Source organism: Lonchura striata, chromosome 12 (genome assembly GCF_050655825.1).
Source record: "Lonchura striata isolate lonStrDom1 chromosome 12, ASM5065582v1, whole genome shotgun sequence".
NCBI classification, from domain to species: domain Eukaryota; kingdom Metazoa; phylum Chordata; class Aves; order Passeriformes; family Estrildidae; genus Lonchura; species Lonchura striata.
In genome coordinates, this window is record NC_140714.1 from 11,785,733 (window position 1) to 11,895,369 (window position 109,637).

Genomic DNA, 109,637 nt, shown 5'->3' on the forward strand with positions numbered 1-109,637 from the left:
TATTATTCCCTAGCCAGTGAAGCAAAACAGGCATACTCTCCCACAACCTAGGGATGCCCCTCTGATCTATTACCAATGGGGCTATCTTTAATGGGATCAGAGCCTGCCCTTTTTCACATCCCACAGGGACAACACCTGCCCACCAGAGAACAAAGAAGAAACCTGTTGTGATGGGAAAAAAGACAGAGTTCTCTCTAGAGAGGCAGCAAGGCTGTTTGATTAAGAGCATCTTTCTCACAGCCAGCTGGTTTGCTGGCAAAACAACCAACAAGACTTCATCTTTATGCAAGAGAGAAAAATCTCTGTGGAGTAAATGCCATGAGTTCCATTTTCTTCATCTAAATAAACCACAAGAAATCTGGGGAAATCTTTGCAGAAAAAGAATGTTGGAGCAAGAGGAAAAATATATCTACCTGAATCCAATATTTAAAAAACATTTTTAAAGGGTAATTTCAGTGCAGCATTTGAAATTCTGCAGTAAAGAGATCTATTTAGAAGCTTAATCTCTAGCTTGTCTTCCTCAAAAGACACAACAGTTACCATTGTTGTACATTTCTCTGTAGCCCCTCTCTTTGCAGAGGTGCAACATTCCAGTCAGGCAGGTCAGATGTGTTTTCTGCATGAATGTCCTCTGGAGACTGTCCCATGTGTGCACCTCTGTCCAGGAGTGCCCTTTATCTGTAGCACTCCCAGTCCTGGGGCAAGAAACCAGGACAAGACCAAACAACCCCATCTCCTTGACAGTGGTGCCAAACTCCAAACCAAACCATGCCTTTTTTTCTCTTCCTGTTTCCCAAATTGGAGACCAGGCTTCATTGCTGGTGCTTATCCCATAAGCTGCCCAGAAGAAAACTGGGATATGAGCACAGATGCAGGTTCCAAGGGGGTTAGAAGAAGGTTGCCTGTGACACAGGGGCCTTTGTGGTACACGGTTCATTAGCCCAGTCCAGAGTTGGAGTGGAAGGACTCAGGCATGCTGGGGTGTATTTGTGCATCCTAGTTCCTTTGGCAGTTTGGTAACTCTCGCAAAAGTGTAATTGTGAGCAAAGTTTTATTCCAGTGGATGCAGCACGTAGCAAGAAGTTCACCTTCACTTAGAGACTATCTTAATATGACCTTCCATAAAAAACGGGGAATTGTTTTGAGTTTTTAAACAGCTGCTGTGTTCCACCCCACTAATGGTTGTAATTCAGGATTGAATAATATAAGCCTTAGATAAACACCCGGTAAAATAATTGGGATCTTTCCTGGCAGGGGGAAGCAGGCAAGTTACTCAACAAAAAGAAATTATTCTTTTCACTGCATAGGAAATGAAGTGTTCTCCTTTTCATCATCAAGTAGGCTGTCACACAAAATCTCTCCCCGCCCTTCTGGAAGCAGCCCAATGCCATTTGCAGTGCTCTCTTGTCATCTTCACTCTCATAGGAAGCCAGAGACAATTTTAGTTAGGATTCATGTATCTTCTCTGTTTTCCCTTCCAACTTTTGTCTGCTTCTCCATCCCATCCCCGGTCTTCTTAAAAATAACCCTTCCAGCTGCAGTTCTACTGTTCAGTAGAGGAGCAAACACCATCTCCTTTCTCAGGGCAGCCGTGACATGACCGCGAGACGCCAAAGTTGCCCCGGCCGCTCCCTCCCTCCAAGCTCCTCTGTGCCCTCGTACGCGCCGTGTCTGCCGGGCTGGGCAGGACTGCAGAGCACCGGCCCTTGGGTCTTGGCCTCCATGGGATGAACAATTTCCCGTTGAAGGTTACTCACTTCCTGTTTTCCGTATTTAGACAATCTGGGCCTATTGGGAGCTTTGATTTTTTTGTAAACTTCAGCTGTTTTAAACGTTAAGTCGCAGGAGACTGAGGTAAGGGGAAGGAGTGGGAAAGGCCTGGAGACAAATTAGGGTTATTTAATACCAGGACTGTGTTCTCTCTGCAGTGTTCTAGTGACCATTAGAGCATGTGAAAGGAAGGTCAGGGGCTGACAGCATGGGAGATGGCGAGAGGGCCGCTTCACAATGGGCCGGGGCTGGAGGCGCTGCGTGCGGCTCTGCGTGTGCGTGGGGCTCTCCTGAGGGTGTGTGGTCAGCACTTGGAATCAGCCAGGGAATGCCCTCCCGTGACTAATGTCTCCAGTGTGTCATCTGTGCCACAAACAGCTCTATGGAGGTGGTAAGAGCAGTGCAGCAGCTCCACAGCAAAGGCAGGGAGGAGTTTCTAACCTAGAGAGTGCTGTGCCCTTTCCCTGTGCCTATCAGTACACACCACATACTGACATTTGTTAGAACTTGCCCTGGAGTTTGCTAGGCTGGAGCAAGTTAACACTTGTGTCGAGCTGATAGGGCAGGTCATGTCTTCTTTATGCCTGCTTTGCAAGGGTAAACTGAGGCACAGAGTGCTGTAATTCTGCTAGTTACCAGAAAGTGAGTGTGTGAGTCCTGGCACCAGTCAGGCAGTGGTCTGCCTCCAGAGATCTACTTTTTCATCAAGAATATATTTCCTGTGCTGCTGGAAGTAATGCTTGGAAAGAAGAAAATAGTGTGCAGTCCAGAGTCTGTAGGCTCAAAGGTTATGCGAACAAATTTGTTCTGTTCTTTTTATGTTCATCTAGTTCTCTTCTATCTGTGATTAGCTCTCAACATGGGATGGCTTTACTTCCAAATTTTTCAAGGATCCACATAAAAGAAAATAAAAATAAAATAAAATATTGGATGGGCTGAATTAAAGCAAGAGATGTTAAAATAATCTAATTTCACAGCAAAATCCAGTAGTGATTGCCTTGAGATCACCCTAGCAGTATAACCAGCCACCAGAATGCCAATGTGGGCAAGTGGGAGTGAACTAAAGAACTAGAGACAACAAAATGTAAAGAAATCTGCTGTGCACTCTCTGCTTGACAGAGAGCAGGCAGGAGCTGAATCAAGAGCCAGAGGAGACCAAAAGCACTGGGGAAGACTTTGGTGAAGCAGGTCTTAGAAGAAACAAGGGTCCGTGTTCACACTCTGGCATTGATAAGCCCAACTCCAAATGATTTACACAGGCTCTTGACCCTCCTGAGCCAGAGTCAACTTTCTCCCAAATAACTCCCTGCAGCCCAGAGTGCAGAACCACAGAGAGAGACATGTGCAGGATTCAGGCAAGTGGCTGTTTTCTGCCTGGTGCTGCTGTATAGGCTGGGTTAACATTATACTTCCCTGATTCAGGTTTTTATAGACCAAACAGTAGCAGTTCCCTCCCTCAGTGGTATGTCAAAGCCTTTCCCCACAGGAGGGGTTAGTTGTGTTTCTACCTGATGGAAGTTTTCTTTGCTGTATCTCTCACCCTGCAACCACATTTTGTTCAGATGCGTTTTCGGTGCTCAGAAATGCCACTTAGCTCTGACTGCAAAGCGTGTCCCATAAGTTTTCTCTGACGGGGTCCTGGACCTCCCAGCAGAACCTTGGTGCAATGTGAGCCCTGGACTGAGGACAAGCTCTGGATCTGGCAGAGATACATCAGAATGAACCACCAGGGCTGACTGCAAAGCTGGCACCACAGAGAATTGCACCCAAAGCTGTTCAAGCAAATGGTGTCTCTGAATTGGCAGCAGCTGGCTGCCCTGGTGCTGAGGTTTCATTTCTTAGACCCAGAGCAGCCTGGTTTGCACTCATATAACCATGCGTAAAGGACAGTCACTTATTCTCACTTAGAAATGTTTACTTGCAAGGACCAGATGGCCCAGGGAATTGGGCTAAACAAAGCATTTTACTTCTAGGTCATGCATTCTGATCCAGTCCAGATTGGTGATAAATGAACTTACTCACCTGACAGCCACTTTTGGCTTCATTTTTGGTTGTTTTTCAGGCTGATTTCCAAGGGGAGATGCCTCACCACAAAATCTTCCTCTCTGCCCTGCCACAGTTGGTCCTGATTTGACTGTCTCTGTGGAGAAGCCAAGGATCAAATGCTCCATGGCGCCAGACTGTTTTCTTTTGCAGCCTGCAGGTAAGGGGAAGTTGTCCTATTTCTGGCTGTGTCACGCCTGCTCTGTGGATGGGCAGGAGTTCAGTTTGTAAATCTGCTGCCCCAACCCCCTCCACCAATGTGAAATTAATTTTTTAAAAAATGGGAAAATGCTTAATTGCAGTTGACATATAGGCACTCTCTGCTATGAACTTTACGTGCAATCACAGATAACAGCATCAAAATTAATGCCTGCTTCCCACTTGTTCTTCTATAAGCAATAAACGTTTGGCAAGTCAGTAAATAACAAAATTCTCATGTGGCCATCTACAGGTCACCAGGATACTTAAGAAGTTTGCGTTAATTATGCCATGTTTGCCATCAAAGAGGGGATATTAACCCTTTCGAGCTGTCTCAGGAAAGCAGTGGAGCCATTTGAAAGTAAGTAAAGAAAATCTTGTCACTAAAAGTGCAACCTTTGCAAAATAATAATAAAAAAAGGGATGTTTGAAGCAAAAACCTCAGTAGACATCATGGAAAATACAGTACCTTTTCAGCTTCCCTTTTATTTATTTTGTATTTTGACATCAAACACTCCCTGTAACCTAATCTTCTTGGCTTTTGATGTGGCCGTGGAGACATGACAATTAAGCACCGCTTAAAACAATAATTCCAACAACAGGAACGAAAGGCAAGTAATGTCAGGGTTCCCCCTTCACAAAAATCCTGTCCCCCAGTGTTTGGTGGTAGTGAAAGGACTATAAATCCCAATTTGTTGCCTTGATATCTGCTCTGTGCTTACACTTTACGTTGAACTTAACACACTTGCTCCATTTCCATTCCCTGCTGTTTGTTTTTCTTCTGCTATGTGAAATGTCTGGAGACAAACACAATACACACATTGCAGAGAGATGGTTTGATCTTTCACAGATTAGTGCCACCTGACAAACACGGGATTATTTATTATCTGTGTTGCAGGAACTGCTGAAGCCCCCCACTCAGAGAAGCACGCTCCTCCGGGCACTGGGGGATGCACCACCCCTCCTGACAGCCTGATGGATTATGGCCCCAGTTCTGTCAGTGGATCCAACCAAACCAGCACAGAGGCAGCCCCCAGGTAAAAGCCACCATCACAACCTGAATGGGATGTGTACTGTGCAACCAAAGCAAAGAGCTTGATTATTCCAAATTTTAAAGAGATGTTGCTAGTTCTCATTTCTCAGCTATTCAAAGATGGCGGGAGATAGTCTGCATTTAGTTATAATCCCATTTTAAACCTGTCTGAAAAAGAACATGTTTCTTTTTAAATGAAGCTTGCACAGTATGCTATAAACTGACTTTTTTTTTTTAATGGATGTTTGCACTGAGCCTTGCTGAACAAGTTAGAGAGATGATTAACTCGTCTGAAATGATGCAGGAAGGCCTTGTCCCAGTTGTGTGTTCTTCCTTCAGCACACAGAGAGCTGCTGTGGCTCCCTGGTATTCACAAGCAGGGCTTGCAACCAGGGCTGGGCAGGAGGCTGCAGGGGGAAAGACAAGCACTGCTGGAAGGGGCTGGAATTCAAACACACACACACACACACACACACACACACACACACACACTGAAAAAGGAACTCGGGTTATTTTTTTCCATAATGGGTAAAGACGTATCCCGAAGCTGGTTTCCACAGGGGGTCAAAAGGAGGAAACCCAAAATTCACTAGCTGTTTTCTTGAAAATATTGTTGCAACAGCAGCAATGCCCACCCCTACACATGGCAGGGTGACCTTGCAAGACTTTGCTTCACTTTGTAAGGCCTCCAGGGGTTCCCTGTGCGGGTCAACCTTGACTGTGTGATGAAAGCAGCTGCAAAGTTTTGGCCATGGAAGATCTATTTGGTAAGCACTTTACTCCATCCTCACATGCCAGTCCATGTGCACACCTCCCTGCAGCCAGGGCTGCAGCCCTGTTCCCAGGGCAGCACTGAGCAGCTCCAGGCTGCTCCCTTCACTCCACTGATAATGACAAATGGCAAGAAACAGGTTTCCAGGTGTAGAGTGTTCCTATGGAAAACTTTCCCTGGTCTAATACGGGTCCTGCCTTGAAATCCATTAAGCAGCTGGCCTCTTTTCTATGTTTACAGTGCTTTTAAAATGTGTTTTTAATGTAAAAGTATTTCTCCAAACACTTTAATAAAACACAAAAAAAAAAAAATTCAAGAGAAACCACAGTTAATCACCTACAATGTGGCTGCTCCCTCAAAATTTAAACTAGCTTAAAAACTTAGGCACACTTAACTGCATGAACTCGTCATTCCAAAGCAACACTGGAGAATGAGCTTTTGTACCTGTGCTTCCAATACTAAATCATTCTTTAACTACCCTTTTTTTTGTCCTATCCTGTTTTCGAAATATCATAGCCTGCTCTGCATAAAGTATAAGCTCATAATTCTACTGGCAACAATGACGATAATTTTTCCTCTCTCCCTACTAAAAGCAGCTTTTGTGACATGAAGCAGGGCACAGGTAGTTTCACAAAAAAGGTATTTATTATTCTTAGCAATATTCACCTTGAAGGAATATGAGGAAAGCATACACTTTTTACAGACAATATATAAACATGTTGTACATAATTAACAATAATTTAGTTCACTAATCCAAAAATAAGCAAAATAAAAATTAAAAATAAAAACAGAAAATACTGAAGATTTTTTTTTTATGCTGATACAAGTACAAAATAATTTAAATCTCAACTGCTGTTGTTTATGCTGCAGTGACTGACAATATATTGCACTTTGTCAACTGTATCAGTAATCCCTGTCTTTCACCCACACCCCTTCCCCTCTGCCCAAATCCTACAGAAATTTTGAGTTGGGTACAAATAATATACAACTGTACCATTCTGAAAGGTAAAAAGTAAAAAGGACCTAATTTTTTACCTCAGTAGATTAAAAATTCTTATGATTTCTCCCAACCAATTTAGTTTCCCATTTATTTCCACTTCTTTACAAAGTGCACCTATATGCCTACGCAGACCAAAAAAAAAGAGGAAAGCAGGATTTTCATGGCTGCTTGGTTCTTAATTATAAAATACTACATTTTAGTAGGCTTAAAAATTACAGGCTTAAAAAAATTTACATACATCCTTTTTTTGTTTCATTCTGGTTTTTTCTTTAAAGCAGGACTTTTGCAGTAAAGATACAATTTGGCTTGATCAAAAAAAAAAAAAAAACTAAACAGGAAAACCCAACAACAAAATAGTTAAAATTTAAAAAAATAAAATAAAAAGCTTTTCACAGAGTTAAGCTTACGTGGTTTACATTATCAAACCCCTCTGTTCATTGGGGCATTTTTATCAGAAGTATACCTAAATATGTACACTGTATGTTATACTGGAGCTTGTGTTCACGAGAGGCATCAGATCATAACAATCAATAAAATACACTTCACATTGGCAATAGCTTTGTTTTCGGTCATTTACGTACAATATGGTTTCATAATGGGAGATTTAATTTTTTTTTTCTTTTCTTTTTTTCCATATAAAATCTGCTACGGAAAACAGATGTTCCCCTTAGAACGATGCTTTCCCCCAGCTGTATCTCTGTGTCTGGGACTTGATGGATGTGTGAAGCTCAAACTGATTGTCTCTCTTTTTCCCCTCTCCAGTGATCTCAGCCTCATTCCTGCCCTTCCTCCCGGTGGAGCCCACGGGGGTGAGTGCCACCCATGGGTGGGTGCCACGGGCTGGCTGCATGTGGATGTGGTGGCCACACTGCCCAAAGTTTACCCAAGCAGCTAATCTGCATTTTTAAGCGACAGCTGCCAACACAACAGAACAAAATGCTTCAACCTCCAAAGCCTGTGAGCAGGATGTTTTTTGTGCCCCATTATAGTTTTGGCTGTGCTAGAACTTATACAGGCATTTACCAAAATTGTGTTGCAGCTATCACCCCTTGCTAGTGCAGGATTGCTTTCCCCAGAGTTTTTTCCCAACAGTTTGTCTGACCTAGGTTGTCTGGTTTGAGAAACAATAGGGTAGTTGGGAGAGGGGCTCTTTTTTAAAATAAATCTTTCATGTTAGGGAGAAGAATGAAGGAATTGTGTCAAAATAATCACCATCGTGGGTATATTAAAATCCCATATTACGGCTACATTTTTGCTTTGTTCCTCGCCCTCGTAATCTTTTCCCCCTTCCTAGTAACTTTGGTATGGAAGATAGATGGAGCTAATCCAAGAGGGCTGATGAGTACATTTCTCCTCTCCTTGTTTTGAAGGCAGCTTTTCTTACAGGGTAGCCAATGCAAATGACAGCACAAAAACATGCAATCAGAGGGTTTGAGGCTTTTTGTGGAAAACAAAATAAATATGACTTTGTGTCTGATTTTAAAACTTATGGTTTAATAAAGATGCCCTTTTCTTTCTTTCTTTTTTTTTTTTTCTTTTCTTTTTTGGCTTTTTTTCTTCTTTTTTCCCCTATCCCAAATAAAGTCCGCAATAGAAATCCAGCATGTCTGGCTTCCAGTGAGCCAATTCCGTCCTGGGAGGCTGCTTATATCTCTTTACAATATTCACAGTAATAACAAAGAGAGAAAGGAAAACCAGTTCCAAGCCTTCTCTTTCAGCTTCTGCCATCTTTTGCTTCCTGCTGGACCATTAAGTATCGAACAGGTGAGTTCTTTTTTCTTATACCTGAGGGGGCAAAGTGCATTACAGGCACCACTACACATTTCTGCAGAAGACCCATCATTTTCGTTTTAGTCCAGCATTAAAAGTTAACCACATGGGAGCTAAGGTCTCCTTTTGCCATCCCTACATTCTCCTCTTGGCAGAACATTGTCTCACTGGGTGTCATCTTAGGCAAAGTCCCATGTTCTTAATATCTGGATGGGTCTCTTGGTCATCAGGTTTTATCCCATGGCTGTAACCATGCTGGATGGGTGTGGGTGTCCAAATGAGATGCTGGAAGATGGGTGGATGGGGGTAGGTGTTGGTAGGATGTGTCCAGAGTGGCTGAAAGGGGGCAAATGCCCCATGGGTGCCATGTGACTGGCAAGGGCAGCAGCGCTGAAGGGAGAAGACTTCTCCTGCATGCACTTGGACAGTTCCTCAAAACACTCAGAGCCTTTCTTGCTTTTCTTTGATTTGTTGGACATTTTCCTATTCCTGGTCTGAATTCCTTCCTTTTTCATGGTCAGAGGCCTGTTCACCTGCAAGAAATGAGAAAATCAGGCTCATGCAGACAAAATGACCTTATTGTGCAAAAATGAAAATATTTGGACAGCCCCCATGTGTTTTTCCTGGATGGAGACCTTTTTCTGGCCAACAAAAATGGTGTTTCTCTCTGCAGAACTTGTTTATATTGATTTGTTTAATAAAACCACACACACAAAAAACCCCCAGACATGAAAAACAAATTGAACTGAATTTGGCAGCTGATGACTCTCTTTCCCGTAGGCTTACCCTCAGTCCTCATTAATTTCCTAATAGAAGATCAAACTAGGAGGCACACGCTGACCCAAATTCAGTCCTGAGACATGAGCAATCCTGTACCAGTAACCTCCGTTACCTACAGTGTAAATAACGTTCCGGCGTATCAAGCGTTCCTGCTTAGAATTAATTTATTTTTTAAAACATTAAATAATACACCAAAGCCTTAGATACAATCTATTTTTTACAAGTCAAAATGAAGATGGCCCATCAGGATTAATTTTTGCACAGAGCCCATTCCAAACGGCCTCTGTTTCTGGAGGGAAAGGGCACACAAAACCCGCTCAGTTCAAACCGAGTGTGGCAGCTCTGTTTTGCCTGGTTTGCCCAAGCGTTAGAAGCCAAGCTAATACATTGTAATGTCACTGAACTTAGCATCACTATGCTGACAAAGAACGGCTGTCACTTCCCAGGGGAACCTTAGAGACGGGGCAGGAATAAAACAACAACCAAACCCCTGAAACCAATAAAAGCCTAGTGTACACCATGCAGTTAAGACATCAATCCACACTAGGCAAGCAGCGACACATGAGATGAGTAAATACTCACATTGTGCAATTTATAGTAGAGTCCACAGGCATTACAAACTGGGTCCCCGTTTGCATTACGTCGCCATAAGGTCGTGGTGGTTGTCTGACAGTTGGCACAACAAGTCCCTGCTCTCCTGGCCGCTGACTAACCAAAAGAAAAAGAAAATTAAAATGTATCACCAGGTGGAGGGAGATCATGAGAAAGGTCAAATTGGATTCTATTTATTTTGGGGAGAATTTGTTACCAAGATTTTACAGAGCATCAGGGCTGGAGGAAAGCTGCTGTCAATTTTAGGTTTTATTAACATTATGTTTTTGTTTAAATGCAAATATTCTCCTATGAAAACTTTCAAGCCCCATGTCACATTGTGTGCAACGGAAGTAAGGAAACAATCTCTGATTCCACAAACAAAAATTTTATAGAAAGGGGAAAAATTATCTTGGCTTTTTCACGTTTTCCCTTTTCAGAATTCTAGACTGCGTAATGAAAATGCATTTGCCTTTTTATTTTTCTTTAATGACGAATTTAGTCCTTGCCAATGTTGGGACTGGGTTTGAGAACAGGGAATCTTCAAGAATGCGATTTTTACCCCTACTCTGGCCCTTCAAAGGTGGACACAAAAGAAAATGAACCACATTACTTAGCTGGGTGCAGTATTTATCAGAGCCATCACTGACAATTCAGTTTGCATTTACAAGTGAAAGGGAGAAAACAAAACCGGCTCCAACTTTCTTTAAATATTTAGCAAACCAAATTTCATGCCTTGCAGCAATGATTCCGCTGACCCCAGTCTGCCGCCTCTGTCCCTACTTAGTTCCCTGGCTGACAAGCGCGCTCAAACAACAGTCTTAAAATTAAACAAAACCACCAAAAAATCCACCACCCTTTCATACAACTATTGTTCTGCTAAAATCAAGGTGAGGGGAAAGAAAAAAGCCCAAACATTCACCCACCTCCCAAAACAAGAACAGGAAAAGTAGAACTGCAGGCGCCCATGATTCCTGGACGGGCCCTTGTCTAGCAGACCCCGAGATAAAGCGTCCTTTGTGCATGGACAGTGACGTATAAAGTGTTATGGACAGACTAACTTCACCCCATATCTTGGGAAATTATTTTGTATAAGAAACCTTCAGCCCTGCCTCTAGAAGTGGTCCAAACACCAAGTCCATTTCGTGCTACTGAATTAGTGCTGAGGACTCAGTATTTTTTAAACTGGAGTTTACTTCCGAAAGCGTATCAATTGCGGTCGTTCCCCGGGGGCCTTGCTCCCTGGATATTTCTGCAATTAGCCATGGAGAGCCATGGGGTGAAGCCCAGCAAAGCTCACAGTAATGCACAGGACATGCCCACGAGCAGAGCCAGTGGCATTCCCAGAGAACTCGCTGTGCTTCCCTGCCCACCAGCCCCAGTGGGGAGCGGGTACAGCTCGGCCGCTCACCGAAGAGGAGCACAGGGCTCTGTTCTCACTTGCTTCTGATTTATGCCATGGGCCCCTGTAACTTTCCCAAAGCTGATGGACGGTTCAGCAGCTTTCGGCAAGAATCAGGCCCTCGGAGACTCATTTATTTCGGTGCCTTACTCGCCTGTGAGAACAGGCCAAAGGCAGAAAGAGGGGGTACCCCCTACTGCAAATGCACTCATGCAACCCAAACACAATTAATGCCAGACATCCAAATGCTGACATTATTAATACGATCACTTTGTTATTGCATGGCAGATGAACAAATTCCCAAAGATGGCCACCTCCTCTCCCCCACAAACAAGCAAACTACAGTGGAAAAAGGGGCAATAAACAAAGCTGTAAATCAATTAAAACTAAACATTTAAACAGCTAAACATTAAAACAAAACCTCTCTAGTGCTGCCCAGACCCTGCACAGTGAGCTAAGTATAACAGTCTCCTAACACACACTGGAAGGTGGAGACCTATGTTTGCATATTTGAGATGGCTTACTGATACTCAACTATGCTGCTTAACTCTATGGCCTGTCCCATTCAGTCTGGAAAGCACTTGAGCTTGAGAGACGATAATGTTACACTGTTGTCTTAACATTTTTCTATATGTCAGTCACTTTAGAAGGCAAGTCATTAAGAAGCTTACATAGCTGAAATTCTGACTCAGGACAGAAATCTTCTATATCCCATCCCAGTGTTAGAACAGTAATGCCAATTTTCTGCTCTCTAAACCTCATTGATATTTGCCCATGAATAGCTAGGAGACTTAGGCACCATAAATCACAAAGCTCCAAAAAATATATTTATTATTCTTAGCATTTTACGCATTATTTGCAGAGTAGAGTGTATTAGAAATTTCAAAACAGCAAGCATGACTGGCAAGGCTCGCCTATAGAAACTCTCTAAAGCTTTTAGAGTCAGGAAACAGATACACAAAGTTTCATTATCTTTAACGTACAGATATCCGGATAGGAAACTACTACCAGGAGCTTAGAAAGGACTTTTTTTTTTTTAATCAGTCAAATGAAAATACAAAGTATAGGTGACTCCATGGAAAAATAATGGGATTTTTTTTAACAGTAGGGGATTGTCTGGGGAGGGAACCAATATTAATATTGCCAGAGAATATAAGAGTGAAAATTACTTCATGGCTTTTATACAAATAATTTTTTTAGTAGGGAGCAGTAGCTTTGACTCATCTGATTTGTTTTGCTTTTCTGGAGCTGGAACTTTTTTTTAGTACACGGTGGAGGACATTCATGCTCATAAACCCTTTCGCTCCCAGTGCGTGCCCAAACCGTCCCGAGAGGCCAAGTAAATGAGGAATTAAATTAAAAGCTGTCATCTGAGGACAAACGGGGAGTGTCGGGGAGAAGGACACTCGATATCCCGCATGCATTGTGAGCGGCAGGGAGGCTGGGGCCGAGCGGGCTCGGTGGTCCTGCCGGGATGGGGGCGGAGGGAGATGTGCCCCGAGGCTCGGCAGTGACCTCGCCGTGACTGACCCCGGTACAGTACAGCTCGGCTCCACGCAGGGGCTGAGCAGGGATGAGGCATGACCAGCTCGTGCCTGTGTGTGGTCCCGTTGCCTTATTTATCCCCCAAACCCAGGAGAAATTAAGACACCTACCAGCCTTCGCTTGGGTTTAATGAGAGGTCGGTTTTGACCGTTCATTTTGTGGTAGAGCCCGCAGGCGTTGCACAGGTAATGCCCGGTGCCATCTCTTCTCCAGAGAGGGGTAGCAGTGGCTCCACAGTTCACGCACTCTCTGCCTTCTAAATGGAAACACGAAGAAAATAGATTCCTTTCTTTAAAAACAAATTCACAAAATCTTCTTGCATTACCTTTTAGGCATTTTTCAGAAGTCAAAACAGTGTGTTAATTCTGTTAATTAAGCACAACCAGACAGCAGTGACATCTACAGTACAGGCAGCGAGGAGCTCAGTGTTTCAAGAACTCCCAGGCTCCAGTGAGTATTTTATGTCATGATCAGGAATAGGCAGCACTCTCTGCAAAGTGAGAAAGAGTGACACTCTTATTGTGTCAGATGGAAGTTATCGTTTCAGCAAGAACTCCCTCAGTCTTCACCGGGCACCGCTCCCCTCCCAGATCTATTGCACTCCGGTGGTGAAATCCTGTGTTCCCCTGCCACAGAAACACCCGTGCACATGCACACAAACACACACACCTGCAAACACACAAGTTAAGGAGAGAGTCAGAGGAAGAGGTTTTCTAGAAATCAATCTAAGCAAAAAGACCTCAGGTTCTGCACTTTATTTTTTGTTGCAAATTCTAGAGGATGAGAAAGTAGAGCCAAGCAGACTGGGAATGGATACAAAATACCAGAGTCTCTGTTATGATTTTTGTCCTAAAGGCATAAAAACGCTGCTAATGCTGTTCTTTGAGAAAGTTCAGTTACACTGGACATTACTGTAAAAAACAGGCTTGAGTGCTTTCCTGTTTCTGTGATTTTTCAACAATCCAGTTTGGATTTGGTACGGAGCAGTTTACCTTCATTATTAGTTTTAGTACAATGTGGTAAACATGGCACTGTAGAATGGCTGCATTAAATAAAACACAACATGTAACTCCAATATATCTGTTTCTGCATCAGAAAGCTTCCTGCTAAAAGTTCATTTGACCTGGATGGTTTGAGGGCAGGTCTGCTTAATATAGAAATCTCTCTTAATACCGTTTATGCAAATCCTAGAGTATTTAACTGGAAAGGAAATTCTTTTTGCTAATAACTGAAGCAGGCCATGTTGAGTTCAGCGGGGCTCATGTCTGCTTTAATCTAGGGAGTGGGCAGCTTTCAAACAACACAGTCTAGAGTGAGAAATGAGGGGAGCTCTGCATTTGTAGCTCTTGTCCCTCCTAGGGCAGGAAGCTGCAGGAGTCGTCCTGTCGTGAGTCTTAGTTTTCCTACAAAAACACTGAGTGGTCACGAACTTTCCCCAGTTCCTTACACTGGGAGCTCCCTTACAGAGGGGAGGGGGGAAAAAAAAGCAACTGAAAAGCAAAAGAAAAAAGATTCTTGTTTTCCCCATCTAAAAATCAGCAGCAGCTATGGGACAAAAATTTTTCAAAAAGCTACTCAGGATCCCTCCTGTCTTTAGAGACCTGGATCTTGAACCAGTTTCCGAACTCAAGAGGTTTGTGCTGCTCATTGCCTCTAGCTTCTCTTCTAGACACTAAAAATGTATACACATAGTAACAACCGCCTGAAAATAACAGCAGAGAAAGAATGTATTTTTCCCTTCCGAAGAATCATTTGAAACAGTACTGATGAGCTTGTAAAATAGCTGGTATTTTTGTTGCAAAACTCATAAGAGATCACATTTCTAAATTATTGTCTACTTAAATAAAAACATGTAGTGTATTCATAAGTGAGTATGTTCAATGGAACACATATGCAAATGCCTATAGGGCCATTTATTTTTAAAGGACTAAATTCAGCCCCAGTATATTGGAGCTAATTTCCTTCCATCGGTGAGAATATTAAACCAAGAAGGTCAGTAGAATTACATAAATGGTCATAATTTGTGTCTAGATGTATAACTACTGCGATTTCAAAGTGGGGTCAAAACTTTGTTCATTGCCTGATTTACAGATTTAGGACTGCAGTTTTAGAAGAAATGCAAGGAAGAGTAGTGAACATGGGAAAGGTCTGCAAGCAGTCGTTTGGAAGCAGAGATATATCTGATTCAGGGTTTTAAAAAAAGGGTGGGGGGAGTATTTTCTAGCTAAAGTTAGGCTGGAGTAAGTTAGTAGTGACTGGATACCTTAGTCTTTTGCACTGTTATGTAAACTATATTTGAATTTTTGCTCTTGTAAAATGCGAAGGGAAAAAGGCCCTTCGCGATCCGAAGGGGACAGGCCAGGGAAGTTTCGCTTTCATCTTGCGCTGGGGCTTTGGGTGGTGTTAATGGAGAGACGTGGAAATTACGGAGGGAGAAATACCTATCCCTGGAAAGTCCCCATGTGTCATCCATTGGGGTTTGCCTGACTTGAGGGAACAGGGTCGAGCCTGAGCCCCTCGGGAGCCTGAGGCCTGCTTTTCTCCGGTGAAAAGGGTTCGGGTTTCTTTCTCCGCTTATATAAATCCCTCTTTGTACAACGCGGGCTGCCGGCTCATACTGCCCCGGTGCCGTGCCCCGCGGCCCGTTCGAGCCTGTGGCCAGTGCCTGGGTGCATTGGCACCCCCAGGAGCCCAGTCCAAGCTCCGTCTCCTACTCTTAAAAACCCAGCAAAGCAGAACCAAGCAGTCACCTGTCCCCCTGTCCCCAGGAGGGCCAACACCAGCGCCCAGCCCTGCAGCAGCCCGCACGCTCACCCCAGCAGCCGGCGCAGCCGCCCGCACGAAGCGCCGGGAGCGCGGCACTTACCCGAGCAGGACCTGGCCTTGCTCCGCGGCTTGGGGGTGAAGCTGGACGCGGGACCCCCCAGGAAGCTGCCCGGGTGGAAGAGGCTGCTGCTGTAGTCGTGGGCTGCCGGCACGTAGGAGGGGTAGGTGGGGATGGGATGGTGGGTAGAGGGCTGGGCCCCCATGCTGGTGAGGCTGCTTCTGAGCGGGCTGGCGCTCTCCATCTTCATCCCCTCCGACAGCGACACTTGGTACTTGATGCTGTCTTTGTCCTCCTGCCGAGCCCCGGCGGAGGAAGAAGGGGAGGCGGCGCTGGTGGAGTTGGGGTCGGGGGACACTTCCTTGGGAGGGGTCGGGGGGAAGCCGAAGAGGTGGGAGCCGGAGTGCGAGGCCGGGGTGAGCGAAGACACGGAGGCGGTGCTGGAGGTGCTGCTGCCCGGGTACACCGAGATGGCCCCAGGCGCTCCGGCCGCCGAGGGGTGAAGGGGTGTCTTAGTGAATGGGCTGACGGTCCAGGGGTTGTGGTGATGGGCAGACAGTGCCGCCTTGCTGCTGTCCAGCCAAGGGATCCCGGGGCTGTGGATAAGATGAGGCCGGCACATTTGACTCCCGGTCAGGCGGGCTGTAGAAACACAAGAGCGTTTGGGGTCAGCGTGGGGCGGCTCAGCCCGGAGTGGCTGGGGAAGACCCCAGCTCCCCGTGGCTGGGCAGCTCCTCGGTCTGCGGGCAGCCGGAGGACAGGCGTCCACGGGAGAGACTTCACAACCCGGGGAAGAGCAGCGGGTTGGTGCAGCAGCCCCTTCTCCCTGTCCCATGTAAGGGAGATACCAGCCAGCCCGGCCAGAAGGAGCAAGGGGAGCAGGGGACTCAGGCAACCCCTTTCCTCCCACCCCATTCCTGGGAAAATGCAGTAAGCCCCATTCTGCTCTATCTTTCTGAACCGCCGTAATGCTCTCTCTTCAGCTCCTAAAAACACCCCCAAATAAAATCCTTCGCCGGTTTGAATCGGTTTGGATTTTGCATCCGGGAAGTAGCCGTGTCTGAGAAGTTTTAGCCCGTGCGCACACTGTTTCCCCTTCCTCTCTCACCTCCCCCCGTTTCTTTCCCTCCCCTCCGCTAGCCCTTGGTTATCCCTTGGGTTAAAATCCACCCGTGCCTGCCTGTCTATCCTGTTTTCGATCTCCTTTTCCCCGGCTCCGACACACCGAAGCGGCCGCGAGTGAAACTTCTCAGCCCCGCGCAGGACACCCGCGGCTCGCACGGAGGGGCCCGGAGCGCTGCCGAGACGGCGGGGAAGGGGCCGGGGTGCTGATTTACCGTGTGCCTGGCTGTAGGAGACCCTGGCCCGGGCATGGGCGGAATTGGCGTAGTAAGGGTTGCCCTGGGAGTCCAGGTGGTTGAAGAAGACGTCGACTTCATCCGGAGGTAGGAGCTGCGCTGGTTCCATGTAGTTGTGAGCCAGCCCGGGGTGGTGGCTGTCGGGGTGCTGCCCATTGAGCACGGCGTGGTGGGCCATCCAGCGAGGCTGATCCGTGGCCACCTCCATGGCCTTGGGCCTCCCCTTTCACCCACCCCCAGGCCAGGAGCGAGCGGCGCTCGGTGGGGGCGGGGAGTGCTGCTCGGGAGGTCTCTTTTGACGCTGCCTGGTGGGCTTTAAGAGATTGGGGTGGCTTCTCTTAGAAAGAAAAACGCCGGGTGACTGGAGCGCACCCTCTGAGGAGTAGGAGAGGACCCCTGAAGTCAGCGTGTCCCTCCGTCAACAGGCGGGGAGCGGAGGCAGGTCCGGGGGAGCGCCAGGGCAGCACCTGTAGGGAGAGACAGGAGGGTTTAGCAGCTCGGCAGCCGTGGGTGCGCTGCTCGCCGGGCCGGCTCCCGGCCGGCTTCTTTTCCCAGAGGTACATGGAAGGGGAGGGGGAAGCAGAGCCCCTCCTCCCTTCCAAAAATATCCTGTCCCCAAAACTCCTTGTCTTGCTCTCTCCCTGCTCATTGCCCCACAAAATAAACAAGAGATCAATTTCAAACTATTAACTTAAAAAAAGGAAAAAAAAAATAAAAAAGGAAAAAAGAGGAAAAAAAAAAAAGGAAAAATCGGGGGAAAAGGAAATAGTTTCGTTCTCCCCCCCCTTGCTAGAAACGTCAATAGGAGTTTTTCCAGCTGGCTTCAAAAGCGGGGTAAAAAAGGAAGAACGGCAGAACTAATATAGCGTAGTTCTAGCAAGAACTCCAACTGACACAAAAGGAAAAGGAGGGGGAGAAATAGGGAGGGGGTAGAGAAGAAGAGTGGAGAGAAGGGTGTTTAGAGAAAGCAGCGAGTGCGCCCTGGCAGAGGCGCGGCGACCCCCCCGCGCCCCACACTTACCCGGCGCGGGTGGCGATGAATGCCGGCGTGCAGGATGCGACTGCAGCGAAGTGGGGGAGAACGGAGGGGGAATAAAAAAAGCGAAGAGGGAGAGGAGGGGGGAAAGGCAGAGCGAGCGCGGGAAGAGCAGAGGAGGTTGGATGGAGAGTGTTACTCAGATGGCAAAGCCGCTGCTCTGGCCGACTCGGTCCCATCCCCGCGCATCCTATATGAGCGCTGGCGCCAGCTGGCCGCGGCGCCGCAGACGGGCCGGGGTGCGCAGGGCCGGCGGCCGGGCCAGCCAATCCCGCCGCCCCACACCGCCCCCAGCCGCACCCCCGGCCCCAAACGGAGCCGGCCGGGGGGGGGGGGGAGCGCGGCAGACCCCCTCCTCCGCCCCTCTGCCCCTGCTCGCAGCATCTCGCCCGGCAGCGCCGTGGGGGCTTTCCCCGCCCGGGCGCTGCACGCCCCTGCGGGGCGGGGACGGCCAAGCAGAGGGGGTCCCGCCGGGGACTGCGGGGATGCGGAGTGGGAGAGGGGGGTGCCGGGCGAAGATGGAGTGCGGGAAGGGCTCGGCGATGGGGCCGACTCGGCCGGGTGCTGCCCCGCCGCTGAGCCGTGACTTTCAGCGCCGCCGCCGGGATGCCCGGGGCTGGAAATCGGCACCGGGGAGATAAATATGCTAAAATCCCTTAAATCAGGCACAGCAGCGCGCAGCCGGGAGCGGGACAAACCTCAGCCCAGTCACATTAGTTAGAAATAACTGACTGGATCGGGAAAAAATAATTAAAAACAAATAATTGCGAGGCTCCGCGCCCACCACAGAGACCGACGGGACGAGCAGGGCCCGGGCAGCGGGGCCGCGCCGAGCCGGCTGCAGGGCAGGGACGGACCCTGCCCCCTCCCCGGCCCGTAGTGCTCGGCCGGACCCGGGCACGGGGTTGGCTGGCAGCCCTGGGCCCGGGCAGCCGAGCCGAGCCGAGCCGGGCCGGGACACAAGGACCCTGGGACAGAGTATAGCCTCCCCGGTGGGGCTGCGACATTGTCAATACTTTTTTTTATTTTTTCCCAATCTCACACTTTTTTCTTACAATAATTAATTACAAAAACTTAACATCACAGTTCAATATTTGCAATTACTCCTGTGCTTTGGGGCGGGGAGCGGAGGTGCATTCCGAATCAACAGGCGTTTTCTGCGGAGTTTGTGGTGCAGCTCAGCGGCAGCAGCCGGGGCGCCGGTCCGGCTTCGCCACCCGCGAAGGTGCGGATAAACCGGTCCGCCTTTGGGGCAGAAAATAATAATAATGGGAAAGGCACAAACAACTGCCCGGAGCGCGGCCGGGCGCAGCTGCGTGTCCCGTTTCCCAGGCGCTCCTGCCCCGTTCCTCACCCGCTGCTTTCGGGGAAAAAGGGAAACGCCGATCGCAATCCTTCAGCCCTCCTAGCCGGGCGCGGAGAGGACACGGTCCCTGCCCGGGGACCGGGGCGGGGGCGGCGGGGAGCAGCCCCTCCGCTCGCCGGGCAGCGGCCGCGGCTCCAGCCCGACGGCGCGGCCGGGGCAGGGGCGCGGGAGCGGTCGGGGCCGTGCGGGCTTGAGCCGAGCTCCACCGGGGGCTGCGGGCGGGGGCAGCGGGGCGGCCCCGAGGATGCCGCTGCTGCTGCTGCCCCCGGAGCCGCCCCCGCGGCGGGCAGCGCTGGGGGTTGGGAGCTGGAGCCGGCCTCCCCCGGCCCGACCGCCCCAGTCACTACGACGCCGGGGCTCTGACGTCACCCGTCACTGCCAAATTCGCCAGGAAATGAACTTTTAAAAAATAATAACAATAATAATAATAGTGACAATAATAATAATAATAAAACTCCTTTTCCTCGCTGCGGAGCGCGTCTGGTCGGAGCGACGTGGGGCTCCCTCTCTTACTATTCTCCCCCCCACCACTCGTTGTCCCCCTGTAACCTTCCCCCGGGGGACCCTCAATGCAGCCCCCCGGGGGAACCCCACAGCGCAGCCCGGGGGAACGGGGGCCATACTGAGGGACCTAAAGGTTGGTACAGGGAGAGGAGATTATGCTTCCCCCCCCTCCCCCTCCGCAGGCTCTCCTCTGACGCCTCCTCCACCCAAAGCCCGGGTGTCCCGCTCCTCCCGGCCCCCTGACCTCGGGGCTGCGCGGTGGCGCCGGGACCGCGGCGCCCCTCGCCCCCTCCTGCCGCTGCGGGGGGGTCGCAAGCGGTGGGGCCGGGCAGCAGCTCCTCCGGCGGCTGCCGGGCGCGGAAGGGGCGGTGGAGCCGGGCCGGGCTTCTCCCGGGACGGGCTGGTTGGCCCGGGCAGGCCGGGGACGGGCGCTGGGCCGGGCTTGGTGGGAGAGGGGCCGGGGTTCGGGAGGGCAAATGAGCCCCGCGTTGCGGAGCGTGCCCGGGAGCCTCAGTCCTGTGGTGACCGGGAGGAAAGGGAAACAAAGCAAAAATATTTCAAAAAATAAAAAAGGGAAAGTTAAAAGTCAGAGAGAAAACCAAGCGGGATTTCCAGGAATCCGCCTTCTCCCTTCGAAGCGATTTTCTTTCTACATGCACCAAAATCACCCAAGTATCACCCGAAAATGGATTTTTTTAATGTTTTGAAAGAATGGTGACTGTAAAATAAACACGGGCCTTTGCAAGTAGATCCCCTCGGCGCCTCGTTCTACCCAGCGCCGGGGCCGGGGTGCGCCGTGCCCGTGGAGTCCCGGCCGGTGGAGCAGGGCGGCGGTCAGCCGGGATCACCCGGGCCTCGCTGCCTCCCGTTCCCGACCGCCAGCGAAATCCAGCTCCTCGCTACATACTTATTAATTAATTTGGATGTTTTAATTACTGCCCTCCTGCCATCAGCACGGGGACGCGATTTTGGGGGTTTTTGGTGGGGGGGGGGGAATGGGGTGGGCTGTTTGTTTTAGGCAGGTGATAAAATCGCAGTTAACGAGCTGATAATTCGTTCGTGTTTGTTTTAAAAGACAAATTGTAAAGATTAATCAGGCGGCTTGATTTATGGCGAGGCAGACCCCGGCGCTGCCCGGCCAGGGCTCCCTGAAGCCCCCGTCTCGGGTTACCCGAGGCCCGGCAGGCGAAGGAAAACAAAAGGGGCGAGCGGGTGGCGGCGGCGGCTCCGGCCGCGCCGCCTCGGGACCGGCTTCCCCGGCGCCCGCCCCACCTCCGGCCCGGGGGTCCGGCTACCAACTCCCCGCCGCCGGGTGCTCTCCTCCGGCGGCCGGCGCCTCTCCTCGCACCCACCTCCCGCCTTCTGCAACCCCTCCCATTAAATCCCTTTGTAAAATAAATGACCCCTCCAGCAGGGATGAAAGATTTCTGCCGAGAGACCGGCTAAGCTGGAGACTTCCTAACCGGCCGGCTCGCAGTATGTTGGTTTATTTTCTTCTATTTTATTCAATTTGATTTTTTTTTTTTTTTGATTCCCGACATGTCCCGTCCCCGCTGCCTGGTTCTGGCGAACCTGGTGCTGGTTCTGGTCTCGGCCGCTCAACGCCCCGGCGGCACGGCTGAGGTTTTTAATTGAATTAATGCACCCACCGGGAGCAGCAGCGAACTGCGCTGGCTGCTGGAGGCGAGCGGCTTAGCTCCGCTCCGCAGCCCGCCGCTCACACGGCTGGTTAAGCAGCTCTTCCCTCAATTTTCTGCCAAAGCTTCCCCGGAGAGGGTCCGGCCGGGCCCCACTCACCCCGCGCCTGCCAACCCCCTTTTACCTTCTTTCTCCGGGCACTACGGGCTTCGTTTTATTACCTTTATTTTTATTATTATTATTGCTGTTGCAATTTATTTTTCTCTTTTAATAAGGGACCTTTCCCAGATCTGGAAGCACAACTGGTTATTTTGATTTGATTGACAAGTGATGTCATATCATTAAGGGAGGGGGGGAGACGACAACATGTTTTAGCAACAGTTAGTAGTGCCATGTGATAGAGTTGACACCTATTCTTGGGCAGAGGAGAAAGCAGAAAACAAATAAGCCGGCGCCGCACACGGACCATTTATTTACATGTCCTCAGAGGGGATTCTTCCTCTTTTTATCCAGCCCTTCATTGTGGGTATTTGGATCTGGGGAAAACTGTACCTGAGGAGAACCCGCAGACCCAGGGCACGTTCTTGCAGACACCCCTTTCCTGGGGAGCCCCCGGCTGCCCCCAGGGCCACACTGTCCGGTGAACGGAGACCGGGGGCCGAGACCTCCCGTACAGCGCTGCCCGCTGCCTCCCCGAGGTGCAACCCACAGACGCAAGCAGGGAGGGCAGGAAAACTCCGTGAAAAGAAAGAAGAAGAGGGAGAGAAGTGCTCGGTGCTTAGCACCGCACGGGGCAGCGGCGCTCCCGGTGCCGGTGGGCGATGCGAGAACCCCGGGCGAGCAGGGGAAGGCGGCTGCTCGCCCGCGGGGAGGGGGCTGGGAGGGCCAGCGGTGGGCGTCCCGCCCCTGCTGCCCCCCGGGCTGGGGAGCGGCCGGCCCTGCCAGCGGCTCCCGCCCGCCCGCAGGCAGGAGCCCCGGGCAGCCGGTCCCTGCCAGCAGCCCCCCCACCTGGATCGGGTATATTTCCTTGGATTTGTTTGGAGGCGAGAAAGTTCTTGCTTTCTGCCTTTGAAAAAAAAACAAAAACAAAACAAAACAAAAAACCAAACAAAACCAAAAAAAACAAAAAAACCAATCAAGTCGGTGTTTTGGTCTTGTCTCTGCTTTGCTTTTCTTCTCCCCCGTCCTGCATTAGCAGCTCGTATTAATGGCTCCTGATAGGGTTATAAAGTGACACAGTTACCTCGTAACCACAAGACCCTTACTTAAACTGCATTAAGGAAAAACAAAACCAAAACCAAACAAACAAAAACAAAAAAGCGCTAGAGATACGACTAGGGGAATCAATCACGGAATTTTTTTTTTTTTTTGCCTGTTTTTGTAAATACGCTCTCCCCCATCCCGCAGAGGATTTCTACGGGGTTGTACCCCACCGTGGGAACCCTCGGTCCCAGTCTCGCTCCCGCACACGCCTTCACCTGCGCTTTGTCCGCAATTTGCCTGGTGCCCGCAGCCCCCCGGCTCTCTAGGCTGCAAAATAAAAGGGGAGGAAAAGCCTCAAGCAGACCCCAACCTGCCCACAAAACCGCCTTTTGTGTGAGTTCGCGAAGAGAAATACATGCGTGGGGAAGGGGGAGGTTACACACGCGCAGCTTTGTCCAGAAAAAGGTATAATTTTCTTTTTCAGGCGCTGCCAGGAAAGATTTCGTTTGCAGGATCTCTCTTTAATTTTATATTTTTGGGTATTTTTGGTTGGGTTTTTTTTTTTTCCTTTCAAGGTTATTTCAGAAGGAGCCGTTGTAGGAGAGAGGAACGAGGCCGACCCCGCAGGTTTGATTTGTTTCTCCACAGGCAAAACTTTGGTGAGGAGAGACCGACCCGGCACGGTGAACGGGACTCGACTCATGCCGGGCACCGGCGGTGCCCCGCGGCCGCCTGCCCCGAGCCGTGGGGCTGAGCCGGGCCGGAGCTTAGACTTCCGAGGAAAAAATAATTGCGTTTAATAAAGATGCTCCGTGCGCCGGGGAAGAACAATCCCCGCGACCGAAATTCGCACTCCCTTAGTGAAATCGCTTTTCTTATTGAAATCGCATCAAAACCAGGCAGGCTTCGCTCCTGGACGCTTCTCTTTTTTTATATTTTTTTTTCTTGCCTTCCAGCCTGAGCACCCCAAAGCAAAAGGAGGATAAAGAGGGGAACTCTGTACATACAAAAACAGGAAAAAAAAAAAGGCGAAGGGGTGAAAGAGTCGGCGGAGAGGAGCGGCCGTGCCCCGATGTGCCTGGGTAATTTTAAATCATGCAAAGCCCCGTAAAGCTGCCGCACGGGACTGGGACGGGAGGACTCCCCGGCAGGCAGGTGCAGAGAGAGCGGGGCCGGGCCCTGCCGGCTCTCGGGGCAGAACAAACCCTCGCATCTTTTTTTTTTTTTTCTTTTTTTTTTCCTAATGCCCAAATCTGCCAACAAAGGGAGAGAGAAGATAGGATGTAGCTGCGGGGAGGGGACGCAGGGCTCTCTGCACACCCTGTCTCCGGGAAATCTCTGCCTGGCCGCCCTGGGTGAAATGCAACTTTCCAAGATGGAGATTTAAATAATCACCCCAGTGACAATGGGAAAGAAAAAAAAAAAATCAAAACAACCAACCACGGCCCGGAGGCTCCGCTCCCCGCGGGGTGCGATGCGGGGAGAGCCCCGCCGCCGGGCAGAGCCGGGGGAGCCCCGCGGTGCCCCCGGGCAGACGGGCGCTGCACCGGGCTCCGCCCGGCCGGCTGGGAGGCGGCAGCCCGGGAGGTCCGGCCGTACTGGGGACATTTTTTCGTTCTTTACAAACCCTGCCAGATTTGTCCCTGGGGAAAACTGCCCCAAGACAAGCGCTCCCGCAACGGGACCCGCACCTCGGCACTGGCAGGGCCGCCCCCGGGCCGCGCAAACCGCGCTGCCGCGGCCCCTTACCTTGCCTCTCGCCTATCCTCGTTTTTCTTTCAGTTCTCGGCACGGTGCATGGGAAGCGTCAGCTCTGCTCCTCGCGGGGCCGCTCCGCGGGCTGGGGAGGGGTTCGGCCCCGGAGCCTCCCCGCCTGCCCGCGACGGGAGCGGCGGCTCTGCCGCGGGCGGAGGGTGCGCGCAGCCCGGCGGAGGGGCTGCCGCCGCGCACGCTGCTGAAAACTGGCAGCAGTTCCGAGCTGAGCCCTTTTTTTTCCCTCCGTTCCCTCCTTCCCCCCTTCCCTTCCTCCCTCCTCCCTCCCTCTCCTTTCCTCTCTCCCTTCTTTCCCTCCCCTTCTCTCTCTCACTCTCCTGCATTCACGGATGGCACAGCGAGCCACTGTGTATTTATGTACATAATACGGCAGCTCGTCCCCTCCACTTCATTTGCATCATTACAATATCTGTACAAGCACATCACATTGTCTGTTGCTTGCACCTTTTGTTACGGTTGCTGTCACAGTCTACGCGACTTGACTTTCATATTTTAAATGAATTGATATTATACCAACAACACGCACTCACATCCCAGGCGCAGGGAAACCGGGCTCCGGCGCGGCGGGCGCCGCAGCCCCAGCCTCTCCCGAGCCTCTCGCTTCTTCCTCTGATCCCAGGGAAGGTGGGCTGGGGGGAGACGCTTCATAGGATCAATTATTCCTATAAATTATTCCTAGTTGTATTAATTTTCTTTCCCCTTCTAGTGAAGGAAAAGCTTTGGGAGTCCTGGATTTTTTTTTTTAATTCCATTGACCAGCCAGGTTTGTATAACCTCATGTTTCTTCTCACACCTTTCCCTTCCAAATCCAGCCTTTCGGGCTATGCACCTGCACGTAAGTGAGGCAGAAGAGAAGCTGGAAGAGGCACAAGCAGATTATTACGCGACGAGTCGTTGTTATAGCTAGGAAAAAGACGGTAAAATACGTATTTCGCAGAACACTAAGAAATCCAGGCAGAACGAATGTTTTCGGAAATGTTCGCGAGCCCCAGCCCTGCCTTGGCAGCCCTCACCTGCCGGGTTTTCCCCGCGGGTCCGTGTGTGTGTGCGGGGCTGGGGGCTCCCCGCTGCCTGCCGGGGCTGACGGGCGCCGGGGCCGCGGGGGCCGCGCCGAGGCGGCTCGGGGGGCGCGGCGCGATTCTCCAGAGGGGGGGACAGGCGGGACCCCCGCCCGAGGCTGCAGGAAAATCATATTAATACAGAAACAAAGGCCGGACCGTCCGGTGGGGGCCCTGCGGGTGGTGGGGTAACGAAATATGGTTCGGGAAGGGAAGGAGAAAAGTTTCGCGGGAGAGGAATTATCATCATAATGGAGGTAAAAATGTGAGCAGGGAAAAGAGGGGGGGGGGATCCTATTCTGCTGGCATTTTCTGTCTGTCTTTGTGATATGGTTCGGGGGAAAAAGGGTCCTTGATATGCGGCAGATAATTCTTATCAGCCTCACGCAGCCCATTTCCAAAGTAAGTGTTTTAATTACTCCTCCTGCATTACCCTTCATCCTCTGAGAGAAGATACATCACCAGATTTATGCAGGGGAAAAATACAAAAGAATGTGGTATTAAAATACATACATACATATATCCCCTCTTTTTTCCCTTGTGCCCAGGCAGAGGGAGACGCTGTCGGCAGCCGCGTCCTGGGATCGCCCGGCACGGAACGACTCCAAAACGAGGAACTGTCGCTCGGGAGGAAAAACTACGGGAAAAGTGGGGTTTGAAGGCTGCAGATTTTTCCCCAAGCGGGGTCACACGGGGATGTGCGAGCCGGGGCTCAGGGGGCTGAGACAGAGCAGTGCCCACCGGAGCCTCAGCGCGCTGTGCCTGCTCTCCAGCCGCGGTGTCCCGGGACAGCCGGGGCCACCCCTCCACGTGTCACCAGAGACATTGGGGGCCGGAGGAGCAGGGAGTCAGGATTTTCCCCTCATGCCCGCTGGAAGAGAAGGATGTTTTTCTTTCCTGTTAAGCTTTCGTACTAAAGATGTCATCTGAAAGTCTGGGAGGAAGGGGAGACCGTGCTCTCCTCTCTTTCACGGTAACAACCATATCATATTGAAAAATATGATAGACAGTAGGGGAAGACTTCCTCCCTTATTAAAAAAAAAAAAAAAAAAAAGGAAAAAAAGGAAAAAAACCCAACCTTTTCAATATTGATTAAAAAAAAAAAAAAAGAGGGAGAGAAATTTAAAAGAGAAGAAGCAGCACCAGCAGCAGGAGAATATAGGCTCAGCAGCTCTCCAGGTTAGCTTCCTTATTATTACTATCCAGGGGTAATTTTTCATCTCTGCTAGCTAATCTTTGTTCCTTGTGAAGATAATGAATAGCCCAATCCTTATCTCCTGGGCTCCTGGAGGCTGCTGGAGAATGGGGTTGAACAGGGTTGAAAATTGGTTCCAAAGTGCTGCTGAATAAATGGTGTTCCTTATCTCTCGCTTCCAGATTATCGGAACCCTTTCAAAACTCACACAACAAATACAGCCACCGCATCTAATGCATCATTTACCAGAGCAGATCTCCGCGTTTGATCGGCAGATAGGCAAAATCTATGTATTCCTTGCTTTACTTAGTATGCATGGATGCGGGGCTGATGTGCACGAGGGTTGCCCCCAGCCGGGCCTGGGACACCCCCGAGGCTCTTGGCACACGCGGGTCTGTGCTGTGGATTCCGTGGAGTGACAAGAGTGTCCCCTGCCCATCCCCGATCCAGGGGAGCAGGGTGGGACAGCAGCTCACCATGCAGGATGCTGCCACACAGCCGGCTTGGAAATTTGGGGTTGCTCTGCTGAGGTACTGGTGGATTTGCAGGGAAGGGAGAAGAGTTGTGAACATCATCCTGGGCACCTCAGGCACCTGCTCACACTCACACTCACACTCACACTCACACTCACGCTCACACTCACTCCTGCACCCACAGCCCCCTTCAGCTGCCTCCCTGGGCAGTCAGTGCTTCAGCAGTGATGAAGTGGGTGGCAGCACCTCTGTCCCCATGCAGAAAGCCACATCCAGGCTCAGCTGTGTCCCAGTCCTGTCCCAGCCCTCAGCAGTCTCAGGGTCCAGCTGGGTCAATTTAGTGAAAACTCCCAGTGCTCCCCCCAGCAGGGTCCCCCCAAACCCTGGCCATGGAGCCCTGCCAGTCCCTTGGGTCCTCCACAGGCTGGGCTGGGTGATCCCTCCACCTCCTAGCCACAGGCAGAGCAGAGCACCTGAGACAGCCCAAATTTGGGAAGCAATTAGTGATTCTGAGGGACAAAAATAAAAGAAAGGGAGTTATTTTCTCCTAGAGTTAGTGTGAAGTCTGTCCCTTCCAGCTCAGGACAGTATCAGATTTTTCTTCTTTTCTTTCTCTCTTCCTCTCTTTCTGTAATTCTCTCTTTATTTCTTGTTTCTTATTATTTTTTTTTTTTTCCTTTCTCTCCCAAAACCTATCTATATAACAGTAAATGCCTCCCAGTCTGGGTTTGCAGCCCCCAGCTCCAGAACAGGAGATCCCCCAACCCAGAACCAGGGACAAATGTTCCTTTGACTCACCCAACCCTTCTTTCCTCTGGCAGTACCTGAGCTTGTGCCCAAGAACCTGACAAGGAAACATTTTATTCTGCACCACTGCAGCACATGACATGTTGCTAGCACTGCCCTGGACCCCCAGGCAAGCGGGACAGCAAGATTCTGGCTTGGGGACAGGACACCCACAATCTCCTTCCAGCAAAGCTCATCTCGTCCCTGTCTACAAAGAGAGAGAAACTTTCATGGGATGTTGCAGGCAAGCAGCAGCCCCTGCCCGCGCTTGAAAGTTTTGCAAATGTTCAACTTGTACTAATTTTGTATGGCTGTATTCACAGTTGTTCTCTGTAAAAAATGGACCTGTGTTAGTTTATTAATAACCTAAACATTACGCATTAAAGACCTATGAGTGACACAAGATGACAAAAAGCTGTATTTTTCCAATATACACAAGCACACATTTAATAACCTTCTATTGCATCTCAGCTAGGCCTTCTCTCTGATGGTTCCCATGGCAACTGAGATAAAAAAGCAGCCATTTTCCATATCTCTATGAAAGTCTATTATATTGCAGGATTAGTTCATCTTCTGCTAAGGTCAAACACAAAGTCATACAACCTGAAATATTTAGAATCCATGTACATTCATTTTTTTATATGCCCTTTCATTTTCCACAAAAGACTGGGCTCCTCTGAGGTTTTATTCCCCAGAAAATGCTAAGCAAAGCAATAAAAAAATCATGATTAGCAGCTGATGAAAAGTTCAATTGTTTTTTTCTCTTTTTTTTTTCTCTCTCTCTCTCTTTTTTTTTTTCCCTTTAAAAAAAAAAAAAAATCCCACTATTGTTGAGCAGATAGTGCCTTCCCCATTTATCTCTATCAGCAGCCGTGATTGCAGCCGATACCTGCCGCCTAATTGGGCTGGGAGCGATTCGCAGGCGGACGGCGGCACCTTCTGGCAGCGGCGGGTGAGACGCGGCGGAGCCGGGGCACCGGGGCTCCGGGACCGGCACCGGGGCACCGGGACTGCCGGACCGGCACCGGGGCACCGGGGCTGCCGGACCGACACCGGGGCTGCGGGACCGGCACCGGGGCACCGGGACTGCCGGACCGGCACCGGGGCACCGGGGCTGCAGGACCGGCACCGGGGCACCGGGACTGCCGGACCGACACCGGGGCACCGGGACTGCCGGACCGACACCGGGGCTGCGGGACCGGCACCGGGGCACCGGGACTGCCGGACCGGCACCGGGGCACCGGGGCTGCCGGACCGACACCGGGGCACCGGGGCTGCCGGACCGGCACCGGGGCACCGGGGCTGCGGGACCGGCACCGGGGCACCAGGACTGCCGGACCGGCACCGGGACCCGCACCGGGGCTGCGGGACCGGCACCGGGGCTGCGGGGCACCGGGGCCGGCCCCGTTCAGTGCCCGCGGCCCGGCGGAGCCCGGCGGAGCCCGGCGGAGCCCGGCGGCTCCGGCTGCTCCTCACGGGGTACCCCCGGCACGGCCCCGCTCGATCGTGACAATTCATTGAAGCCCGCTGCGGGCTCCAACACTCCGCATCTGCTTCTTTCCGCGGGGATTGAACTTTTTTATTTAGTAGTGCAAGTAGGTTCCCAAAGCCTTCCACCCGCAAGTTTTAGCTATTGCAGGCTTGCAGGAAAAAAAGTAAAAAATAAAAAAATGTTATACACATCTGAGTGGCTCCTGTGAGCCCTGATCTCTTTGCGGGAAAGCAAAGTCACTTTTCTTTTTTTATGAAGGGGTTGGCAACGTAATTCAACCAGGTCTTGGTGACACTTCGAAACGCAATAAAATAAAACCTGGGCAGCCTCCAGACAGTTTGAGTGGTGACAAACATATTATCACCCATGCCATGAAGAACTACGGTTCACTCTTTTTCCAAGGTCACTCCTGAAAACCTGGGAAATCAGGGGAAGGAATTTGTGCATGTGGCCATTCATACTTGTGGCTTTGTTCACAGATACATGCTGCAATGTGACATTTATTCCAGCCTCCTTTAATGTGGAAAAATAGACACTCTGGAAATATGTGGAAACGGGGAGAAGCTCGAGAGTGGCAAAAGGACGGAAGAATTTTTTTTCCTTTTTTCCCCATCCCTCCATCCCCAGCAGGCCCCACAGGGGTGTCCCAGTGACCCCAGCCATGCTGTTGAGCAGCTCAGGAGGGGCCAGGTGGGGGGTTTAGCAGGGATGGTGCATTCCAGTCTATCCCTGGAGATCTACACCTGCTGCAAAGAGGTGCAATGGGACTGGGAGATAGGAGCTGGTGTGGGCAAAGCCAAATCCCAGCCTGACCCTGCGTTCACCCACTGCCCCAGCTTCCCCCAGCCTGCTGAGGGCACAGAGGTGTTGCCAGGGGTCAGCACGTGCCCAGGGTGCTTTCACTAAGCTGTTTGCAGGTAGGTGTTGCACAGCCCTTGCCAGAGCCGTGCCCACCTTCTGAAGGCAGGGAGCAGCCCCTGCTCTCAGCAGCACACCTGGGAGGGGATGCCAGGATGGCTTCCCCAGCTGGGCACCTCCTAACCCAGGGTACCTGTGCACCATAAAAGCCCACACCTGCACCTTCCCCTCCCCTTCCTTTGCTCTCTGCTTCCTTCTGGTGCTTTGGAGGGAGAGCAGTTGGCTGCAATTTCAGAACTAATACAAACCCACAAATTTTAAAACTTTGGATCTTGGGATTTGGATGTTTGGGGATTTTTGTTGGGTTTTTTGTTTGTTTGTTTGTTTTGTTTGTTTGTTTGTTTGTTTTCTTTTTTTTTTTTTAAGGTGGATGTATTTTTAGTCTCAAAGTTTGGACTTAAGAGAAGAAGGCTGGAAATGTGTCCTGAGCTGAATATCTGAAGGAGGAATTGAGCCCATCACCAAACATAGGTGGGTTTCTTTTTTAAGTCTTGTGGTTTCTTTTCTCCCCTACTTCATCCTTGCCCTCCTGGTCAGCAGCTGACGTGGTGGTTGCATACTTGAGGTCTGTGGTCCTGAGAAAGCCTTTAGAAATCTGGGAGTAATTGCATCCCTCAGCTCAAAAAACATGTTTGAGTACGGTGTTAGCACCTTCTTCTTGGGGTAGTGGTGTTGGTCTTTTCTCACAGCTCTGGCTCTCTTGTGATAGCTGCTGCTGTGACAGGGGCTAAGCTGCCCAGTGCTGGTAGTGTGGGTGTTATGGAGGGACTGTGACAGAGTTCACTGTGGGCATTTCTGCCCTCCAGCAAGTGGAAATGTTTGTGCTGGTGTCCTCTGGAGCTGCTGGGAGCTGGAATGGTGCTGGGTACCACGCTGAGTGCTGTTCAAACTCAGCAAAAAGGGGGAAAGCAAGTCTCCTTTGGGCTGCAAATATTTAGATTATTTCCAGTGTCCAGTTAGTGCTGGGGGGAGCCTGGGGGATGTGGGGCTGCTGGCTTTTTCCAGGAGCAGGGTGGCTGTTCATGCTGTTCATGCCCCTTCCAGCCCCACGGGCTTGGCAGTGCCACCAAGGGGTGCTCTCTGCTCCCCTCCCCGCTGAGCCAAATGCTCTGTGGTTCATTCAGGGCCATGGTGAATGCCCCAGTTTGGCCCCTGGTTGTTTTTCTGTCTCTCAGTGACATCTGGTGCATTGCTGTGAGTTCCCAGAAAGAGGCCCTGATGGAGGATGTCAGGGTAGGAAGAAAGGAGCTGACCTTGATATTAAAAGGCAACAGAAATGGAAATGTTTCAGGCTGTTTCGAGTAGACATGTCTGGGAAGAAAATCTCCTTGCTCTGTTCCATCAGGACCTCATGGGTAGCTTTTCTCTGCTAATTGTTCACTTGATAGGAGATGTTTAATTTATCCTTGTCCCCATTGCACACCTAAAGAGATCTTGTGGAGTTTGAGGGGGAGCTAAGTCCCACTGATCTCTCATGACTTTGTACATTTCTGGTCTTATAGTGGCACCAACAGCCCTGATACTCTTGGATCAAAGATGCTGGTCTTGAATGGGAAGAATTTGGGTCCCAATCCTGCTTTTAGTCCTAAGCAATCCTGTTGAATCCAGTTCAGCAACCCCAGCAACATCTCTTTAGAGGGAGTTTCTTGTAAATCTCTGACCCCTGCTCCGAGCAAGGTCCTATGGAGGAAGGAAACCTTGCCATTGTATGGCTGTTCCTTATGATGTGGGAGAAGTTGAGTAATTATTGAGATTAGCAAGAATAAGCTTTGCTTACAGTTTGAGATGAATTAATGTTTTAAACTCTCTTGGCTTTTTGGCTGAAATCACATGTGGCATCAGTGTAACATCTGTATCCATTATCTGGGGAGTGGAAGACTAACCTTGCTTGATACAAGGCATGAACTTGATTTAAAAGGGCTTTCCTTCAATTTTGTTCCCCAGTGCTGAGCGATCCTGCTAGGTGACTCTGTGGGAAGCAGGGGCTGCTCTGCCTGCCTGGAAGGGAAGGAGGGAGCATAGCATGATAAGCTGTGCTGGATATTTGGAAAATGACCTACTAAGAGCAGCACATGTGAAATGTGACTGGGGGTCAACCTGTGTGCTAGAGGACAGCGTGGATGTGGTGACAGCACAGTGACAACAGGCAGCCATTGGGATGGAGAGGTACAGATAGTCCCTGCTGGCCACATAGAGAGCATCTCCTGCTTCAGTCTCCTTTGAGCTGGGGCTGACAGCATATCTCCAGAAACCTGAAGTGTAGCTCAGCAGCAAAGGCATAAATCATCCCAGGTGCCACCTACCTGTGCCCCAGTTATGGTGCACAAAGGCCTGGCTGTGCCCTGGAAGTGCAGGCACTGGAGTGAGCTGAGAGCCAAGGTTACCAACAGTGTGGCTGGTGCAGGGGGCTTGGTAGCAGCCACCAGAGCCAAGGATTTAAATGAGTAAGGCCAGGAGCACAGGCAGCTGCTCTTGACTTCATCCACAGTGCTTCTGTGGTTCAGAGCAGTGTTTTCCAGCCACTGCTTGTGGACATGTCAGTGGTGATGCCAAAAGCTCTCTCAGCAGGACCAGAGCAGTGGGAAGCATCAGTGAAGCAGCTTCCAGAAGCCATGGGCACAGAACTGGGACAGCCAAAGGCTTTCTGAGCTCTGCCTTCAAATGCTTTTTGATGATGAAAGTGGCTCCTGTGAAATGTCATCACAAGCTCTCTGATGCTGAGCATGGGTGGGCACTGCATGGGCTGGTGGCCTGTGCTGCTGTGGCAGTGGCCAAAGCTGGGCAGAGAGGCCAGCGTGCCCCAGATGGAGAAGACTGATATGCCCAGTGCAGGACTCAGGGGTGGGCTCTCCTCAGTGCATTTAATCTCCACTGAGGTGAAAGCATCACCTTCCCCACTGGTTTCACTCAGCATGTTGGTCTTGGTCTGTTCTTACTGTCCTTAACAGTGACAAATCCCTGAGCTGAAGAACACCTAATGACTTTGTTTTACTCCAGAGAGGGGAGATGGCATTTAAGAGACCCCAGGAGCCTTTCCCCACCTCAGGGGCCTGGCCTAGGGCTCGTTGGAATAAATCAGCCTGGCACGTCTCTGCCTGTCCTTGCAAAGTGTGCTGGAAGGAGGTTTTGTTTGCTGGGCCAGAAAAAGGGGAACACATCCTGAGAGCAGGGCAGGAGCCCAGCTCACCTGCCACACTCGGGCAAATTGTCGGAACCCCGACCTGGTTCAGGGGCTCCGTGTGGTGGTAAAGCCTCTCCTCCAACCCTGCTTCCAAAGAAAACTCTGCAGCCTCTTGTTGTTCGGTCTCAAGGCAGTTTATTGTGAGCTGTCTAAAGGATTGTCTTCTCTGGCTGCTGGGGTTTGCTCAGCAGCCCAGGCAGAGGCACACCCACAGCCTGACATCCTCTCTGTCTGCGTCTTCTTCTCTCCCCACCCAGGGCTGCTGCTGTCTTTTATATGGTACATTATGTGTTACATGTTTACAGTTCTTCCCCAATACCTACTACCTGTATTAAATGGTGCTTTTCTATGTAAACCAATCCATGAGTGCCAACATCACCAAGAACATGGAGGTAAGGAAGAAGAAAGAGGAGGAACAGGACTGGCCCACTTTCCTCCATCTTAAAACCTCTGACCCCCATGTACAAGGTAAAACCCCCCTGTACAGGTGTTAAAACCCCCTTGTACAATACTAAAAAATTCTTCCCTCTACTTTGTAACTACTTCTACTAAAATATCTAAACTTTTGTGACTGCTTGTTCCACTTTCAAAGTTGGTAAATCATTCCATGGATCAAACCCAAAATCACAGCTGTTTCCAGCTGCCTGCCAGGGTCTCAAATGCCTCTGACCAGGGCCTGGAACCTCCAAAAATGTCTGAGGGGCATTTTGAGTTCCAACAGCAAATGGCACATGAAGGGGCAGAGCTTCATCCCTCAAAGCCCCTGCACATCTGAGCCACTTGAAGTGTGCTGCTCCAGCCCTGCACAGCCAGGCTGGTGGGTGGATGCAATGTCTGTAACTAGAGCATCTCCCCTTCAGACACTGAGAGAGCTGATGCTGGGAGGCAGAGCACGTTGCCTTTGGCTATTTTGGGCTCTTCAGACCTACTGGAGCATCTGGCTGGGGACAGGACAAGGCAGCAGGGGATGCTGAGGTGCCCCACCAGCTGGCTCCTCTGCTGTGTGGATGTGTAATGCACACCAGCACAATACAGACTGTGCAGAGTGTGTGACTATGGATGCAGTATTTATTTAGGTGCTGAAGGTGAAATGAATCTCTGCCATTTCCCTCTGGGCTGAATCTTTACCTGCTCTCCCTGCTGAAAGACAACACTGCTTCTTTGTACCATGGGAATGTTCTCCCAGCTCAGTGAGATGTTTGCTGGATTTTGGGAGTAAAGCCCTTTTCCCTCCACACCCCCCAATGCCAATCCCCACTCCCCCTTACCCCTCTCCTCACTCACTTTTGCCTTCATTTCCAAAGACTGGTGGGGCTGCCACTGCTCTGCCTCTTTCCCTTGTTTTTCCCAACTCTTTTGGAGCCCAGTGGGTGGCTTGGGACAGAAACCTGCCCAGCTCACAAAAGCCATAGAAACACTTCCTATGGGGCTGAAAAAGCAGGGCGGTGGTTTTCCTTTTTATTTTAATTTTTTTTTTTATTGACCAGAACCCAAAATAGCCATTTTCAGTGCAACAGATACATCACCACCAAGTCACCTTGACACAGTAACTGCAAATCCCTCTGGATGATGGTGCTTGAAGCTCTGGAGGAGGCAGCCAGGCTGCTGCTCCTCCCCACCATGCCCAGGTGAAGTGGGAGAAATGGCACTGGGATGGGTGGAGCCACTGGGAGCATCCTTCAAAGCAATGCTTTCCCTAACCTGTTGATCTCAACCCTTGCCTGCTGGGCTGTTCTCAGGGTTCCTAAAGAAAACCCATCCTTCATTAGGTAATGTGGCTACATTTTTTTTCAGAATTAGGGGGTTTTTTCTTAAATCACTTTTTTTCACCAAACTAAGAGGAAAGAGAAGGGGGGGAGGAAGGGAAACCCCCCAGCTCTTGTCTTGGTGACTTGTCATTCCTGCCTTTAATTGACAGACCTTGTTATTAATGTGTTCCAGCCGCCTCTCATCCAGGGCTCAAACCTCCCTTTTAAAGCCCTGTCATGTTAAAAATTGACATGTGTTGACTTTGGCCTGGGAGAAGCTGGGCCCTGGCTGTAGGTAGGAACTGCATGTGTTTAGTCTGGCTTATATTTTATTTTCTCCTTTCATCAAATTAGTTCAGCTGTATTTTTTTTTTTTTTCTGAAGGAAAGAAAAGAAAAACTGCTTGACAATCTGAGGCTGTGGGTTAGAATTGCAGCATTGTGTTAAAACAACAAAAACTGGCTTACAAATCTGGGCTGCGTCAGGCCTGGTGGAGATGGGGCCACTGGAATAGGGATGGGAAAAGCTGCTGCAGGTAAACACTGTCTCTATGGAGGCACAGAGATTCCTCCTGCAACCCCACAGCCCTGGCTGCTTGTCTGATTTATTCCAGTTGAGCTTGTTGCATTCAGCCTTGCTAAAATTAATGCCGTCCTAACTGCACCAGGTTTATTTCTCCACTTGTCCTTGCTCAGCCCAGTCAGCACTCTTGCTGTGGGCATCACAGCTCTCCACCCTCTCAGCCAGGCACGTGCTGCAAGCCCAGAGTGACCACTGGGCTGGAAAGCCAAGGAAACCCTGCTTCTTGCCCATTAAATACCTGGGATTACGGGTTATGTGGCACATTTCATTGGCATAGCAGTTAAGATTCAGACTGCATCCATCAGGGATGCTCCATCTCTGAATGTGGAGGGGAGGAGTACCCAGACACTGGGGAGAGCATGTCCTGCCCCTGCTCTCCCAGGTTTTTACCTAAACCTTAGTGCCTCACTGTGGGAGGCATCTGGTTCCCTCTTCCTGTATTTCCCCAAGTGCTTCAGAGTTAAATGCACCCAAAATGTCCATGGGGTTTGTTTACATAGGACATCTCCCCAGCCCCAAGTCACCGAGGACCAGGGAAGCACCAGGTCCTGCTCTGGTGCCAAATGAAAAGCAACAGCTGAAGCATCAGGGAGCTCCCAATGGGCTGGTGTCACCATCCTGCCCACGCTGAATCCTACCCTGCTCTGCCTGGGGCAGATGAAATGGAACCTGGGGCTGGAAACAGTGCTGGGGTGTTGGGGAGGAGCTGCCAAGAGGTTCCATGGGGCGAGGGGAGACACCTCTCCTGGCCGCTCAGGGGCATGGCAGTGGCCATTGCTGTCCTTAACAGTGACAAATACCTGAGCAGAAGGGCACCTAGTGACTTGGTCTTGCATTCCACAGAGAGGGGAGATGGCATTGAAGATGCCACCAGGAGCTGGTGCTGCTTCTGCAAGGAATGACTGCCCTGTCATACCCAAACAGCACAAGTGGAAAATAAACAGAGAAGGATCCTCCTTTGCCCCAGGGCATGTTGCAGACAACCCATCTTTGCCTCCTGAAAGGTCTTGCAGGTGAGTGCTGGTTTAGCATCTCCCCTCTTAGGCAGTCCAATGTATATCCTTTTTTCCTGCGCCTTGTGATGGATGTTTCTGTGGGCCCTGTGGGATGCCCATCCAGCTGACCTTTATCCTCAGTGCCCACTGAGACTGTGCCAGACCCACCATCCTGGCAGCCACAGGCCCCCCAGCCTGGATTATCTCTGCTTTTGTCTGTATGGGCAAGCAAGAAGGGGTCCCATCTGTGATGCTGGCTGCCCCACAGGTTCCACTTTGGGGCAAACTGGGGGAGCTGAAGGGTTCCCTGCCTCCCTGACTGACCCATACGGAAAGGGCTCCCCCCAGAAAGTGTGGAGGGATTTGGCACCAAGACCTCTTCTCCCCACACCCACAGTCCCTCTCCAAAGTGCCCACCTGGGCAGTTGGTCCATACACACGAGAACCTGACTCCTCATGGGGGGGCTGAAATATTTTCTCACAGTTACTTTTGTAACATTAGTGAAATCAAAGCAAAACGTGTCAAAATTCCCATTAAGACACATTTAACTTCCCTTGTTCCAAGACAAAGTGCCTTTGCCTGGAGGCAGGTTTTGGGTTTGCTGACTGCCGTGGGAGACTATTGGATTACAGGCAGCACCGAGCCAGAGTTTGCTTTCTTTAGGGTAAAGGCTTTTCCTAATCAGGATCAGTTTAATTCTGTTTGCTGAATTATTAGCTGTGCTCTGTGTGCAGGAAGATGAGGGAAAGGAGACTGCTGCTGGAAGAGGAGAGGGGAGAGGGTCTGAGCCCCAAAGGGCAATGTCTCTCCTTGTCTGGGACCTGCTCTTTGCACTGCAAAATCTGTGTTGGTGTTGTAGGCAATGATGGATGGGGGAGTCTGTGAAGGTCTCCAAGGGCTTTGCAGCTCCAGGTTCAGGCTCATTGTCTGGCTCTGCCATAGGTGAGTGTCAAACAGATTAACTGGTGGGGAAACTGGGGCATGGGGCAGCAATCAGGAATGGTGAGCTAAGCTGCCCTCACCTGTAGAGATTAAGTTGAATTTTTCATTAAGGAGAGGGTACAGTAGAATTCCTTCTTTCCTCCTAAAAAAAACCAGCATTTCTGCATCCTGGCTCATGTGTCAGGAGAGAATGTTTGAGCCTTACCACATCCTTGCTTTGAAGAGGATACTTTTTTTCCTTGTCCTTTTTTTCTCCAGGAAGTGAGGTTGTGTATGGAGATTTGAAAGGAGTCTTTTCCATGTTATTTCTCCAATGTCCTCACTCTGTGTCACAGAGCTTGTCTGTGGTCCCCACTCCCTACTGAATCTTGATGCTTGTGTTTGAGACATTCACAATGATTGCTGCTTTGAGCTCAGGCTCCCCAGGAAGAATTTTGGCTGTCAAACCTGCCCACAGGACACCAGACAGCAGCAGCAAAAACAAATAAATAACCTGTTGGGTACTGCTGGTGGCATCACAAGAAGAGTGGGATGGGGAATGTTGGTGTGGTGGTGCTGGGAAGGGCTGAATGCAGAACCTGGGCAATGCATCCTGAGTGCTCAGGGTTGTGTTTGTGTTACCTGTGCCTCTGAACAGACTGAAACCAGAGGCATCAAAGAGAAGCTGGAGCTTGCCCATGCAGGATGCAGCCAGCCCTGCTGCCTGAGTGTTCCCAGGTGGTTCCTCAAGACGAGGGTAAAGTTGCTACAGTGAGGATGATCCCAGCTTTGTTTCACCCATGCAGTTCAGGAGAGAGGGGGGCCTTGCTTCAGCCCAAGAGCTGGACACCTGCTTGTCCAAAGGTGACACCAAGACACTGAAGATGAGAGAACTCATGCACAGGTGGTGTGGTCAGGACTGGACAGGCTGTCAGGGCACCATTCAGGTAGCTGAGACTTGGAGAAGCAAGCCAGGATTCCATTGCAACTGATTTAAGAGGTAATTCATGAGACTTTCCCCATCCTATAGCAGTGAGACACCTCAGCTTAATAAACTCTCCTCTATTTGATCACAGTCAGGCCATGGTTATACCAAGGTAGGACTGAGGGAGTGTGTTGGCAGAGCTGTGGAAAACAGATGAGATGTAAAAGGCTTGGGGAGCCACTGAGATCTTACTGGGTCTTTATAAGGTTGTCTTACTGGGTTTATATAAGGTTTTCTTAGCACTCATGAAGAACAAGAGACTCACTGGTACATGAAGAGTCTCCAAACATTAGATCTGGGGACAAAAGAGCTGCTTGCTCCCATGGGAGTGGGAGCAGGGAGATCCATCACAAGGCAAGGGAATGATGTGAACAGCACCATTTCTCAAGAGTGATGAGGAACATGTGACTGGACCCATATTGATTGGCATTTAGGGATCCCACGCAGGGTAGAGATCAGCTCCAAGGTGATGGAGGCACTGCCATGAAGTTTTTCAGCTTTGTTTTTTGCTGGCATAATCAATCTTTTGCAAGAGATGCTCTCTGCTCAGCTTTCTGACATTATCTCATCCTCACTGTTAAGTGCAGGCTAAAAAATGTCCCAGCAATTTAATTTTCAGACACTTAAACTCTGAGTATCTTTGAAGCCCTGGTTCCATGCTTCCTTCTGCATCTACATCTCCTGGCTGATGAGAAGCTGTTGCACAAGGAATTCAGCACTTGTTTTTGATGTCCTGTCCCCCATGGCCTGCTTTTGTCTACCAAGTCTTACAGGTTCCCTGTGTCAGAGATCACCTTTTTCCCCCTGAATCAGAAGCTGATGGTTTCATGTCTGAGTCCAGGAGCACAGTGATTCCTGGAGTTCTCTTTGCTTGGCCTCCTTAACCTGATGGAATCACTAGGCTAGCTCTTCTGCTGGACCCAAATTTCTTCCAAAGAAGGTAATTTTGTGGGGATACTGCTGTAGGGTGTGCTAGCTTGCATTTGGGAGTGCACTATGAATTTAATTAATATTGCTGAGGGGTTTGCAGTGTGATGCTGATATGTGGGTTGATGTTACTTTGAGTCACTGCTGGGGGCTTCTGCCACAGAGCTGCTGATGTCCAAGATGTGTGGTACCAGCTAGGCCAGGCACTTTGAACATCTTCTGCAACATCCTCTAGTCCAGTCATGTATCCTGGAATCCTTTCTCTTCTGGAAAGAGGCTGAGAAGATGGGAGATGGCATGAGCTCAAGTTAAAGGGGCTTTCACTTTCTGGCATGAGCTGCTGAGCCAGCATGACAAGGATGGCACTTCCCAGGGCCATCAGCTGGGACAGCCCCCAGCAGCTGTCCAACACCTCCTCCGTGCTCCTGCAGCGCTGCTTCCCAGCACTGCTGTTCCACCTCCAGCCCTGCCATGCAGCTCCTCCTGGCGAGCCCAGACTCTGCAGTTCCTGTCTGGGCGTTTCATGATGCACTGCCACCCACCCATGGGAAAGGGACCTTCTCCCAGCTAGGAGTGGGCAGAGCTCTGAGCAAGCCTGCTGGGCTGTTGTTCCTCCAAGGCTGGCTGGTGCCAGCCTCTCTCACCCCAGGGTGCCTCACCAAAATAGCTGCTATGGAAAAGAGGTTTGTTGACTTTGTTCTTTTCTTTTTCTTTTTTTCTTCCGGTGCTCAAACTTCCCCAGATCTCCTTAGAAGACCCTGGCATATCATCCTACAGATGTGGCATAGAAGCCTTGGTTGCAAAATATATCCGGCATGGCAGTTGGCAGTGTTGTGCAATCTCCATCAACTTACGGAAACCACTGTGAGATACAATTAAAGAGGGACTCCAGCCCCATCCATCACTCCAGTCACGTGTCCCACTGTCAGGCAGAAGGGCACAGGCAGCACAGGGACTGCAAGCACCAGGAGACCTTTCCCTCACAGTGGGTGCTCTCGTGCAGGACTGGATGGGATATCAGCTCTCTTCCAGTCCCCTTCGTTTTTCAGACCTTCTCTGTTGTGTTGCCACCAGTACCCTACCATTAGATGTTCCCCTTCAGTGTCTGTCTCTGCTGCTGGTTTCACACCAGTGGTCAAAATCTGGGTGGCTGTGAATGGCCATGGAAAACTCAAAAGTGAAACATGGCAGAGATGATGGTTAAAGTAGCACTGAGAGGCCAGATGTGGGATGGCAACAGGAAAGCTGCTGTTCAGATCCCAAGCTTCCTCCTTCTTGACCCAGCAGAGACCTTTCACCTGGCTTCATGGCCCAGCTGTCCCCTGTGGCAGTCAGTACAATGTGCTGGGCAGGCAATAGGGCACCTTCCTCCCAGTGACCCATCCTGTTTCTCTGCTCTCTGGGGCTCTTGCTAAATGCCCTCTCAAATAAGTGGGGCCTTGGCTGCGAGGGGGACTCATGCAACAACCTGGCTCTCCTGCATTGCCAGGAACAGGAGTCTGGGCCGGCAACATTCAGCTAAGGGCAGACTTGGGCTATGGGCTGCAGGACACAGTTCTCACTGCCTTTACCCATCCCTGTCCTTGGGACACCTTCCTCACCAATGCCAAGGGCTGTGGCAGGCATGGCAGAGCACTGGAAGGGACAGGGTGCTGGTGTGAGTGGCCATCGCTTACCCTTCGCTGCTGAACCCTGCTCAGCATGGCCAGCTCTTAATCACTGTGGTTTATTGCTGGCACCTCCTGGCCAGCTCACTCTCTCCTCCTGAGCTGCCTCTTGCCCTTCTCTCTCTCTCTGCAGGCATATTAAATCACCGAGGTCTGCCCAGGAGAAATTGCTGCTGCTCCATTACCCTGCTGTCAGCATCCACCGCACTTGTGAGAATCAGGTTCCACATCAGAAAATAATAAAGGCAATATTATGAGCAGAGGGGAGAGGAGATTAAAAAACCTGTTTAAAGAGCCTTCTGGTCCCCGTGCTGTTTATTGCACTTCATGACTTTGTGTTATTTTTGTTGTCACTGAAGTTGGACTTTTAATTTTCCTCTGATCATCAGGTGACTGGTTTGTAATTTCCCTATGGCTCCAAGGATTAAAATTTAAAAATACCTGTTCCTCCCCAAGATCAGGTAGTGATACTTTCTTTGCTAGTTGGAGTGCTAATTAAACACTTTATTTAGCCCAAACACAGATGTGGAGTGCAGTGAGTGCAGCCCCAGGGCTAAGCCAGACCCACAGTGGCAGTGATAGAGATGCTGGGAAGACTTTGTGTCCCAGTGCTTGGCTAGTTCTGTTCTTGCAATCTTGCTGCCACTCTCATGTTTATCCATGACTTTTGGGGGTTTTTCCTTTATTTTTTCCTTTTTTTTTTTTTTTTTCTCCCTGAAATTATTTACTTTCCAGGATGTTTCACTCAATTTTCACCCTTTATGCCTTTGACTAACAAGATTGTTGAATTTCACAGAATGGTTTTCATGCACTGACACATTTGTGCTGTGGGTTGGCAGCCATGTAAAGTGAGGGTATTTAAGTCCTCCAGCCAAAACTGCCATCTCCTTCACCTTCATGCCAAGTGCTATATTTTTTGTGGCTTTTTAAAATTAATAGATAACTGCATATATAAATCCCATGAGCTGCAAAGAAATGCTGGGTAATGGATATTGAGACTGTGGGTGTGCATGCACGTGCAGCCCTGGCCCAGGAGACCCTGTGATGTCCAGCACAGACATGTGGCTGCTGCTGCCTGCCTTGATGGCAGTGCCCATCTCTGCTCTGGTGGGTTTGTGCTGTATTTACCCTGCCAAGAGGGTCAAGGTTACCTGGGGTGGTGCAACTCATTTTATTGCAGTGGAAAACTGTGGCAAGCCTGGAGACTTTCACTGATGTGAGTATGGGGTCCATCACATAAGTAGCTCTGTCTGCTGCTCCAGGGCAGGCAGCTCCTGCTGGTATGGCCACAGGAGAGGGAGATCTGTTTTGGAGATGTTGGCTAGAAGCCACTCCTGGAGGGCTCCAGCCTGAGAGCACAGGACTGTTGCTGATCCTAGATCAGCTCAGCTCTGGTTTTGCTCAGTCAAGGCCTGCAGACCTCCAAGGATGGCTCTCCCTTCTGAGGAGCCAGCCCACAGCCACACTCTTGCCCTGCCAGCTGCAGGAAGGAGCAGGTAGGGAGTAGGGACCTGTTCTGCACAGCACTCGGGCATGGGGCAATGGCAAACACTACTGGTGTGAGGGCCTGCTGGAGGAGGATGGGCCACGACAGATGTGGTTTCTGGTTTCCACCACACTGCTGGGTGCCTGTCCATGGCTCTGTGCTGGATTTACTTATTGCCCGAGATGTGAGTGCAAGTGGAGCTGTGCTGTGCACACTCCTAAAGTGAGCAGGAGGGGAAAACCCTCTGCAGGATCCACTGCTTCATTTTACTCTGCCATCCCATTTTTCTTCACCCTGTTCCCTGGGCATTAGTGTGGGCAGAGTTCTGTCACCTTCCCAAGAGCAAAGGTGTTGCTGGGTTTGCTGGAGATGAATTCAAGTCCAGCCCCTGTTCCCTCACTCTGCTCTACCCAAGGGCCACCATGGTGCTTGCCTGGTGGGAGGAGAGCAGAGCTCTGTCTCACCTCTGGTCTATCCCTCTCCCTCCCTCCAACCCCAGGAAGCCACTTTTGGCACCACCGCAACAAGTCATGCTGGCATTAGAAACTAAAATTTAAAAAATATATATATTTTAAAAAAGTTCCACGTGTTTCTAAAGAAAACTCCCTTTCCCAGCAGGAGGGTAGGGGTTGGTTGCTTTGTAATCACTCCCAGCTTACTGTGGAAAACATCTTGGTCAGATTTTTATCAGTGCCTGAACAGGAACAGCCTTGGAGGACTGGCTCTGGGGAGATTAGGTGGTTACCTAGTGTGGAGTAAGATGCTCCTGTCCAGCCAGCTGAGGTGCATTTTAGATTACACTGATTTTATGTGTGCCTGGGGACTGGCATCCCTGGTCTTTCAGGGGTGTTGTGGGTGCCTGCTGGCCTGGGGAAGGCCTTTACCTGCGGGGTGATGCACACAATGGGGTGTAAGCATGGAATTCATGGTGGGAAGGAAGGGCTGGGGATACCCAGAAGCACGTGGGATGAGTTTATCCATCCTCAGAATGCTGTGAAAGGAGAAAAGGCTAAGAGGGCTCAGTGCTGCCCTGTGAGAAGAAAAGTGATAATGGGGATAAGGCTTGAGCTGTGCAGAGAGAACCCTGCAAAAACCTGACAGGGAGATACCTGTGCTGCAGAAAAAAGGTCCAGGTGAGACCAAATGGTGTGAGGAGAGCTGGGCTAGAAGTGGTGAGATTTGATCTATAGTGTTGCTTAGCTTTGGGGCTAAGGTGGTCCCAAGAAGGTTGCAGCATCTTTCAGTGACAGTGACCAGGGCTGGCAGAGGAATCTGCACAAGAGGAGATGGATTTGAAGAGCAAGAAACTGCCAGTGCAGGCTGGGATAGATATACAATCTTCAGGGAGGACATGAAGCCAGTTCCTTGGAGGGGAGCCTGGATGTAGGTCTTTGGTGATGGGAGGGAGTGAGGGTTGGAAGGCAAAGAATGAAGATCCCTGTTCCTATCAGGCAGCACTGCTCTGAGAGCCCAAACCCTGCAGGCACGAACCCTCTGCCTGGCTGATGCAGCTGCAGACTGGGAGAGCTCCCGGATGCTCTCCATGGAGAGTGACTCCCATGAGCCCAGGCACCAAGTGGGACAGAGTGGCTGGAACTCCGCACAGCCCCAGTGCCGGTGTCGTCTCCACAGGCAGGGTTTGTGCCATTCCTCCACTCTGCTTTCACTGTCCCGCTCTCTTCCATGCCCCATGGAAAGAGCACAAGCACTTTGCTCCAGCAGTAGCTCACAGGGGCATGGTGAGAGCAAGGCCGTGGCTCGCCCCAGCCCATCGCCAGCCGGGCAGTGCGGGCGGCTGGCTGGGAGCTCCGAGCAGCTCTCAGAGTTTCCAGTAAGGCCGTGGCGGGGGCAGGGACAGGGCAGGAAACATGCAGCAGGAAGCTGGCTGCGCTGCCCGGCATTCCTGCGCGCTGGAAACCCGAGTCACGCTTCCTGCGGCCTGCCGGGACAGCCTCCACCCCGAGCAGCGCCTGCCACCGGGCTGGATGCCATGGGAGACAGCACATGCACCTTTGAGATGGTTTTGTTGTGGGGATGAGCAGTGCCCTGCTGCTCCTGTCCTACCTCGCTCGTCAGCATGACTCCTCCACGCCATGCATTCACACTGCCCACACAGATGCCGTTCCCATGTGCACCTCCGCTCTGCATCTCCAGGCTTTGGCCCTGGAGAAACCCAAGCTGCAGTGTTTTAGAACAGTTGGCAACAGACCCATCCCTAAGGGATGGTGCTGTTTCCTTTCTTCCACTCACATGTGGCCCACAGCTAGGCCATGGCCAAGAGTGGGGCTTGTTACCCTGTTCCTTCCAGCTTTCCCCATTTCCTCCTGTCTGTCCTGCTGCCCACAGTCCAGGCAGGAGGATGAGAATTTGGGCTTTTCTCCCAAAACCTCTTCCATACTTATGCTTTGGGTTATTTCCTGTGTTAAGGTGCATGTGTTTCAGCCATAAAGACCTTAACTGATCAATAATTATTGTGATTCCTTTTGCTTTCCTCCTAGACCCCTGTGATTCCCCCTTGTTTTTGTTCATAGAAAATTCTATTAATCCATCCACCAGTTAAACAAATTTGGGATCTGTGCTAACACAACAGCACACCTCTGAGAGGGCTACCAGCTTTGTTCTCTTCTGCCAGCCCACTGGGTAAGTTCAATTCTCAGTGAGAGGCTAATATCTGAACTTACTCTTGCTCTAGAAAGTCCATGCAGGGCCACGTCCTGCTTAATTTCTCCTGTCATCCTGCAGTCATGAAGAGCCACTGCTGCACCTGCTTGCAGCATTGCTCCTCAGCATTGCCCTGTCCCTTCTATCAGCATGCAGGTGAGAGCTCTGTCTCGGGGTTGATCTCCATTCTGCATGGAGCTGAGCGCTGTCTGTGGAAGTGTGAGCAGTGGGATGGCTGCAGGAGCCCCTGCTTCGGAGCTGGACGGACACAGGCGGCAAAGCGGGAAAGCAGATGGGCACAGGTGATAAGGAAAGTCTCACTGGACAACTTTTTGGACAGAGGGTTGTGGTGTACAAGGTGACACATGCCCACATGGCTTAAGGGTGCAAACTGGACCTATTGAAACCCCACAATTCACAGCAGGGGAGAATAAAATATTCCCAACTACCACAGCTGAGGCCAGCACCATGATTCTCAAGGTCGTGAAAGCCTATTTTTCTGTGTTCTCTCATTACAATATAATTATAGCTCACCTGGAGTATAAGACAAGTCTCTTCACTGCAGAGTTTTGCCAGCACAGCTCTGCCTTGGACAGGGTCAGTGCTTTAGCCTGCAAACCCCCAGAGTGTTTGCCTTGGCAGTCCTTGTTCTGGCAGCATAAACTTGGCCCAGTGGTGATCTCTGCTGTCTTGGCTGCCTTTCACAGCACACCTGGAACCGGACCGATCCCTGTTTGAAAGCCAAGCTCCACCTGTGACCTTCATCAACCCCCTGAGCGCAACCCAGCCTGCGGGCTTTGCTCTGAAGTGACTCACAGCACTCCACAGTGAACACGGTCCACCTGTCCCTGCCACCTCCATCCAGCAGCAACCCCCCCGGATAAGAAAACTCCCCAGAGCACCGCCCCGTTCCCCCCACCTTGGCCAATTTCCCGCTGCAGAGGGATCGCCTCTGCCAAGCTGCGGCTGTAGGAAGCGGGAGCGGCTGGCGGCTGCGGTTTCCCAGCGGCTCGGTCCCAGCCGAGATTGCAGGGCTGCAGTAATGAGTTCCCCAGCCCGGCCGAGCTCCCAGCGCCCGGGGCTGCCAGGGGAGGAAATCCCAGCGCTCCGTGAGCTCCGCAGGATCGCAGGCAGCAAGGAGCAGGAAGCACTTGTTAGGAAGGAGCAAGGAAACAGAGCCGCTGCCTCGACCCAAGCGCACCTTTTAGGACCGGAAAGTGGGAGAAGGAAGGCATAAAAGTGCTTTGAGCTTTCGCAGAGGATTGCAAAGGGCAAAGGGTGAGGGGCGAGGGAACAAACACCGGCAGGGCTCTCGAAGAGGGGGCAGCCGGCGTGTGCGTGCTGTGGAGGGGACTTCATGGTGGAGCTGCTAATTAAATAAGAAAGGCTCGTCTCCATGCTTGTTAGGTTAACTCAGCAGGGATATGGCAAAAGCAAATTCCTCCCAGCAAGTGTAATTAGGGGGCCGGAATTCCTCTGGTTCCTTGTCCTCCCCGCGAATCCTGCTAAAGCCATCAGGTGAGGACACCGGGTGAGGGGGGAACATGCAAGTCCTGTGCAATAACAACCCCCTCCCAGCGTGGCAAGGATTTCAGATCAAGGCTTGACTTTTTACTCTCTCATTATTTCAGGATGGAAAATACACGTTCAACAAAACAGGCTCCCTCTCCGGGCTGGGTCGTAGGGCTGCTTCCCCCAGGACAACACGCTGGTGTTGAAGATGGAAAGAGGACTGTGAGGGGTCTGGATGGGGCGCCAGCAGCTCCCAGCCCACAGGATTTGGGAGGTGTCCACTCACAGCATGCCTGTCCTGGATGGTGCTGCTGATCCACTTTATCTTCCTTGCCAAGGGGGTCCCACCTCCAGCCCAGCACAGCAGGACATTTCATGTTTGCCTGGCACACCATGGCATGTGTTGCTGTGCTTGTGCCAGTGTTGCCTGAGCAGGCAAAGGACGATGCTCGTGGGGGACAACACGTGAAGATGTGTCCTGTCTGGCACTAAGGGACACCAGGTATGTCTGGGAACACAGGGCCAAGGGGAGTTACATGGCATTGATGGAAGGGGAGAGCTGACTAGAGGGGATGGAGGGCATGGATGGAGGGTGAGGGGCTGGGAGAGGAAATGTGGGGGAGGAGAAAGGGTGAGCCTGGGACCTTAAAGAGCAATTAGTCAAAGCTGAATTGTTTTTCTAAACTCTTAATGAAAACAAAGAGTAGGGCATGGCCCAGATGGTGCCAGGGGATCAAATAAATGTCGCACTCAGGAAGCAGCTGCTACTGGGAATGTTTCCTGCCAGCCCTGCTGCTGCTCACAGCCGCTTTTATTATTTGCTATTTTTCAGGACTGCAGCTGGGGTTTCCCTCCAGCTCTGTGGAAATATGTTTAAGGCTGGCCTGTGCAAAGTGCCTGCTAGGGCTGGTCCCTGGCCCTTGGCATGCCACCTCCCTGTCTGGCATCTGCTGCCACCCTTCTGCATGACAAAGCCTCTGATGGAGGAATTTCATCCTCCATCTTCTGCCCAGCCTGGTCCAGCACCATGCTTGTCTCATACCTTGTGTGCCTTTATCTTGTGTAGGGTTTCACCTTTTTTGCCTTGTTTCCCTGGTGGACTCAAGCATCTGCCGGGGTGAGTTCAACATCGCTCTGTTCCATGTTGTTGGCGTGAATGACAAGAATCAAGAAATTTTACTAAAATGAACATTTTTGATGTTGTTTTTATCTGCCTGCTGGGTTTTGGAGAGAGAGAGGGGGTTTTTAATTTGGCTCAGCCCAATAAGCTCCTAGCCATGAGCTGGCAGCCATATGAACTGGCAAAAGAGAGAGGACTTGTGATCCAAGCAGTTTGTGGAGGCTGCTGTCCCTTTGATGGAGGGGAGGCTGCCTGCCTAGAGGGGCACTGTGTTCTGTCCCTCATGATGGCTGGTTTCATGCAGTCCACCAGCAGACCCTCTGCTCCCTTTTTTTTGAAGCACAAAAGCTGTGACTATCTTACATGCACTTTTTTGTGCACATCAGTTATGTAAGCTCAATGTGCCTGTGTCCCTATTTTCTGGGCTTTTCAAGGCCCCTGAGAATGTGTGTGCAAAGACCTGAACTGGTAGAGAAAAGGTCTTGTTAGTGTTACCACAGAGGGAAAAAACAGAACATTCACTCAACCCTTTATTAGCCAGCAGAGACTCTACACAGGGCTGAGCCTTTGTGACACCAAATAGTTGGACATTGCTTTGTAGGGCAGCTGCTCCCAGACCAACACACATCTAAGACATAAGGAATGTGGTGGTTTGTGTATATCCAAGTATTTTATTGAGAGACCAGATGTAGGGACCACTCAGGTCCTTCCTGAGGAACTGTGTGCTGAGCTACTGTCCCTTGTTTATTATACACAGAAAAAATATGTCAAACATGCCTGTTCTTTGATAATCTCATTTTCCACCCAAGCCCTGCTGTGTGTGCCCAGGAGGATGAGCATGGACACTTACCTGAGGCTTGTGGCTGGCTTTCATCCAGATTGGGGTCAGATGGCTCCAAGCTGGCTCTGCTGCCCAGGGATGGGATTGCCCAGACAGCAGGGACGAGGGTTGTGGGAGCTCCCAAAAGAAGCAGGGAAGGAGCTGGGTGAAAGGCAGCAGCCATGGAGCAGTGCTCTGCCTGGGATGGTGAGAAAACCCTCCATGTGCCTGGGGCTCAGCAGCACAGCCCAGCACGCTGGAAGGGCAGGAATGTTTCCCTGGAGTCCCAGGAGTTTTGCTCCAGCCAGGCTGTCGGCTGTGGCCATTGTGCCAACCTGGAGATGCCCACTGGGGGTTTGGGGCTGGGTCAGGGTAGGGGGCTGTTTCCTGACCGGGATGGCCACGGCTGTGCCAGCTCATGCTGGAGACACCACTTCCCTGCCCGTCACAGCACGTCCTGGGATTTGTGGTTACGTCCTCAGAGCTGTTTGATCCGCTCAAATCACAGCCGATCAAAGGGGCAGTTTACGAGAACAAAACACTGGGTGACTTCCTCCAGTGGTGCCAGAGGCAGCCCTTTGGAAGCAAGATACAAGAAAATAAGATATTTTTTAACTACTGAGTGTCTTGGCTCCTCAGAATAGCAGCTTCCATGAGCCCTGCTGCAGGGCCCAGACAAGATCCTAGTGAGGGAGGTTTCAAAAAAATATAAATGAGATATGTATATTCTGATAGATGACCTGATTTCTCTTCTACACACACAGATTTAATAAACTGTGAATATTTCAGGATTCTGAGACAGCTTGGCTGCTGTAGTAAGTCAGAAGTGAAAGCTCTCAGTTGCTCATCTACTGAATAAGTGCAGAACAAATGTCCAATGGGCCCATCAGAGATGGGGTTTGCACATCAGCTGGGAGAAGAAAATGGCAGGAAAGTGGTAGTCAGCCATGAGAACTCCATTCTCTCTATTTCAATGAATGCTTTACTTTTTAACATAGGACAATGCTCCCAGGCACATGGTGGGATTCTTGAGGTTGTCCTGTGCAGAGCCTTGGACTTGATGATTCTTGTGGGTGACTTCCAACTCGGGATATTGTCTGACTTCATGATTTAATTATCTTTCCTTGGTCAGCAGAAGAAAGAGCTGGGTAGTGATGGCTGTGCTGCAGCAATAAGCATGTAGTGGTGACCACACATTGCCATCCTGCCTGAGACACTGAGAGTGTCACCAGATGGGAAGAAGCTTGTCCCAGGTAGGTGCTGTCAGGCTGGATCTTGGCTGTAGACTCCCCTGCGGTCCCTGTGCTGGGTGACCCTCCAAAGTTTCTTGATTCTTTATTGAATCCAGTGAATTGGGAGGTTTGCTGGTAACAGAAATTGTGTTGATTGTCATTTCTGGAAAATGGAGCATCCTCTGGGATGGTTGCACCAACCTTGATGGGCAGGAGTAAATGGAATAAATGGGCTTTTCAGTGGAATTGTGTAGGAGTGGCTATCACTCCAAAGGCTGCTTCAGCAGAGCCTAGGGACCTTTCTGTGCTGGTCTGTTTGTTACCAGAAAATCAAATGCCAAAAACTTAATTTCTTGTTGCATGGGAGTGGTAGGAGATGGGCAGAGAGTGGAAAGTCACCCAGTGGTGGGAACATTAAAGAGGGCTGGGCAGAGGGGTGCTCCCCACCCATGCTCCGTGCTCTGGAAAAAGCCTGCTCCCCAGGTAGAGGAGGAAACTGGCGGTGATGATGGGCTCCGGATGTCACTGTGCAATCAGGGAGGCTATTTAGAGGTCACTAATTGATTAGGGCAGCCACAGCAGGAGGAAATTACTTCCAGGAGAGACAGAAAACCACACTGTCCAGCCAGCTTTGGAGAGGTCTCAGGGAGAGCAGAAAGTCCTCAAACAATCAAAACACTTTGGAAAGAGGCATTTCTCTGCCATGGTGCTTGACTTGGGAGATGGCCTGGAGAGAAGGTGCCCACTGGCCTGTGCTGGTTTTGGGGACCCTGGGGTATGGCAGAGCTGTCGGTCTGGGAAGCCCCTGAAGATGCTGGTGGCTGTACTTGGTGCTGGGGCATGAGATGGAGCTTTTGGCACTCTGTGTAGCCATCCCTCAAGAGACTTAATGTCTCTTCTGAGTTCCATTTAAGAGACTTTGTCCCCAGGAGGGCTCTCAGGATTAATTAATTAAAAGCTGATAAGTAGAATGGATACCAGCTCAGAGAATGCCTTAAATGCCAGTTAATGTCCACCCAGGCAGGACCCTTCTTTTTACTTTGACTCCTTGAGACACATAGATTCCCTCCAGTCAGAGGCTGACCTCACAGGTAGCCACTAGGCTACTCAAGCCAGAGCATCTCAAATGTAGCTTTTCTTTACAGCCTGGAAGATGCCAAGCTGATCTCCAGAATAAACCTGGGCACTGTCCTGTGCTGTGATGAGGGAAGAGAATGTTTCCTGGAGGTGCTGAAGTGACATCCCAGCCTGCAGGGGTGAGTAATGGGGAGCTGGTCCTGCATGCTGGGACTGCCTGAGGCGAGTGTGCTGAGCTGGTGAGAGCTGCAGGAATGCACTGTCTCCGAGTCTGCTCGTTTGGAAATGGTGCTCTTTTCAACGGTTCTGTTATCAGATGGAGCATTTCCTTCATCAGTGTTAATATCCATGTAGTGAAACAATGAAAGGGCTTCCTATCAGTTCCAAATAGGACGTGAAAAGCTCTCAGCGTTAAGAGTAGAGGATGCTGGAATAGGGCAATGGGAAACGCCTGAGTCACTGAAATGCCTCTTTGATTCCATGAGGCTGATACGTTCAAAAGGGAAGAAGAAAAAAATAAAAAGAGAGAGAGCAGAGCTAGTTAATGATCTGCAGGACAGAGAACAGGAAGGGGCAGCAATTGCAGTGTGGGCTCTGCAGAGTGGAGTCACAGGGGGATGTCTGGCAAAGGCTTTGGAAAGTGGAGAGTGCAGCAGGGAACTGAGCACAGTGAGCTGCCTAGTTTGTTTCCAGAAAGGGGGAAGGCATGATGGAGAAATGCTTTCCCAGCCTAACCCTGTAGCCCTTATCCTGCTGCCACTTGGCCACTGTGTGCCAGTTCAATGTGGGAACAATGAACTGCAAAACAAACTTTTCAATCACTGTGATTTAATGGTGCCCAAAGCACTGCAGATTTGGAGTAGGGGAAGGGAAATGCTGCTTTGCAAAGCACCAAGGCCACAAGCCCACTGCTCAGAGGATCTGACACTTTCCATCATCTGTTGTCCCAACTGGGGGACATGCACAGTTTTGGGCCAGAGCTGTGCCTGCAGGCAGGAGGGAGGGATTTGCTGAGGTTGGGCAGCACCTGCTGTCCTGGGGCAGAAGGAGCAGGATATCCCGAGCCCACAGAAATCCCTGGCCTGGGGCAGGGCAGGCAGCCAGGGCAACACACTTTCTGCTCTTTGCTGCAACCAAAGGTCTCTGCCTGTCACCACTGGCCAGGTGTAAATCCCAAGGCCACCAAACAAACACAGGGGCTGTGATCTGTGCCAGGTCAGAAGCTGCGGGCAGCATTTTTGTTGTTACAGGAAGAGCTGCAAATATTTCAAACATAACCTGTTTTCTCTCTCTGTTTTGAAAACCAGCCCCAGTTGCCTGCAGGCAAACAGCCCACTGGGCATAATGGCAACTGCCTCACTGTTCCTCAGTGGAATAAGTTGGAAACTGTGAAGAGAAGGAAGTCAGACTTGCTCCTTCATGGCGGTAAGAACCCTTGGCATCAAAGAGCAAACCACACAGAAGCAGGTTTCTCCCCACTCTGAGAAGCACCGTGGTGGGCTGTATCCAAGGCTGCTCCCTGTGTGGGGTGATGGAGCAGTGCACACCCTCAATCCTTCCTCTCCTGGCTGCATGGCCACAGGTGGGATGTGTAGAGGTGTACAGGAGTCCCTCAGAGCCTACTTTTCAGGGCTGTGTCCCACCCTCCATTGTGGCTTGCCCAGGAGACTCACCTGTCTCCCTGCCTCCCTCACCCCACGGGGCTCCCAGTGCCAGGAGCCCCAGCTGTGGGTGATGTGCAGCACACGCCATCGCAGCACAGCTCCCATTTCGCACAGGACAGGGCTGCCCTTTGTGAAGAGCGAGAGGGGAGGCGATGAAAAGCCGGGGGGAGCGCAGGCAGGGGCGGGGGCGGCTGAGGGAGGCTCGCACACAAAGGGCCGTGCTATCCTCACACCTGCAGGGCGGCAGGGCGCTGACAGGGACAGTGGCACCACCGACAGGGGCCCGTCGCTGGCAGGCAGCGGCGAGGCGCTTCAAATGAAGGCAAGCGGCGCGGTGACAGGAGAAGACTCGGCTGCAGAGGGGAAGGCAGCTGCTGTGGGGTGGGGACAGGGACGCGTGGAGGTCGGGCAGTTGTCTCTCCTCCTCTGTGTCTGGACAGTAGTTTGATGTGAATCTAGGGCCATGCTGTGCCCTTGGCTTTCTATGCCATTTACACCCAGGACTGCAGGGTGGGCTGGGGTTCTCTGAGTGTGCAGAGTTCAGGTGGGTGCTCAGCAGTGTTTTGTCCCCACCATACATAGGTGAGTTTCAGCATGGAGTTATGGTGGGCACCCATCACCAGAGGGGGATAAGGCCCAGCTACCAGCCCTTTCCTTGCAGCGTGCCCCAAACCTCACCACTTCTAAGCCTAAAATACCACTGTGGCCCAGCACTGTGTCTTGCTCCCCAGGAACTAGGGGTCTGGTGCTGCAGGATTGCTTCTCTCACTGGGGCCAACATCTCTTGGGTCCTGCTCCCCTCTGCCCATTGTCACCGGTGTGGAGACTCCTGCGATCACTTCTCACACATCCCCCCTGCGTGGGGCTGAGCAGAGGTTAGCGGTGCTGGAGAAGGAGGGTCCTTGCATAGAGAGCAGGCTGTAGATGTGAACATCCTTCGTGTGCCTTTGAAAAGCTTGGCGTCCCGGCAGCTTTGGGGACAGCCGTGCCGGGGCTGCTCTTGGAGCCGGGAAGCGCGGGCGGATGGTGCCCTCCGGCGGCCCCGGGCCGGGCTCGCCGCCAGCCCGGAGCGCAGCCGCTGCCGGGGACCCCCAGGCTCCGGGCCAGCAAATTGAGATGTCCCTTCTGTTCTCTCAGTCTGTAGGGATGCTTTCCCTCCTCTGGTCTCTGCTTTTCCCTGGCTCCCCGTTGCTGAGCTCCACTCGCTGTCCCTCAGCCCGAGGAGATGCAGTGTGAGCATCAAGCTGGTGCTGTGCTGTGGGGCCAGAGACCTCCCTGCAGAGGAGAATGGGATCCCTGCAGCCCCAGCCTCTGAATCGCCCCCAGCATCCCCAGCCTGGCTGGCTCCCACTCAAGGGCTGGTAACTGACCCTTGTCTTTAGGTTCAGGAAATCTGGGAATGGTCTGGTCCTGGGTGGGCAGTGAGGGGGCTGTAAAGGGATGGGGTGACCCTGAGAAGAGCCTGGTGGGATGGACACCCCAGTGTGGCTCTGTTTGGTGTTTGGGTGTCCCCATTGTGGCTGCTAGCACACCCAGAATGGGCGCTGAGTGGACCCGGAGTGTCTCTTTCCTGTCCCAGCTGGAAAGGGCTGGGTCCCTGACAGTTTTCCTGTTTGGGTTACACCCCACTGTTCCACAGCAGCTTGTCCCTCACAGGGTGGGTGGGGAGGGCAGCTCCCCTCCTGCTGGCACCAGTGGCGTTCCCCAGACCTCCTACAGAAGGAATGGAGGAATATTTGGGCTGGGCAAATTAGCCCCTTCTGAGGTCTGAGCAGCCCCAGAGCCCTTTGCAAGGCTCCTGAGCCACTGGCCCTTGGGTCTCTGGGGAAGGCACATCCCAGTGATGGCTTGGAGGCACCTTTCCCCTCCAGCTGGATTTGCTGCAGCAGGGGAAAGGGGTGGGGGGTGATGGGTGCCCAGAGCCCCCTCCAACAGGCTGTGCTGGCTCAGCCACGTGCTCGCACCAGGCCAGTGGTGACAGACGTCTCCTGGAGCTGTCACAGGACGACAACAGAGGATGGAGGCTCCCAGCCCTGCCCCACAGATGGGCTGAGGCAGGGCCACCTTCAAAGCAAAGTGTGCATGTTCCCCAACCTGCTGGGATTACAAAGTTAAGGGCTGGCATTGTTTTCCCAGTTTCAGAGGGGGTGGGTACCAGCAGGATTAGTCTGGCAAAGCTTCCCAATGTGCTCAGAGGGGCACAATAGGACCTTGAAGAGAAGAAGCTGCACTGATGACAGACAGAGGAGTGTCTCTCAGCAGCCTGTGCCTCCTGACGCAGATGGGATGTGCTCAGAGCAGGTGCTGCTGCCTTGTGGCTCTGTCTCTGCCAGGACACCCTTCCCATGTGCCCCAGGACCCCCAGCACCACTGGTGCTGTGGGCAGGCAAACAGGGCACAGGCCCCTGCAGGGGAGAGAGGCCAGGTGAGGGGGTGGTGATGTGAGTACCTCTCTGCTGCTGACAGTCCAGGTCACCCCTGCAAGCCCCTGGAGGTCTGTGCTGCCCACCACTCACTGCAGACAGAGGTGAGCCCTTTGCCTGGCAATGTCTGTTCACAGAGGATGAAGCTGCCTGTATTGTGGGCCAGATGTTTGCTTTTCCATTTCTTGATTTTATAAATTATATTTGGCTCAAGAGGAACTCAATTCACTGTTGGACTGGGGGACTCTGACAATACCTCGGAGCAGGGGGAGCCCACTGTGGTAACCAGCTTTTTCCCCAGAGCATCTGTGTGCCACAAGGCCATCACTGCCATCTAGGAGCTCTGGAGACCCCTGGGATGATGGGACAACTGTGGAGACATCAGGAAAGCCTGGGAAGAGGGGTGACATGCAGGTAAACATCTAATGTGTACATAGGGTTTTTTTTTGGTTTTTTTGTTTGTTTGTTTGTTTTTTGTTTGTTTGTTTGTTTTTGTTTTGGTTTTTTTTTGTTTTTGTTTTGTTTTGTTTTGTTTTTAATAATTTACACTCAGGAGCAATTAGAAATAAAACCTGGAGAGCCACTAAACCCCTGTCTTCCTGAGTTGCTGCTCCCCAGGGCTTTCCTGCCCAGAGATCCACATCAGCACTGCAAATGCTGCTCTGCACCTGGTGCAGTTGTGGAAAGCGTGGTCACAAGGGTACTGGTAGCTAGCACAGAGGTAGCACCTTCAGCCTGAAAATAGGTCCTCTATGGGCATGGGTAGGGGGCTAGGACTCCTCAGGGGGCAGAGGGCAGGGTCAGGTGGACTGGGTGCAGCTCCAGGAGAGGGGCTGTAGGGAGGGTATTACGTGCAGAGCGTTGTTTCCCTGTGGTGACTGGTGACATCCTGAGCAGGCAGTGGGCAGAGGGGAACCTGCGTCCCCAGGCTGCACTCCTGCTCTGTGAAGGCCCTTTTGTGCTTGCCCCATGATGTTCCTTCTTATGGGATTTTTGGTGACGTCTCAGTAACCAGAAGCCAAATCTGAGTAGAAACACGTACCTGAACAGATCTGCAGAGGTCAGCAAAGCAGTGCCAGGGGCATTTGCTGCAGCACAAGGAGCTGCTCTCTCAGTCAGCTGCAGTGATTGCCTGGGCTCCTTGCTGAAACCACAGCCTGGCAGCACCAGCTTTTGTTTGTCTATGATAACTTATTAGCTCTGATAACTCGTTAAGTGGCAGGGAACTTGAGCATGTGCCATCACCTGCCTGGCCCAGCTCTGCCAGCATGGGTCACGGGCGGGCTTGGCACCATCCTGCTCTACAACAGCCTGTGCCTGCTGAAGGCACCCAAGCTGCCAGCACAGAGCCTCTGCCATGCTCACAGCCTGCCCCGTGCTGGAGCACTGCAAACCAGGCTGAGAACCAAAGAAGCTCAACACACTTCAGGCTTCCTATCTACCTAGCCTCAGGATGACTGGCCTGGAGCAGAGACACCAGCCTCAGGCTGGGCTCTCTTTGGGGTGGCTGCAGGGGATCTTGCTGCCAGCATGGTCTCATGGAGCAGCCGGAGCATCCGTTAGGCTGCATGGGGCTGACATGCCGTGTTTGTGAAACCCGCCACGCTTGCGGTTGACCAGAGCACTGAAATAAGCCCGTCCGGAATTGGTGCACTGCTCTGTATCCTGATGTGGTGAGCAGCTCTGACTGGTGAGGGTGGGGGCAGCCCCACTGGGGTGACTGGTGGCAGTGGGACTGCAGGAGCTTGGCAGCACCAGCATGAGGACCACACGCAGGGCCCCGCCGGCACCCGGAAAGCTCAGCCAGGCACTAACGGAACTGTGATAAAAATGAATGTGACCAGGACAGCAGTGCAGGGGAGATTAATGTCAGATTGTCAGAGGGGAGGAAACTGAGGCAGACAGCACTCAAACAGATACTGGAGCACATTTTGGGGGGGCAAAGGGGGTAGATGCTGCTTTTCTCAGCATTGCTGCATCTGCAGATCTGCATCCCCCCCTACAGCCTTTGAGGAGAGAGGAAGGGACAAAAGGTTTACCTGAAGTGTGTCTACCACCCTTGTCAGCCCTGTCCTGCAAATCCTCCCACCTCTGCAGGCAGGGGACCTGCCCCTCTGTACCAGCCTGAACAGGAACATCTGCACTGCTTGATGCCTGAGACCTTGATGTACATCTCTTGTGGGTCCCTGCCCGGGCCGAGTTTGCCCTGCTGCCTATCAGCAGAGCTTTGACTGTGATGGGAGCACTCTCTGCTGCAAGAAGGTGCTTGTCCGTGGCTGTGTTAGAAACAAAGCTCTTCTCCTCACTGGTATCAGCTGCTCCGGCTTTGCCTGGTTGTTCACTATCTCCCCCACTGCCTGGTCCCGGTATCACCACGGCTTCTTCAGGACCCCACAGCTTCCACCCACGCAGCTACAACAGCCTCCCAGAGGCCTCCTTTGCTCCATCACCTTTGGTGCACTGGTTTTCCCTCTGCCCTCCTTGCTGCTCTGTCTGATGACATGCTCTTTCCCACCTGAACGAGGCACTCCATGCCTTACCTAGCCTCCAGTCTCACCTTTTCTCCCTAGTCCCATCTGTGCCCTGAGCAGTTGGTATGTGTTCCCCAAAAAGTATCCAAGCCCCTTAACCACTGCCCGTGGCACCACGCCAAAGTCTCACTGGGATAAATCAGAGAAAAACAGCCCTAAATCAAGACTTATTTGAGTAGTTACAGGAGCTGGGGTCCAGCAGGGCTATGTCCACCCTGTTCACAGCTTTGCCCCATCTCCCTCCCTCATCCTTCCTAATTCTGCCCTGCGTCCCTTTCTGCATGCCGAGTCTGGGGCTCGGCTCCGTGCCCGGCGGAGCCAGCAAAACCCTCGAAAGGCAGCGGAGCCGGGCTGTCCCTCTGTGCCCGCGGCGGGCGAAGCGTGGGCCTGCAGGGACCCCTGGTGGCAGCGGGACCCGGGGGGCTTCGGGGGCAGCCCCGCATCCCGCAGAGCGCCGGCAGCCTGGGCGGCCCCGCTGGAATCTCAGAGCAATTAGGGGCTCCTGCCTACAGCATCCCCGAGCAGCCGCAGCTCCTGCTTTTCTGCCAGAAGAAAAAGAAGGGGAACCAAGGATATTTTTCTCCCCTGGGCTGGCTGAAGAGTCAGGGAGAGGCATTTTCCATCTCAGTATCTTTCTAGTCGGGGTTTCTTTTTCTCTCCTCGCAGGTCTGCAGGGGAGTGGGTGGAGAGGCCGGCTGCAAGCACATGCTCCTGTGCCGGCCGAGCTGTTGTGAAGGTGATGCTTGCTCCCGGCTGAGAGGCTGGAGGTGGGCAGTGCCAGAGTGAGACCTGGCAGTCCTGGGCAGGGGTGAGTGACAAAATCTTCTTCTGTGACCACTCAAGGATAAACAATGTAGGAGTAAGGGGTGCAGTGCCTGTCTGGGCTGTCTTGTTCCCTCACTACATGTGTTGGGTATCCAGGGATGCTGAATACATGTGAGGAAAACTGAAGTCCACTTGGAAGTCATCAGTAAGTGTAAGGATAACAAATTTTGGCACTGTCCTCCAACAGAATTGTTGCCGGTTCATGAAGCCGCCATGTGAAGGCACCCCATGGCACAGTACCTGGTGTCCCAGGTGTCCTGGTGTACCAGGTGCAGCAAAAGCTGCTGCCTGTTCCAATTCTCTGGCATGGGAATGTGCCAAGGTGGAGGTTACCCCCAGTCTTGTGGGCAGAGCTGACCTAGGAGCCTGCATGGGCCGTGCAAGCAAAGGCAGGGGGCACTGCGGGCGCAGGAACAGCAGAGGTGGGGTGAGCAGAGAGGGCAGGCAGGGTGCAAGCCCAGCTCACTGTGTCTGGGATGGGCATCCTCCTGTGTTCCTGGCTCCTGCAGCTGCTGTCCATGCCCTGTACCCATCACTCACAGAGCTGGTGCTGTTCACAGGGTACCCTCAGACTGTTGGCTGGGATAAAGCCAGGAGGTTTTTGGATCCACCCACCTACTGGAGAGCTGCAGCCTCATTCAGATGTGAGTGTTAGTCATTTATCTGGATTATGAGGAATCCTTCAACCCCTGTAGTTTTGTCCCACGAGCTCCTTTTCAAACAAGCCAGGTGTTAGGTATCCCAAACAGCACCCCCTGATATGAAGGACCAATCTATCAAGGACACTCAGCTAGGAATCTCACTCTGATGCTCTGGTTGTATTATTTCTTTTTAGCCTTAGCACCTCAGTAGTTCACCCACCCAGAACTGGTACTCACTTGATCCTCTATTCCTCAGCTCATACCTTGTCCCACATCATGTGGATGTGCTCTTTTACTACCAGCTTCTCTGAATCCTCATCATCCATCTCTGAATGCCTTGAGCTTGTATAATCCTCCTATGTGCAAAAGAGGCACATGAGACACAAGAAGTGTGTTGGTGTGCACATTGAGCAGCAGAGAAGTGTGGTTTTGGCTGCCTGAGACCCTGAGCAGCTGGATCTGGCTGAGGGCACCATCCTGCCTTTCAGTGACAGCAGCCCCGGGGGCTGGCCCTGAGCTCCTCACTGTCATTTCCTTCACCAGTCCCTATTTCTCTTTGCACAGCAGGTTTACCAGAGAGGTGCCAAGCATCACCATCACTTTCCTCATGCCTCTTCAGAACCACTGCCATTGTGATGCTGCTCTGTGGACAATGAGCATGAAAATTTCACCATGGTAAGCCAGCATCTTTGGACTTTGGTCCAAGCCCAGCAAGCCCTGGACCACTCCACTCAGGACCAGTTCAAGAGTCAGAGTGCAAGAAGTACCAATGATCTTTTTGCTTCTGTAGCTGACTGAGAGCAAAATGTTGTCCTAATGACAAGCTCCAGGCAGAGCCTCACACAGCGACCCAGTAGCCTTGTACAGTCAGGAACTGTGAAGGACGAGGGGGAGAGCACCAGGTTGTGTCTCCAGCAGCTGGGTGTGGCAGGTTGTGGTGGTCAGAGGCACAATGACATGGAGGCAACCAGCAGAGCCTTCATGCCTGAGCCAACATCTCCCCTCGGTGGGGAGGGACCCAACACAATGTGCAGTGTGGCTCCTGCTGTAGCTGTGAGCTCACAGCCTCTCTGCTCTCCACCTCTGTGCTCTACGAGGTGTTGGTGGCAGCTCCTCTCTTTTAAGTGCCCCACGATGTGCTGAACTCAGAGACGTGGGATAGTCTCACGTGGCTCTTTACTGGGGTCGGCTTTCTCCAGCCTGCGCTGTCGGGCTGAGGCAGCTGCATCCCTGCTGGCCAAGCGGTGCTCTGCACCTCAGGGCTGTGCCTCGTGAGCCAGTGCCATGCTCAGCCCTCCCATGTGTCCCCATGGGAGAAGGATGCTCTCCATCATTTTTTGAGCCCCTGGCACAGCAGAGGCTTCAGGCTGGGCACTACAGAGAGCCACACAAGTGACGCAATTGGAGGACATCCCCTGACATCAGAGCCGTCGAAGCTGCGTCTGCCATGGCAGGCAAGGCCCACACTGACCCTGTGGTGCTCCTCCAGCTTCAGTGTGCATGGCTGCTGTCCTAGGGAGGAGGACAAAACTCAACAGTGCAAGTTGGAGCCCAGCACAAGATGGCAGTGGGGCTGGGCAGGAAGGATGGGGGTCCCAGCGAGCCCACTGTGTCCCCAGTGGGGTGGGCTGCCTTGGCTGTGCCTCAAGACCCTGGAGCAGCCCCAGAGGAGCTCCCTGTGCCTTGAGGACGTTTCCTGTTTGCTGCCCGTGCTGAAGCATCGGCCCTTCAACCGCCACCAGTCCTCTGCTTCCGGCAGGGGCTCCCGCCCGGAGCCCCCCTGCATTATCAGCTCACCAGATGCCTTTTTCAGGATACTGTGGTAAAACTGTGCCGGGCAGGCGCTGTCATTTGGGGTTTTCTCTCATGTCAGTTTTGAAGACAAATTGGACGAGGAGGAGCAAGAAGGGGGGAAAGAAAAAATAATAAATTTAAGCAAAAAAAAAAAAAAAGAAAGAAGAATGATGCTCTCCGCCATCCGAGGCCAGAGCTGGCCCACGTGCCAGTGTGGCAATGGGTCCCCCAAGCGGTGTGGCCGGCAGTGGCCAGGGACAGGGCAGGTGGGGGCATCCAGTACGGCAGTGCCACTCCCCTGGCACTGTCGGCCTCTAGTGGCAGTGGAGGCAGTGAGGTGCCAGTGCAGCGCCCTGGGCCTCGCAGCCCCGCCAGCACCATGGGCATCTCCTCCCATCCCTCCATGCACTGCTGCCCACTGGGACATGGTCCTCATCCCAGTGCTGCTGCCTGGCAAGACACCGTCCCACTCTGGGACACAATCCACCTTGCACTGCTGAGGGAGCGGGTGCTGGGAAAGAGGGTATGAGATATCCCTTACCCTTCGGCCAGAAGCAGCTCAAACTGACCAAACCTGTCTCTGGGCCTCTGGTCCAAAGGCATCAGATGGTGCTGAGCAGCTGACAGACTGGGTAGACTGGGAACCAGGCAGCATTACTGAGGATGGAGGGAGGAAAATTGTGAAACAAGAGATGGGAAGTCTCTCTTTCCATTTGTGGAGCCTGGCAGGGAATGTTCACCAGGTCTGCCATGGGGATGGGGGTACCCAAGGTTGTAGGCCCCACTGCAGAAATGGTCCATGGACAGATGAAGGGGACACACCATGGATTGCTGTTGATCCTGAGGACTTGCCAAAACTTCCTGTGCTGGTGCAGGGTGTGCACAGGTGTGATGAGGGTCAGCTCCTTGAGGCTGTAATGCAGCAGGCAGCACTAAAGCATGACTGCTTGCATGGCACTGGCATGTGCTCCAGCTCTACTTCCTGCTGACGTGGCAGGGTCAGGTCAGCTGGAAGAGATAAATCAGGTGTGCTGTTGAACGTGCTCCCCCAAGGTGTACAGAGATGTGGCAGCCCCAGAGCCAACCACAGACCTGCAGGATTTACTCTGAGTTAAGCCCAGTGATTTTCTTTTGTTGGATGAAAAATAAAATGTGGTTGGTCGTTGCAGAGCAGAGGGAGGTGTCAGCATGGGGAGGGGAGAAAGGGTCCATGGTATGGAAATAGTACCGAGCTATCCCCACCCACAGAGGATGGATGAGGGGCTGGCTAGGGCCACAAGCTGTGGGTGGGAGTTACCAGGCACTTAATATAAAACCTGATTTTTTTCCAGCCCTTGAGTTTGAGCATTGACTGGAGGATGGGTTGGACCTCCTGGGCTGGTCTTCATTTCTAGATTTTCCCTTGGAAGACTGTAACAAGAAGTCAAAGAAGGAGAAGCTGTTCTCTGGCTGCCCAGGACCCCCAGGAGAAATTGTGGGTATCAGGGGAGGTGTGGGAAGGTGGTGGGAGCAGTGAGATGTCTGTGCAAGGCAGGTGGCTGTGCTGTGCTGGGATCTGAAATCATGACTGTTCGCTTTCACTGGCAAATCTTGCATTTGTGTGGTTTCCTTTTCCTTCTGCTCCGTGCACGTTTTTTTCTTCCCTCTTCATTTTGTTTCTTTTGCTGCAGAGGCAAATTTTAGCCCTTCCAACCTTTTGGCTCCAAACTCTGCACAGGAATAAACTAAACACAAACTCCCAGAAGGCTCAGCTTTAATTACATGTGAGATGTTAATCTGCTGGAGGGTCTCAAGTGCTCCTATATTTGAGCCTTTCCTTCTGCTGTTTTGCAATCCCCCTGGCAGATGCCACCCAACTCCTAACAACCTCCCCAGGCTGTTTTCTCTGATCAAGATCACAAGTGAACTTTCTAGCTTGGAAAAGCTTCTGTGAAGAGCAGCAGAGAAAGTCCTTCAGCAGCTCCCACCCCTCTCTTGAAGGCCTGGCTATTTTTGAAGACAGCAGGAAAATGGAAATGGTCCTCTCCACCAGCCTGGTATTCCCCCTGCCCACAGGACTCAGGTTTGATGGCCATGAGTGTGGGTGAAAGGAAGAGGAGCCCTTGTGCCTGGATTCCCTGGTGGCAGTGCGTACATCCCTGCCCAATGTTGGCTGTGATGCTTTAGGAACCTGGTGGCACCAGTTCCTCACATTTGATGACCTGCTAAGCCTGGAAGAAATAGAGGATATCCTTGCAAAGCAGCAGCTGGAGTTCAGGGAGATCACAAAGCCAGCCAAAAATTGTGCCAGCAAGGCCAGCCGGGCCAGGGACCTGCTGGAGAGGCCCAGGTGGCAGAAGCCAGCAAGGTGACAGTGGCTGGAGGAATAAAGCAAGCCCCAGTTGAGCCACATGGATGAGAGACTGAGCTCCCTGATAGCTCCATCTGGGCTGCCCTGCAGTAGCTCCTTCCTGTCCTCAGTGGGGACCTTGGGTCACACATTGGCAAGGAGCATTACCTGGGCATGTCATAGAGTCTGAGCAGGGAGATAATTTGAAAACCTTCTTGGATGTATTTACTGTTTGTAAACCCCAACCACGGGAGAGAGATTTTGAAGCCAGATCCCCATGAGCCCTCAGAGGTGATGGGGAAGACAACAAACAGGTGGCCACCTTCCTGACCCAATAACCCTCAGACCTCCCCCACCCCATGGACTGGAAGCCGCTCCCTTTAAATTTGGCAGACAAACAGCTACTGCCTTAACTGGTCCATTTACTGCATCAGGTGCTGCTGCTCTGTCCCTCCCCTGGCTCCTGCAGATCCTAAGCTCCAGGTAGGTGCTGTGGTTTTTCCTCTTCTTCTCATGTATTCACAGTAGTAAATTTGCAGGAATCCAGAAACGGCTCAGGTTTCTAGGTTGCTCTGCTGCTGTGTTTGTTAAAAGGTTCCCTGATGTATGTGCTGCTGCAGGAGCGGCACAGGGGCAGAAGGGGCTAAAGGGAGCACAATGTGGGAGGCACGTTCCCCCAGGGAGGGCAGCAGAAAGGATCTGTGAGGAGAGCAGTGAGGCATCACTTCAGCACTGGCTGTTTTATTCTTGGCCTCAGGAACTGGAGCAGCTCTCCTTGGGGACCAGAGGCCTTTCTAGCTGGGGCTGCCTGCATTCATCCTATTTTTAGCTGCTGTCTTTGCAGATGTGGTTTCCATTAACAGGCACTATCTGAAGCTGCCTTAGTAGTTTTGTGGGCTGAGGTGTATGCTGATTGATCAGATCCCTTGGGATAGAAAGACACAGACACTGTCAACCCCACAGGGCTTCATAACAGGCACCACAATCTCCACTGTATCCACTTTGGCTGGGGGCAGCTGGCAGCCCTTGCCTAGCTTTGGATGCACCTGGTACTCCCTGAGTACGCTGTGTGCTCTGGCTCAACGGATTAATGACAATTTATTTGATTTTAGCTATTTGCAGCTGGTCAGGTAGGACTCACTGTCTCAGGGTGTCCCATAGCACCTGCACAGGGAGCAGATAGGCATGGATTTAGGTTTGCTCACTCTGCTGCCAGGTGAGGTTTGTGGGCATGAGAAAGAGCTGGCACCTGGTGACAATGTGGTGGGTGCCTGGGCTCAGGCCGGCTGCAAAACACTCCTGACTAACAAACCACTTTGGAAGCTGTGTGGTCTGGTGCAGAGGGCTTTCCAACTAACTGCATCCTCTGTAGGAGAATAGTATCCCAGGAAAGGATAAAGACAACATTTATCTTGGATAAAAGGGGCTAGTATGGAGCAGAGATAAGTATGTCTGTGACAGATCTGGGCTATGTAGGTCCAGGACAAAGGGACAGCAGTGCAGGTAGCCTGGCAAAGGGCTGGAAAGTGTCCAGCTGCTTGTGCACATCCAAGCACAGGGCTTGCAGGCAGCACTGAGCCATAGGGGTTATATGTGCCACACAGAGTGCCAGTGCAGGTACTGTGGCAAACCTTCACTCTCACAACCACATTTGGCACTAGTCTCCTCACGAGCCACTGCTCTGTGGGGCAGCCATGTGCTTTGCCTGGTCTGCAGGCCATCTCCAGACTCTCTGCAGAGTCTGCTTCCCACAGGGAACTGCAGGTGCCCAGTGGAGAAGGCTACACACCACTTACCACCCCTGCCCTGCACACACAGCCACCCAGGGGCAGCTGCCACCACCTGCAGTTCAGGGCAAACAGGACACACAGCCCCTTCTGCCCTTCTGGCTTTTTTTCAGTATGAGGATCTCTAAACAATTATGCCAGCCAAAGGCAGTAGGGGAGAACCATACTGCTGTCCCTACAGCCATGTCCGGGGTATTCAAGAGTAAATCAAGGCAAAGATGCACAGGAAAAAAATCTTAGGAGACTGATATTAGCAGGGGATTGCATACACCTCCCAAGGTATCCAAGTGTGAGTAAGGACCTACATGGGCAGCACAAGTGATGCAAGGATTTTTGTCACATGCAGCACACAGCAAGAGGATGGCAGGAGGGGTTCTGTTGTCTCCTTGTAAAAGTCTAGCTGCATGCACTGAGGAACAAGGGCTTGGCCTTCTCCCCTGGCTGGGTCAGGGCTATGTGAGGTGTCAGAGCTCTGACTTCAGGGCACACAGGAGGCAGGAGTGGTCAGGGCTGAACTCTGTTCCACAGGGAACTGCAGTGCCTGGTCGTGGGTACATGGGGCCACCCAGCCCCTCCACCTCCCCCCAGCCAGGCATAACATGCAGACGCAAGGCAGTGACTGTTTTATTTCAAAGTAGAACAAATATCTTTTATTCTTTCCAGAGCTGAGACATTCAGCTTTGCCATAAAGGTGTCTGTGCTCAGACTGGCTCCTTGTGTGCGTTTACTCAGAGCACATCTCTACAGGGCAAACCAAAAGCAGGAGATGTTTCGTAACTTGGCTGCGTCTCACCTCTGGTAAAGAAATCCCATTCCCCAGCCAAACACAATGGCTTGGTTCCTTGCAGAGCACGTGCTGCCGAGCAGACGGGCTCTATAGAAAAATCTAAAAACAAAATGCACTTTCCGACATTCCACATCAACTTTTCCCCTAATTTTGCTGGGAATGAGTTTTGGCTCCAAGTGTACTACTCATCTCCCTTCGTACCTCTGCAGTTGCTAAAGCAGAGTTACAGCGCATCGAGGATGTTGTCGATTTTGGAGACCAGGTCCTGGCGCTTGTTGGAATGCATCTTCTCATTCTCGATGTATGTGTCCTTCTTGAGCTTGCCTGCCACCAGCCGCTCCGCCTCCACCGACGACTTCAGCACCAGCTCCTTGACTTGGCCATCCAGCTTCTGAATCTCACTTACCTGGCAGGGTGACAAACCCAGGGAGCATTAGAAGAGACAAAACAGAACAAAACAATCCCTACAGTGAAGCTGGAATAGAAGAGATGGCAGATGATAGCACTGACTTCACCTTTTGATAAGTAGAAATACCTCCGATCCCTCAATGTTGCTTCCTGAACCATCACAATTAAGAGGAATATTCCATGATTGGGTAACTAAGGAGTGCAGATAAAAGAGCCTCCAAGGACCCAGGAGCCATACTAGCAAGAGACTGTTAGAGTATTTAATGATGGATTTTAAAGGCTTCAAGCTAAATCACAGTTCTGACAGCTGGAAGCTGTGCCCCTACAGTTAATAGTGTGTGAGTGGTAGGACTGCAATGACAGACCTACTCTTTCAGTTAAGTAACAGATTAACCAGGTGGATATTGGCTAAATGGACCTTAGAGACTAAAGTGTCCCTTACTTGGGGTTTAAGTGGTTGTTTCAGGTAAGTGTTAAAATACACTGAAGGGAAAGACAGTGTGTGCGTGCTCACTGTGCCATGGCTTTCAACATGGAAGAGCAAAACACCCCCAGAGGAGCATCATGTTACCAAAATTCTGTCAGCACCAAATGTAAATGTGCAAGAAAATAGATGAGGGAGAAGATTTTGGGTTGACTGGTTTGAGTAGTAGAGTCAGAACTGTTAATTTGTTGATAGTTTCCATTTTTTGCTTGTGTCACTGCCATAAGCCCAATGAGAAGCATCAGGATTGTTTTACAAAAGCATTAACTTCTACAAATGCAGCTGTTTCAGGGACTGTTTATGAAACAGCACAAGCAGCTGTTTACCAGCAACACTTACACAGCTACATAACTGAGATTACTGCAAAAATAACAGTTTTCACACACCCTTGCAGAGATCATGCCATTTTCAGATGAAAAAAAAAACCAACACAGACTTACTGCATGAACCCCCAATTAAAACTCCTGCAGAATACTTGACAGAGCCAAGAACAAAAGAGCTTATAAAATAAATTTCAATTCCTTACTTTATCACATAAGTCAGAGCCTTCTGTCTTCAGTTTAGACTGCAGAGAGGCTATTTCATTTGTCAGGGCCTTGTGCTCCATCTCCAAAGACTTTTTGCCACTGTTCAGGGTGGAGATGTCCCGCGACTGCTTGTATTTATTCACTGCTTCATCAAAGTGCCGGTACAGCCCAAGCCTCTTGTTCACCAGAGTAAGCACCTGCTCTGTGATGCAGGCAACCTTCATCCTGGCTTCAGCAGCTGGATCCTGCAAGAGGACAGCAGGGAAGATCAAAGCAGTCATATCTTTGACCTGCATCAAGCCATGCCTGCAATCTGACACAGGACTGTTATAAAAACTGTTCCCTCTCCAATTAAGTCAACTGACAGTAATTAGGTGAATGGTGCAGATGCTGATTAGGGGAAGCACCTTTCAACACTCAGTCCAGCCCAACTAATAGTTTAACAGTGAGAACACTGCAGAGGGAGAACTGCAGACATCCCTTCTTCTCAGAAGGATTCCTTTTTATGCAGCAAGCAAAACTCTAGTTAGCTTTATGACACCAGATCAGCCCTACAGGAGTACCAGTGCTTAGGCTGAACAAAAACAGAATTTCAAACAACCAGTATAACATTGGAATGGCAGAAATGTTCAGCGAGAATTACTGACATGAAAAATCACCAAAATCTGTTTATATTCCCATAGGGCTCTTCATCATACAGACCTTGGTGATGGAGAAATCCAGCCTGACATAGACGATCACAGTGAAGAACAAGATGTAAAAAGCTCCAACTACCAAGAGAGGCTCTTGCAGCATCAGGATTTTGTTGAAGGTGTAATGAACCTACAAGAGAAGTTGCAAACACTGAGCAGTGCTCCATATTACTGCAGGATTTACTCCTCAGGCAGCAGCAGAACCGCCCAAGCAGTCCAGTAAGTGTTTATATCTTAGGTGTTTTGACCAAGCTGCTGAATTCAGAGGAGGCACAACTGCTCAGAGGCCACACTCACCACAATGTCCTGGATGTGCTGCTCCACCAGGTTGCTCTTGTGTGCCACAATAACAGGGCGTCCAAAAGTGTCCAGATACGTGTAGTGAAGCTCATCCGAGGCACGATTGATTTCATAGGGGCTGTCCACATGGATATTCCTGCGGATAAAACCAGACATCCCATATAACTCTATGGTGTTTCAGATGATGTAACCCAAGACTTGTCTGGGCAATTGTAGCCTCTAGCACAAGGTAAATTATGGAGTTTAAATAATGCTCTCTCTACAAGGAAGCAAAGCTGTGTTCTAAGATCTCCTCCATATGCACAGTCATGGTTTTGATTCACTGTCCCCAGGCCATTAGAGCAGACTGGAGAAGTGCCACCAACACAGCACTGTCTGCAGTAACAAGCCAGAAGGAATCACACTTACTTGGCTCCTTCTGGCAGGACAATCTTGACAGTCAGAGAATCTGTAACTTGCTCATCAAACACGTGGTCAACAAACCTCATCTTCAAGGCATACTGATCACCTAAAGTGCAGAGCAGAGAGTGGTTACAGTTCCTCAGAGAACGAGGGACAGCCTTGCAACTCAGCTTCCACCAGGGGCAGGAGCAGAATTTACATGGATAATTGTGCAGCAGGGGGCACTAGCTCACTCAGACATATTTTAACCAGATGTCTGCAAAAACCTGAAGAAAGCACAAAAAAAGGTTGATTTGCATAGTCTAGAAAAAATAGCTGGCAACTGTTGTTGCTAAGGTCCTGTGTACCACAGCTTTCAATTCTTTTCTCTACAGCAACTACCTTTAAACACACAGGAAGATGTTTTTGTATTCCCTTCCCCCTCAGGCACCCACCAAGATTGTAGAGGTATTCGTAGCTTGGCAGATTATAGCCAATAATGTAATGGGTTTTCCAGCCCCCAAAAAGTGGGAATCGGGGACGGATCTCCATCTCCACAGAGTCATCCAGGACAAGAAGGTGGCTGGTAGAGATGTTCCCAATTTCATCTCTGTAATATACATCCTGAGCAGCAGCTGGGAGAATGGTCTGTATGGAGAGAAGCAGCAAGTGAGTATATCAGAGGGGAGTTACTTCCAATGAAACTGGCAAAACCAATAAAGACTGGTAAGCATTGAGAAACTGTGCTCCCACATGAGACATGACAAAATGGCCATTCAGTTGCAGTGACTGGTAAAATTGTGCTATTATAAGCAATGGCACAAGGGGCTGCCAGCACTAAAATCACTTGGCCTCCAAATGAATGTGCTTTCTCCAGCCGTGTTTCAAACTCCCCACACAGCAAGGGATCATCATGCTCACCAGGACAGCAATTCCCTTTTCACTCCAACTTGCGGCCCTAGCTGACTGGGCTTGCTAACTTTACATTCAGCAAAATGAGATTTCTGTTTGGCTGCACCACCCTAGAGAATTACAATAATCAATCCTGGAGACTACAAGCAGTGAGAAAGGTTTTGGTTCGGATGAGAACACATAATACTTTTTACATCTGGCTAGCAGAGCCACAGCTTTAATTCTTGTTGAGTGTTTTGTGAGCAAGGAATGAATGGGTGAGTTTCCAATTAATACTGTTCAACATGAGGAGGATATGACAGAGAGGCAACTCTGAAAATAAGGGGGTGGGGACAGAATGAATGGTCCTTGGACAGTGGAAATCCCAAAGCAGAGGTCTCAATATAGACATAAGGGATTCAGAGGGTTCCCGAGACTGGAGGGGTGGGAGTGTGGAGAAACACTCCCATGCCCCAGTACGTGCAGTCTATTGGACTAGCAAATGCAATAGAGTGTATAAACTCCTAATGCTGCTTCCAAAAGCTATTCCTATCCAGCACAAGCTTCCTCTGGAAATAAACCAGTTTTAATATTCCCTTATTACTGGGGTATGGTTATCAAACAAAAGGCAAAAGACAACCGCAAGTTGTTTTTTTTTTCCCTCTGGGGATCTAAGAAGAGGGGAAGTCAGTGTTATAAAAATACATGTGCAAAATGCCAACCTTAAAAGACTTGACAGAAGAGATCCCACTGTCTGGCTGTCTCTGGTAGTCGTATCTGGAGAAAGGCCCTTTCAGCACTGCTCCTGTGTGCTTTAAATCAACTGTCTCCTCAACTGCAATGTTACCCCAGTGAGACACCTCAATGACTCGTGTCATGCTGGTGATGGTCAGGAAGGGACTGTTATTTTCATAGTGCACCTTCAGAGTGTCCTAAAGAGGGAAAAAAGATACTGTCAGATTTAAAGTAAGTAGCAAGCTCCCTTCACAATGATCCACTCCACATGACACAGAGAACCCTCCCTGGGAGATGCACATGTTCCTGGCACACAGTTTAACTCACAGCTGGCCTGTGATTTCTACATGAAAGCCTCTGCTTCCCACTCTCCAGCCTCTGAGACACATCTTCCATGTCTGGAAGATGCTCTCTGCAGAGCCACAAACCCTTTGCACAGTAATTTACCTGGCTGTATGGAGGGATGTCCTTGAAGGGGCCATATTCAATCATGTCCTCAGTGCGGGAAGGGTTGCCCAGCTTGGTGTAACTCTCCACATTCCTGGAGGCCAGTTTGACACGGGTTGTTTGAGTCTTGGTGACGTACGGTGAGTAAAAATAGTGATTTCCTTCAAAGACCACAAACTGCTTCTCACTTTGGGTGATGTGGGTGGGATAGGGCTGCAAGACGTGTGTGAAAACCATCTCAACAGAGACACGGACCTTGGCTCCTGGGGCCAAAGGAGATGGCAGCTTCACCGAGAAGAACTTCCCACTGGAGGGGAGAAGAACAGGTACATCATGTGGGATCTCCCTCGAGAGAGCATTCAGATCCACCCACTGCAACATCCCTTGTGGACAGGTGACCACGTATCATGTGTGTAATGTGGGATTTGGGCAGGGATTTTACTTGCTCCGCCAAGACATAGAGATGTCCCAGCAGGTGCGATTACAATTACAGCGCTGGGGAAGCAGCACAGGCTAAACTGTGTCCAGGCACAGTTACAGTCTTTGCTTCACAAAATAATACCTAGTTCCCTTTTGGGAAGAGGAATAGTGACATACCCCTCCCTAATCCTGCATTTATAAAGCTTCAGCAAGAGTTTTTTTCTATTCTTCTCCAGATGACAGGAATGATCTACATCAAAGGAACCATGGACACAAGTTCAGAAGACAATCACAAACATCTTTAAGCACTTGTACCCACAAAGTCTACTCATTCTCAGATTTTTGCCCACAGAATCTGAAATTAAGGAATGGCCAGAATGGGAACAAGGTTTTGGACTGAGGTTCTACAGAACAGATTGACACTCCACCAAAGCTGTAAGGATTTGGACAGGACAGCAAGGTGATGCCAGAAGCAAACATACTTTATGTCATGCCTGGTGGCCCAAGGGCAGGATCACATGAGACATCCAGCCATGTCAGAAGCCAAGGTCTACCCTGGCAACTTAACTCGACAGCTACTGTATTCTTCAAACCCAGCTGCACTGTGCTTTTGAGTCACTTTACAGGCACCACTCACCTCTCAGGGCTCAGAAAACACCTGCCTGCAGCACCTACATAATATTCCAAGCTTGGCAGTGCAGAGCCTGATGCAAACAGCAGCATCCTCTCTCCTGGCAGCAGGAAGAGCTTGCACTGGGCCACGGAACCCAGCACTCTGTGGTGCTCTACACACTGCCACAGGGCACTAAACTCTCTGTAGTCACCACTGCCAACCGTCTGAGAGCTGAGAATGGAGTAATGGCTAAGAGCATGACCAAATACTTCTCTCACCTGGTGTCCCAGGGGGCCAGGGCATTACTCAAGGCACTGAGTACAAGACACTAAGCACAAATGAGGAAGAAAACACTTGTGCTATCTAGGTGCATGGAACTGAGGGACAAATGAGGAACTATGAGGACAATTATGAACTCCCCATGCACAATGCTAGGCATTTGCCTTAGAGGGAGATACTCACCTTCTGCCCTTAACTTTGGTCTCTTTCACTTCCAAGGCATTCTCCTCCTCTTCCTCACCTTTCACCTGTTCCCAAACAACATAGGGGATCAGTGCGCGGTGTGTTGCCATGTTCCCTCAGCCTGGTTCCCAAGCTGGCACAGTCATCGTAAGTTGCACAAATGAGAATATTGATGAAATGCTTTTGTGATTTCCCTTGCGACTGGGGAGTGAGCAGGCCACGCGCAATATGGCTTCACCTGTCAAGGTACGCTGGAGAACTCTGTATACAGATATACCATAGAACACTGCATGTACTCTCTCTGCTGTATGTAGTTTATCTAAAGTGACAGTACTCCTGGGGCTAGGACAGGAGTATTGCCCTGCTACTCCTCCAGCCCTCCTGTGGGCCCCGTCCGTGGCGCTGCCTGGGCTGCCAGCCCTGCTCCGTCCGTGCTGGCGGCGACCCCCGCCCAGCCGTGCCGGTGTGAATCGCCCCTCACCGCCTCCCGGGCCTCCACCTCCGCCTCACGCCGCGACACACACGCCCCGATCCGGGAGCGGCGCCGGGGGCCCGGCAGTGCCGACGTGTCCCTGCGGGCGCGGGGCCGCGGCGCCCGCGGCTGCCCCGGCGCGGCGCTCGGGGCCCGCTCCCCACGCTCACCTGCACGCCCAGGTGGGCCAGGCGCGGCTCCAGCCCCGGCTCCAGCGCCAGCAGGAAGGTGGAGGCGGCCGCGCCGCCCGGCGCGTTGGCGAGGCTGAGCTCGGCCGAGATCTTGGCCAGGTGCGTGCTGAGGTCCAGCGAGCGCCGCACCTCCTCCAGCACTAGGCTGGCGCTGGCGCCGGCGGCCGCCAGGCAGAGCAGCAGCAGGCGGCACAGCAGCCCCGCCATGGCCGGCACACCGCGCGGGGAGGGCACAAGATGGCGGCGCCCGCGCTGTACGGGCACGGCACAAGATGGCGGCGCCCGGTGTGGGAGGAGGCGCGCGATGGCGGCGCCCACCGGCGCTGCGGGCCGGCCCGGCTCCTCCTCGCCTTCCGCGGAGCCTGAGGAGAGAAGCTGGGCGGGCTCTTCCAGGGGCCCGGGGGTGGTTTCGGCTTCGCGCAGTTCCGGCGTTTCTCGGCAGCCGGGGTGTGCTCGTGGGCCGCTAGGACCCTGCCCTTGCTGAGCTCCCAGGCCTGCGCAGGCTCGGGGCCGGTCAAGCGTTGCTTGTTTGGGATTTCTCACTTCTTTTTCTGCCCGAAAAAGAGCGGGGAAACAACATCTCTAACAAATATTGCAGGTTTCTCAGGGCTTTCAGGTGCTTCTCAGCCTCGTCGCCTGCCACGGCACAAAGCAGCTCTGTTTCTCCGTGATTTTAGCCGTGGCCGGTTCCTGGCAGGGCTTCCAGGTGCCAGTCCTGGTGGAAGGGTTGGGCACAGGATGTGTCGGTGTGGATGGCACTGGGATGTAGCACCGGGCACTGCAAAGGGATGGACTTCAGTGCTTTTGATTATGCTGTTTTATTAATGAACCTCAGACTGGGACAGTTCATCCCACTGGCCTGGCATACGTTGCTCTAGAAGGTGAGGTTCAACACAAATAGAGTTAAGATGAATCCAAATTTTCTGCTAAAGAAACACAGACGTTCCGGAAGATGAGGTTTAACACAAATAGAGTTAAGATGAACCCAGATTGTCTGCTAAAAAAAACCACAGATAATTGACAACTAAGTGATGCCAGAGTAGAAGTGCTGCAGGTAGCCAAGGCATGGTAACCAGCCCTGCACTGACGTAAGGCAGCTGGGAGAGGAAAATGTTACTGGTTTAATACATGACTAGGGAAGAGGTGATTGACACTTTATTCTCAAATATCCAAGGCAGATAAAAGCAAGGAACGGATGTTGTCTGCTGTGATTGCCAGAGCAGTGTTTTTGCCTGTGAGCCCTGTGGGACAACAGACCTTTCATGTTTGCATAATGTGATCCAGGACTCAATCTTTCTTTAGGGTCCTAATACAAGTCACAGAGATAATTCTTTGATTTGGCCTGAGATTGCCAAGTATCGGAAGAGGATTTCCTAAATTACGTTTTTAGAGTCAAATAGACACTTGGCAAAGGCTAAATAGAATGGGATGTCTCCTGGTGTGCTCTGTTCAAAACTGCGTAATTTCTCAGCTAGCCTTCCTTTTCTTCCCTTACCACCCCTCCACCCCCAAATTCCTGTAATGGAAATTTTCTTGGCAAATTTCTTCAATTCCCCTTTGATTTATGTAGGTAAATACATAAATGCCTGTGAATTTGGCAACTCGCCCTGTAAGCATATCCTAGCACAAGCAGGTAGTTTTGTCACCGTGTTTCGGTGATAGTGGTAATTCTCTTCCAGCAGCACAGCAGGAGATGTCTGCAGGGGTGGGTTCCACCTCCTCAGCCTCATGTTTCCAGCCAGGGAAATATTCCAAGTCCCTCTGCTCTCCAGGAAAAGCCTGTTTATCTTGGCCTTCTCCAAAGAGCTGGGCTTTGGGGCCTGGAGCTGGGTAGGCATGTTCAGGGGAAGCAACCGTGAAACATGAGAGGCTGAGCAGAACAGCCACCTCTAATTAAAGGCTGGCCAGCAGTGCTGCATCTGGGGACTCCCTCCAGTTGTCCAGGTTGGGTTTGCAAGTTCCTCTGCTAGGAATGGCTGTCACTGTCCTTCCATGTGTCACACGGAATAAATGAACTCAGCCTCTTTAATAACACATGCAGCTCTTATTTCCCTCTCTCCCTTAGGGCAATTTTTCCTGGTAAGGGAGGGAAAGAAATAAATGCCTATGTCCCTTATGTCTGGAAATAATTTGGCTTCAGTTGTCCTGGGCCAAAAATTTCTCTCCAATGGGTTCATCTCAGAGGCTGCATTTGACCTCGCTGGCAAATGCCATTTTTGATATGTGGCCCATCCCAGACCCTGGTGAGCTCTGAAGCAGACTGTTGTACACTAACCCTATGTTTATATCCATTTCTAACTGTGATAATTGAGTCATGCTGAGCCTGTGCAGCATCTGTTTCAAGACTTCAGCCCTACAACATAGGCTAAATTTGTCTTTGGGTTGAAAAGGTGCTGCCTTTGGGCTTGTTCAAGGCTGTTTGGCTCTGCAGGCCCTTCTTGCCACTTCCCTGTGAGCAGTGCCAGGCTGTTCTTGGTGCATGGGGTCAGTCACAGCTGCTTGTGGCCCCTGGCTGGCTGTGATGGTGGCTGGGACAGCTCCAGGGATAGCTCTGGGGACAGCTTGGGGACAGCTTTGCAGGCTGTTGTTCAGCAGGGACAGGGTGCGGTGCATCTTGGCATATCTGGCTACGCAGGCCTGGTGCCAAGTAACAGAGAGAGAGACAGGATTTCAGAACTCCTTTTTGTCTCTTTATATGTTTTTTTGTTCTCTCGTTGCAAGGAATGTCCCCCTCCAGCAGTAACGTCCCAGAGAGCTGCAGGTCAGGAAGCTGCATGAGCGAGGTTACCAGCCCCTGCTGCCATCCAGGCACTGGCAGAGTGCCCCAGCTCCCCGTGTACTATGGAGAGGGTGTGTCAGCCCCAGGGCCTCGGAGCAGTGGGAGGGAACAGCGATGGAGCCAGCCCAGCCATCTGCCAGGGCGGAGGGACCATCGTGGTCTAATAAATGCCTCTGGCAGGCTCGGCCATGAACAGAACCGCACCCCAGGAAAAGCCCTGTGTTCCTCTGTTTATTCAGGGCTGATGCCAAACTCAGAGCTGTGTCATCTGTCAGAGCAATTTGTTCTCAAGAAGGGAAGGAGAAGTTGTTTTCTAGAAGGAGTGGGCTGGCTGTGACCGCAGAAGCACACTGAAGCCTGTAGCAGCAGGAACAGGATTTATTCTGCTGTGATCCTCATAGCAGTGGGGAGCTGGCACCAGGAATATGCAGGGACCACGATACAATGTGTTGCTCTCCGAGGAGCCCAGGTCAGGAACAGAAGAGAGTAAACAGGGCTGTGCACGTGCAGCAGAAGTCATCCTGGCAACACCTTGAAGATATTCTTACAAACCTAGCAGTGATCCTGAAAAAACCTCCCTGCTTCAGATTTTATTGGCGTTTAACCCTGTGTTTTTAAACCAGCCTTTTGGCTGCCAGTGGGAGGCAGAGGGCATTTCTCTCTCTCTATTCAGTCCTGAGCGAGGTGTTGGCCGTTGCCAGCCATGAGAGCACAGGTATAAGGTGGCTGAGTGATGGCAGAGTTTGCTTAACCTTGCTACGGCCTTCAAAAAGCAGCTGGAGAAAAAGAAGAACAACATTCTTCCAGTTTCATTATTTTTACAACTTCATTTTTTAGCTTGTCAGCATAATTCACACTGAGCCACTGCCAAGCAAAACACACCATTATTCTTATTTGGGGTTTGCCTGTGATTTCTATGGAATGGTGGACTTAGGGGGGCTGGTTGGAACTTGGTTCCTACTCTTTGTTCAGCTACTCTGGAAATACATCATACCTTCGCAGAGAAACAGTGGTGATGGGGCACTGTCTGTCCAGGGGCTGATCCTCTGAATTTTTTTCAAGTTAATTTAGTTATCTGCAGTAGCCTCTCCCTCCCCACTCCTTATAGTGTTCTTTAAAATAATTTTTCCTGGTTTAAAAAAAAATCTGTTTTTTCTCTCCTTGTCAGACCACAAGACTCAGGAAAAGATAATGGAAAAAAACTGCCTATGCACAACAATTCTACGAAGCATTGGGAAACACAAGGGAAAATGTCCTGGAAGAATGTGGGAGAGCATTTGTGAGTCCTGCAAGGGGTGAGACTACTGTGTGATGACTGTTGTTAAAATAAGGAGACAAAAATTGTGGAAAAGAGGACACTTCATCACTTTAAAAAGTACTTTTAACTCTTCTTAAAGCTTTACTAAAATGTAACTAAAATAGCCATAGGCAGGCACTGGCACGCTGTGAATGAAAAAAATCTGCTACATGTGTATAGTTAAAATACAAAACCTGAGCAAAGTATGTGTTGCACACAAGGAGAGCTGCCTTGGGCTGGGTAGCTCTGGATTTTGTCACCAGACCAGAGCATGTTTTGGATAGAGGGAACAGTGCTGTTTTAACTATATTTTAAAAATGAGAGTGTGATCAGGACTGCCACTCAAGTACTCTCAAGCACAGTTCACACAGGACCTGGGTACACCCACAGCTTGAAAATGCCTTTGCTGGGCTGGCATCTGCAAAGCCAGAGGAGGAGAGAGGAGGGCAAAAGTGCATATTTTGGAAAGGACAGACGCTGAGAACCAAGGAAGCAGGGACCCTGCTGCCCTTGCAGGCTCCACAGGAGGAGGCTGGGAGTCCTAGCTCTGGGCAGACGGAAACCTGCTGGCTCCTGGGGCAGCAGCTTAACCTCACCCTTGTGCTGCAGATGAGCACAGCCTCACAAGAGAATTACGCCTCTCCACCTGCTTGTTTGCCCCAGCAAACTCCCAGGGCCAGTGGTGGAGGCAACAGCAGCCGAGTTTGGCTGAAATCACAAAATACACTGAAAGAGCCCGCAGCGGAATCAAGGTAGGAGCGCCTGAGAGGCTGGTGCTGAGATCCCTGAGCGGGGCTGGGCGTGCTGCGGGCAGCGGTGGCACTTCTGCCCCGTCCAGACTGGGCGATGGAGGCGGTCCCGGCTGTGAGGGGTGACAGAGCCTCAGGGCGCCATGGCCGCGTCCCCTCGGCCGCCAGGAGGCGCCCGCGGCGCGCCGGCGGGGCGGGGCCGGCGGGGCGGAGCCTCCCTCGGCCCCGGCCCCGGCCGGCGTGGCTGCCCCGCCCCGATCGCTGCGGCCGCTCCTTGGCAACGACGACAAGCAACGCCCGGCAGCACCCAGCTCCGTCCCGCACATCCCGGCAGCAGCCCCCGCTGAGGCTGTTTGTGCTGGGCAAGAGCCGCCCGGACCTGCGGGGGTCGCGGGCACATCGTGCTGCAGGGAGCTGCAGGTTTCACTGTGCCTTCCCGCTGCCTGCCATGCTCTGGAGCGTGCCGTGCCTCTGTCGGGAGGTGGTTTGTCCCCGGGGTGAAGGACGGAGGGTGAGGGCAAGGCTGTGCAGTGATGGAGTGCCCGGGTGCCACGGGACCGCCGTGGGATTTAGTGCCCATCTCTCTGATAAGTGCTGCTGCATCTTTCCTCCTGACCCTTTAAGTTCTGGCAAATATGGTGCCAGGACCAACCTGATAACAGTACAGTTCTGTGGTCCATCCGTCCTCAGTGGCAATAAAGTCTGGCAAGGAATTGTCACTGGCCACTCTGCACAATAAGGGAGTTGCCATTTCACATGGAGCAACAACTCTTCCTTAGCTTCTTTTTGGAAAGGGAATCACATGCTGATGTATCTACTTAGATATGTTGTTCACATAGAGTTTAAACCTGGATTTTAAAGCTCCAGTTTTGCAGGATCTGCCACACACAGCAGGAAGTTGAGGATCCTGCTGACAGCAAACAAGAGGGGGTCATTTACGGATTGGCAGTCGTTTCACTCCCTCCAAGAGCCCTGAGTTCAAGCAGCGAGATAATGCAGATTTCTTACCAGGTTACTAAATTTTTGAATCTGCTGGCAGGGACCTTCCTGGATCATGTTCTCTGAAGTGTAGCTGGGATTTAATTTTCTCCAGCAAAAGCACCCCTGAGCCCCTGCCTGGCTGGATCAAAACCTCTGACCCAAGCCCAGCTGTTTATGGACCCTGGCATGTGTGGATGTGGTGGTCAGCAGTGGCCCCTTCCCAAGAGACAACCTCATCATGCCCTGCCAGATGGATGGTGGTGATTCCGTCCCATCCCAGGTCTCCCAAAGAGAGGGAGCAGGAACCCCTTGTGAACAGCATTGGTCTGCAGCATGTATGCAGTTACTTTTCTGATAAGAAAAACATTCATTATCAAGGAAAAAAGAAATATGAGGATCTTTTGATCATTTGTTATTTATTTCTCTGAAGGCCTTGGGCTACCCACACAAAGCTCTCCTGCCTGCCTGCTAAGAAATGTTTGATAAGACATTTGTGTTGTTTTCCCCTGAGTCAGCAAACTGATTCACTTCAGCAGAAAGGATGGCAGCCAGTGGCTCACTTAACCCCACACAGGTCACCCAGAAAGCAGCTAAAAGACAGCCTTAGTCCCCAGAAGGCCAGCCTCAGCTCTGATGTTGGTGTCTGAAGCAGCTGGGCAGATGTTCCTCAGGCTGGCATTGTGCTGGGATAGGTAGGATAATGCATCTTCTGTAGCCTCATTGCTCACAGGTTGGTTGAGAACTTCACTGAAGAAGACAAACCCAGAGAGATCCTGTTTACCTAAACAAAGCAAGAGGTGTTGATTTCTATTTGCCAGAAATTTAGGCAGTGATATGGAGCAAGCCCTGAGTGCTGGAACAGAATAACTGGAGCTGTAACACCCACTTATAAGCATTTCAGTTTAGGATCACGCTTTGCGAGGCATACCTTCAATTTGGTGGCTCAGAGATTTGCAAACAGTGAGTCATAACTCCCTGGGGTCAGAAATGCAGCTGCTGATATACCAGGCATTGAAAAGTGTTGTCCAAGATAAAAGCAAAGCAAACCTCACTGCCCACACACCCTTATCCTTCAAGGCTAAGTATCTTTGTCACAGCCTTTGAAAACATGTACTCAAAATTATTCCAGATTCTTGTGGTTACCATTGATACAGGATTTGCTTCTCCTTTTAGAGCAGACAAGCGGGCATTGCGAAAACCCGTCACTTGAAAAGAGCTGAAGCAGATAGATCTGAAGCTAATGTGCAGCACCCTGTGCCTTGCCTGGTGTTTGAGGTGGGAATCCTGCTGTGGGACATGTCTGTCCTTCCCGTGGAGGGTCCCAGAGGAACTTCCTAGGTCTCTGCAGACAACCCCTGTCTCTTGGGATCCAGGATGGACCTGCAGACCCCACAGAGTGTGCTGCATTGCAGCCAGTTTGGTTCCTACCCACAGAGAGCTGTCTTTGGGGCATCTTTTGGCACTGACTCACTGTTAAGGAAGAAGCAACATGCAAGTCACCTGTCCCACAAAGTGTCCCACTCACAGAGGTCATGTGGCTCCAGACTCCTGTCCCATGACTCATTCTGGGTGCAACAACAGCATGACATGGCCACCTTTGTCAGAAAACACCTGCATGCAGAGCTCACGTGCTTGGTCCACCCCATCGCACAATGCCCCATGCAGAGCAGTGGCACTTGCAAAGTATTCCAGGCCCTGCCAGCCATTGGCCTGTCCTGCCTGCCCTCATGGCTTAAAAACCACTCATGGCATGAGCTAAGAGCTCTCAGGCTGTCCAGATCTTCAGTGCGAAGGCTTCAGTGCTTGGCAAGTAAAAGTTCATAGAACCTGCTGCTTTGGTAACACACTCCTTATAAAAAACCTTGATCCCTGAAGGAAGGTCAGTTCTGCAAAAGCCTGTGCAGTTCTGTGCTGGCTGTTCACCTCTCTCTGTAGCTATTTTTATACCATTCCTATGGTTTGAAATGCCTTTCAGAAATGTCTGTGTTTAGAGGGACACGGATCTGACAAAGTAGCTGACTCACTCTGGCCTCAGGGAAGTTACTTCACTCTCTGGATCATCTTCTCCAATTGAGTATGAGAACAATCATATGAAATTATCTGGCATACCTCCCAATGCAGCTATAAAAAAATAATTATCTGGTATTTAGGACTGGCTGTAAAAGTGGAAAGGTGATGGTGGTGTTGGAGAACCTCTGCAGATGGGGAGTCAGGGCAGCTGGGAGACCTGCAAGAGGCTCAGGTGATTGTCACCATTTGTGTGACAGCCTCATGAGTTTATGGTTATAAACAGTGGGTGCCTCTCTAGCCACAAGCACAAAGTCTGGGCCATGGAAGCATCTCTTCCCATGTGACACTAGACATTTCCATGGGCTTTGGTTTCCACTAGTCTAGGCCCAGATAACTACAGTAAGCACAAAGCCATGTGGTGCCCACCTTACATCATGACCAGCAGCACGGGCTTTTTTCTCCCTGCCTGTCTTGCCAGGGCCAACACAAATACTTGTCTAAGGATATCCCCTGTGATCTGTATGTTGTCCACAGCCTCTGCAGGGGGCTGACTTAAAGGCAGAGCAGGTGTTTGGACCTTCTCATCACAGGGAGTGAGCTTGCATCTAAGGGAAGGTGCCAGCATTGCCACCTCCCAGTATCAAAGAGATGACAACTCTGCAGCAGTCTTGTGGCTGTCACTATTGAACAGGGGGAAGCTGTCAAAAGAGTCCAAAGCCATTTTTTTATGTGTCTCTTTTGTCTGGTGTGAGGGGACTTGGCACAATCCCACTTTGCATCCCTGCAGGTCAGCCCTGTCCTCCCTGTGGGACTCAGGTTGCAATGGCTGCATTTAGACCTTGTATCAGGGCTTTAAGATGTTCATCCTCCAGCAGATGCATTTTCTCAGTGAGCACAGACATAATCCCTGCACTGAGTGCAATGTCCTCTGCACCACAGATTGGAGATCTGCCATGAGATAAAGTGACTGCAGTTGCTTCCTATAGTTGGTATCTGGTGATCAAGTCTTGTCCAGAGCTACCTTTTTGTTTTCATGTGATGCTGCTCTATGCCATAGAAACTATCAGAGGATTGCAAAGGTGAAAGCATTAATAGATTACCAGAACAGTGTTTGTACTGCAGGCAGGGATTAGGGACAGGACAGGCAAAAGACTGGGTCTGTGCTCTTGCCAGTGGAAATGCATAGGTGGTCATGCACTAGCAGATTTCTAATGAACAAAATGCCAGCAGAAGCAGGGGGAATCTGCTTTAGACAAGATAAATCAAAGCATGACAAAACTTGGAGCATCAAAGCAAAATTTTGTGTATTTACTGCATTTTAGTTCCCTTTTTGTATGTTAGATCATTATAATTATAATTTGAGGAAGCTGCTCTGGGAGGCCAAAAGTGACAAAGGAAAGCATTGCACAGCCAGCTGAGAGAGGACAGCCACACACAGGAGGCTCTGGACAGTCAGTTTTCACTGAGGCACAGCCACTCTAGGCTTGTGCTACATCTTTCTGGGCACAGAGGCAAAGAAAGGTTGTTCCCAGCAATGAGGAGGGGCTGCAGGACTCTGAAGAGCTGAAATAAGCTGAACAAGTATCAGGGGAATAAGGGAACTCTCCACAAGCTTTTAATGTCACAGATGGCCAGGGGTGGGGTAGCTGTGTGTCCACAGAAGAGGTGAACACATTAAGCACTGTGGGGAATCCCAGATGCTCTCAGCTCATCTCAGGGATCTATAGGTGCCACAGCTGAGGTGATGTCCTCCCTGGGCCTCTCTGCAGGTGTTTTTGTACCGGTGCTCACTCAGAAATTAGAAGGGAAAAGGAGGGGCTCTTTTGGTCTAAGGACAAAAGCAAAGAGGTGGTGTAAGACACATAATGTTTGATTGTCTCTAATTGGATCAGGAAGATTAGTAAATAGAGATTAGGTGACACAAAAGGAAGAAAATCAAAGCAGGAGACATTCTCACTTCCTGGTTTAGAGGAACGAGTGCATGAAATAGGTTGAGGTTTCTGCACCAGCAAATGTCTAAAGACCTGTTACTGTAACCTCAGAGATCCAGTCAGCTATGTGAATGCCCCTCAAGGATAGAGAATGGATTTCTTCAGAGCAGTGTTAGTGATTGGGAATGATAGGCATCTGATTTTCAAACTGATCCATTTTTATGGGTTTTCATTGGAGTTTGACATTTTAGTTTCCTTCACAAGCTGCTAAAGCTCAGTGTGCTGGGCTGCTTGCTGCAGCACACTCCGGTGTTCCCAGGGCACGTGGTTATTTTGATGGGGAGAGGACAGGGGGATATATCAAGAGCCATAGCTCAATACTTCCATTTGCTACTACCATCCTCCTACTTCCACTCTGCCACTATGAATGTAGCTCCCATCCTGGATAGCAGGGACCTGTCTCCTGCCACTGGTGCTCTGTATGTTCTTGGAAGCAAGCAGGATCTTGCCTCATCAGCTTAAGAAAATGCTGTGTTCCCACCGAGGACTGGAAAGCATCTTGTCAACAGCAAGTGGCCCAGGGAACTTTTTTGTGAAATTCTGCATAACAAAGGCCTGTAACAGGTGGTGCCAGGATTGCTCCGCAGTACAAGAGGAAATGTCACTCACAGTTCTTGTTTGCTTTACATATTGTGTAAAAAAAAAATTAAAAGGAAACTTTTAGGAAAAGAGAGCTGAGGAACATCCACTAATTTGCCAAATAAAGTCTGCCCATGACAGCCCAGCACATGGGTCTCCTGTTAAAGGCAATGGACTGGGATAAGCCAGTGCTCTGCTCCACCAGCTGCTGATGTGCTGAAGGCTTTTCCTCTTTTGTCCAATCTGCATTTTAACTAATACCACGTTTTTCTGCAGCTCTTTGCATCTAATGGGGCACCCTAAAAGCACTAATAAACTGTTGCTAAACTTTTCTTTCTCTGGAGTCTGGAGCATCTCTCTTATGAGAAGACACTGTGGCAGCTGGGCCTGTGTAGTCTGAAGATTGAGAGGGTGTCTGTAATCCATACAAATATCTCAAAGGCAGGTGCCAAAAGGATGGTGCCAGACTCTTTTTGGTGGTGCCCAGTGACAGGACGAGGAGCAAAGGCCATAAACCAAAACACAAGAAGTTCCACCTCAACATGAGGAAGAATTTCTTTAGGCTGAGGGTGGCAGAGCCCTGGAACAGCTGCTCAGGGAGGGCATGGAGTCTCGGGAGACATTCAAATCTCACCTGGACGTGTTCCTGTGTCACCTGCTCTGGGTGACCCTGCCTTGGCAGGGGGCTGGGCGGGATGATCTCCAGAGGTGTCTTCCAACCCCAACAAGTCTGTCATTGTGTGATTTTCTTTTTAATATTGCTAGAATATTGCCTCGGTCCTTTATTATCTTTCACTAGATTTAAAAATACTTTTTTCCCCTTGGTGTCTTTCCTGAGTTCATAAGCTAACTAAACCCACAGCAGTCACATGACTTTGATGAATAATAATATTCAAGTAATTGCTGAGTAACAAAATGAACTTGCTGCCAACACAGAGTAGAAATATGGATTTCACTTATACAACCAGGATAGTTATTACCCCATGGATTTAAGTCCAGAGACTTCAGAAGGCCCCATTTTACTTGCCTGCCTATTGATCTTGGTGCTGACAATTGCCTGGTTAATCAATCTAAATGTATCTTCAACTGGCATCTTTTATCTTCTTTCCTGACAAGCACTGTTGCTACTACCCCACTTTAGATTACAGCTGCGAGTAAAAAATTACAAATATTAAACATATATAATCTAAAATGTAGTCTAAGTAATAGCTAAGGGTCCGCGCTAGCTCTTCAATACTATTTAGAAGACAGCGAAGAACAGATTTGTGCCTGTGTGTCCCCATCGTTTATTTCCGAAAGCACAAAGGCTTCTTTGGCCCTCCCGCCTCCCCTCAGCGCAGGGTGCGGTGTTCGCTGCCCTGCTGCGCTGGCAGCCGGCGGGGCAGGCAGGTCCCAGCGCAGCGCTGCCGTGCGTGCAGCCCGGCGGTACCAGCACATTCCCCCTGCACGGACCGGCCCGGCGGTACCAGCACATTCCCCCTGCACGGACCGGACCGGCGGTACCGCCGCATTCACCCTGCACGGACCGGCCCGGCGGTACCAGCACATTCCCCCTGCACGGACCGGCCCGGCGGTACCAGCACATTCCCCCTGCACGGACCGGCCCGGCGGTACCAGCACATTCCGCCTGCACGGACCGGACCGCCGGTACCGCCGCATTCACCCTGCACGGACCGGACCGGCGGTACCAGTACATTCCGCCTGCACGGACCGGACCGCCGGTACCGCCGCATTCACCCTGCACGGACCGGACCGGCGGTACCAGCACATTCCCCCTGCACGGACCGGACCGGCGGTACCAGCACATTCCCCCTGCACGGACCGGCCCGGCGGTACCGCCGCATTCACCCTGCACGGACCCGGCCCGGCGGTACCGCCGCACTCCCCCCGCCCAGAGCCGGCCCGGCGCCGGCCATGCGGGCGGGCCCGGTGACGTGGGGGCGGCGCGGTGACGCCGCGGCCCCGTGAGCGGAACTCGTCGGGGAGGCGGAAGCGAGCGCGGGAGGCGGCGGGGCCCATTAAAGCCGACGAGGCGGGCGGGGGGCGCAGCGATCGGGGTCGGGCCGCGGCGGCAGCACCAGGTGAGCCCGGCGGCCGCGCGCGCTGCCCGCGGGGCTGCGGGGGCGGCCTCGCCCCGGGCCGGGGCAGCCGCTGGCGGCCCCTCCCCGGCACCGGGGGGCCGCGGCGGAGGCGGCGCTGTCTCGGTGCTCCCGGCCGGCTTTGCACCGGGGCCCGGCTGGTTTGCCCGCCCCGAGGCGGGCTCAGGCGGCCGCGCTGCCTGGAGCCGGGCCCGGCGCTGCCCCGGGACGATACGGGGGGCTCTCCCCGGGACGGGGCTCCTCCCCGAGGGCCGCTCCCAGGACGCGCGTTCCGCCCGGCCTTTGTGGAGCCCGCTGTGCCGGGAGGCTTGGGGAGGCCCGAGCGGTGCCTCCCGGGGAGGGAGCGCTTTGTCTGCGGCGTGCGGAGCCGCTCCGGCTCCTCGGGAGGGTTCGGGGCGGCCGGCGGCCGAAGGAGGGCCGGGGCCGCGGGGGGACGGTGAAACGCTGCTCGGGGGGTCGGCGGGGAGCGCTTTTAGCATGACCCGGCACCCCGGGAGCAATTAAACTGGCCAAAGAGGTGGCCGAGGACACTGGCAGTTATTGCGAAAGTAGCTGTCGGTGTGTGTAAAGCCTGAGTCAGTTCTAAGAACTATTAGAGTGGACGTTAGAAGTGCTTTTGTCTGTAAGTGTGTAATAAGGTAAATTAAGTGATAGATACATTATTAGTTTCCCTATATATAGAGAGAGACTAATAAACATGGAAATGCCTGGTGGTTGTACTTAAGACAGTTGCACTCCCTGTAAATAGAGGGCTTATTTTAGTTGTAAAAACGGCTGTCTTAATCTGAAGTAGGATAGGTAACCTCAGCATCAAAATGTGTGTCTCACCTAGTACTCTCCGCCTTTTGTTCTCAAAGCTGGAAATTTCAGCATTATCTCCTGGAAAGCTACAAATGTTTGCTGATAAGCAGAGCTGTTGTGGTCTGTGTGTATGAGATTTTTATATGTAAACTGAGAACACATGACAGAATGAAGTCCCCCCCCCCACAGCTGTAAGCAAGCTGTTCTTTGTCTGACACTTGCCAGCATGGAACCTTAAAGCTTTCAGTACTTGTCACTGGCTGGCCAGCGTTGGCCTATGCCGAACAGTCTGTATCCATGTGGGTATTGGGTTTGGGGAAGTGGAAGATTCTCTTTTTAGGGGAATGGTACATAAGTAGCTGTGCCACAGTGTTTTGGCTGGCTGTGACTTGAAGGCTGTGGTGGTACCAATGGCGTGTGAATAGCAGCTGCAGCCTGGCTCTGGTTCCAGTAGAACCAGGCTGCTGGAGTCAGTGTACCCTGCTCTCTCAGGAGCTGAATTTGAGGTTAAAGTGGGTGGAGTAATTTGAATATTCCTTGTTAAATAATCAAGGCTTCGTTGCTGTACTTACTCGGGAAGAACAAGTATACTTTTCTTTCCCCCTCTCCCTTGTGACTCCCAACAGCTGACTGAACACATGACTTGCCCTCCATGCACTAATGAGTGGACCCACCATGCCTGCCTGGCCTGAGTCCTCAGAATTAAAGCAGCTCTAGTACTGTTAACTTTACAGCATTGCCTTATTTGTTTATTTGGGGTGTGTGTTTGTGTGTTTTGGATTCTTTTCTTTATTCTCTGTGCTGTTATGTTACTACCCTACGTCTGGTGTAGAAAAGCTGTTATGGGGCTAATCTGACCCCTCAATAATGAAGACTTCTGAAATCTCATAGCAGTTTCTTGCTCTCCCAGCATGTAGTGTGAAGTATAACTGATAAGATGGGAGTAGCTGTGTTAAATGTTCTTCTTTCCTGTGGTGTCATGCAGTGGTCCCTGTCCTCAAACTCAAATACCCTCATAATAGCTCAGCACAGAATCACACACTATTCCAAGTTGGAAGGGACACATAGGGATCATAGAAGTTCAATTCCTGGCCCTGTACAGGACACCCCCACATGTGCCTAAGAGTGTTCAAGTGCTCTTGAGCTCTGGCAGGCTTGGGGCCATGGCCATTTCCCTGGGGAGCCTGTTCCAGTGCCCAGCCACCCTTTCGGTGAAGAACTTTTTCCCTACAGCCAGCCTAAACCTGCTTTGACAAAGCTTCATGTTCTTTTCTTAATCCTGTCACTGGTCACCAGAGTGAAGAGGTGGGAAACAGGACACCCTGAGTTGTACCTTCAGGGTGACAAGTTAAGAATTTAAATAACTGTGTGGCAGAGTCTTCACTACAGGCATCCTGTCCCTCCTGTCAAAGCCAGGGAATCCAACTTTCTGAGCAGCACAGACATGTTAGAACATTGATAGATCCTCAACTGAAAGTGTAAAATATACAAGCTCTGCTCTGAAGTGACCTGGGAAAGATATGACTTTGCTTAGTTTGCTAACCAAAATGAAGGCTTGTGAGCAGGAGGGTTACCAGATTTATTTTCTGCAGCACTTTCTTAAAGCTCATGTTTTAGGATACTTGTGTTGGATGGTTGTGAGAAGTACCTGTTGGAGCAAATCTCTGGCAAAGCTTGTCCTTGAGGAAACATAACAATTGCCATCAAACCATCTGTGCAAAACTATAAATAGTTCTGTCTCTAACATATATGGGATTTTGGTCTGACTTCTGTGTGAAAATGAGACTGTTTTATGCAGAACTTAACATTTGGCTGTAAACAACATTGGCTATGCTTGGTTAGGGTGTGTTTTTTAATGCTGCATTGTGAGAGAAGGTTTGCAGGTACCTGGCTTGAAAATAAGGGCTATGCAATAGGGCACTTAGATGTATTCTCTGAAACTGTTGGATGATGTGGGCTCACAAGTACTTATTGTTGCATGTCCTTGCCTTCAGAATGCAGCGATTTTGTTAGTGACTGAAGTAAACTGACCCTTTGTGAAACAAACACAGGACTCTCACCTTGCACGTGTCCATGTTTCCTTGTGTCTTCTGGGCTTCTCCTTGGCTGTGACCTGACCTGCTCTGAAGTCCCTGTTACTGGGCCCAGATGTACCTAACATTCCCTCACAGAGTTGTAAAGTAATTTAAAGATTGGTGCCTCCACAGAAGGGAGTCCAGCTAAGACCTTACCTAAATGATGAACTTGGTTGGACACATGTGCTGCTTGTCTGACAGCAATCTTGCATCTTTCAGATGCTGAAGTACTTCATTCTTGTGCCTTGCACAACATTGTCTTGCTAATTGCAATTTTAATTGCCTGATGAGTTAGTGTTGAGTTGGCTTTCCTTTGCAGCTTCCTAAAATGATATTTTGTAGTTGCTGTGTAACAGTCTGCCTTCAGATATAGCTGTGACCGGAGATTGTGAGGATAAAAGTGTCATTCTCTGCAGCATCAATCCAAACACGAGCTGTGCATCTCAAAACTGAATTAGATATAGATAATTACTTGAATGACAATAGTTGGTACACCATGCTTATTTGTGCAGTGAGGGGCTCGACTGAAGGTCCCATTTCTCTTTAAATGTACCTTGAATAAAGCTCGCAAATGAGCGTCCAAGGTCAGGAGCTGCACATGTGCTGCTCAGAAATAGCAGGTGCTGAAGGGATATCCCTGTGTCACTCGGTTCCCCTCTGGCTCCTGGTGTGCTTGTTGCTGTCTGTTGGTAGGATGCAGCTCTGGAGCCCAGCGTGCTGCTGCATTTTGTGCTGGAGAGATGTGCCCTGGTGATGTCATCGCTGCTGCGAGCGCTGCTCCTGGAGGCTGCTCCTCCTCCAGCGCTCTGGCTGTGGGAGAAGCTTTGGAACACGGCTGCTGCTACCTCATGGTCAGTGACCCTGGGAGGGGAGGCAGGCTCATCAAGGCCATTGAAGTGTGTTGATTTGCAGCTTATCTCCAGTCGCCTTGACTTCTCTGCCAGGAAACCTGTTATTGAGGCCATAGCTGTCTACATAGGGCAGTGAAGCTTCAGGATGGGGTGCACTGCCTTTGAGATGGGATTGAAGTGTAAACCTGTGGCACAGATTTCTATCTGTATGATTTAAAGATACTTGATACAGTGACTGATTTGCTCTTTCTTCTGCATAACCACTTAAAATGACAATTTAAGGTGACTAATTGTGTCTAACTTGCATGAGTTTCAAGCAGAAATTGTTAAATGAAATTTAGTAGATCCTCTTAATGTCAATTTAAAAACCCAGTATTTTTCTTGAGTCTGTCCTATATACTGTAACTTTGGTTGTTTGAGAGACAAGGTGGACTAGTGAAGCGGTAGACAAAAGTGGAGACCAGTAACTGGAGCTGCCTTCAGAGCCAACCTGCCTGGAGTACCTGGACCTTGGTTACTGGGCTACCAGTTTATCTAACAAGTCTGTGCTGAGCCCTTGAACTCTTTCCAGCTGGAAGCAGAATCCTCTTCAAAGTAACCTGTCTGGTGCTTGTCTCCCTCGAGTGGGCTGAGTCACTCGGCTCCCAGACATGGATAATGATATCTGGAGTCCAAACTGGCACAGTGGTGGCATTGTCTCGAGCATGAGCAGTGAGAGGGTTTTAGCTGAGACATGCCTGGGCCTGAACCTTTTCCCCTGCCTAACAAGATGCCATTTGCCCGCAGAGTTCTCTTAACCTCACCATGCAAGTGAGGTTTTCATTGGACCTTTGTGGAGTTTCATCAAGAGAATAGGTGAAGTGGTAAAGTATTGATGCAGGATATGTGCATGAGGTATGAGGGTATGCAGTATGAGTGTGAAACGGAGTATCCACAGTACAAATTCCTTGTTAGTCACCGACTCAGCTGTCATGGCAAGCTACCTATTGCACTCCCATCCTAGTACTGAATTACTTGTCCTTCCTGCTCTGCAAACCACATTAGCATAGTATTGAGTGTGTGTAGGATCAAGAGTTCTGCTCACAGATCAAGGTGTAGTTCTTAGATTACAACCTGTCCCTAGAGAAGGCTTCCTCTCTAGAAGACATGATCATAACTGCAAACAGGACCTCCTGGAAGGAGGAGTAACGCTTTTGCCATTGGTGTTGATCTGGTGCTTCCCTGCATCTGCTAGTCTGCTAGTAGGATCTCCCATCAGTATTTGTCATTTCTCCTCTATCAAGCTTCTTATGTTGCAGGAAACACAATATGCACTCTCAGATCTGGGTGTCAGGCGTAAGTTACAGCCTCTGGCAGACCTCCTAAAGGTCTGTCATTTGACTTGGTCAAAGTCTCCTTTTAGTCTCTTGTTTCCTGCCCAGCCTCTAGGAACTCTGGCAGCCAGGAGTGGATAAACAAGGCTTGTTTACCACTGACAAGGTCTAAGATCTGCTTTTTGCTTACCACTGCAAAAGTTATCTATTTGTGTTTCTGAAACTGAAAGCATCACAGGAATCTGTGGAAACTTAAACTGTAGTCAAAACTAGAAATTAATCTGAGCACTTAAAAAATACTGTCAGATACGGTAAAAATCTAACAACTCAACTGTTTGTCAGTGGCCTGGCTAACTTAGAATATTTTGAATTGGACAGCCTTATCCTCTGGACACATAGATTAAAACCCAGCTGCCTCTGGCACTGTGTTTGTTTTATAGAAAGCAATAAGGGAGTTGTCACTCAGGGTATGGCCTGATATGAGAACTGTGCCAGGCTCTTGATATTTGTGTCAGGGTTACTAAAACTGTTGGGTGGCTCCACTAGCTGGGTGCTTTGTGCCAAAAGACCAACAAACACCGCTGCATAAACTGGGCTGTGTGAGCACTATAGCTGTGTTCGAGTTAATTCAGGATTTATTTTTCTGATTGGAAAGCTGTCCACCAAGGAGGCCGTCGTGGTAGAGGCATCATGGAAGCTGTGCTGGTGTAACTGCAGTGCGCTGCGTAGGCAAGGCCCTTAGTCAAGACACATGGCTTGTTGCCTAGTGTCTCCCAGCAGCCAGCTATGTGCTCAACTCTCCTCCCACATCCTGAGATTGTCTCCCCCAGGGCAGAATAGGGGAAGTTAAGCTTGCTCTGATAAAGGGGGAGGGGTGTTAAAGTAAGCATGCCTTTTCTTGTAACAGTTTTATCCTTGGGGGAAATCTGCTGGGAACTACCTGAAATCCTGTAGGATTTAACAGGGGAACTGCTTCTTACTGGAAGGCAGGGGCACAGCAATACTGATTCTTGAGTGACATGACATTCTTGACATGGTTTGAGCCTCCAAGAGAAGGTAGCAGATCTTGGGACACTTGCTATCAGTCTGTTAGGGTATGTGTGCCCAATCCTGAGAGGATATTTTGTGGTGTAAGGACCATTTCGCTGCTGAAGGAATCAGTGGACTAAAACTTCATGACTGGAAACATCTAGCTTCCAGTGAAGCTTCTGAGTTTGGCTTTCTTGTTAAGATGTCTTCCTATAAGCAGAAGACTTCTACTTCAGCAGCCCTGGCTTGCTTTCTGGGAATCCCGGTCTTGTTAGTGTGTAGCATTTAGCTTCAAAACGATCTTTGTGGCCTCTTCTCCTTCCACAGCTGGAGTCTCCCATACCTGCTGCCCTCTGTGGAGATGATGGGAGTCACCCTCAGGTTGTGAGGAGCAAAGTGATCCACCCAAGGTGATTGCCCAGCACAGCTGGCTGTGGGGACATTTTCTTCACTCCCTTCCTTCTGTCTGTTGGCTCAGTGTGATTATCACCTGGAAGATCCTACATGTACTCCTGTGATCTTAGGCTTAGCAGCAGTCTTGGTGTTGTACTGTTCCTGTAGACAGAAAGAAATGTCCTCCAGACCTTTCCTACTGCTCTTAACTACCATTGGTCTGATTGAATGTGGAAAAACATATGCTGTGGTACTGTAAGCAACTGCATTTTCATGCTTGATTTGCTCCCACTTACAAACCATGTAGTCAGATCAATGTGATGCCTCCTCATGAGAAGGTGGCTGTTGTGATATCTAAACGAGTAGAAATCAGATCAGTTTTTGGCATTAGGGGTGGGGTCTAGTCCTACGTAGTTTGGACTTTATATGGTAGAGTCACAATTAATTATGGCAGTTTTACAGTCAAAACCTTGTTCAGATCCACAGCTAGTATTGAAACTTTATGCAGCATAGAACAACTCTCATCTGGAGAAATGCCAGGAGGTGTAACAGGCCTGTGAATCAGTGAGGCTTGGACTGGAGAGCTTGCCTTTGAGAACCTGGGCTTTGAGCCTAACTGTTCATATGCGTCAGTGCCTCTCAGGAATGCAGCACTCTCCAAATCTCAGTGCTAAGGGAGCCACAGCTGAGCTGAGACCTCAGGCAGGGCAGACCCCTTCCCATGTGCATGTCCTGCAGTTTCATTGCAGACATGGCTCCTACCAGTGGCACTGCTTCTGCCTTGCCTGTGTTGTCTGGACTCTGGCAAGCTGAATGTTGGCATGTCTCCTTCCAGTGAGCTCCGAGTCCTTGCCCACATAAGGGATGTGTGATAGAGCCTTCAGCTGAGGATTGAGGGGATGTCTTACTATCACTGATAAGAGTGTCTAACCCGGCACTGGCACTGGAGCTTCCTTGATCACACCAGGAATCTGTTATGCTCAAAACTGTTCCAAAGTTTGTTTCCCAGCTGGATTTTCTGCCCGTTTCTCCAAGCTGCATGTTGCCCCATCATTCTCTTCCTTTAGCACTGAACTGTCTTAAGAGCATGTTACCCATGATCAGGACGCAGCAGAATATTTGTGTAGGCCTGGTGTCAGCTCCATCTGGGAGCTACTTCAGACCATGTCAGTGGGCTTTTAGCACCGTGTCACATTGGTTTGTTGCCTGTGTTGAAGCAGACAGTCAACAGAACTTGAAGCCATGTAGCTGAGCTGCTATTGCTGGTTCCTAATCTTCACTCAGTTCTAGAGCAGCTGCTCCAACACTGAGGCTTCAACCCTGCCCTCAAAAGGAGGTGGAAACTTACTGCAGACAGAGGTAGTCTAAAAAGGTAATTCCTCTGGGATACTGAACCATGTTCTAAGATTCAGTTTTGATCTGAACCATGTCAGTGTGCTAGCAGGCATCTAAAGCTCCAGGCTGTTATTCAAGAAGACAAAGCTTTTGGCACAGGACTCTCAGATGGGGGTGGGATATACTGGACAGTGTATTTACACCTGACAACTTGCAATATAATGTTTTACACAAGGTATCAAAAATTAAGTTGTAGCTGAGGCTTCCAGCTCCATGAACAGAGGTAATTTTTGCTTCACAGGGCTGTCTGGGAAAAGTACCAACTGGACAGAAGCCTGCTTTTGGTGGAGCAGCTCAGCAGGCAGCTGAGCTACTCCTCTTGAGGAGGGAATGAGGAGCTGTGCTTGAGCTTTTGGCTAGGTACCAGCAAGAGGGAATATATTGGTTAGAACAGCAACATAAACGTGTTGGGGAGAAGGAGGTGAAAATCAGTTTTTAGATGCTACTGTAGAACAGCAGCTAGAGTGTACCCTTCAGTGAAGCTGTCACAGGAATATCTTGCCAGCTGCTTTTGGTATGGGCTGTACCTGAACTGACTGCTGCTCCATGGTGCATCTGCGAGCCCTGAAGGCACCTCTGATTGTATGGACTGTAGGAGCCCATTGCCCACAAAAACAACCTATTTACAGGGAGCAGATCTTGCAAGTTGTCAGCCCAAATTACAAGATGTTCCTGATTTCCTTTTTAGACACAGCATGTGTCCCCACTAAATGTGAGGCTTTTCTCGATGGTATTTTCCAGTGAGCTGGGAAAGCTGAGTTCCTGATAGTCCCGTCATGGGAGTGGAAGAGAATACTGTCCTGCTTGTGCAGCCTTTGTCAGATGCAAGATTCAACCTGCTGTTTTAACTTCCTATGCCTCAGTAGTAGTGCTCAGTGTGAGGATGCTGGATAGATGTTCCACCTGTAGAGCACCCAGGTTTGGTAAGGAAAATAAGAAGACTCTGTAGCAGTCAAAACCATCAAAGGCAGCTGTATTTCTAGTTTCTTCCTTGAAGGCAGCTTGGCATCTCTTAAGCCATGTTGATATGAAATTAATAGCCCCTGCTGATTGTCTTCTGGCTACTGCTGGGCTTTTGCCCAGCTGAAAAGACAGGACTTGTGTCACTCTTAGGAGAATGCAAGTGATGTGTTAAATGTCTCAGATTTGTGTTGAACTGTTGTAGCTTTGTACTGGTTGACACCTTGTTAGCAGTGTCTGTCTGACCAGCCAGTGGGAACTAAGCTGTTGTTCAATTGTAACTGGTAAAAGCTTGTTCAGCCCCATCTCGGCTCTGCTGCAGTTGGAGTTTGAGGCTTCAACACAAAGGGTGTCTGGACTGCTTGGACACTGCAACCAGGAACTGTGACTGGTTAACTAATGGCAGTACCAGGCTATGCCTTTCCTCAGAATGAAGCCTTGCTTTTTCAGAGTAGCTGAAAAATAGGAGCAAATTTATCTATCTGCTCAAAGGTTTAGCTAAAGCATGGCAAGGTACGGTGTGACCATGGGGCAAGTGGTATGTGCCAGACTGTTTGATGTGCTTGGTCCTCTAAAAACAGGATAAACATTCAGTGACCATCTTATTTCAGTGGCTGAAGATCTAAGCAGACATAAGCCCTTGAGATGCCAAATGTGCTAGGGAACTTGATACTTTTGAGAGGGAGCTGGTTCAGTCTGACTGAGCTGGTCCTGAATAATATTTCTAGCTTCAGTTTCCTTGAAGAAATGCTGAACCCAGTGAGGGAGGGAATAAAAATAGTTCTCTGTAGTACAGAGACATCCATGCAAGAGAACAGTGAGTAGAGGTGCTGTTTCTGAAAAAAGTGCACTTGGCTGCATTTTGGGACACTTTTCCCACATTTCAGGACAGAAGGCTCTTCCAGAGCAGAAGGGTAGGGCTCTTGTCTGGTCACTGTGGTGAGCATGCTGTCATGTGTGGTAGCCCCTAATGGAGACCTGATCTGTCCACATCACCTTGTTCGTGGTGGGTGTTTTTGCTCAAGGTCCTGTGGTATAGTGGGAAAGTGGAAGTTCTGCTTATCAGCCATGGCACTCAGAACAGAGCTGCAGTGCTTCCAGGTTCAAATACACCTTTTTGTGGGATACCTGCTTACTCTTCTGCTGCCTGCTGGGGCAGGGAGCAAAACTAAAAAAAAATCCATAACTCTGAGTTTAGCTATGCTCAGTGCCTGCTGCCCTACCCCTTTGTGGCTTGTTGGTGTGGTGTTAAATATTCCTGGCAGAGGACACAAGGCAAGACATCTGTCCAGCATCCTCACTTCAGTGCTGTGCTGGTTGCTAGCAGAAGGTGCAGGTGGCAGGCTGATGGCTGTACTAACAGGCAGCTCCTGGTCAGACCTTCCAGCCTCTATAGACATGTTAGGATTGTGATTCCAGCTGTTCAGTAGCAAAGCTGAAACAGTAAAGACTGCTCAGCAGCTTCAAAACTGGTATGGGTATGCTGCTGCTTAGGGAGCCTTGTCTTCCAAGGAGGTGAGATTCCCCTAGGGCTGGATGCTTTCACACTGAAACTGTCCATGAGCCATTTAGAATATTCCTTTTGCAAGACCTGCTTCTGTTAAAGCATAGCTAATTTGAGGTCTGGTGAGCCATCAATGCAAACTACTACTGTTCCTGGCTTGTACCAACCCAATTAATATTAAAATGCCCGCATTGTGACTTGACACGTGAACATCTCTGAGGAATTCGTAACCCTCCATTTCTGCTTTGAGTTAAAGCAGCTGTCTTAATATAGCAAGGGAAAGGACAGTTGTAATGTACTCTGAAGCAGCAAGGGAAACCTAATTAGACTTGGCATAAGCTTTATTTGCTCTTGCATCTGAGCTGTAGTGCTATGAAGCTTCATAGGATGAGTTTTGACTCTTCCTTTCAGATTAGCTAAACCAGTGATACTTGCAGGTTAGGTATTAGCAATTTTCCCTTGGTACTCCTGCAGGTGAATGTTAAAGGTAATAACAGTATTCTGGGACAGAGTGTGCTATACCAGCTTAATTTCTTGATGGTCAGCATATCATTAATGGCTTGTTTGCTTAGAGGATAGGCTTTAAAAATGGAGTGGAAGGTTTCCTGTCCTGTATTAGAGACAGCTGTGTCATTTCTTTGGCACCAGTTAAGCCAGGAGGAAGAATGATGCTGATGATCAGCCCTTGGCTGATGTGGAGTGTCTGGTGGTTCCTGAGCAGGGCTGGCTGGGTGTGCTGCTGTGGGCTGTGTTCTGAGCAGTCATGCCGATGACCTCGCTGAAAAAGATTGCATGTAGTGTGAAACAGAGCTGAGGCTTGGATCAAATCTTAACAAACAAGTTTTTCTTTGTGATACCTCTGAAAAAGGAAGTGTTTGTTCAGAAGTGCTCCTGGGACTGGACACAGGCCCCATGTGAAATCTCACACTGCCATCTGAAGGGTGTGGGCCTCAACAGGGTGCTGCTCTGCAGTAATTGTGTCAAATACCATGAGGCAAGACAAGCTGCATTATGTAGTGAAAAACAGTCTTAGTGCTGAGTCAGTGGGATCCCAGCCTATCTCAGCTCAGCCGTTTTCTACAGGACCTGAAGATGTGTTTCCTTGTTGTACTGGGCAAGGAATAACTGAAGTCTTGGTCTGTTTGTACCTGCAATAGAAGATTATCAAAGAGGCTTGGCCCATCTACTGATTGGGCTTCAAGGCAGTATCAGTCAAGCCTGGTAGAACAAGGCTGTGAGGCTGGGCATGTCCACTGCTGGTCCCTGGCAGGGCTGCAGTTCCTCACTGTCTCATGGCCCACACCAAATATGAAGCTGCAGCAGCTCTTCCTGTGCTATGGCTCACATCCGTTGCATCACCTGGGCTGGAAGCTGAGTGTCTCACCTGCCTGGTGCTGATGGGGCAGTGACAGCCCTTCACACTGCTGGGTAGCCTGTCAGCTATGACAAGAAGGCAGTGTCAGCTCTGACTCAGCCTGACTTCCTATGTCTGCAGGTGGCTGCTCAGCTGAGTTACTTCTAAGGTAATGAATCTTGACAGAGCAGTTTTCCCTCCCCTCATAGAGGAATTTCAGACTATGTTGAACTTGGGAGATAAGCATGCAGTGTGATTTAATGTTGCAATTTAGGGCTCTGCAAATCCCTCCCTAAGCATGAGAACTAATGCCAGCTTGTCCAAAGCTGCTTCAAATACCAGGAGGCAGTGAGCTGCAGCAGCAAGTGATATTGAAAATACTCTGAGGAAAATAGAAGCAGTTCCCAGAAGCATGCTGGGTTCTGGCACAGCCACTTCTGGGTGAGTTGTTTTCCTCTGTCCTGAGGAAATCAGGTGACTTGCACTGGACCTGAACCTATGCAGATGTTTTTCATGACAGTTCAGTGTACACAGCTGTCTTTAAGCTGTTTTAAAGCTCTGTTCACTTGTTTCTTGCTCCATCTGGGCTGCTTGTGCTGCACAAGTCTCTGACTTGGCTGGCAAAAGTGTCCCTTGTGTGCTTTGTGAACACAGGCTTGAAGAGGTTTCTGTGGTCTGTTCTACCCATAGAGTCCTACAGGGGAGACAAGCTATGGTGTGTGCATCTTGGCAAGAGCAGAAGCAGAGCTCAATGTTGGTGTTGCTGGCAACTTTCAGCTGCTCTGTCTTGGTGGGCATAGCTGGGCTGTCAGTTGGATCAGTGAACAATGCAGTCCACTGGAAAAGAGAGGTGTTGACACTTGGAGAAACTGTCCTCCACATGCTCTCTGGCATCTGGTAATACCCATTCAAGGGTGGCATGAGCCCTGTGGGTGACCTGTCACTGCTGCTCACTCCTCAGCATTGAGTCCTGTTCAGGTGTATCTCAAGGATATCATGAGGTTATGCAGAAAAAAAAACCCAGAAAGGCCAAAGCCCAACTAGAAGTTAATCTGGCTACTATTGTAAAAGACAATAAAAAGTGGGCTTATACATTAGCAACAAAAGGGGATCTAAGAGGAATCCCCATCCTTTATCAGATGTGGAGGGAAACATAGTGATAAAGGATGAGGAAAAGGCCTGCTACATGACTTAGACACACATTTAAGACTCAATGGCTTTGTGGGAACTAGTGGAAGTGTTCCATGAGCCCCTTTCAATCCAGCAGTCATGGCTCCCTGGGGAGGTCCCAGTGGACTGGAAAATAACAATTGAAATGTCCATCTACAGGAAGGGTCAGAAGGAGGATCTGTGGAAGGCCTGTTAGTCTGACCTTGGTGCCAGAGAAGGTTATGGAGCAGATACCTTGAATGCCACCATGCAACATGTACAGGACACAGGGGATCAGGCCCAGTGACCATGGGTTTAGGAAAGGCAGGTCCTCTTTGACCAACCTTGTCTCCTATAAACTCCTGCTTAGTGTATCAGTGAAAGGTTGTGGCTGTGGTCTGTCTGGATTTTAGTACAGCCTTTGACACTGTTTCCCACAGCATTCTCCTGGAGGAGCAGGCTGCTCATGGCTTGGACAAGTGCACTGTCTGCTGGATAAAAAACTGGCTGGATGAATGGGCCCAGAGAGTGGGGGGGAATGGAGTTACATCCAGCTGGGAGCTGGGCACCAGTGCTGCTCCCCTGGGATCAGTGCTGGGGCCAGTCTGTTTAATGTCCTTATCACTGCTCTGGGTGAGGGCATGGAGGGCACCCTCAGTAAATTTGCAGATGACTCCAAGTTAGGTGGGAGTGTTGATCTGCTGGAGGGTAGGAGGCCTCTGCAGAGGGATCTGGACAGGCTGGATCAATGGGCCAAGGCCAGTGGTGTGAGGTGAAATGAGGTAAAGATGGGTCCTGCCTTTGGGTCACAACAACCCCCTGTGTCTCCAGGAGGCAGAGTAGCTGGAAAGCTGCATGGCAAGAAAAGATCTCGGGGTGCTGGCTGACAGCAGCTGAACATGAGCCCAGGTGTGTCCAGGGGGCCAAGCAGGCCAGTGGCATCCTGGCTGTGTCAGCAATAGTGTGGTCAGCAGGACCAGGGCAGTGATTGTCCCCCTGTACTGGGCACTGTTGAGGCCACAGCTCAAATCCTGGGTCAGTTTTGGGCTTCTCACTGCACAAAGACATTGAGGTGCTGGAGTGTGTCCAGAGGAGGGCAGGGGAGCTGGGGAAGGGGCTGGAGCACAGGTCTGCTTGGGACTAGCTGGGGGAGTTTAGCCTGGAGAAAAGGAGGCTTGGGGGAACCTCATGGATCTACACCACCTGAAAGGATCAGTCTCTTCTCCCAGGAGTAACAAGTGACAGGACAAGAGGAAGCAGCCTCAAGTTGTACCGGGGAGGTTTATGTTGAATATTAAGGAAAATTTCTTCACTAAAAGCACTGTCAAGCACTGGAAGGGGCTGCCTAGGTCAGTGATGGAATCACCACCCCCAGAGGTTTTTAAAAGCCGTGTAGTTGTGGCACTGAGGGACATGAGTTAGTGGTGGCTTGGCAGTGCTGGGCTAATGGTTGGACCCATTAGATGATCCTAGAGGCCTTTCCCAACCTAAACAACCCTGTGACCCCGAGGTGTGTGCAGTCCAAAAAGGTGTAGCTGTAGGTGCATCACTACAGTGGCTGCAGGAGTGCTCCTTCAGCTTCTGCAGCATTCACTGACAGCAAAGGCTAAAGCACTTCATGTCTTCTAACCTTCAGAGCTTGAGATGATTAAGATTTTTTTGCAACTGGACTGCATCTAATGAGAGGCTTTTACAGCTTGAAGCCTCCTGTAGTAGTGAGGTGAAATGGGTGTTATCTAGCACCTTAGGCTGTTGTGTATCCCAGGAAGCACATAAGGATCAAGCTGCTTGAAGACATAAATCCCTGTTGTAGAAGCAAAGGCCTCCTTAGCTGTGAAAATCAGGAATAGCTCCTGAAGAGTAGGAGTTGTGTGCTATAATGAATGTGGTATAGCAGGATGGGAATTTTAGGTAAGCAAGTCCATATATAAGGGCTTAATACCAAGGCCTGTTGCCAAGGATCTTTGAAGTCACGTAGCACAGCTATAGCCATCTTGGGCTCCTCTTGCTGTACTGAACCTGCAGAGCCCTTCAGGAAAACCAAGTCCTTGTGTTGTGGAGCAGGTCAGTACCAAAACAGGGTCTGTGATCTGATCCAGCACCTGAGAGTGGCTGGCCCACCCCCTCTGCAGAGGTGTGGAGCAGGGCCTCAGGGTAGGAGGGGTGCACTCAGCCACTGGACAGACTCTGTACTTGCTCTCACCGTGCTAAGGAATATCCAGAAGTGTATTCAGGCCTGCTGCAGCTGGTGAACTTGTAGCTGCCTCACTGGACTGAAGGAGACCTGGGAGCAGAGGAGTGTGGAACTCTGAAGCTCTTTAATTGGATGGACCATTAGTGGCCAGTTTAGAGCCTCCTGCCTATGAAGTTTTTCAGTTGCAGGATGCAACTGAACAAACAAGCCATTATCTAATGGAGTAGATGACCATCAGGAGACTGAATGTTGAAGTTTGTCACTGTAACCTTAGTACACCAAAGCTGAGGTGGCAGTAGTCAGCTTCCTGTGCTCTCAGAGAAGCCACAGTCTGGTAGCAGTTTGCTTTGTAATTCAGCTGCCCTGTGTGGCTGTTGCAGCTGCTTCAACCACAGCATGTTTTTGGGATTTGGTTCTTTCACAAAGCACAGCTGCTGGAGAAAGCTACCACTTCTCCAAGCTCATGATGGAGGAAACACTGCTCTTTTTTTTTTTTTTTTTTTCTTATTTTTTGCTGGAAACTGCTGAACAGCACAAAAAAGCTTGAGTGTGGTCTTAGACACATGCCTGCTTAACCCTCACTTTGTGTCTTGTGTAAGAATTATTAGTCTGTGTTGGGAGCTGGAGTGATTTACTGCACTGCCTCAAGTCAAGGGAGATGGCCTGGGCTAGTCTGTCTACCAAATGGCCTGGAAATGGGATGCAGAAGGGTCTTGGTACAGTAAATGACAAGTGCTCGGCTCATCTACCTCTTGGTATTAAATTGCCACTACTGGTCTGCCATTCCCAGCCTGTGTAGTGGGCAGACACCTGGTCAGTGCTGAGTGTAGCCTTGAACTGGAGTCTGGTTTCAGGAGTGCTGGGTCCTGCCTGTCACCAGCTCCTTGCTGCGAGTCAGGTTTCTCAGACTCCAAACTTGCTGCTTGCTTTCTTGAGGAATGACATACTAATGGTTTGTGATGGGATTGTTCTTCCTTTCTAGTGTGAAAGATGACTTCTAGGAAGAAAGTGTTACTGAAAGTCATCATCCTTGGAGACTCTGGGTAAGTGGAAGAGCCTTTAAGATGCTAATCTGTATCTGGCAGAGCAGTGCTCTTGACTAGTGGGAGCCTGGATGTACTGTAAGAAATCAGCAGTGTTGGGAGGAGATATTTTACAGCCTGTGATAGCTGTGTTAAGAACTCTTCACTGCCCTCTGTTTTGAATATGTCCCTGCAGTTTCATATCTTGAGGTCCTGCCACAATATCAAATGGGGAAAATGTGGTGGGCAGACCACTGGAGTAGCAGAGTGGAATAGCCTTCTGCAAGGAGGACATGTGCTGTTGGAATGACTGTTTCACTTAAAAAAAATAAAATAAAAAACCCCAAAACCATTAGTAAGCATTCTTAGGTGACTTCCTAAAATTCTGTCTCTGTCAGAGACATAGTCTGTACTGAGCCATCTGCTTTGCTTCTCTGGGCTAGCTGGAACACACCCCTTGGAGTGAAAGGCTTTGCTCTGTGCTCTCAGCAAGGAGTCTGCTCTGCTGTCACAGGTTGCTTGCTGTGCAGGCTGTAACCTGATTCCCATGACATAAGGCTTATTTATACTGCTGTCCCCAGCAAGCTGTTATTCAGGGAGTGTTTCTCAGCCACACAGAGTGCATGTGAGCCTCTAAAGCTTGCTCTCTGGGGAGGATCTCCACCTCTGGGAGCCTAGCAGATGTGTTTTTGAGCTGTTGCCATCTGAGATTGTCTGGTTTTCCACCTCCTCCTTCTGCAGAGGCTGAAGATTACTGTTTGTGATGGGTTTCTCTGAAGCACTCCATCTTCCAAAATTGCCTTCATGGTCATAATGTGATATCTGTTCCTTACCAAGGATCAGATTAGTGATGGGGAAGTGAGGTTTCTCAGGATGCAATCCTTTGTATCCTTGGCTAGCTAATGCTCTTACTCAGCTGGCGCCTCAGCATCTCTTGGTGTGCAAGCCCCTACTAGCAGAGGTGGGTGCTTTTTCCCTGGTTGAAAAGCCAAGAGGTTAAGGGCAGTGAAGGGCACTGGAATGTTCTCTTCAGGGTGGCTAGCTCAAACATTGTTGTAGAAACAGCCTACCAAGTCTTTCTTTTTTGTGTTCCTGTGCAGGGTGGGAAAGACATCGCTCATGAACCAGTATGTGAACAAGAAATTCAGTAACCAGTACAAGGCTACGATAGGTGCAGACTTCCTGACAAAAGAGGTGATGGTGGATGACAGGCTAGTGACAATGCAGGTAAGGAGGGACTCTGCTCCCTGCTGCAAGGGGTGCCATCACCCCACTTGTGTGGAAGCATCTGCTCTGGTGTAGCCCAGACTGGTGCAGGGGTCAGTGTACTGGGTGTTAATCTTGTTTGCACTGAACTTCTGTTAGACATCAGTGCTTCTGGGCTTCTCTACAAATTTTTGCATGGACTGAACAAGGGAATGCAAAGATTAATCTGGCTTCAGCTAACAGCAGTGTTGCTAGGCCCTGTTTAAAAAATTGGATTTGGTACTGTCATAAACTAGATCTTGTTAGAAAGATTCACTTCCCTAGTGTTCAGGAAATGGAAAGGACTCCCCGGGTCAACCATTCATATCACCCCAAGTCTTGTGGGTGTAGTGTTAACCTGCCAGCCTGCTTATGTCTCTGGTATCTGCAGTTTTCATCTCTCCATGGAAAAACTGACTGCAAGGCAGCAAAAGCTGCAGCCATCAGAGGAGTGTTTGGACTCTCTTGGTATCCATGTGCATCCAAACACTGCAGGCAGGTCACCTGTTGACCCTAATACTTAAGTTCTGCTTGCCCAGGACAAGGATATATGCCTGGATGAGGCTGAACACAAAAATGGCCACCTATCTTTAGAAGGTGTTTCTGGCTCTTGATGCCTAGTGCCTACAGAAATCCCCAAGCCTGCAGGTGCTGCTGTCTGCCTAGCTGGGGACTGTATGGGCCTGGTGGGGAGTTCTGGAATTAATGCCCTAATTGCAGACTGACTGTGTCAGAGTAGAACTGGCTCATCTGCCCTGTCTTTTGCTCCAGATATGGGATACAGCAGGCCAAGAACGATTTCAGTCTCTGGGAGTTGCCTTCTACAGGGGAGCAGATTGCTGTGTGCTGGTATTTGATGTCACGGCTCCCAACACATTCAAGACCCTAGACAGCTGGAGGGATGAATTCCTCATTCAGGCCAGTCCAAGGGATCCTGAGAATTTTCCTTTTGTTGTGCTGGGAAACAAGATTGACCTAGAAAACAGACAAGTGAGTACTGGGACTTACTGCCCTCCTCTTAAGGAATTGGTGGAGTGGGAGACCTTGCAGAAACACAGGAGGGTTACAGGAGTGGGAGGTGCCTGAGGCTGAGGGTGGTTCAGATGTTGTCTGCCACCGGAGAAGGGTTTCTCCTGCCTGGAGAGGTCAGACCCTGTGCACAGCATGCTCCTGCCCACTGGTGGAAGGATTGCAGCAGCTTCCTGGGGAGGTGCAAGGAGAGGAGCTGCTTCTCCTCCCCCAGACGGTGAGCAGCTCCTGTGGGAGCAAGCCCATGCTCTGTGGTCTCATGGCACTTGGGCATGGTCCTCCTTGCCCTGGGGCTGCTCTGTCAGGTGATGGGAAGTGGTCTCCTGTGTTCTGTTTCAAGGCTGTGGGCTTGATGAGGTCAGAGCTGCTCTGGTTGGATATGAGGGATCTCGGGCCTTCCCTGAAAATAAAACCCCTCCTTGCATGGCAGAAGGTAGTGATGCTGCTCTCTGTCCACCCAGGTCACCACAAAACGGGCACAAGCCTGGTGCTACAGTAAAAACAACATCCCCTACTTTGAAACCAGTGCCAAGGAGGCCATTAATGTGGAACAAGCTTTCCAGACGATTGCACGAAATGCACTTAAACAGGTAGGGAGGGGGGCAGTGTGCAGCCCTGCCCCAGGGCTGTGGGCAGCCTGGGGCTCACCCCCAGCCTTCCCCAGCTCCTTGCATGCAGGGAGCTGTCTGCAGAGCCGTGGTGTTAACTCCTCCTTCTCTCCCGCTAGGAAACCGAAGTGGAACTTTACAATGAATTCCCCGAACCCATCAAACTAGACAAGACTGACCGAGCAAAGGCTTCTGCGGAGAGCTGCAGCTGCTGAGGGGAGTGGGAGGGGTTGAGCACAGTCCTTCACAAACAAATATCACACTTAGGCCTTCAAACACACAGCCCCTCTTCTGTGTTTAAAATGAAATTACAAAAAAAAAAAAATTGCATCTCCAGCTGCCAAAATCCACCCATCTCTCATGAGCATCTGAGTTCTGCACTTCAGAGCTCAAGTCCCCACACCATCCACATCACACTTCATGGTAACAGACCTTTCTCTTAGTTTAAAATGGAAACTGTTATGTATGTTTGGAACTGAATTTAATTCCAGGTGTCCGATGGAGAGAAACTGTTTACAGGTAATCTGTGTAACAAGTTACATACATTTTTAACTGTCTCGTGTTTTCCCCTGTGAAGGCTGCAATTGGAAAGGCTGATTACCCATTAGTTCATTGCAAGCTCAGCACTCAGACTAGGTTGAGTTTTGTATGTATCTCTGTTAATGCTTGTTACTTTTAACTAATCAGATCTTTTTACAGTATCCATGTATTATGTAATGCTTCTTTAGGAAAAATCTTATAGTACATGTTAATATATGCAACCAATTAAAAATGTATAAATTAGTGTAAAATTCCTGAATTACATGTTCAAGTACTGAAACACAGGTTGTGTAGAAAGTGAGGAGGACACTTGTGATCTGCGGCGTGCTAGCAACACAGAGTCCAGATAGAGGCAGTATTCTGTACAGTAGAGATGAACTATGTAAGCCTTCTTGTTTTGAGGCCAAAAAGGCTTCATCTTCTGGAAAAATCTGTCTGGCTTCCTTGTATCTAAATTCTCAGATTTGCATAACAGCATTGATATGCACACTGGATTATTGGATTTAAAATTAAATACAGCTATGAAATGACCTCATTTGTTCACCTCCCCTACTGCTTAACTCCTGCCATCCTGGAGCAAGCATGAGGAGCCAGAGCTGAGGTGTGCCTGTGGCTCTTTGTGCTGTGGAAGGAGCTCCTCTCCCACCTGGGGTGTGGTAGCTGTTTCTTGATGAATGACCTGGACTATGAATCTTCCCTTTCTTCTTACTGACTGCTAATCTGGATTTTTGGTATGGAAAAACTTGGCAATCTAGTCCCTTTCCTCTCTTCCTTTCTTCCTGGTATTTGTTCTTGCATTTGTAGCTTGCTTAAATGGAGCCCTTCTACCTGTTTTCCAGAGGTCTACATTCTAGTACGTAGGCTGAGCTCTTATGTAAAGAAACAAACATGATGCCAATAAACTTAACAAGAACAAACCTTCTTGTTTACTCCTGTTTCTGACTCTTTTTTTCCTCCACTAACATGCTTTCTTTCCTCTGTCTAGTCACCTTTCCAACAAGCCAATGCCTTCTAACTGAAGGACATTTCTGCTTCTTCCTTACTATAAAGTTTGTGCCATCCAGCTTGGTTTTTGGGAATGGGGTGAGCCAGCCCTGCTTGCTTGGCTGGGGCACTGCTAGAGAGTTTACCCCTCTGCTTCTCTGAAATCTGCTTGCAGGGGCAGGAATGATGCTGGATCAGATCCCTCAGTGAGTACAGTCCTCCAGCCCTGTTCTGGGCATATGTCCTGAACAGTCTTGGTGTTTTGGGACAGGCTGTTAAAGCTCTTGCTGCCCTCCCCTTGGAGGGGTTGTGTGAGCAGAGCAGGCTCAGCCCTTCCTGCTCACCAGCAAGGCTGGCCTGGAATTCCTTGGAGTGAGTTGAGGGCCTTTCCGTGGTCCAGCCTAGTCAAAGTTAAGCCTTTAATTTCTAGATGCTGTCTGTGACCCTCTGCTTGCACTCACCAAGGCTGAGCTGACAGCTGTACCCAGAGGAAGATGGAAAACAGTGAAATGAGGGCAGTTATTTCAAGAGCTTTCTAACAGTCTTTGTGCTCCATATCCTATTTTATAGTGCTGTCCTATCATACTTTTCTCACTTGACCAGGCTTTTGCTGTCCACATCAATCTCAAATAACTGCACTAGCAATGTGTCCTGGTGGGACCACTTCTCTGTCTTCATGCTTTTTGAAAGACTTGGACCTTCTGCTTGTCTTCATTTAAAGTGTTGCTCTGCACTTGTTTTCTTTGGACACAGCTGGAATGTGGAGAAAGCCAAGTTGGGGGAGGGGGGAACAATAACCCTGAAGTTCATGGGGAAAGGAGATGGTCTGAACTTTGCAGCCCTCTGCCTGGTCTTGGGTGGTGGTGCTGAAGCTGCAAGGGTTGTGGCTGAGCCCTCAAGTGACCCTGTGTTTAATGTCTTTCCAGTCAGAGAAACTGGCAACAACCCAAGGCAGAGGGAGAGTGCTCCAGATGGGGTAGGACAGCTGTGGGGCTCCTTGCCACAGGATGTTATGGATGCTTCAGGGGAGGGGAGGATTCCATTTGCAACCTACATATCAATGTTTTTACAGGTGGGAATACACCCAAGAGTACAAAGACCAGTGCAGGAGGCCAGCAGCATGGGAATTGGTGCCCTGCTGTTGCACTCAGGGGTGGTGGTATCACAGATGGGGACTGGAGTTCTGCATGAATCACTGTCATCACTGTGGTCTGGAGAATCCTGGGACTGGAGTAGCCAGCTGGACCGACTGTTGCTGCAGGGAACACGCACACTTAAAACCACTCCCTGCACCACTGGAGTCTCATGGCTTTTACTTTTGTGATGACCTCTGTTCCTGCTGCAACGACAGCAGGTGCAAGGGTGACTTGTTGCTGGGCGAATCCCAGAGGAAACCTGGCCCTGCTGGAGGCTGAGGCTTTCAGCTGGTTCATGGAGGCAGCTGAGCTCAGGCGTGGTTCTGCTCTTTGCCCAAGTCCTGGCAGGGCAGGAGGAAGGGACCAAAGAAGGAGCCTGGCTGGAGGAGGGGAGGGAGAAGCTGCAGCCAGCTCAGAATTGAAGTGGGTGAAGCCTAGCGCGGTCGCGGCGGGGCAGGTGGGCAGAGCAGGCAGGTGTGGGGCCTGGCGGCGCTGGAGCGGCTCAGAGGCAGCAGCTGTGTTGTGAGATGTGCAGATACGAGCGCTGGGGAACCACACAACCACATCTGTGCTGCGGGGGCTGCGTGGGGCGAGTAGTGCCAAAGGAATTCCAGGCCGGCGCTGGCACGTGGAGGGCGGCACGGAGACGCCGAGCTGCGAAGCCTGGGGCGGGGAACGGGAACGGGAACTCTCCTGCGTGCCTTGGCACTGGCACCGGCTTTGGGGCCGGACCTGCAGCCTGCCCTGAGCCCCAGCAGGAGCCCTCCTGCCAGCCCGGTGCCCGCAGCCGCCACTGGGCTCGGTGCCAGCCCCGTCCCTGTGCACCTGGAGCCCCGAGCCGCCACCAGCCCCAGGTGCGCGGGGACCCCCAGCCCAGCAACCCGAGGGAAACACGCAATACAAACACAAAAACACGCTCGGGGCTCTGGAGGTGCACCAAAGGGTTTTAGGCAAACACGGGTGTTTGCTGTTCACACACTCAAACACAGTCACACCAGCAGGAATGTGTGCATATATTTGTTGACCAGGACATCTTCTGCAGAGCAAAGCAGCAGGGGAAGCAGGAGAGCACAAAGAAGCCCAGGCAGAGTTGTGTGTGTGTGAATTGCTGTGGTACACAGGCAAATCTGCCAAGCTGAGACAGAGCACGAGTCAGTTACAGGTTCCTATTTGAGGCACAGGTGGTTGCAGCCTTACCCAGTAGCATAAAGTATTTCTTCATATACATATGTATATATATATACCCGGAGGAGGAAAAAAAACCATTTCACGCATAGATATGGCTACACCCATATATACTTTATTTATATGTTCACACAAAATTTAAATATTAATTACATGGACATGCACATATAAAAAGGTGTGTATGTCTGTGTATTAGTTCCTGCCCCCATACATAGAGAGACAGAGATGATCACACACATTCAGACATATTTTGAATTATTTTATACATATATGCTTGTATTTTTATGGGTGTGGGTTTTTTCTCTTTGTCTACACACAGAGATTTTTCTTATACACTTCTCTGCATCTATTTTATATATATTTAAATATTTTATATAGTTCTATATTATTTCTTTATTTCTCTCTCTTTTTTATATAAAAGGGTAGTTTACATGCAGCTCTATGTGTGTAGTTTAGCTATTTTTATATTTCTTGGAGAAAGAGAGGAGGGGGAGGGAGACCGAGAAAGAAAATGAAAGGAAATGCAGACACATAAATATATATCTAAATAAACTGGATGTAGAGGTGGATATGGGAACACAAATGTTCCCATATCCACCCAACATGTGAGCTGGGAGGGGAAATGACTGGCTCCCTCGTGCTTGCTCTCCATATACATACTTATACATACACATGCAGACAGAGAATATATGTCCAGATCAATACATGCACACACACACACTGTATATGCATCCCAAATTTTATATATGGGGGCAGAAGAGAGGCTGGGAGAGACCACAGCTTTTCACACACACACAGGTACCCCACATGCATTTTTACAGGGGGAAGGATGCGATGGGGGTATTTTTTACCATGCTCTGTGTAGGTCTTTCTCTCCCTCTTGGCGGAAAAAGGAAAAGATGGGAAGAATGGTAGAAAACAGACACACACACACACAATCAGTTACATATGTAAGAACTAGTTACATATATTACAAATAAATGTTTAAATGAAGTGTGTGTGGCTGGAGACATGGGGAGTGCTCTGTGTGTGTGAATAGTGCATGTGTGCTTCGTACTTGTACACAAGCACAAATGTGTGTGTGTGGCAAGAGAAAGACTGAGCAGCTGACAATTTCTGCATGAATATGTACAATTTC

At 50.5% G+C, this 109,637-nt stretch overlaps 3 protein-coding genes, 1 long non-coding RNA gene and 1 pseudogene across 7 annotated transcripts; 3 read left to right on the forward strand and 2 right to left on the reverse strand.

Moving 5' to 3' along the window:
• Positions 1 to 6,441: 6,441 nt before the first annotated feature.
• On the reverse strand, positions 6,442 to 24,791 carry GATA2 (GATA binding protein 2). Of its 2 annotated transcripts, none has more exons than XM_077786120.2 (6): positions 24,583 to 24,791; positions 17,066 to 17,553; positions 15,771 to 16,370; positions 13,015 to 13,160; positions 9,949 to 10,074; positions 6,442 to 9,119 (listed from the first exon to the last, which is right to left on the reverse strand). In XM_077786120.2, the coding sequence occupies exons 2-6, from the start codon at positions 17,292 to 17,294 to the stop codon at positions 8,820 to 8,822; spliced, it is 1,401 nt and encodes a 466-aa protein (XP_077642246.1). In that variant the 5' UTR covers positions 17,295 to 17,553; positions 24,583 to 24,791; the 3' UTR covers positions 6,442 to 8,819. The 2 variants fall into 2 exon arrangements, with proteins under 2 accessions (XP_077642246.1, XP_021389902.1); XM_021534227.4 differs by lacking the exon at positions 24,583 to 24,791 and adding an exon at positions 18,108 to 18,288.
• On the forward strand, positions 16,435 to 29,078 carry LOC146766250 (uncharacterized; annotated as a pseudogene). Its single transcript, XR_014958150.1, has 6 exons — positions 16,435 to 17,173; positions 23,790 to 23,915; positions 25,419 to 25,523; positions 26,213 to 26,317; positions 26,570 to 26,637; positions 27,042 to 29,078. The product of XR_014958150.1 is annotated as an uncharacterized LOC146766250 (transcript).
• A 520-nt stretch (positions 29,079 to 29,598) lies between these two features.
• On the forward strand, positions 29,599 to 85,274 carry LOC146766251 (uncharacterized). Its single transcript, XR_014958151.1, has 7 exons — positions 29,599 to 30,999; positions 36,883 to 47,200; positions 47,314 to 47,696; positions 48,027 to 50,387; positions 51,512 to 58,869; positions 59,447 to 73,346; positions 77,195 to 85,274. It is a non-coding gene; the product is annotated as an uncharacterized LOC146766251 (long non-coding RNA).
• On the reverse strand, positions 66,046 to 73,479 carry RPN1 (ribophorin I). Its single transcript, XM_021532234.4, has 10 exons — positions 73,227 to 73,479; positions 72,585 to 72,649; positions 71,090 to 71,396; positions 70,630 to 70,839; positions 69,472 to 69,664; positions 69,044 to 69,143; positions 68,633 to 68,771; positions 68,346 to 68,465; positions 67,643 to 67,888; positions 66,046 to 66,630 (listed from the first exon to the last, which is right to left on the reverse strand). Exons 1-10 carry the CDS (start codon positions 73,452 to 73,454, stop codon positions 66,448 to 66,450), a joined length of 1,791 nt encoding a protein of 596 aa, XP_021387909.1. The 5' UTR covers positions 73,455 to 73,479; the 3' UTR covers positions 66,046 to 66,447.
• A 341-nt stretch (positions 85,275 to 85,615) lies between the features above and the next one.
• RAB7A (RAB7A, member RAS oncogene family) lies at positions 85,616 to 106,111 on the forward strand. 2 transcript variants are annotated; one of them, XM_021532247.4, is made up of 6 exons: positions 85,616 to 85,714; positions 101,733 to 101,793; positions 102,873 to 102,999; positions 103,789 to 104,007; positions 104,508 to 104,636; positions 104,774 to 106,111. In XM_021532247.4, the coding sequence occupies exons 2-6, from the start codon at positions 101,741 to 101,743 to the stop codon at positions 104,867 to 104,869; spliced, it is 624 nt and encodes a 207-aa protein (XP_021387922.1). In that variant the 5' UTR covers positions 85,616 to 85,714; positions 101,733 to 101,740; the 3' UTR covers positions 104,870 to 106,111. The 2 variants fall into 2 exon arrangements, with proteins under 2 accessions (XP_021387922.1, XP_085446647.1); XM_085590521.1 differs by lacking the exon at positions 85,616 to 85,714 and adding an exon at positions 89,231 to 89,459.
• Positions 106,112 to 109,637: the final 3,526 nt, after the last annotated feature.

Bases quoted from the DNA above. Each gene is read 5' to 3' on its own strand.
- GATA2 (XM_077786120.2), bottom strand. From the start codon at position 17,294: ATGGAGGTGGCCACGGATCAGCCTCGCTGGATGGCCCACCACGCCGTG. The intron at 13,161-15,770 runs GTAAGTGCCGCG...GTTTCCATTTAG, and splicing joins CAAGGCCAGGTCCTGCTCGG to AAGGCAGAGAGTGCGTGAAC. The intron at 9,120-9,948 runs GTGAGTATTTAC...CATTTCTTGCAG, and splicing joins TCTACTATAAATTGCACAAT to GTGAACAGGCCTCTGACCAT.
- RPN1 (XM_021532234.4), bottom strand. From the start codon at position 73,454: ATGGCGGGGCTGCTGTGCCGCCTGCTGCTGCTCTGCCTGGCGGCCGCC. The intron at 68,466-68,632 runs GTGAGTGTGGCC...CTTCTCTTGTAG, and splicing joins AGCACATCCAGGACATTGTG to GTTCATTACACCTTCAACAA. The intron at 66,631-67,642 runs GTAAGGAATTGA...TCACCCTGCCAG, and splicing joins GCTCTGACTTATGTGATAAA to GTAAGTGAGATTCAGAAGCT.
- RAB7A (XM_021532247.4), top strand. From the start codon at position 101,741: ATGACTTCTAGGAAGAAAGTGTTACTGAAAGTCATCATCCTTGGAGAC. The intron at 101,794-102,872 runs GTAAGTGGAAGA...GTTCCTGTGCAG, and splicing joins ATCATCCTTGGAGACTCTGG to GGTGGGAAAGACATCGCTCA. The intron at 103,000-103,788 runs GTAAGGAGGGAC...CTTTTGCTCCAG, and splicing joins ACAGGCTAGTGACAATGCAG to ATATGGGATACAGCAGGCCA.